This window comes from Phacochoerus africanus, chromosome 1 (genome assembly GCF_016906955.1).
Source record: "Phacochoerus africanus isolate WHEZ1 chromosome 1, ROS_Pafr_v1, whole genome shotgun sequence".
Taxonomy (NCBI): Eukaryota; Metazoa; Chordata; class Mammalia; order Artiodactyla; family Suidae; genus Phacochoerus; species Phacochoerus africanus.
This window is the reverse complement of record NC_062544.1, coordinates 188,734,388-188,856,283: the sequence shown is the minus strand read 5'-3', so window position 1 is coordinate 188,856,283 and position 121,896 is coordinate 188,734,388. Positions and strand designations below refer to the sequence as shown.

At 39.0% G+C, this 121,896-nt stretch overlaps 3 protein-coding genes and 1 non-coding gene across 8 annotated transcripts; 2 read left to right on the top strand and 2 right to left on the bottom strand.

Moving 5' to 3' along the window:
* The first annotated feature begins 4,933 nt into the window (after positions 1–4,933).
* Positions 4,934–30,973, top strand: LRRC34 (leucine rich repeat containing 34). 4 transcript variants are annotated; one of them, XM_047786148.1, is made up of 11 exons: positions 4,934–5,048; positions 14,859–14,979; positions 15,434–15,552; positions 15,652–15,716; positions 17,378–17,461; positions 20,478–20,606; positions 23,134–23,229; positions 27,030–27,184; positions 27,580–27,735; positions 28,428–28,554; positions 30,703–30,973. In XM_047786148.1, the coding sequence occupies exons 1-11, from the start codon at positions 4,952–4,954 to the stop codon at positions 30,904–30,906; spliced, it is 1,353 nt and encodes a 450-aa protein (XP_047642104.1). In that variant the 5' UTR covers positions 4,934–4,951; the 3' UTR covers positions 30,907–30,973. The 4 variants fall into 4 exon arrangements, with proteins under 4 accessions (XP_047642104.1, XP_047642109.1, XP_047642119.1 ...); XM_047786153.1 differs by lacking the exon at positions 17,378–17,461; XM_047786163.1 differs by lacking the exon at positions 27,580–27,735.
* Positions 30,974–39,093: 8,120 nt separating this feature from the next.
* Positions 39,094–55,005, bottom strand: MYNN (myoneurin). 2 transcript variants are annotated; one of them, XM_047786113.1, is made up of 8 exons: positions 54,626–55,004; positions 53,548–53,844; positions 48,772–49,562; positions 47,477–47,636; positions 44,984–45,162; positions 43,933–44,016; positions 42,307–42,393; positions 39,094–40,955 (listed from the first exon to the last, which is right to left on the bottom strand). In XM_047786113.1, the coding sequence occupies exons 2-8, from the start codon at positions 53,811–53,813 to the stop codon at positions 40,693–40,695; spliced, it is 1,830 nt and encodes a 609-aa protein (XP_047642069.1). In that variant the 5' UTR covers positions 53,814–53,844; positions 54,626–55,004; the 3' UTR covers positions 39,094–40,692. The 2 variants fall into 2 exon arrangements, with proteins under 2 accessions (XP_047642069.1, XP_047642078.1); XM_047786122.1 differs by lacking the exon at positions 43,933–44,016 and having other exon boundaries at positions 54,626–55,005.
* A 1,993-nt stretch (positions 55,006–56,998) lies between these two features.
* On the bottom strand, positions 56,999–57,071 carry TRNAV-AAC (transfer RNA valine (anticodon AAC)). The gene has a single exon. It is a non-coding gene; the product is annotated as a tRNA-Val (tRNA).
* A 1,358-nt stretch (positions 57,072–58,429) lies between these two features.
* Positions 58,430–60,670, top strand: ACTRT3 (actin related protein T3). Its single transcript, XM_047786136.1, has 2 exons — positions 58,430–58,671; positions 59,578–60,670. Exons 1-2 carry the CDS (start codon positions 58,472–58,474, stop codon positions 60,494–60,496), a joined length of 1,119 nt encoding a protein of 372 aa, XP_047642092.1. The 5' UTR covers positions 58,430–58,471; the 3' UTR covers positions 60,497–60,670.
* The last annotated feature ends 61,226 nt before the right edge of the window (positions 60,671–121,896 follow it).

Below are 121,896 nucleotides of genomic sequence, written 5' to 3'. Positions count from 1 at the left end.
TGGTTAAAAAACTTCCAACAAACAAAAGTCCAGGACAGGATGGCTTCCCAGGCGAATTCTATCAAACATTTAGAGAAGAGCTAACACCTCTTCTTCTGAGACTATTTCAAAAAACTGCAGAGGAAGGGACACTCCCAAACTCATTCTATGAGGCCACCATCACCCTGGTACCAAAACCAGACAAAGATACCACAAGAAAAGAAAACCACAGGCCAATTTCACTGATGAACATCGATGCAAAAATACTCAAAAAAAAAAAAAAAATACTGGCAACCTGCATCCAACAATACATTAAAAGGATTGTACATCATGATCAAGTGGGATTTATCCCAGGGATGCAAGGGTTCTTCAATATCTGCAAATCCATCAGTGTGATACATCACATTAACAAACTGAAGAATAGAAACCATATGATCCTCTCAATAGACGCAGAAAAAGCCTTTGACAAAATCCAACACCCACTTCTGATAAAAACCCTTCAGAAAGTGGGCATAACAGGAACCTATCTCAACATGATAAAGGCCATATATGACAAACCCACAGCAAACATCATTCTCAATGGTGAAAAGCTGAAAGAATTCCCACTGAGATCAGGAACAAGACAAGGATGTCTGCTCTTGCCACTACTCTTCAACATAGTTTTGGAAGTCCTAGCCACAGCAATCAGAGGAGAAAAAGAAATAAAAGGAATCCAAATTGGAAAGGAAGAAGTAAAACTATCCCTATTTGCAGATGACATGATACTATACCTAGAGAATCCTAAAGACTCTACCGGAAAACTGTTAGAGCTTATCCATGAATTTGGCAAAGTTGCAGGATACAAAATCAATACACAGAAATTGATAGCATTTCTATATGCTAACAATGAAAAAGCAGAAAAGGAAGCTAGGGAAGCAATCCCATTTACCATCACATCCAAAAGAATAAAATACCTAGGAGTAAACCTACCTAAAGAGACAAAAGACCTGTACTCTGAAAACTACAAGCCACTGATGAAAGAAATCAAAGAAGACACAAATAGATGGAAAGATATACCATGCTCGTGGATTGGAAGAGTCAATATTATCAAAATGACTATACCACCTAAGGCAATCTACAGATTCAATGCAATCCCTATCAAATTACCAAGGACATTTTTCACAGAACTCGAACAAAATATTTTAAAGTTTGTTTGGAAGTACAAAAGACCCAGAATGGCCAAAGACATCTTGAAAAAGAAAAATTGAGCTGGAGGAATGAGGCTCCTGGACTTCAGACTATACTACAAAGCAACAGTCATCAAAACTGCATGGTACTGGCACAAAGACAGAACTATAGATCAGTGGAACAGGATAGAAAGCCCAGAATTCAACCCACGCACCTACAGCCAACTCATCTATGACAAAGGAAGCAAGACTATACAATGGAGAAAGGACATCTTGTTCAATAAGTGGTGCTGGGAAAACTGGAAAAGAATGAAATTAGAACACTCCCTAACACCATACACAAAAATAAACTCCAAATGGATTAAAGACCTAGATATAAGACCAGACACTATCAAACTCCTAGAGGAAAACATAGGCCAAACACTCTCTGTCATAAATGACAGCAACATCTTCTCAGATCCTTCTCAGAGTATTGACAATAAAAAGAAAAATAAACAAATGGGACCTAATCAAACTTAAAAGTTTCTGCACAGCAAAGGAAACCCTAAACAACACAAAAAGACAACCCACAGAATGGGAGAAAATCTTTGCAAGTGAATCGACTGACAAGGGATTCATCTCCAAAATTTATACACACCTTCTGTAGCTCCATACCAAAAAAACAAACAACCCCATCCAAAAATGGGCAGAAGATCTAAACAGACAGTTCTCCAAAGAAGACATACAGATGGCCAAAAAACACATGAAAACATATTCAACATTACTCATTATTCAAGAAATGCAAATCAAAGCCACTCTGAGGTACCACCTTACACCAGCCAGAATGGCCATCATCCAAAAGGCTACAAACAATAAGTGCTGGAGAGGGTGTGGAGAAAAAAGAACACTAGTACACCACTGGTGGGATTGTAAATTGGTGCAACCACTGTGGAAAGCAGTATGGAGATGCCTCAGAAAACTAAACATAGAACTACCATTTGATCCAGCAATCCCACTCCTGGGCATCTATCCAGAGAAAACCATGACTCGCAAAGACACATGGACTCCAGTGTTCACTGCAGCACTATTTACAATAGCCAAGACATGGAAACAACCTAAATGTCCATCGACAGAGGAGTGGATCCAGAAGAGGTGGTACATATACACAATGGAATATTACTCATTCATCAAAAAGAACGAAATACCGGAATTTTTAGCAACATGGATGGACCTAGAAACTATCATACTAAGTGAAGTCAGCCATACAATGAGACACCAACATCCAATGCTTTCACTGACATGTGGAATCTGAAAAAAGGACAGACTGAACTTCTTTGCAGAACAGATGCTAACTCACAGACATTGAAAAACTTATGGTATCTGGAGGAGACAGTTTGGGGGGTGGGGGGATGTGCCTGGGCTGTGGGATGGAAATCCTGTGATCATTATACAGTTACAGATTTGATAAATTCATTTGAGTAATAAAAAAAAGGAAAAAAAAAACTTGAATTTGCAAAGTGCAACAATTTACATAAATTTCCATTGTATTTACAACTGTTTACATAGCATTTACATTGTATTAGTTATTATAAGTAGTATAGGGATAACTTTGCACAGCTTAGGTGCAAATACTATGCCTTTTATATAAGAGACTTGAGCATCCAAAATGTTGGTATTAGAGTGGGTCCTGGAACCAGTTCCAGAGGATACAGAGGGATGAAGTAGAAGGACAATAACCTTACCTATTCTCTTTGGTTCTGACTTCTAGCAAGCTCAGATTTAAATTAGCTCGCTCACTCTCTTGCTCGCACTCTCTCTCTCTCTCTCTCTTTCTCTTGGTTCTTGACACATAAACACGCAGTAAATCCACTCAGTTTCCTGGAAGCCAGTTCGGCAATATCCTTCTCTCCTGCTCCCTACCTCCCAATCAGGGATTGTTTTTTCCAAACTACATCCCTCTTCCATATCTGGAAATCACTGGGGGTAATGAGAAATGTTCTAATGGAAATGAGTTAAACATTTGGTTGGTTTGTTTTTGGCCATTCTATTTGATACACGTTTTGACACTGTGGGCTGCAGTTCTGTGTAAATACTGTTTTTGGTTTTGTTTTGCTATGGCAGATAAGGTAGGTGCCATTTGTGTGGTTAAAGCACAGCTGTTTTTCTTTTATTCTGTCCCAACCCTGTTTGTTAGTCACTCTCTAGAACAAACGTCTGATTCTGCCCTTCTTGCTCCCATGGGAGAATAGTCTTCCCTTCTCCTGGGGCAGCAATTAATGAATCCTCAACCTCTTTTTACTTTCCCCTATTTTCTTTTTCTTTTCTTTCTTTCTTTTTTTTTTTTTTGTCTTTTTGCTATTTCTTTGGGCCGCTCCCGCGGCATATGGAGTTTCCCCTATTTTCTTAACTCAGAATAATTTAAGGGAGGGATAGGGAAGGGCAGTTGCTGAATTGTACCTACACTCACACTTTAATATTTCAGGCTACCTCTCCACTTTGTTGGTAGCACATGAGATAAATGAAAATATAATTGTCTTTTCTACCATCATCATGTTTAATATGAAGAAATACTTCTCATTATGCTTAACATCTGTGGGCTACATAGAGATTCAAGAGACCTCTGCTTTGCCTGGCCCAGTTTCTTGGCAGTGGAGTGGAATTGCCTGGTGGGGTGGCAGGAGAGAGAGAGGACTCAGACATTTTGTTTTTCACTTTTGAACTGTTTTCATAAATGGCCTGTTTTCACCATGAGCATCTTCCTCCTACCTTTTCTCAGGCAATGAGTCTCTAGCTCCAGAGTCCTCTGCAGGGCCCTTCCATTTCCTTCTCTTTGATCTATGGCCCAAACAGGGTCTTTCCTTCCCTCCTTTCTCTTCTTCTCTCCTGGGGCCCATGTACCAAATCCTGACCATGTTACTGTAACTATCACTGGGTTCTGTCTCCTTCTCATTCCTCCTGGGCAGCTTCAGACCCCATCTTCCCTAGGTGGTGTCAAACCCATTCTCTACCAGCTGTTCCTCATGTGAGAGTGTCCAACGCCCTGCCCAGAACAGCTGTGCTTATTAGAGGATGCCCAAGACACACACACACACACACACACACACACACACACACCCAGAACATCTGTGTTTATTAGAGGATGCCCAAGACACACACACACACACACACACACACACACATACACGAGTCTGTGCTCATCTGAGCAGCCCCCAAATACCTGCACGTCTCCAAAAAGCACAAGGCAGTTCTACTCTCTGGCAGGTTCACCCGGGTCAGTCAGGATGATACCTCCTCCAAGGAGCCCTTCCTGATGCCACCACCCCTCCACAAGGCCAACCTACAAGCCCCTTTATGTTCCCTTAGCTCTGTGCCCTTTCCGTGCTAGTGCCACTCTGCTTTTGCACCTGGCCTCCGCAGGTATGTGCACACTTTGGGGGAGCGTACTGTGTCATAATTGTCTTTGTATCCTGACCCAGCAGCCGTGCCTCTAAACTTCAAAAACTTCTCCGCAAAGGAGCGGAGGTGCTCTCCTTTAGTGTGTCTTTAACCCAGGACAGGTGACCAGGACCCAGACGGGGTGACCAAAGAGCCTCCATAGCATCCGCGGGCACTGCCTGCTCAGTTAGGCCTCAGGAGCCAAGCGTGTATTGGCAGAGGTCGGCTCCACTGGCTAGGGCCAGCGATCAAGGTCCCAAGGTCCCAAGGTCCCAAGTTCCAAGGGTGGGTCTGCTCCAGGCGCAGTTTGCCCGCCTTCCGGGGGTGGGGCTGGCGCACGCGCGCGGTCGTCATGACAACAACGTCGCCGCCGCCGGCGGGGTGCCAAGACCATGCAACACCGAGCGGAGGCCAGGCCAGAGTCGGGGTCCCTGACACCCGCCCCCGCTACGACCCCTACCCCGGTCTGGGCTGCGGCTGACGGTAACGGTAAGAAATGGGGTGGCCTTCGGCGCCGGCCAGGGCCCAGACGAAACGCGGGAAGGGCTTCAGGGCCAGGCCCATTCTTCTGAGCAGGTTTCACGCCAGAGGTGGCCCGGAGGTCGGGTGTCCCTGGTAACCCAAGCCGTGGCCGCAACTTCTGGGCGCCTCCAAACGCTGGCAGGCTGGAGGGGAGCCCCAACATCCCAGGGCAGTTGAGCTGTCCTGGAGCACGGTAGGTTGTCCTGTGAAGTAAAGTGTGTCGTCAACTCGGAGAAGTTTGTCTGGATAAACTTCTTGGGGCCCTTCTTGGGAAGTCCCCACAGAGCAGGGCCCAGGCGGCGAGAGGGTCTGGAAACTGCACTTTGCACCTCTGTGCCACCTGTTTTTTTGTTTTTTGGGGGGTTTCTTTCTTTTTTTCTTTTTTCTTTTTTAAGAGCCTCACCCGCTGCATATGAGGTTCCTAAGCTAGGGCTCTAAACAGAGCTGCACCTGCCGGCCTCTGCCACAGCAACGCCAGATCCCAGCAGCGTCTGCGACCTTCGCCACGGCTCATGGCAACGCTGGATTCTTAACCCACTGAGCAAGGCCAGGGATTGAACCCCCAATCTCATGGTTCCTAGTCGGACTCGCTTCCCCTGCACTACAAAGGGAACTCTGTTTTTTTTTTTTTTTTTTTTTTTTTTTTTTTCCTAATGGCAGCACCTGCGGCATATGGAAGTTCCCAGGCCAGGGGAGTCAAATCAGAGATGCAACTGAGGCCCATGCCACAGCCACAGAAACACGGGATGGAGCCACATCTGTGACCTATCTGGAGCTTGCGCCAATGCCAGATCCTTAACTCGCTGAGCGAGGCCAGGGATCTGACGTCCTCATGAGGACAATGTTGGGTCTTAACTCACAGAGCCACAATGGGAGCTCCCCACCTGGGTTTTAAGTATTTCTGCACTCATGAATGATCTTGTAGCAAGTTAAGCGTAGCTTGGACACCCCTTCTCTCTCCATCTTTTTCGTTTTGCACAATTGTGTGCTTGTAGCTACGAAACTGCTTCAGAAGCCTCACGTATTCCTCACAGCACTTAGAGATGGGTATTGTTATGCTCTGCTTTTAGAGTAAGAGGAAATTTAAGATTGAAAAAAATTTAAGTAACTTGTTCAGCATCACACAGCCGTTCCGGATGGGCACCCAAGTCTGACTCACCCTCAATCTTTGGATTTCCCAGTACTTGACTGTTCCAGGACAGGAGGGTATTGAGAACCACCTCCAAGATGAGCCCTTGTCTAGAAATTTTGAAATGTGCTGCTAGGTGAAAATTATTTGGAATTCAGTCTTAGGTGTGGATGAAAAATGAAATGTAGGTTAGATTCTTGACATCTTCTTGTGTAATTGGTCATTCCTAGTTTTTGCTTTACTATTTGAGGACTGGTTTTCCTAATATGGATGCAGTATAGGAAATAAATTATTGGTGCCATAGAATCCTGACGTACAATACTTAGGTGAATTTTAAAGAAAAGAGATAGTAACAGGAAAATATAGCTAAAGCTTTAAAATACTTTAAATCAATGGCCAGGTAATTATGAATATTCTTTTTTTTTTTTTTTTGTCTTTTTGCCTTTTCTAGGGCCGCTTCCATGGCATATGGAGATTCCCAGGCTAGGGGTTTAATTGGAGCTGTAGCCACCGGCCTACGCCAGAGCCACAGCAACGCGGGATCTGAGCTGTGTCTGCAATACACAGCTCATGGCAACGCCAGATCCTTAACCCACTGAGCAAGGCAGGGATCGAACCTGCAACCTCATGGTTCTTAGTCGGATTCGTTAACCACTGTGCCATGACGGGAACTCCTAAATATGAATATTCTTGTAAATTTCTTTAGCTACATTTAGCTTGGGCTCTGAGATTCCTTCATGCTTTCCTAAAAGCATGAATTTTCCTGGATGTGGTTTGGCCAGCTGAGATCAGGCAATGAACCTCAGAGAAGTTCTCAGGGCAATCCTACCTCTTCTCTTTGATGACATTTAAGAACATTTAAAAATCAAAATAGAGAAACTGTGAATTCAGGCAACCAAAATGGATCCTGTTGGCCATTATGCATGTGGTTTCAGATGCATTCCTTCATCCCTGAGGACTTGAATTTCTCTGAAGTGTGTCAAACTCAAGGACACTACCCCCTGTTGTCAAAACAATATCTGCTTGTAGCTGGGCTAGCTGCAACCTTATAGTTTCAAATTTCCTCCCACCTTTGCAACTTTGTAATCATTTCAAACTCCCAACCAAATCCTTGTTTACCAACACTGTTATTTATTGCCCATTCCAATCCTAATTCTTGACAGGTAATTTATGTATCCTTGTGGTTTTGTTTTTCTGCTTTTATAAGCCTCCACCATTTTGTAGTCTGGTGGAGCACAATTCAAGTGCTTCTGGAATATGTGGCTCCCAGTCTCCAGTCCTAACAAACCCCAAATAAACACCTCTGTATTTCAATCAGTTCTTCATTTCTGAACTTTTTGTTAACATTTTTAGTACCAAGGAAGGTAGTAGCCAGAGAGAGGAAAGAAATCCAGTGGAAGCCCAGCTCCAACAAGTAAATCTATTTGAGATCTACTTTGCTTTCTGTTGAGACACTAAAGTAGATTTTTTTTTTTTTTTTGTCTTTTTAGGGCCTCTCCAGTGGCATATGGTGGTTCCCAGGCTAGGGGTCCAATTGGAGCTATAGCCACTGGCCTACACCACAGCAACACTGGATCCTTAAGCCACTGAGCAAGGCCAGGAATTGAACACGCAACAACTTCATGGTTACTAGTCCGGTTTGTTAACCACTGAGCTACGACTGGAACTCCTTTTTCTTTCTTTGTATTGCATTCCATGTTAACTATGGTCACCTAAGTCCTAAGTCTGGAGGATTTTTATCCTCCCTCTGCTCCAGGCTCAACAATTTGAGGAGTCTTTGTGCACCTGAGAGTTTTAAAGGTGCTGAGAATAGGAATCTGTCTAGCATTGTTTAATTCAGCGTTTCTCAAACTTATTTGAGAGTAAATACCATTCTATTTAGAGTGTCTTTGATTGTTTTATAATTAGTATTACAGACAACATAGTTTGGGAAATACTGTGCTGAAATATTATTTAAATACATGAAAATTTCCTAAAATAAATGAAAGATTTCTTAAAAAATTTTTAAATTGAAATATACTTGAATTACAATGTTGTCAGTTTCAGGTGTACAGCAAAGTGATTCAGTTATACATATAGATATGTATATTCTTTTTCAGATTCCTTTCCATGATATGTTATTACAAGATATTGAATATAGTTACCTGTGCTGTTTAGTAGGTCTTTGTTGTTTATCTGTTTATATAGAGTAAGTGAAAGATTTCTTATGGACATCCATCCATAAGACGAATTATGCTGCTATTAAAAATTTTCAGAGAATGTCTAATGACATGGCAAAACTGTGCACAATGTTAACTGGGAAAAAAGGATACAGAAGAAGAAAAAGGATTAAGGATCTGGCATTGTCACTGCAGTGGCTTAGGTCACTGTTGTGCCTCAGGTTTGTTCCCTGGCCAGAGAACTTCCATATGCCACAGATGTGGCTGAAAAAAAAATTTTTTTTTAATTAAAAACTATAAGAACAGTTTATTTCTTTCACTTTTAATACAAGGCTCCTCATTTTAAACCTTATTTTTCACGTTTGTTTAGAAAACTCTTTAGTTCATATAGTGAGGAAATCCACTCAGCAAAGGACATCTTTGAGATATGGAGACCTAGAGAAGCTGGATCCTGAAGACTTTGAGTTGAGTAGTGAGATCTCTGGGCATAGACTCTTTTTTTTTTTTTTTTTTTCCCACTGTACAGCAAGGGGATCAAGTTATCCTTACATGTATACATTACAATTACATTTTTCCCCCACCCTTTGTTCTGTTGCAACATGAGTATCTAGACAAAGTTCTCAATGCTATTCAGCAGGATCTCCTTGTAAATCTATTCTAAGTTGTGTCTGAGAAGCCCAAGCTCCCGATCCCTCCCACTCCCTCCCCCTCCCATCAGGCAGCCACAAGTCTCTTCTCCAAGTCCATGATTTTCTTTTCTAAGGAGATGTTCATTTGTGCTGGATATCAGATTCCAGTTATAAGCGATATCATATGGTATTTGTCTTTGTCTTTCTGGCTCATTTCACTCAGTATGAGATTCTCTAGGTCCATCCATGTTGCTGCAAATGGCATTATGTCATTCTTTTTTATGGCTGAGTAGTATTCCATTGTGTATATATACCACCTCTTCCGAATCCAATCATCTGTCGATGGACATTTGGGTTGTTTCCATGTCCTGGCTCTTGTAAATAGTGCTGCAATGGACATGTGGGTGCATGTGTCTCTTTTAAGTAGAGTTTTGTCCGGATAGATGCCCAAGAGTGGGATTGCGGGGTCATATGGAAGTTCTATGGATAGATTTCTAAGGTATCTCCAAACTGTTCTCCATAGTGGCTGTACCAGTTTACATTCCCACCAGCAGTGCAGAAGGGTTCCCTTTTCTCCACAGCCCCTCCAGCACTTGTTATTTGTGGATTTATTAATGATGGCCATTCTGACTGGTGTGAGGTGGTATCTCATGGTAGTTTTGATTTGCATTTCTCTTACAATCAGCAATGCTAAGCATTTCTTCATGTGTTTGTTGGCCATCTGTATATCTTCTTTGGAGAAATGTCTATTCAGGTCTTTTGCCCATTTTTCCATTGGTTGATTGGCTTTTCTGCTGTTGGGTTGTATAAGTTGCTTATATATTCTAGAGATTAAGCCCTTGTCCACTGCATCATTTGAAACTATTTTCTCCCATTCTGTAAGTTGTCTTTTTGTTTTCTTTTGGGTTTCCTTTGCTGTGCAAAAGCTTTCCAGTTTGATGAGGTCCCATGGGTTTATTTTTGCTCTAATTCCTATTGCTTTGGGAGACTGACCTGAGAAAATATTCATGATGTTGGTGTCAGAGAGTGTTTTGCCGATGTTCTCTTCTAGGAGTTTGATGGTGTCCTGTCGTAGATTTAAGTCTTTCAGCCATTTGGAGTTTATTTTTGTGCATGGTGTGAGGGTGTGTTCTAGTTTCATTGCTTTGCATGCAGCCGTCCAGGTTTCCCAGCAATGCTTGCTGAATAGACTTTCTTTTTCCCATTTGATGTTCTTGCCTCCCTTGTCAAAGATTAATTGACCATAGGTGTGAGGGTTTATTTCCGGGTTCTCTATTCTGTTCCATTGGTCTGTCTGTCTGTTTTGATACCAGCACCACACTGTTTTGATGACTGTGGCTTTGTAGTATTTCTTGAAGTCTGGGAGAGTGATGCCTCCTGCTTGGTTTTTGTTTCTCAGGATTGCTTTGGCGATTCTGGGTCTTTTGTGGTTCCATAGAAATGTTTGGATTGTTTGTTCTAGTTCTGTGAAAAATGTCCTGGGTAATTTGATAGGGATTGCATTGAATCTGCAGATTGCTTTGGGTAGTATGGCCATTTTTACAATATTGATTTTTCCAATCCAGGAACATGGACTATCTTTCCATTTCTTTACATCTTCTTTGATTTCTTTGATTAAAGTTTTATAGTTCTCGGCATATAGGTCCTTTACCTCCTTGGTCAGGTGTATTCCGAGGTATTTGATTTTGTGAGGTGCAATTTTAAAAGGTATGGTATTTTTGTATTCCTTTTCTAATATTTCATTGCTGGTATACAGAAATGCAACTGACTTCTGAATGTTAATCTTATATCCTGCTACTTTGCTGAATTTATGAATCAGTTCAAGGAGTTTTGGGGTTGAGTCCTTAGGGTTTTCTATGTATAGTATCATGTCATCTGCATACAGTGACAGTTTGATCTCTTCTCTTCCTATATGGATGCCTTTTCTTTCTTTGGTTTGTCTAATTGCTGTGGCTAGGACTTCCAAAACTATGTTGAAGAGCAGTGGTGAGAGTGGGCATCCCTGTCTTGTTCCAGATTTGAGTGAGAAGGCTTTCAGTTTTTCCCCATTGAGGATTATATTTGCTGTGGGTTTATCACAAATGGCTTTGATTATGTTCAGGAATGTTCCCTCTATACCCACTTTGGCGAGGGTCTTGATCATGAATGGATGTTGGACTTTGTCAAATGCTTTTTCTGCGTCTATTGAGATGATGATACGATTTTTGACTTTTTTTTGTTAATGTGGTGTATGATGTTGACTGATTTGCGTATGTTGAACCATCCTTGTGAACCTGGGATGAGCCCTACCTGGTCATGGTGTATAATTTTTTTTGATATGTTGTTGGATTCGGTTGGCTAAGATTTTGTTGAGAATTTTTGCATCTATATTCATCAAAGATATTGGCCGATAGTTCTTTTTTGGTGTTATCTCTGTCTGGTTTTGGAATTAGGGTGATGGTGGCATCATAGAATGTCTTTGGGAGTATTCCTTCTTCTTCAACCTTTTGAAAGAGTTTAAGGAGGATGGGCACCAATTCCTCTTTATATGTTTGATAGAATTCGCCTGTGAAGCCATCTGGTCCTGGACTTTTCTTTATAGGGAGTGTTTTTATGACCTCTTCAATTTCATTTCTAGTGATGGGTCTGTTCAGTTGGTCTGTTTCTTCTTTATTCAGTTTTGGCAGGCTGTAAGATTCTAGAAAATTGTCCATTTCTTCCAGATTGTCAAACGTGTTGCCATATAGTTGTTCATAGTATTCTCTTATGGTTTTTTGTATTTCTGCAGTCTCCGTTGTGATTTCTCCTTTTTCATTTATAATTTTGTTTATTTGGGTTCTTTCTCTCCTCTTTTTAGTGAGTCTGGCCAGGGGTTTGTCAATTTTGTTTACCTTTTCAAAGAACCAGCTCTTGGTTTTATTAATTTTCTCTATTGTTTTTTGAGTCTCTATTTTATTGATTTCTTCTTTGGTCTTTATAATTTCCTTCCTTCTGCTAACTTTAGGTCTTTTTTGTTCTTCTTTTTCTAATTCCTTTAGGTGGAAGGTTAAGTTGTCAATTTGGGATCTTTCTTCTTTTTTGAGAAAGGCCTGTATTGCTATAAATTTCCCTCTGAGCACTGCTTTCGCAGCATCCCATCGATTTTGAGAGCTTGTGTCTTCATTATCATTTGTTTCAAGGTAGTTTTTAATTTCCTTCTTGATTTCCTCATTGACCCATTGGTTTTTTAGTAGCATGTTGTTGAGTCTCCATGCAGTAGGTTTTTTCTCTTTCCTTTTCCCATGGTTGATTTCTAATTTCATGGCATTGTGGTCAGAGAAGATACTTGAGATAATTTCTATGCTCCTAAATTTATTGAGGTTAGCTTTGTGTCCCAGTATGTGGTCGATTCTTGAGAATGTTCCATGAGCATTTGAGAAGAATGTGTATTCTGCCTTTTTTGGATGTAGTGTCCTGAAGATATCAATGAAGTCTAACTTTTCTATGGTTTCCTTTAGGATCTCTGTTGCTTTATTGGTTTTCTGTCTAGAGGATCTGTCCATTGATGTGAGGGGGGTATTAAGGTCTCCTACTATGATTGTATTCTCATCAATCTCTCCCTTTATGTCTGTTAATATTTGTTGTATGTATCTGGGTGCTCCTGTATTTGGGGCATATATGTTGACGATAGTAACATCCTCTCCTTGGATGGATCTCTTAATCATTAAGTAGTGTCCTTCTTTGTCTTTCTTTATGTCTTTTGTTTTAAAGTCTATTTTGTCTGATATGAGCATTGCGACTCCTGCTTTTCTGTCATGTCTATTGGCGTGAAATATTTTTCCCCACCCTTTCACTTTCAATCTATATGTATCTTTTGCCCTAAGGTGAGTTTCTTGTAGGCAGCATATTGAAGGTTTTTGCCTTTTTATCCACTCAGCCACTCTGTGTCTTTTGATTGGGGCATTCAGTCCATTGACATTTAAGGTGATAATTGATAGATGATTATTTATTGCCATTTTGAACCTCGTGTTACATTCCAGTTGATTCTATGGTTCTCCATTCTTCCTTTTTTTTTTTTTTTTGGTTGGATGGTCTCCTGTTATTATCTGCTTGAGTGTTTTGTTTTTTTCATTTTTTGCAAATGCAATATTTGGTTTTGGCTTGTGGTTGCCGTGTTTTTTAAGTATGCTAACCCCTTCCTATAATTGTGTGTTTTAGCCTGATGGTCCTGTAAGTTCAAACCCTTCATTACTATATTAAAATTAAGAAGAGAAACATACAAACAAACAAACAAAAAGGGTTATTTATTTCCTAACATGCCTTGCCCACATTTTATGGTTTTGATGACTCTTTTTTATTTTTTTCTTTTTAATTTTATTTTGTTTGAAGCATGTTCATGATTAAATTTGTATGCTGGCTTATTTGAGTGACTGCTGTCTGATTGCGGTTTCCTCAGTCCTAGTTCTTCCTCTTCTTCTTTTTTTTTTTTTTCCTTTTCTTTTCTTTTTTCTTCCCTTTCCTTCCTTTCTTTTTGGTTTAGAGAAACCCTTTCAGTATTTCTTTTAACCTGGGTTTTGTGTTGCTGTATTCTTTTAGTTTTTGTTTTGTGGAAAAAATTTTTATTTCCCCTTCTATTTTAAATGATATTCTTGCTGGATAGAGTATTCTAGGTTGCATATTTTTTCCTTTTAGCACTTTAAATATCTCTTTGGGCATAGACTCTTAAAGAGACACACATACATAAAAGGTAGGACAGAAAACAAAGACAGTAGTGTGTGCTTCTAAGAAAAGAGTCAGCATACCTTCCACCCCAGAAGGTCTGGGCCACAAAAATAATGTTTTTAAGGTAATATTGAAAACAGTAACACCACTAAGGAAAGCTGCAGGTATAACAGAGGAAGAAGATCTCAACTCCTGTTTTGTTTCTGTTTTCCTTATTAAGGACAGGACAGGGAAAAATCACCTTTAGAAAGAGGAAATGGAAACTCAGGGTAGGTGAAATGCATCTATGAGCCAGGCTTCAACTTGGTGTTAGGAAGAACAGTCAGAGAATAGATTCAGAGATGCCATCATCTTGCATGGTGTAGAGGTTATCCAAGAAGCCTGTTCCACTTGAGTTTTCAGAACCCCTTTGAGTTCAGAATCTCTGATAAAATTATCTTTATTTGAAGTCATTGTAAGCAACCTTGGGTCACCCTAGTCCTAGTCCATGTGGCAGAGTGGAAAGAGGCTTTGGAGTCAATTTGATTCTGTATTCTGCCTTTACTGGTTGTATAGTTTTAGACAAAATAATTTCTCTGGACATTCTTTTCCTTAGCTGCCAGGCCTGTTACATAACAGAGTTTAGTTCTTTGTGTCACTTCCAACTTAGTGTCTGCCCACCCTCAGGGGTGCTTCTATGGCCCTAGTTCTCCAAACAGCATTTTTCTTCTCTCCCATTCCTTTTATTTTGCTTCTCTTTCTCTAATTGTTTTTTTCTTTTTACAGCTGCACCTCTGGCATATGAAAGTTCTTGGGCAAGGGGTCAAATCGGAGCTGCAGGCCTAAGCCACAGCCACAGCAATGCCAGATCCAAGGTGCGTGTGTGACCTGCACTGCAGCTTGTTGCAGTGCCAGATCCTTAACCCACTGAGCAAGGCCAGGGAGCGAACCTGTATCCTCATGGAGACTAGTCAGATTCTTAACCCACTGAGCCACAATGGGAACTCTGTCTTTATCTATTCTTAATATTGTCTCCTTTGCTTCCCGCAGGTCTGTCCACAACTCTGTACACACACACATTTTTATCTTTGAAAGAAGTCTAATTTTGGGGTGGGGTAGGGAGCTCCTGGTATAATTTATGTGTGGTGAAGGGTAGTGCATTTATTTTCATTTCTTTGTTTTTATATTTATTTTTCAAAAGTTGCAGAACCTCCTGGCAGTCTCCAAGAATATTATTGTGAGCTATGTATGGAAAAGTCCCAGGAAATTAAACCTTTTATATTACACATACTCCAAGAAGTAGATGAAGAAATTGGAAAGGGGTAAGGAAGACAAATACTTGATTAAATCAGCAATATTCAGCTGTGTGAAAATCTTGACATACTGAGTGATTTGAAAGCCATTTGCAAATGCTTGATAAAATGGACATTACTTTTTGATTCAGAGTCGATGACTGACTAGTTAGGTCTTAGAGGTAGTGGAGTTTACTGGCAGTCTCCAAGTCACCAGGGAGTTGTCCTTAACTCCTGTGAACTTGGTTTATTTATGCAAATCATCAGAGTCTTCAGTATCATTATCAAGTGGGAATACTTGTGTTTTCTTGTGGTTGAGAAATTATATATTACAGTGCTTTGCAAAAGCTCTAGTTTTAAAGTATTTGGTATAAATCTGTATTGTGGTATGTACTTGGTTCCAGTAAAATGCTATCCATGATGGTACTACCTAACATGAAGGAAAAATACCTTTATTTCTTTACTTTTTTAAATATTTTAACAGATTGGAAGGAATCACAGTAAACATTGCTGGTAATAGTCGCTTAATGATGGTAGAAAGAATAACAGGTGAAGATTTTTGGATTCTTTGCAGAATTTTAAAGAATAATCCATATATTAATGGTATGTATCCTTAAAAATCATTCGTTCCTGCTTTCATCTTCCTGATTTTTAAGTATTCATGAGAAAGAACATCAGCTTCTATTCCTCTGTGTTCTTTAGGTTTGGATGTTAGATATAACCGGATAAGTGATGTTGGTGCATACTATGCTGCAAAACTGCTTCAGGTATTTTTTTTTTTTAACCACAAAATGTTCTTAGTTTTGTTTTGTTCTTCTTTTTTTTTTTTTCTCTCAGGACCCAGTTAAGCACCAGACCTTTCTTTGGAATGTGCAGAGCTTCAGCACCCCTGGCCTGCTTAAGTTAACCGCCCCCCCCTTTTTTTGCAGACTTCACTTTGGAGACACCCAAGCTGAAATGCTGCTTTATGGTTGTATTTCATTTGAGAAAGACAATGTGGTCCACCAGTCAGAATAGGTGTCCTTAAAGAAAAGGCTCTGTTTCAACCTTGGAAAATTGGCACATATGTGTGTATGTCTGTATTTTTAGTTAAAATGTTTAAAGCAGCATGTATCATTTTTTATTCCTCCTTTAAATTGGCTATTTAATGTCCTATTTGTTTGTCCCATTCTCATCTGTTGCAAGTACTTCTAAAGAGCTTAAAATGATCTTAAAATTCTCATATCCATGAAATGATGCAAAATGTAAGGATGGAGTGAAGGTTAAAAAAAATGAAGTAACCAAGTTATTTTTAGCAACCACAAATAAAAATGCTTGCAAGAATCATTGCCATGAAAATGTTCTTGGTTTTGTTTATGGTGAAGTTACCAAGTCTAATGACACACACAAAAAACAATAGTTTTGCAAAATGTCAAGGGTCCTGACTGTGATGTATTTATAACAATCGAAGTACACTAAAAACCCATTTGTGTACTTGGTCTCAGTAAAGCTGGTACCTAGAGCCTCCTCAGTCATATTTTACAAACTTGTACATATAAATACATAAAGGACATCCATACTTTGAATCATTGATCACAAATGAATATAGTCTTAGGAGTTCCCATTGTGGCTCATCGGAAACAAACCCAACTTGTACCCATGAGGATGCAAGTTCGATCCCTGGCTCTTCTCTGTGGGTTAAGGATCCAGCGCTGCTGTGAGCTGTGGCATAGACTTGAAGATGTAGCTTGGATCTGGCATTGCTATAGCTGTGGCGTAGGCTGGCAGCTGCAGCTCCAGATCCACTCCCTAGCCTGGCGCCTGCGGCCCTAAAATAAAAATGCAGTCTTTTTCTTTTCTTTTTTCTCTTCTTTGGCCATGCCTAGGCATATAGAAATTCCCAGGTCAGGAATCAAATCCTAGCTGCAGCTGCAACCGACACTGGATCCTTAACCCACTCCACCATAGCGAACTCCAGTCTTTTTCTTTATGTTGCAATTATATTTATGTTTAAATAAGAATATTGATTTTTTTCTCTTAATAATATTTTCTTTTTTCTGGACCTCAATATTTCATAATTATGAAGATTTTCTTTGGAGGTAAACACTTGTACTTTAAAAGGAGCTCTTAAGGAGCTACCGTCATGGTACAGTGGAAACAAATCTACTATTCATGAGGATGCAGGTTCGATCCTAGTCCGGATCAGTGGGTTGGGGATCTGCCATTGCTGTGAGCTATGGGGTGGGTCGCAGATGCAGCTTGGATCTTGCGTTGCTGTGGCTGTGGTGTAGGCTGGCAGCTGTAGTGCCTATCTGACCTCTGGCCTGGGAACTTCCATATGCTGTGGGTGCAGCCCTAAAAAGCAAATTAAATAAGAGGAGCTCTTATATATTGTTGATAGATTTCTAATAAAACACCTATAATAGCTTCTTTTCTCTCTTTATTATAGAAACAACATAATCTCATTTACTTAAACCTTATGTTTAATGACATTGGGCCCGAAGGTGGAGAAGTTATTGCTAAAGCACTACATGTAAGCATTTATAAACCTCAAACTAACATTTGGGAATTTTAACTTCTGATAGTTTGGAACCAATAAAAACAATGTTAATCTCAACTTATTTTAATATTGTATGAATTTATTTTTTATTGCACTTGAGGTTATTAAAATTTGGACATTATATGAGCACTTTTTTTTTTGTCTTTGTGCCATTTCTTGGGCTGCTCCCACGGCATATGGAGATTCCCAGGCTAGGGGTCCAATTGGAGCTGTAGCCGCCAGCCTACACCACAGCCACAGCAACGTGGGATCCGAGCTGAGTCTGCAGCCTACAATGCAGCTCACCGCAATGCTGGAACCCACTGAGCAAGGCCAGGGATCAAACCTGCAACCTCATGGTTCCTAATCAGATTTGTTAACCCCTGAGACACAACGGGAACTCCTATATGAACACTTTTGAACTCATTTTTTAAAATGAACAGCTTTACTAAGCTATAATTCACATACATAAAATTTACCCTTTGTAAATATTCAGTTCAGTGGGTTTTCAGTATACAGTGGACACTTGGACAGCACAGGTTTGAATTGTATGGGTCCACTCATGTGGATTTCTTTCACTAAATGCATGCTGCAGTACCACACAATCCACTGTTTGTTGAACCTGAGGATGCAGAACCCTGGATACTGAGGGCTGATTATAAAGTTAAACTCATTTTTAACTGCACAGGGAAGTCAGTGCTCCTAACCCCTGCATCGTTCAAGGGTCAGCTATATTCACGGTTATGCAACCATCACCACTATCACTGTTTTTAAAACAATTCTCCCCACAAAAAAAGCCCTATACCCATTAGCAACCCTTCTCTATGCTTCCTTTCCTCACTCTCTAGCACCTGGCAGTCATGTCTACTTTACACCTATAGATTGCCTATTCTGGCCATTTCATAGAAATGGAATCATGGCCTTTAATGACTGGCTTAATGCTTTCAAGTTTTATATCCATGTTGTAACATACTTCATTCCTTTTTATTGCCAAGTAATGTTCCGTTGCTTGAAACTATCACTTTTGTTTATCCATTAGTTGAGACATTTGGATTTCTACTTTTTGTCTATAATAAATAGTATTACTATGAATATTTGTACAATTTTTGTGTGCACATACATTTTCAGTTCTGGGGGAGGTGTATTATATACTTAGGAATGGAATTGCTGGGTCATTTGGAGACTTGGTTTAACATTTTGAATGACTGCTAACCTGTTCTCTCAAGTGGCTATCCCTTTTTATAATTCCACCAATGTGTGGGTGTTCTAATTTCTCCATATCTCACTAGCACTTATTATCTTTTTGATTTGAGCTATTCTAGTGGGTATTAAGAGGTTTTTGTGGTTTTGATTTGCATTTCTCTAATAGTGATGTTACGAGTCCCTTATCAGATATGATTTGCAAATATTTTCTCATATTTTCACTTGTTTAGTGGTGTCTTTGGAAGCACATTTTAAAATTTTGATGAAGTTTATCTTTTGTTTAGTTGTTTGTATATTTGGTGTTCTCTCTAAGAAGGCTTTACCTAGCCAAGTCATGAAGATTTATACTTACATTTTCTTCTAATAGTTTCTGTTTTAGCTCTTTCATTTAGTTCTTTGATCCATATGATTCATTCTTTTTCATGTGGATATCCAGTTGTCCTAACACCTTTTAAGACTGTTATTTCTCCATTGAATTTCCTTGGCATCCTTGTTGAAAGTCAGTTGATTATAAATGTGAAGGTTTATCTCTGTACTCCATTCTATTATTTTAATCTATATGTCTATCCTAAGACCAGTCCCACACTACTGTAGTTTTGTAGTAGGTTTTGAAGTCAAGCTGGGATTTGAGAGGAATTGCTTTAAGTCTTTAGATCAACTTGGTGAATGTTGCCATCTTAATATTAAGCCTTCCAAACTAGGAACATGGGATGTGTTTCTATTTATTTAAGTATTCTTTAATTTCTTTCATCCATGCTTTGCTGCTTTGTAGTTTTCAGTGTGCAAGTCTTGCCTTTTTATTAAACTTATTTCTAATGTTTTATTCTTTTTGATGCTGTTTTAAGTGGAATTTTCTTAATTTCATTTTTACTTGTTCATTGTTACTCTATAGAAATACAATTGACTTGAATATATTGATTTTGTGTCCTGAAGTCTTGCTGAACTCATTTATTACTTCTAAAAGTTTTTTTTTTCCTCCTTTGGTGGATTCTTTAGGATTTTTCCACATACAAGTTTGTGTCATATGCAAATAAGAATTTTACTTCTTTTCCAAACTGGATGCCTTTTGTGCTTTTTTTTTTTTTTTTTGCCTAATTGCCCTGTCTAGACCCTCCAGTACAGTGTTACACAGAAGTGCTAAGAGTGGACATCCTTGCCTTCTTCCTGTCCTTAGGGGGGTTTGAATCAGTTTTATTTATTTGCACTTATACATCCAAATACTTATTCATCAGGAGAATGAAATGTCTATAGTTTTCTTTGTGAAATATTTATCAAAAGAATGAAATAAGAGAATTAAGCACTGCAAATGTCTGAAAAATTGTATCACTGTGAAAATAATACAGGAGGAATGTGGAATATGGGTATATGGTCTCCTTTGGCAGTGATGAAAATGTTTTGGAATTAGCTAAAGGTGATGGCTGCACAACAGTGTGAGTGTTGTATAAAGCCAGTGAATTGTACATTTAAAAATGGTTAATTTGGTTTATGTGAATTTCACCTCAATTTTAAAAAGCAATATAACTTTCTTAGAAGATAAATTTATATATGTTCTAATGAAAGTTATTAAAATTTGCTTCATTTACTAGTCATTATTTTGGTATCTATTTCCTGGACATTCTTTTTAGTAAATTATTAAACTAGATTTCTATCTATAATAGGAAATTGAATGTTACCTTTAAGGAATATATCCTGTTCTATCTCCATGAAAAATTGATGAATGTGTAAATAGTCTCCTAACTCAGGTAATCTAAAGAGAATTAAAATTGGGTTAAAATTTTAACCAAGTTTTTCTTCTTTTCCTTTTCAGAAGAATACAACTCTGAAACACCTAAGAATGACTGGAAACAAGATCGAAAATAAAGGTGGAATGTTTTTTGCTACAATGCTACAAATTAATTCATCCTTAGAGAAATTAGATCTGGGTGACTGTGATCTGGTGAGTAAATTGTTTATGAGATATTCAGCCCGATACAGGATCATTCTTCCTGGAAACAAGCACAGAGGATTGTTAGATACTAGGTAAATGACAGTCTTACGAATGATTAAGCTTGTCTAATATCAGAGAAAAATATTTTTTAAAAACAAAAATCAGCTTATAACATTGCTGCTGTCGTGTGGGTTTGATTCCTGGCCCGGGAACTTCTGCATGCTGCATGCTCAGCCAAAAAAAAAAAACAAAAAAAACTTCCTAAGTTCCATCTATTACCCTTCTTAATATGTACAGGAGTTTCTAAAGATGACTGTATTCATTTTAATTAAACAAATACTACTTCATTTGTATAATATACATATTTTACTTATGGAAACATTTTGTCATGAGTAGTTACATTATAGCTTTAAAACCTAAGATGATGCTAAAAGCTGCTCTGAACCTTCATCTGGCCTGATGAGAAGTGTGTGGTTTTGTATGTCTTCAAATTCCAGGCTTCATTTTCTCAAAAATGCCTTCAAACCTTCATACCTACTGTTGGGAACCTATAATTTAATAGGTTAATACAAAATTACTGGGATAGGAAAACAATAAGATAGGCCAAGGATGCTCTTGGGGGTAATAGGCTCTAAAACTTAAGAAGAGGATAGAAGCAGCCAGTATGATTTTGGGAAAGCATTAATTCAATATACAGTTGACAATATGGGTTTGAAGCATTGGGGTCCTTATACGTAGATTTTTTTCAATAATAAATACTACTTCAATTGCTACATAATTCAAGGTTGTTTGAATCCATGATATATGAAGGCACACAGTTGACCCTTGGGCCTTTAAGGGCCACCAGTCACAACCCTAGATTCTAAGGATACAAAAGTGCATTACATACAGTCTCTGCCCTTATAAAGGTTCTATTTTAAATGGGAAAGTATCAGTAGCCAATTAGAGAAAAGTGCTACAAAGATGACAAAGTACTCTGATAATGGGGAGAAGGTAATATGCATGGTAGGATGGTTGCCCTAAGACCTAAGGAGGTAATACTTAGGAGTCACGAGGAATGAGAAACTGCTGCCTTGGAGAGGGTGCCTGGCAGAACATTCCAGGGAGGGTGTCCAGAACACACAGACTCTAAGATAGTGCTTCTCCAAGTGTGGTATGGGTAGTATTACTGACAGATTGAGGTAATTTTTTAAAACACTCATGTATATTTATTTTAACAAATGCTTTCTATTTATTTCAAGGAATTAATGGTTTTCCATTTATCATAGTGAAGAGTTTTAAAATATAGGTGAAAAAGTGAGTTGATTTAATGGAAACATACTAGATAAATAGTAAAACTGATACTCAGATATGGCCAAAAAAATCATGAAGGGGGATACATGAATGTTGAAATGCTGAGTCTGGTAGATTTCAAGAACTGAAATGCCAGAATAGCTAGACAAAGGGCGTTAAATGCAAATCGTGGAAAGGCTTTAAGTTGACGGGTGCGACATGATGATTGGTGCTTGTAAAAGATCACTCTGGTTTTTCTGTGGGGAATTAGATGGTAGCAAGAGAAAGCCCAATGACCACTTAGGAAGTTTCTGCAATTCAGGTGGGTGATGAGGAATGGGGCTGGGGTAGAACCTGCAAAGATGGACTAATTTGAGACATCTTTTAGATGCAGAATCTGTAAGACTTGGTGATCAGCTGACAGGAGGGTAAGAGGACTGACAGAGTGGGAGGAAGCCCCAGCTCTCTGGCATAACAACTAGTTGTGTGTCCATCAAAGAAATGGGGGAGGATTAGACTCTTTCAACAAGGTAGAGAGGGCAGCCTACGGGAGCTGTGAAAAATGTGATTAGTAACCCTTTCCTGCCACACACATACTAAAAGTACTATATGAAAGTAAAATAAAGCTTGCTTAAGGATATATATTAGAAGTAGTATAGAGCCCTAGCTGGAATCCACTTGTGTGTCCACATCATATAGAACCTTGAGGGTTTAGGAGCAAACCTAGAGGTAAACTCAGAGGAAATGAATACTGGAACTTTAAGAAACTCTGCATGCATGTTACAGATTTTAGGGCAGTGGGTGGGGGACTATAACAAAGTAACAATTCATTTCTAAATTTGATCAACCTACAATTCAAAGAGCAGAAAATTAAATTATGTTTTTAAAAAACACAACTATGAGGAGTTCCCATTGTGGCTCGGTGGTTAACAAACCTGACTAGGAACCAGGAGGACAAAGGTTTGATCCCCGACCTCCCTCAGTGGGCTAAGGATCCAGCGTTGCCATGAGCTGTGGTGTAGGTTGTGGTTGCGGCTCGGATCTGGCTTTGCTGTGGCTGTAGTGTAGGCGGGCAGCTACAGCTCTGATTCAACCCCTAGCCTGGAAATCTCCATATACCGTGGATGCAGCCCTAAAAAGCAAAAATAAATAATTTTAAAAAAACACAATTTTGATTTATCAGGATCCAGATTACTGATATTAAAGAATTAGAGATTAATTTATATACTTTGTCAGTTTTCTTAATAAATTTATCTGTTTTTAGGGAATGCAAAGTGTGATAGCATTTGCTACAGTCCTAACTCAAAACCAAACAATTAAGGGATTAAACATAAACCGACCTATACTGTATGGTGAACAGGTATGTATTCAAAATGGCCGTTAATAATGCTGTACGTGAATAAAACAAAGGTACCATCTACTGAGGGTTATGTCAAGCTTCATGAATGCATTATATTTTTAGAATTGCTGGAGTTCCCGTTGTGGCGCAGTGGTTAACGAATCCGACTAGGAATCATGAGGTTGTGGGTTCGACCCCTGGCCTTGCTTAGTGGGTTAAGGATCCAGTGTTGCTGTGAGCTGTGGTGTAGGTTGAAGATGTGGCTCCAATCCCGCGTTGTGTGGCTCTGGCATAGACCAGTGGCTACAGCTCCGATTAGACCCCTAGCCTGGGAACCTCCATATGCCTCGGGAAACAGCCCTAGAAAAAAGGCAAAAAGACAAAAAAAAAAAAGAATTGTAAACTACTGTTTATGAATAAAAAATTGAAAGGAAAAATTTAAATTCTAGATAAGTTTTATAAATATGGTTTTAGATGATGCTTATTTAAACAGTAAGTATGTTGTCTTTTTTTCTTATAAATACATTCTTAGTGAGAAACCTGTAAAGGGCAGAGTGCTCAAGAAGAATCATAAATGATTAAAGTTTTAAAGGCTAGAGGAGAGTTCCCTTGTGGCTCAGCAGGTTAAGGATTGGGAGTTGTCACTGCTGTGGCTCTGGTTACAGCTGTGGCACGGTTCAGTCCCTGACCTGGGAACTTTCATATTCTGTAGGTGTGGCAAAAAGAAAAGGCAATATTGATGTGATGAACCATTACATCTCTGAAATCATGAATAATAAGGGCAAATTGTATATGAATAGCAGTCTGGGAGGTCTGGACTTGATCCTACAGGTAAGCTGCATGCTAGAGACAGGATGATGATAAAAACATGGTTCCTACTTTCAGAGGTTCTCCTTGCTCCTTAACATTCTTTTAGGTGGCTTTCTTATCAGCAAAACACTAGGAATAAGAACTCACTTGGGGAGTTCCCACTGTGGCTCAGCGGGTGAGGAACCCAACTAGTATCCATGAGGATGCGGGTTCGATCCCTGGCTTTACTCAGTGGGTTAAGGATCCGGTGTTGCTGTGAGCTCTGGTATAGGTCACAGACGTGGCTCAGATCCTGTGTTGCTGTAGCTATTGTGTAGGCTGGCAGCTGCAGCTCTGATTCGACCCCTAGCCTGGGAAGTTCCATATGCCACAGGTGCCGCCCTAAAGAAAAGAATTCATTTTACTATTGGTCTAAACAAACCATTCCCCATTAGTATGAGTAACTGAAAATTAACCATATTTTGAAATTATTTTTCATATTCATAAGTATATTTTGCATTCTTTGCCTACATAGATCTCTCCCTTTGAATTATTTCTGTACTTCTCTGTACCAAAATTTTTGGAATTTTAGATCATGTTAATTGCTTCATGTATATAAATTTAATCTGCTCAAAAAGACCCAGAATCCTCAAACAGAAGAACCTATTTTAAAGACCAGCAAAATACCTGGCTCAAAGTAAACATTCAGTAAATTGTTTTTTTGATTCTTCACTCAATAAATATTTGAATGCAAACCTAAATGAGACGCAATGCTGGTGCCAGAAATAATAAGTCAAAGCACACAGCCCTTGTTTTCAAGGAGCTTATTTTCAGTCTACTTGGAGGGAGATTGACAAGTCTGGAGAGTGATATGCTCAGGTTGCCTTGGTGGCAGGAGGAAAGACCTCAAAATCAATGCAGGGGGATGGGTGGCAGGGCAGCTTCTCAAGTTGAGGGCATGTGAGGAGATTTAAAGCCTAAACCAGAATTCTCTGGATTAAAGCTCTGAGGAAGTAAGTATGTTAAATTATATGAAATTACATTAGAAGCACACTTCCTCTTTTAAGTATGGTGAGTGGTGTCATTATTCCCAAATCCATCTGAGGATAGTTATTAAAAGCCCAGAGATCTGCTCTCAGCCTGGTGCTTCTGGGCAGTCAACTAAACTCTAGCCTGCATTCTATTCCTCTCCAAGGCAGCCACCACCCTCTCTATCCTTGACATTACTATTCTCTTAAGTGGTTGTGGAGTAGAAGCCTCTTGTGCTTCCTTATCCTTTGTTGTTCCTAAATAGAAGCCAGTAAACCTATCTTCAGTTAAGGGTTTATTATCTGGGGAATTTGGAAAAGCGGGTTGCTAGGTGCCGCCCTAGGCAACCTAGGCCACAAACTCAGTGAATGGAGCTAAAAAAAAAAAAAAAAAAAAAAAACAAAAACCCAAAAAACAAAACAACAACAACAAAACAAACCAAAAAACATCACAAAACCCAAAATCCCTTTACTGTTTCTGATACTACTTTCTTTCCCTTAATAAGGGTGGTCCCTCTTTCGCACTTCCTGACCTAAAAATGCAATCAAGGCATATAACACAGATCTGTACTGAGTATGTCTTCTATTCCAGGCACCATGCAGAACAACAGTTTGCACTTAAGATCTCAGACTACAGCTTCACTCTGCATATATATTTTCAGTGTCAAAGCAATAACTTAAATCACAGTATTATAGGATAATGAACAATAAAAAATGCTTTGTAGTTTTCTATATAACAATTTTGTGTGAGGTATTTTCATTAATTCTGTGAAAGAATAAAATTTCACCTATTTTATATAGAAAAGGGAACTGAGACTCAGCTAGATGAAATAATTTGCCCAAAGTGATATAGCTAGTACAAGGTAAAGCTAGCATTTGGACAGTTTTATTACAAAGCTCATGTACTATCTGCTCTTGCTATGTGATTTATTTTTTTCTCAAAGTACTTTTACATAATTAGAGCATATATAGCCATCCATGAGCAACATTTCCAGTGACTATTATAAAACTTATTTTAAAAAATAGCAATCACGAAGCAGGACTCCTTAACATAAAATACTTTGGTACATTCATTTTAAGACATGCTTTGATTTTGTTAAAAATTTATAGTGGTTGGTATTCAAATCCTCTGAGAGTACATAGTTTTTGCCTGGAAGCAGCTAGATTTTGAAATTTAAAGAAAAAAGCTTTCCAGTGACCAGAAAACAAGAGTAAGATCTATTTAGAAATTTGGGATGATTACAAAGGGAGGATTGGATATATTATACAGTTAATGAGTGCATTTTAAATATAGAATCATGATTGGGAAATGTCTGTATTTTGTCTAAAAACTACAGAAAGTGGAGATGAAGAGCAAAGTTTGGGAACATATGTAAATGCGGGAAAGCCTCTTGAGAGGGCAGCAGTAAGGGAGCTTATGTGCTCAAGACATCATGGGACCAACTGTTTTGATTTTTTTTTTCCTTCTAGAATAATTGTTGCTTTTTAAATGATGATTATGATTTTTTTAACCAGCCTCATTTATATCACTCAGTCACTGCATTTTTTACAAGTGCTTGCTGCCTGTTTCTAAGAAGGTAAAGATAGCATTTGTGGCAAAATGATTTTTAAAAAGCCATGCCAAACGAATGCAAATTGTAGACTAATAGTCTGATGGTAATCTTTTAAAACTAATTTAAATAACTTAGCATGTTTGTAATAAACATGTCTTGCTTCAAAATTTTATTTTATTTAGGTGCGGCATAAGAAAGTTCCCAGACTAGGGGTCAAATTGAAGCTGCAGCTGCCGGCCTACACCACAGCCACATCTATGGGATCCAACACGGGATCTAAGCTGCATCTGTAATTTACACTACAGCTTGCAGCCATGCTGAACCCTTAACCCACTGAGCAAGGCCAAGGATTGAACCTGAATCCTCATGGATATAGTTGGGTTTGTTATTGCTGAGCCATAACAGGAACTCCCAAAATTATATTTTAGAAAAAAATTTTATCTATTTTTAGGAAGAGTCCACAGTTCATCTAGCCCACATGTTGAAAGAAAATCAGTGCCTTGTTGAACTACACCTGTCTAAGCATGATATAAAAAATTCTGGTATGAAGCACTTATGTGATGCACTGTATCTGAACAGATGCCTACGCTACCTTGATATAAGCTGGTAAGTGATAATTTATGTATTAATACAGGAATTAAATCACTGGAATAATCAATGTAAACACTCATACTATATAGGATTCATTGTTCAGACACTAATTCTAAAGATTAGAAAATGCAACCATTGTTGTCAGTTTTTTATCCTGAGCCTTGGTATTTAGTTTATACCAAATACCATCTCATAATAATTTGAATGAGCAATTTAAATATGTAAACCAGAATAGAAACAACATTTTAATGGCAATATTTTCATTAAATTTTTTGCAAACTGAATGATTAAAATAAATCTTAACTAAAATAGTAAGTACTGTTTATCATAAGTTTTTAAGCATGCTATCTATGAATAAAAAATCAATACTTCATATTTTCAAATATAACTACATATTTTTCCTTCCCCAGCAATAAAATAACTCAGGATGGAATGGCGTGTTTGGCCGATATACTGAAAAGCAATACTACCCTGGAAGTAATAGATCTTTCTTTTAACAGAATAGAAAACGCAGGAGCAAACTATCTCAGTGACACTCTTGCTGCACACAACAGGACTCTTAAAGCGTTAGTATGTTTTTACAATCAAAATAACAGAGAAACTTAAATTTTTTAGGATACTAATCTCAAACCTCTTAACTCTTTAAGATTAATGATCAAATATGAAAACTCAGTTTCTAAATTAACACACTAAGTTATACGAAACATCTAATTTTTTGTTTTTCAGAAGTAATGTCTTAAAAATTAGATTGATTCTAGTTATGATTGCTTAAGATTAATAGGAAATTTTTTTTTGTCTTTTTGCCTTTTCTAGGGCTGCTCCCACGGCATATGGAGGTTCCCAGGCTAGGGGTCCAATCGGAACTGTAGCCGCCGGCCTACGCCAGAGCCACAGCAACTCAGGATCCAGCCGCGTCTGCAACCTACACCACAGCTCACAGCAACGCTGGGTCCTTAACCCACTGAGCAAGATCAGGGAACGAACCCGCAGCCTCATGGTTTCTAGTCGGATTCGTTAACCACTGCGCCACTACGGGAACTCCAAATGAGAAAATTCTTACTGCCTATATTATTTATCCCGAATTCTAACAGAAAAATCATCATTTGATATGAACAAAACTTTAAAATAAGAAAACATCATATTTAATGCTAAGACTTAACACAATAAGATGTGTATAATAAATGCTGTTGCCAGCTATATGCATTCTCTTTGTGGAACTATTAAAGTTTCTAGGGTTATTATTTTTGGTTTTCCATAGGTTGTCAGTGGTAAGCAACAACATAGAGGGAGAAGGACTTGTTGCACTTTCACAGTCAGTGAAAAGAAACCCCACATTCTCTAATATCTACATTTGGGGAAACAAATTTGATGAAGCTACATGTGTGGTAAGTTTCTTCACTGAGGCCTGTGACATCAGACATTATTTACAGGTGCCTTAGATGTGATTACAAAGTATAGAGAGACACTGCAGTTTTAATAAATTTTAACAGAAGTCCTAAAAATTAGCTACTGGGAAGCTTTGTGGTTGAAATCCCATAAGATAGCAAACATTACATATTAGTATAAAGATCAGTGAATTACAGAGTGTCAATTCCTCCAAAGTTTTTTTTGTTGTTGTTTGTTTTTTTGTCTTTTTGCCTTTTCTAGGGCCGCTCCTGTGGCACATGGAGGTTCCCAGGCTAGGAGTCCAATTGTAGCTGCAGCCCACGGCCTACACCAGAGCCACAGCAAAGCAGGATCCGAGCTGCGTCTGCAACCACAGCTGATGGCAACGCCGATCCCCAACCCACTGAGCAAGGCCAGGGATCAAACCCAAAACCTCATGGTTCCTAGTCGGATTTGTTAACCACTGAGCCATGACGGGAACTCCTCCTCCAAAGTTTTTTAAACCACAAATGTTGACTTTAAATTTGAGGTGGCATAGTCTCCAATTTGCTACCCAATAATTAAACCAAGACACAGAATTTGGAGAGATAGTACAAGCTGTCAAAATATTTGGTATGTTGCATATGTAAATAGAGAACCCATGATATTACCTTCAAAAACCCAAAAAGCATAGTAACAAATAGTTTTCATTTGGAAAGAATGGAGAGAAAAATAAGATGTTAAAATTCTCAAAAATTGCCAAAAGACTAACCAGAATTCCACCACTAAAAAGACTAATACAATGTAAATTTAAAGTAAAAACAAAAACTTCTTGATATTCTCCATGGCACAGTGGGTTAAGGATACAGCCTTGTCACTGTAGCAGCCTGGGTCGCTGCTGTGGCTTGGGTTTGATCCCTTGCCTAGGAACTTCCACAGGCTGCAGGTATGGCCAAAAAAAAAAAAAACCCTTGATTTCAGAAAAATATCATATCCATATTCTATACACTAGAAGCTAACTTGAGCTTGAAAATAATAATGACAAGCTAAAGCACAAAGCAGCCAGTCTAACTTGTGCCTTTCTCTAAATTACAATCTTATTATAAATAAGTTTAACAAGTTTGTATGATACCTTTATGTAGGTATCAATGATTCACAAGAGATATGCAAAGAAAATTATACAATAAAGAAATAATTAGGTGTCCAGCAGGCCAGCATCTAACACTATGGGAATGGCCTCCTTCAGCCTAAATCTTCAGGGAGTCCATGAACTCTATGCCAAATTGCTTATTTTTCTGTGATTATTTTTTCTGAAAAATGTATCACTGGCTATCATAAAATCTTCAAGGGCATATACAACAGCCTGCCATCCTCATTTGGGTCATCTTGGGACTTGAAAGTTTTACCATAAGACCTTTGGTCCACAAAATTGGTAATACACAGAATTTTATCTCTGGGAGTCATAAAATAAGAAAACTCCCATGCCTGGGAGTTCCTGTTGTGACTCAGTGGGTTTAAGAAATCCAACTAGTATCCATGAAGATGCAGGTGTGATTCCTGGCCTGGCTCAGTAGGTTAAGGATCTGGCATTGCTGTGGCTGTGGCATAGGTCAGCAGCTGCAGCTTGGATTCAACCCCTAGCCTGGGAACTTCCATATGCTGCAGGTGTGGCCCTAAAAGAAGAAAGAAAGAAAACATGCATAATAATGTTAAACTTAGAAATAAGTTTTGCAAGATTATAATTACATCGTGTGGAGTTACATGAATATAAAAAACTACAATACCCAGAAAATATTAAAATTTGGTAGTGTTATTCAGAATATTTATTTCAAACTATAAATTATCACAGCTAATTTGAATATTGAAATTTGTTTAAGCACTGTAAAATAAACTTTTTTTTTTAGGGCCAAATCTGCAGTACGCGGAAGTTCCTAGGCTAGGGGTTGAATCAGAGCTACAGTTTCCGGCCTATGCTACAGCCACAGCAATGCCAGATCCGAGCCACATCTGCAACCTACACCACAGCTCATGGCAACACCAGATCCCCGTGTTGCCAGGGAGCAAACCTGCATCCTCATGGATACTAATAAAATTTGCTTCAGCTGCGCCATAATGGGAACTCCAAAATAAACTATTTTCTTAACGATAGTTTTTCTTAAAAATCCTAGGCATACTCAGATTTAATTCACATGGGCCATCTAAAACCTGACAATACAGATGTGGAGCCATTTGTAGTGGATGGACATGTGTACCTTGCAGAAGTCTCCAATGGCCTTAAAAGGCATTACTACTGGATACCTGGTTATGGAGAAGCTTGCAGCCAATCATCTAATGCAGGTTTTAGTCTTGTACCCATAGGTCAACATCTATGAAAAACAAGCTTTAAAATAATTTTTACACATTTGTCTTATTACTTTCACAGAAATTAATATTTTATTGTCTATTAAAATTTTTCTTTCATAAATTAGAACAAGTTACTTTCATTAGTTAGGTAAAAGATATTAAAGTTTGAGTAACTGTCCATTGTGAACTGAATAATTTAAAACAAAAATTATAAACTTGGGACTAAAATTTGAATGCCTGGAGAAGGAAACTGAGGAACTGTATTTCTTTTTATAAAGAAAATATTACCAAATAGAAAGGTCATAATAGGTATCCTAACTGAAAGTTGTCACGAAGTTATAAAAAGATTTCAGGTGCCAAAATCCCAGGGAACTTCAAATAGTTTAGAAGTTGAAAAACTAAATTATATCAGGTATTTTAAGATGGTTGTTGATACAATTTCACAAATACAGGCAAATACATATTAAACATACACATATACAAATACATATAAGTGTGTATTTTCCACACAAGTCAGTGCTGCCAGTTAACTTTTTTTTTTTTTCTTTTTTGGCTGCCCTGAGGCATATGGAGCTCCTGGGCCAGGGATCAGATCTGAGCCACAGTTGTGACCTATGCTGCAGAATGTCCTTTAACCCACTGTGCTGGACAGGGGATCAAACCTGTGTCCTGGCGCTGTGGAGACGCCGCTGATCCCATTGCACCACAGTGGGAACTATCCAATGAACCTTTAAAGGTAATTCTTTCTTTGGGAGGATGCCGGTAATATTTAATGATTTGATGGGAAATAACTCCTGTTATCTGTGGCCAATCTTATTTTCAAATCAAGATTTATATGAAGAGGCAAACAGACATTATAATCCTTCAATTACAGACCTGTGTTCACAAATCTATTAATTTATACATATGACAAGTGCTTAATTTGAACTATTTATTATTACTAAAGCTAGGGCAAAATGTGAGGAAAAATATGTGGACAATTTAAAGAGGTTACTTTAGGTTCTGCAGTCTAAAAGAAAAAAACATCTATCTCTAATGTTGAGAGTTAGGAGGTGGAATAAAGGTAGCTGTCAGCTTTATAGTTGTCAAAGTATTAGCCTTCATTTAAAGTATTGTGAGGAGTTTCCATTGTGCCTCAGCGGTAACAAACCCAACTAGTAACCATGAGGACTTGGGTTAGATCCCTGGCCTCACTCAGTGAATGGGTTAAGAATCAGGCACTGCTGCGAGCTGTGGTGTAGGTTCCAGATGAGGCTCGGATCCCACGTAGCTGTGGCTGTGGTGTAGGCCAACAGCTGTAGCTCTGATTTGACCCCTAGCCAGGGAACTTCCCTATGCCATACGTGCGTCCCTAAAGAGCAAAAAAAAAAAAAAAATGTTGTGAATTCCTCAAATCATAGCTGTATTTATTCTAAAAATTTAACATTACAAAGAAATTCACGTCTTATCCATTCCTTTAGTATATTAAACAATTAAGATAAATATTCCCTAATCACTATTTAATGATGTTTAGTTTAACAGGTCTTTCCTTATACTCAGCACCTAATACCATCTTTCCATACTCCCTGCGGAAATGCAGTAGGGTTGAGGTGGGCACAGATAACTGTGGTAGTTATAAAAAGGGAAGAATATCTGAATAAATTATATGAGCCATTATTTTCATGGAATCTTATGGAGGTACTGAGCCAAGAAAGACCTAAATGGCTTACCAAATCCATTCTCATGCTTTCAGAGAGATGAATTTATATCATCCAGGACACATGGTTGCTGTCAGGTTGAGGTCTGTGCTGAAAAACAAAATCTTAAAACATCTGGAATTGTTTGAAAAATACACACTCATTAGTTCATGTTAATAACAAAATGTGTGAAATGAATCTCAGATTTTTGGGGGATAAGTAGTGTTTATATATTATATTAAAAGAAAACTACTGCAATCCGATAATGGAATTTTAGAAATAATATGACCTCTCACTGTTGTAGAAAACACTGAATATTTGCTGTTATCAGATGTTTACAATGGACCCGACAAAACAGTATAGACTAAAGAATTCTACAAGTGACTTCATGTATCCTGACATTTATTCTAATTTTTACTAATTCTTGATTTTACCCTTAGTTATTAGGTTTTATTGACCTTACTTTGCAATGTTGTTTCAGATTTTACTTTCTTTCCATTTTAAGATCTTTCTTCTCTGTAAATATGAAGACTTGTTTTTTTACAAATTTCTTTTACATTATTACATGCTGAATATAGCTAGAATTATTTATACTAAAAAAAGTTGTATGTCCGAGGAAAGTCTTATCTCTGTATTGTTAAAAATGCAATAGGAAATGAAAAAAAATCTTTTGATCAAATTTGAAAAACCGCAGAATTCAATGAATGCAAGAAAATCATACTACAGGAAAAAACATAAACTTTTTTTTTTTTTTAAGGCTGCACTCGTAGCACATGGAAGTTCCCAGGCTAGAGGTCAAGTAGGAGCTACAGCTGCTGACCGTACACCACAGCCACAGCAACTCGGGATCCCTGACCCACTAAGCGAGGCTAGGGATTGAACCCACATCCTCATGGATACTAGTTGGATTCATTTCCACTGTGCCACAATGGGAACTCCCAAAAATACAAACTTTTTTTATTTTTTTATTTTTTTGCCATTTTTTGGGCCGCTCCTGCGGCATATGGAGGTTCCCAGGCTAGGGGTCGAATCAGAGCTGTAGACACCAGCCTACGCCAGAGCCACAGCAACTCGGGATCGGAACCGCGAATGCAGCCTACACCACAGCTCATGGCAATGCCAGATCCTTAAAGCACTGAGCAAGTCCAGGGATTGAACCCATAACCTCATGGTTCCTAGTTGGATTCGTTAACCACTGAGCCATGACGGGAACTCCCCAATACAAACTTTTTTTTAATAATTGTCATTACATTTGGAAAACATTAAGCTGGTGAGGAAATGCTACTTCTAGCAATTAAGAGCCAATAAACTCAGGCTTGAATAACAGTATGACAGACTTCTTACACTTGACTATCTGTTCAGAGAGTAAGGATAGTTTAAACTGAAGATACTAAATCAAAAATTTTTAAAGTGTCAAGCATCAGAATCACCTGGGGCAAATGTTGAAAATCCAGATTCTTGGAGTCAGACTTAATGAATCAGAATTTCTGAGGCTAGTCTGGGGACTCTGCATTTTACAATCCAGGTCATCTTAATCTCACTGAAGTTTAAAAACCAATGCTCTGGTTTTCTCAGTCTTCAAATTAGTTTTTTTTTTTTTTTAATACATACTTCTTTTTAAATGGAAGTATATAAGTGAACAGCTAGATTAATTATTACAAAACTAACCCATCTGTGTTAACCATGACCCAGAAAAAGATAGTAAACCCACAAGCTTCCCAGAAACTCCAACTATTCCAACAGACAACCACTATCATGATGTCCAATGCCACAGAGTAGTTTTGCATGTTTTGGAGTGTTATCTAAATGGAGTTATACAGTATATACACTCTTTGTATCAGACTTCTTTTGTACATTATATTGGTGTAATTCACTCAAGTTGTTTATGTAGCAGTAGTCCCATCTTTTACTGTTTTGAAGTATCCCCATACAGGCCTGTTGGATTCTGACACTCTCAAGCTAAGACACAGTAACATCAAAGTAAACTTTAGTAATGCAGTTTGCTTTCCCAGGCTACTCTTATTCCTGTGTGCTACAGAGGGGACCCACAAGTTCCTATAGTCTCCCAAGGGAGACTCAGAAGGTAGCTGATTGGGAAGCAGATAGGAAATGAACGAGAAATAAGTAGGCTTACCTGGAGCCTTCAGTAGAGTGGCATGTGCTAAACCTGTAAACTGACTCACACAGGATTGTTTGACATTTTTACAGAAGTCTCAGAATTCTCTTCTCCAACCCAAGAGAACTAAGGTGAAGCCAAGTCAGTGGAGAACTACTGGACTCTGATCAGGCTAGGAAAAACCTGATCACATATTTCATAAGCTTTTACCTATTGCATCAGAGGCCAGTAAGATGTCCAGAAAATGGAAGAGTGACGACAGTAAGACAGTGTCTTCTTCCCTGATGCCATTACATCATATAAGCCACCTCTTCCATACATGCGGACACCATTTTAGAGAGAAAAAGGGTTATTATTTCTAGGTAGCAATTTTTGAAATGTTTAAGCATTACCTTAAGATATTATAAATTCTATCTCTTTTATATCAGACTATGTTTTAAAGTGGCTAAAACTAAAAGTTAATTTTTTCCTAAACTTCCCACTAGGTGGGAACTCAAGAGTAAGAATACATACGTTCTGTAGGAAAACTCCTCTTCCTCTACACATCTGAACTGCAATGAGTATATCTGCAACAATATATGTGTTATGTGTTTCCCTTCCATTTTCCTCTTGGCAATCCTCCTTTAAGATCCAGCTCAAGTATAGCCTCATTTTATATTGTTGCATACTCTATTTTGCTCATCATTTAAGTGTTTCAAGTTTGAAAGCAAAAAAAGCAAGAAATAAAGTGGTTTATACTTTTTAGATATTTGATAAAATGACCTTGTTTGCTGTACTTGCTCTGCTTTTCAAACTAAATAGGCATATTCATTATGTCTTATCTACTCCTCAAACCATATCCACTTGGCTTCTACTCCCACTATTATTACTGCAGCTGCCTTTTTCAAAGGATTATCATGCTCCAATTACCCAACCCAATGTTGTCTTTGATTTGCATCCTATTTAATTTCTCCGTATCACGTGATCTGTACAAAGCTACTTTTGTCTTCATGAAACTTGTACCGCCCTGGTTTTCTTCCTGTTATCACTTTTCATCTCCTTTTCTGTCTTTTGCTCATTCTTTAAATGCATTTTTCCCCAAGTTTGTCCTCATCTTTTTGTTGTTCTGTACCATCTCCCAGGGTTGCCTAAATCATTCCTATCACAGTAGTTATTAGCCTTATGCTTCAAGATTTATATCTCTAGCTTTAACCTCTGTTGAGTTTCAGTCACCATTTTCAATCACTGCTAGACATTTTCACATAGGTATCACAGTCACCAATCAAATTCAGCACTTATAAAATAAAGTCTTCTCTTCCATAAACCTCCACTTAGGAGTTCCTGTCCATGGCTTAGCAGTAATGAATCTGACTGGCATCCATGAGGACACGGGTTGCATCCCTGGCCTCAGTGGGTTACGGATCCGGCGCTGCCATGAGCTGTGGTGTAGATCACAGATATGGCTCAGATCCTGTGTTGCTGTGGCTGTGGTGTAGCAGCAGCTCTGATATGACCCCTAGCCTGAGAACCTCCATATGCTGCAGGTGTGGCCTGAAAACAAAACACAATAAAACCCTCCACTTAATCTTCCCTATCACAGTCAATGACATCACCAACTCTTCTATCGCTAAGGATTAAAACTCAGGTGTCTAAATCGGGGTCTGCCTAACTACAGGGAGCAGAAACTGACTCAAGCCTGTTTAAGAAAAGGGATTTACTCTAAAGATTTAATAGGCAAAAGTCAAGGAAATGAAGCACAACTATGCAACCTCAAGAAACCAAGCGACTTCTCTCACTCGGGGCCTTAATCACTTGGTTTGCAAACCTACTTTCATCCCCTTGCTTCATTCTATAGACCAGCTTTCTTTGCTTCTTCACTATTTCCTTTCCACTTTGACTTGCTTGGCTGACTCTGGGTCACTTTAAAATGATCTTTTTTATTTACATATATACCAAAACCTAGTCAGTCACTGCATTTCATAGCTTAATTTCTTGAGAAAGCAGCTCAGTTTGGCCTAAGAATTGTTTCTCCCTGGTAAGGTGTTCCATTGTGCTGTGGTCTCAAGTATGGAATTGTGTTACAAATGTGGCCGTCTCATCCCTACCCTTCAGCAGTCAACCTCGGTTGAGTGTGTGAGATCCTGGATTATAAATTTGCCTATCTAATCCCATCCTTTCAGCACAGGCTGAGGGCAGAGGACTATTTCAAGATGATATAGGCACCTTTCATATTTTCTCTCCCTTCTGCCTACCTCAGCCAGCTGTGTACAAACTCCTCCATTAGCCATCTCTTCTTGTTTGCCTATCCAGGGGAGCAAGAACCCTTTCTCTGTCCCTTCAATTTCCACTGGCTGCTCAGCATTTCCTTTCTTGCCTTCCTCCACTATAACACTTGGCATTCTGGCTTGTTTCATTGCTAGTTATAGTCCTGCTTATCTTTCCCATTTGACTATAAACTTGGAGATAATCTTACTCATCTTTGACACTTTATGTTTTCTGATTTCAGTAATTTTACAGCATTCAAAATAATGGCCCAATATTTTAAATCCAAATATATGATTTACATCCATGGTGTTTATTTTCATATATTCTTCTTGAAATTAAACACCCTATTTCTGAATGACTACTATGTTTACATGGTAATTATCTAAATTCCTTAGGCAAATATACCAAATCCGTTGAATGAAAGGGGTCAAGAGGACAGAGAGTAGCTCTCTTACTGTCTCAAGAAATGCTCCAAAAACTAAATCTCAGTATTGTTCATGTAGAATTTAAAGAAACTGCATTAAAATACAATTTCTTTGGTGGTATTTCCAGCCAAATTCTAAAAACTCAAAATCTCTGAGTAAAAGGTGGAAAGTTTTATCAAGAGCTTAATTATCAAAAGCCCATATATCAGGAGCCTAAAGGAAGAACACCGAGAAATGTTTAGGATAATAGTTCTCAATATTTGGTATATTCTGGCATGTTTTGGAGATCATCTAATTCAGAGGGCCTAAGGTGGGGTGGGGCTTTGATACTACTATTTCAAAAATATGTTTCTGTATGCATCAAATGTTAGAGGTTTTGTTCTAGGAGATTTTAAGAAACAAGTGCATGTATATTAACTGTCTTTATGTAAGCACATTTCAACTACTCTCATCTGCACAATTTCTGCAGAAATGAAACATACAGAAAAGGACTGATAAACTGCTGCAGCAGAACTGACAGACCTTTTCTTTTGGAAAAAACCCAATTTTCTAAAATTTATCAAAATCATCCTATGAAATTAAACATAGAACAAATACCATTTAAAAACAGAAATCACTTATATATAATCTATGGTTTCTTTTTAAAAAGCCTAAAATCTAACAGTACAGTAGGAATAATCTAATACAAATGCAAAACAAAATTAATTTAGAAAATTATTTGTTTCTCAATAAAATCTTTAGCATTTTAAAAACCTTTCAAAAAACTTAATTAGGAATAGACCTTTCCCGAAACACTGCAATGTAACAAATATATTTAAATCTGAACTTAACTAAAATGATAATTATGAGTGTTAGATTGCCAATACAACTAAAATATAGGTATACTATGATAAAAAAAATTACAGCATTATGAGAACAATGACGACAGGATAATCAGGCTTCAAGCTTTCTTTACATGTCATCTGGAAAAGCATCAAGCCATGCCAATTAAAAACAATTATTTTAGCTAAGAAGCAGATAATATGATGAAGAAAAGCTTAATAAATCAACTTAGCCACTCCAATCCAATAATCCTAGAAATAATAAATTTGAAAGCTAATTTATGTAATGGAAAAATGCAGATTACCATTGTACTAGAGGAAATTTGGTAACTACTACCCTTACGGAATTATGATTATCAGTGTAGCAGTTTTTTGTTTTTTTTGTCTTTTTGCCATTTATTGGGCCGCTCTCACGGCATATGGAGTTCCCAGGCTAGGGGTCTAATTGGAGCTGTAGCCACCGGCCTACGCCAGAGCCACAGCAACGCGGGATCCGAGCCGCGTCTGCAACCTACACTATAGCTCACGGCAACACCGGATCTTTAACCCACTGAGCAAGGCCAGGGATCGAACCCGCAACCTCATGGTTCCTAGTCGGATTCGTTAACCACTGTGCCACGACGGGAACTCCAGTGTAGCAGTTTTTAAACAGGAATTTTGTTGATCAGATGCTTGGATTAATGAAAATATGAATTAAATAAAACCTCTCCATTTCAATAGACTTAAAAAGTCTGAGTCTTAATTTTCTTTAATTTCTTCACATTTCAATAAACTCCTATTGAATTTAAGCCAGAATAGATTACTTGAACATTTTTATAACCTTATAAATTGTATTTAAACCCAGTATATTAAGTTAACACATAGGTATAATTCGATTTCTTAGATAAATACTAAGTTTGATGTATATTATACAAAGGCAATATTTCAAACTCTCTTCAAGTCAATCCCACTGGTGGCAATTTATTGTGAAAATGTTGAGTGTGCAATGAAATGGTGATATCTGTATAGTTTACAAGAATTTAGTAGTTCTAAGTCTTCTAGTTAGTTCCTATGACTAGGACCCCAGAAAAAATACAATTAAAGAAAGCAATACCAACAGAAAATACATTAATTTTATTACAGGTGTAATTTAAAAGAAGAAAAAAAAAATAAGCCACAACTAATGCATGGCAGAAGTAGGAAATAATGTCACCATGGTGTCTGATAAGCAGTACAGGAACTAACTTTGTGGAACTGATACTTTAATGCCCTAAAGGTTAGACAGTGAAATTAATTAGTATGGGAAAAATGGGATAGGGAAGAGTGGTAGTAAATATCAGAATCAATCTGAATTTTCTAAGTTCATTAGGAAGGGAAAGGGATACTGTGAAACTACAACTACTACCAACTGTTGTGGTTTAAGCTATAAAATTTTAAAACTTGAAACTTATAGAAAACTCAAGTATAAAATGTTTAATAAACTGGCTTTCTGATAACTCAAATGTTTACTTTTAATTGAAGTTAATTTCTTAATCACTTATTAATATAATGTATCAAATTCAGAAGCCAAGTGTTTTATACTATGCATTAAGTTTCTATTTAGAAAATTCTTTTTAGGATTTTTTTTATTTTAAAAAGTGCATAAGAGGTATGAGAGGCTTATCAAAAAACGTCAAAACTCAGTATATATTTTCCTCATCTCCAGTAATCTAGAAACCTATTAACACAATGGATCAAATTTGAAACTGTCTTTACTAAGATAAAAAACCAAGTATATATTTAAATTCATTTTGAAAATGTAGTCTTAGATAACTCAAAACTACTGACCATTGGTTTTCTCCAGAATACTGAGTTCTAAATGAACAAAATTTATATACAGTTTTATAGCTTTTAAGAAAAGCATTTTTTGTCTCATTAGAAAAGATACCTCCAAAGGGCTGTATTAATAGAGAAATAGCACAATTTTTAATCAGTACCTAAATTCTCTTAGAATATATATGAATTTTTTTCCCCTATAGTTTATGTATTGGTCTATGAGGTTTAGTAACAGCACCAGTCTTGGTCTGATACTATCACTGATTCTGTTTAAATTTTGAAGGGAAGAAAATAAATCCCACAGGACAAAACTGAAGCATAAAGTGATAGATTCTACTTCAGTAAATGGAAGGCAAGTCTAAAATGCAAAATAAAAATGGAATTAAGTACAGCAAGAAATTATTACAACCTTGTAAATCAAATATACTTCAGTAAAACTTTTTAAAAAATGGAATTAAGGCAGCTCTAAAATAAAGTAAAACTTATCCATGCAAAATAGTGCTACTGTAGTATAATTTACCCCTTCAAATGCTGTGTGTATAACCTGAATATGAAAGCCAAATGTCAAAACAAGCACTGCACAGTTGTGATGCAGCATCAGGTGCTTTTACTTTAGTCAATGAAAAATAATGGCCACAACCCAAATAAATGGTTAATTTAATATGAATATATGCACCTTACCAGAGATGTTTATGTTTACTACCAGAGACACCTTAGCAATTCCATATTCCTCACAAAGTCAGTATAACTGCTGTAAAAAAATCAGTTGTGGTTCTGAATACCCATTCACAGTTGATCTCAACAATGCATCTGATGTAGGAGACTGATTATCTGTGACAGGCAGAAGCATGTGGTGGTCCTCAGTCCCAAGTGGAAGAGTCAGTGGTAAAGCCATATCAGAAGGCTTCACATCCAAAGTTTCTGATAAAGGACTTTTTTGTATGGACTCTTTTTCACTCAAGGGATGATCCTCTATACTGGAATCTAGAATTTTATCTGTACCTGAAATGGAAGAGAAAAAAAAAACCCTGAGGAAGACTAAACTTGCATTCCAACCCTACACCTTTAGTGACACTATTTCTTTTTTGGTTATTTGTCCTTCTTATTATCTATACAAATACATAATGAGCTTTAAGACCAGGTTCAAGTATCAACTCTACTATAAAAATGGACTTAATTGTTCTAGATCAGGCAAGCTGTTTCCTATCTCTTCTATCATTCATTTATCAATTTTTCATATATCACCTTTTGACATGTATCTATATCTTATTTCTATTTAAGATTCTAATTAGGTATACCATGAATGCTCAATAAATGAAATTCCTTCAGAGTAAATGTCTAGTTACACTTCTATAATTCCTTCAAAGTACCTAAAAGTGCTATATACATAATAAGTACTCTACTTGTTCTCTGAATGTATTAATAAATAGTTCATATTATTCTGTGAGTTCAAGTTCAGAGGTATGGCACTTTCATTTATTTTCAGAAAATAGAAATTCTGCCCTACTCAAGGTAGTAATTAGCCCTCTGACTAAAGATACATTTTTTTCCTTCCAAGTTTTCCACTAGCTTTACCATGCTCTTGTCACTGCAGAGTACTGACATGATTTCAATCTCACTATCCTTGTTAGACAAAATTGCATATTTGCTTTTATAAAGTTGTAATTCTGTTTTTGCTAGACTGTGCTTCTGTCCAACTAGCCAAAAATACAACCTGTGCCCTCTTAACCCAATGACTCTCTTCACAATGTTTCCTCTGCTTGGGATGAATATTCCCTTTCCCATCTCCATGTTCTGAACTCTTCTCTACACTTCAGGTTCCCTAGAATTAAGCCTTTTCAATACTAACTGCAGAAGGACTTCTCTCTTCTTTAGCACTCTTGTATCTCTGTCATACCCTACCTTTTTTCTTGTATTTCATGATCCACTAAAGTTTTCAGATGTGGCTACCTTAATCCTTATGTTTATGTTTATTGTCAAAGACTGTCAGCTCTACACACTGAAGACAAGTGTTTTGTTTCTAATCATGGCAGATTGGTAAGCACAGTGCAACTTCCTCAAGGATTCATTTTAAGCAACAGATTAAAAATTTTGCAGTATAGCTTTCCATTTTCACATATTTTAACAATTTTGGGCTACCTGTTTCCCTATTTCCTCATGTAGTTCTGGGCTAGTGTTCATGACGCTCCTTTCTTCACCTAACTACACAATAAACCCCAGGAAACCTAGACTCTAGTATGGGGAAGAGTGATATTATATATATGTAATTTAAACTGTTATAAAGTACATCTCAACATTTTAAGAAATAGCACCAATATGACAGCATCAAAATTTCAAAAACACAAATATTTACCAGAATGGACTTTTGTTTTGTGCTTCTTTAAATTTTTAATATCTGTGTAAGAATTTCCACATAGTTCACATATAAATGGTCTTTCTCCTGAAAAAGAAGTTAAAAAAGTCTCAGTATTTTTCAAGCTGTTAAGATAAAAAATATCAATGTTTATAAACACAATGCAAACATTATTATACTGTTTAAATTTAGTTTCAAATTACCATTTTAATCTCTTGGTTCTAACAGGGTAAAATGAAAACTTCTATACACATAGGCACACCTTTATTTTATACAAAGTGTCCCTATTTCAGGAAAAAAATGAGCGTTTTCACTAATAGAAATTTCTAACTAGGAGTTCCCATTGTGGCTCAGCAGAAATGAATGACTAGTAACCATGAGGATGTGGGTTCGATCCCTGGCCTCTCTCATTGGGTTAAGGATCAGGCATTGCCATGAGCTGTGGTGTGGGTCACAGATGCAGCTCAGATCTGGTGTGGCTGTGGCTGAGGCTGGCAGCTGCAGCTCTGATTCAACCCCTAGCCTGGGAACTTCCATATGCCACGGGTGTGGCCCTAAAAAAAATTTTAACTGAAAAAAAAAAACCTTACTGTTTTATTTCTGTCAGACATTTATTGAGTGTCAATTATATGTCAGATTCTGGTTAAGAGATGTAGCTGGGGGAAAAATGCATAATTATAGTTTCTGCTCTCACGTAGCATATAAATTAGAAAATCTTTTAAAAATATAAAATAAAAATACAAACTAATTGTTTTGAAATAAGTATTGTTCAATGCTTTATAATGCAAACTAAGGAACATGAGAATATAGACATTGCCAATAAATTTATTAACTGTCTACACTATACTAGATAGGAATTACGAGGAATAACTTTTTGAAAGAAAAAGAATAGGACATTTTCAAAGTAGCATTTTGCTTTTGTTTTAAAAATTTTTGCACATTTTAATATTTTTCATACCACTTATATACTACCTTTTACAATAACCATGTCAATATTAAAATGCATTCCTAAAACTTGCATGCTGAAAACTGTTTAATAAGAAAATCTGGTATTATCTTTTCCTTTTCATTTTTTGGTATATCTGTGCAATTTAATCCAAATCATTTAAAAAATACTGATTATCTAGCACGCTTCTTAGAAAATCTACACAATTCTTTTTTTTTTTGTCTTTTTGTCATTTCTTGGGCCGCTCCCGCGGCATATGGAGGTTCTCAGGCTAGGGGTCCAATCGGAGCTGTAGCTGCCAGCCTACACCAGAGCCACAGCAACGTGCGATCCGAGCCGCGTCTGCGGCCCACACCACAGTTCACGGCAACGCCGGATCGTTAACCCACTGAGCAAGGGCAGGGACCGAACCCGCAACCTCATGGTTCCTAGTCGGATTCGTTAACCACTGCGCCACGATGGGAACTCCAAGAAAAGCTACACAATTCTTGACCAAAGTTAATTCACACTCCAAATAACTAAAAAAACAAACGAATAAAAAGCTGATATTTATACATTGAAATATTGTTATAGCTAGAGTATGACTAGATACCATATAGTCCATAATGGTTTAAAGTCAAGGTTTACATAAAAAGAAATTAGAGAGAACAAAAAATAATACATTCTCCCTAAACACAGACCTGTATGGGATCGAAAGTGTTTGTTGAGCTCTCCTGAGGAAATAAAACTTTTCCCACAAATACCACATATGTATGGTTTTTCACCTAGATGGAAAATAAAAGATAGCGAAGTGGTGTACTATACCAATATAATATTTATCAATTACAATAATCTAAAGTAAGTTGTTCTAAAATATTTACATTAAAACCTCTTTATATTGTATTTTAGAGGTATTTTCAGTGTAATCCAACTTAAATGAACATTTAATAATTATTTTACACTGTTCATGTAACCTGAGCTTTTTCACATAATAAAACTTTATTTCTACAAATATCCTTCTAGGAGACTAGCGTTGGGCAAGAAGTCTGAGTTTTATATAATTCAAAACATGAAAATTCTTCAATCCATATTTCAATTCTTGCTATCTACAAGGTTATTAAAGAGGAAAAAAATTACTTAGGAAAGATCTATTTAAAAAATTACCCTACAATGACTGGGTCACTTTGTTGAACAGCGGAAATTGGCACAACATTGTAAATCAACTATGTTTTAATTTGAAAAAATTGTATTTAAAAAAAATTACCCTACAAAAAATGAAAACCTTTGAACTACAGATTGTGCTCTGGGTTTGCAGTATCTGTTTAATTTGCAAATCTTAGAATGTCTGTGTAAGAAAAGTCCTAAGAAGTTATTAAATCGATATATTCTACCCAAACCCACCCCAACCCCTTAACTCTAGTTTTATCCAAGGGAAATGAAACTTCAAGAGCCTAAGGAATTTTTTTAAGGTCATAAAAAATGCCTCAAGTTTATATATTGTAAAATTATCTGATTTTAATGTATATAGCTAAGTTACATGATAAAAAATTTCATCCACTGTTTATTATTCTAGAAAATAATCTGCTCTTATATCTAATATTTACGTGAAAATCTTAAGCATAAAAAGCTTCAAGGTTCACAAACACAACAGATACATTACTACAAAGCCTGTACCCTACTGTCTGGAAAGATTTGATTTCCCTTTTATTTATAATTTTCCTTATTTAAGTAATCTCTGTGTCAAATTTTTACCTGTATGTTTTCGAGAATGAGTGATAAGAGAACTAGAGACAGCAAATGCCTTTCCACAGGTATCACACACATAAGGCTTTTCTCCCGTATGCCTTCGAACATGATAGGTCAATGTGCTGGCTTGGGCAAATCGCTGTCCACACCTATCACAGACATATGGCTTCTCTCCACTATGCTTCCTATTGATAAATAAAGTTATACATTGGTAAATAAAACAATTTGGGGAATCACACTATATAGCAAACATTTTTCATGCAGTATTTTATTTCATCTTAACAGATCAAGAACACGTATTTAACATACGGTCAAGAACAAATGTTCTGGTTGTTATAAAAAAACATTAGTTCCATTAGTTCTGAGATTAGTTCAAAAAGTTTTGCCATCAGCTTTATGTGGTAGTCACGTACACCCCTAATACTGCAGGCAATTTTTTTTTTGGCTGCCCAGTGGCATATGGAGTTCCCAGGCCAGAGATCAAATCCAAGCCAGAGTTGCAACCTACTGTGGCAACACCAGATCCCACTGCACCGGGCTGGGGATCGAAACCAGAGTCCCCACTGCTGCAGAGACGCTGTCGATCCCGTGGCACCACAGTGGGAACTCCTGCAGGCAGTTATTTTTGCCTGTCCATTCACTTGCTCTTCAAAACTCTTTCCTCAAACCTCCAGCACCTCCTCACCCATCCTCACTCTCAGCTGATATTCTTGCTTCCTGTTTCACTCAGAAAAATTTAAGCAATCAGAAGAAAATTTCTACCACCACAAATCTCCACCTATAGGAATCTGTATCTATAGTAGTTTTTAACTCTTATGTGAGAATGACAGTACATCTGAATCCAACTACTCCTATTTGTATACTTAAGATACTATCCTCCTTGCCTACTCAATGATAATTCCTGCAATCCCTCCATCCTACATCATCTATTTTCTCTAATAGTCTGGATTGCAGCATACGAATATACTGATATGTCTCCCATCTTAAACAGAGACCTCCGACCTCATTTGCTCCTCTCTTCCTCTGCTCCCCTTTAGTAAAATCTTGAATCTCCAACAGTTCTACTTTCTTTTTTTTTTTTTTTTTTTTTTGCTTTTTAAGGCCACACTCGTGGCATATGGAAGTTGCCATACTGGGGAGACAGCTGCGGGCCTATGGCACAGCCACAGCAACGTGGAATCTGAGCTGAATCTGCAACCTACACCACAGCTCACGGAACACCAGATCCTTAACCCACGGCGGGGATTGAATTGGCATCCTAATGGATCCTAGTCGGGTTCATTAACTGCTGAGCCACAAAGGGAACTCCCTTATTTCTTCTCTACTGGCCTCTGCTAATATTGCTTCTGTCAGTGTTAGAGCACTGACAACCTCTCACTTTGCCAAATCCAATATACAATTCTCAACTTTGACAGAGAGCACTGATAACCTCTCACTTTGCCAAATCCAATATACAATTCTCATTCTTAATCTCCCTATTGTCAGAATTTGACACAGCAAACTGCTTCCTTCTGCAATCACTTCCTCTACCTGGATTCCGAGGCAGACTAATTTTCTGGTTTGCCCCTATATTGGCCACTCCTTCCTAGTCACTTCTGCTGGTTCTTGCCCATCTCCTAGAACTCTTAAGGTTAGTGTGCCTCATGACTCCATTCTGTGATCTCTTTTCTATCCATCTTCATTCCCTGCGTGACCTCATCCAACGTTATGACTTTAAATACTACCTATATGTTCATGACTCTCAAATTTATATTTTCAGCTCAAACTAGTCCCCTGACTTCCAGGCTTAGATAACTGTCTATTGTACATTTCCATTCAGATGTCTAAAAGTCATCTCAAATTTAACATGATCAGAACTCTCCTCCTAAACTCCTATACTCCTACTTGAACTACGCTATCCACAAATCTCCATTTTAGTTAACAGTAATTCCATCTTTTCAGATGCTCAAGCTCAAAACCACAGAATCATTTTTAATTTGTTTTTTTCCTTTCATATCCTATATCCAGTGTGCAGCATATTCTGTTGGTTGTGACTGAAATATATCCAGAATTGGACTGCTACTCATCTTTTCCACTGCTGCCTCTCTGACCTAAACTATTATCACTCTCACTTGGGTTTTATGTATAGCTTCCTCACCAGTAATTTTGCTTCCACTCTTGGCAATCCTACAATCATTTCTTAATACAGGAGTCACAGTGATCCTCTTAAAATGCAAGGAAGACCACATCACTTATTTCTCATTCTCAAGAGTAAAACCTTTATAATGGCCTACAAAACCTTCACCATCTGATCTTATTTGCCCTAACACCATTCTGATCTTATTTCCCTCCCTTAATTATTCACTTCCAGCCACCCTGGCTCCCTTGTGGTTCCTTGACTGTACTAAGGATATTATGTGGTGGTACCACAATTAAAACTCTACTGTCATGCATTCTAATACAATTTAAGGCTACAGTGAATGACAGATCAAACATCTGGTTTTTGTTTTTATTTTTTACCTTGCATGAATCTTGAGATTGCTAGAAGTTGCAAATTGTAAATTGCATACATCACATTTATAAGGTTTTTCCTCACCATGATGCATGCGACTATGGAAGACTAGCTGGCATTTCTGAGCAAATCCTTTATCACACAATTCACATTTGTATGGCTTCTCACCTAAAACAAAAGTAAATAACATTTATATTTAGAAGGAAATATTGTTTTAGTCGCTTAAGCCATATAAGCTTTCAAAAGAGTTCATCAACAGCACTAGTTTCAGTATTCAGAAAATGTAACTGCCAGAAGAAAAAATGCAAATAGGATCTTTTTCCAGATTGATTACTGAAAACACCAATAGAGTTAAAGAAACTCTAGTTTCTTAGTCTTTTTTTTCGTTTTTTTAGTCTTTTTTTTTTGGTCTTTTCTAGGGCCTCACTCACGGCATATGGAGATTCCCAGGCTAGGGGGTCTAATCAGAGCTGTAGCTGCTGGCCTACACCACAGCCACAACAAAGTGAGATCCAAGCTGAATCTGTGACCTACACCACAGCTCATGGCAATTCCAGATCCTTAAGCCACTGAGAGAGGCCAGGGATCATGGTTCCTAGTAGGATTTGTTAACCACTGAGCCACGACGGGAACTCCATAGTTTCTTAGTTCTTAATAGTGAAAGATGACAATAGAGAAAAATGCATATTGCGTCTTAAAAATTACAAGTCTAGGAGTTCCCTTGTGGGGCAGGTTAAGGAGCTGGTGTTATCATTGCTGTGGCACAGGTTCAATCCCTGGCCTGGGAACTTCCACATGCTACAGGTGTGGCCATAAAGAAAAAAAGGAAAAGTACAAATCTAAGTGTACCAATATAGGTAAATACAGAGGCTAGGGAAGGAATGTAATTTTTGTTTGAAAGTTGAAAAAGTCTAAGGAAGCAGGTGGTGAGATGTGTTGGCAAAATGTGAGAATCAGTCTGAGTTGTAATTACCTTTTCTTTTTATTAGTTTTAATGTATTGTCTGTTAAATACTTAGCAAGCTAAAACTAAGTTTATGCTTATGTTAACTATGAGCGAAAATGTTTTAAAGAGCTCACACACTGGGGTTTCAGAGTATCAGTTACAATAAAAAATAAAACAGCTATTAAATACTTGTTCACAATTACAAAGACATTTTTAAGTCTAACATGCTCAGTACTTTTATAAATACAAATGTACACCAAATTCTGGTCACAGTCAACACTGTATACTAGTATGTCTATAAAAATATTACTTCAGTCACAATATAAAAACAATTATCTTCCCCACAAACCAGTCTTACCTGTATGAGTTCTTACATGTGTTTTCAGCTGGTTACACTGGGTAAAAGCCTTTCCACACAAGTGGCAGACATAAGGTTTGACTCCTTTATGTATTCTCATGTGTCTTCTTAAGCTGCTGGCTTCTGAAAACACTTTCCCACATGTGTTACACATTGGTTTGGCCTTGGAATACCTTTGATCCAGCTCTTCCCCAGAGCTCTCCAGCTCATAAGAGTTCTTGACAGTGGCTATATTAGACATAGAGTGTTCTTTCAGAGCACAGTTTGGCTGTGATTTTCCTCGTTTCCGTTTCACTGTAACAGTTTGCACGATATCTTGTGCTGGGAAAGTATTTTCTACAACTGATGTCAACTCAAGTTCTGAATTATTTCTTTGTACAACTTGTTCTATTACAGGTGTGGATAATTTATTTGCATCTAGAAATAGTTCAACAGACGTATTTTCTAAAATGTCACTGGGATATTGCACTGTTTTATTCTGACGTGTTTTCTGGGAGTTGAAGGCCTTCTTCTTCTTTTTAGTTTGAGATGACTTCTTTGCTAAAGCCCCTTGTTTAGGATTTGCCTGAACTAAATCTGTAGACACTTCTGATTTCTCCCGACTGTTATAATCTCGTAGAGTAAGGAGACAAGTCTGTTGATTCAATTCAATATTTCCAGTAATACTAGATATCTCTGTAGAAGAGGGATTAGCAATAAAAGCAAAATCTTCCATCTTTATTTTACATTTAGTGACCACCTCTTCCACTTTGAGATAGTCAGCAGCCTGATGGATTTCTTTAACATTCCAACTGTAAGGAAACAAGGCTAAATGACAATAGTCTGACCAAAGAAAAAAACATTTTTGAAATAGAGCTACATGTTTAAAAAACATATGTCTATGTTTTTTAAAGACCTAATGAAAAAGCCTTAAGAGAACAAATTTATAAAATATATTCATTCATTCAGAATGTTTAAGCAAAATCTCCAGTTTTATGGAACTTGAAGTAACAGATCATTCATTCATATGTACAATCACGAAAAAACAAAATGTTAAAATTTATACCAGTTTAAAAAACACTTGGAACACAATAGTAGTTGCTGGCAACTTACTGCTTCATCTCATTTATCCTGAGGCCTCTTCAGATAGCAACCAATTGGAAACAAGAAGAATCTAAAAAAACTATTATCTTCCTCTGCTTTCCTGGGAGGAACTGTATCTGTGCTTCTCAGCTTCCTCTGCACTTGAATCACCCAGGGATCTTGTAAATGTAGATTCAGATTCAGCAGGTCTGTGTTGGGGCCTGGGCATCTGTATTTATTTCTTTTTCTTTCTTTTTTTTTTTTTTAATTAAAACAAAAAATGTTATGGCAGCATATGGAAGTTCCTTGGCCAGGGATTGAATCCTAGCCACAGCTATGACCTGTGGATCCATTAATGGCCGGTGATTGAAACTGCACCTCTGCAGCAACCCTAGCCACTGCAGTCGGGTTCTTAACCAACTGCAACATGGTGGGAACTCCAGCATCTGCATTTCTAACACACTCCCTGGTGATGACAATGCTGATGGTCTGTGGATCACACTTGGAAGAACAAGGTTTTAAAATGCACTAAGCTCTCTCTAGCAACCCTCCCAGCTTTTCTGTGTGTATGGGATATTCAACCCAAATTAGCTGGAGATTTTGTTGTATCAGAGTTATGTAGAAAAATTTAAGTCACCTTGTTCAACATTCCAACAAATATTTACTGAGCATCTACCATGTGAGGTGCTGAGAAGGAGATTAAGAAATAGTCTCTGCCCTCTAGATGTTCACAACGTACAGTAAGACTGTTCACTGGCTCTGGATTACTAGCTGAATTAATTAGGATAAGTCAACATCTTTGGGACCTTCAATTTTCTTAGCTGTAAAGTCAGAGAGCTGAGTTGATATTAAGACTAAAAATATGCCCTTTTAATTATTTTAAGCTGGATACACACACACACACTCAAGTAACCTTTCTATTTGACATTTTCCCCAAATATTATTTAACTCTTCAGGAAAGTTAAGTAGATTTACAGGCTAGTTTGGAAACCTAATCATCAGTTTTAGGGAACATTTTGTTATCTGGGAAAATCCACCTCAAGTTCCTAATACAAATACACTTTCAGAAAGTAATGTTTGCAAATTGACTCCCTTAGCTAGGAAAACATTACTTAAAATACTCTTTTCTGTCACAACACTGTAAATCAACTATACTTGAATAAAACTTTAAAAAATGAAAAAAAAAAAAACCCTCTTTCCTCTTTTCATGGCCTTTGGCTGTAATTTTGGAGCAAATTACAAATAATCTTTGTAATCAAGTTAACTCTCTATCTGCAAAGATATAGCATGAATACCCCAAACATAAATAAAATCTTATTCATCTTTCATATTTTTTTGCATGTATATAGCACTGTCGCTTCCTAAAAACACTACATATCTTAAGCATTTTTATTGATTTTGTTACAGTCTATTATTAAATTACAATAAATGAGCATTATTAGAATAAAACCCAAATTAATTCTATCACTTATTATAATTTGCTCAGTGCTCCATAAAATGAACCACAAACAAGGTGAGACAGACTTTAAAATCAATACAAACTAGTCCTGAGTCACAAACTGTTCAGTAGTGAAACAGTAATTCATACAATTTATCTATTTCATAGATAGCGTATAATCTCAGCCACAGTGAAGAGATTCAGTAAGCACTTATGTCCATAATTGATCTCCTTTTTAAGAGCACTAAGTTACAGTGCTTGCAAACTTGCTTTCACTTTTTGAACAGTCACTGAAAGTCATTTAAATATATATTGCCAGGTTTATGGCTAAATGCTTTGTATAAGTAGTTCGTGTTATCCTCAGGACATGACCATGAAATCTATATAATCCCCACTTTACATATAAATGAAGTTTCAGTGGGCCCAAGAAATTAAGTAACTTGTCCAAGATCAGACAGTGTTAGAACTAAGATTTGATCAAGGTGATTTGGCTCCTGAGTCCACTAAATTCTCTACTATTCTGTTTTCTTATTCACTAAGTTATACAGACTTTCTACATCTTCTCTTACATTTGCAGCTGGGCTCAAACAATTAGCTCCCCAGCATCCCAAGAAAGACATGTTATCAAAAAAGACTAAGCAAAACATCTGGCTCTTCTTCACACTGGTTCTTTGCATGAAAGTTCAAATAATTCAAGATTTTTCTGGCAAAGTTAACTGAGAAAGGGAAACCACTAAATTGAAGACCAACCAAAATTTACAGATTTTTTGATTTTTTATTACTTATTCTAAATTTTTAGATAAGAGGTATTTGTATAGCCAAATATTCAATAAACTTAAATAACTTATTATGTGACATTAATCTACGATGTTGCTTTGTTTCTTTAACTTATGCAGAACTGACTCCAAAATTTCATTACACTAAAATTTAAAAGTAATTCCAAACAGCATAAATACTTCCTTTTCAGGAGGATTTCAGAACAGCCTGAATCCAGTTTTTTAAAGAAACATATTTCCGAGATAAGCTGCAATGTTAAGAGAGAGAGAAGGGTTTTCCTTAATATGTACATGTATATATCTAGAGATCATCTGGAAAAGAATGAAAGAATATCAACGTGTTCAGAGTGGTTAACACTCAGTGGGTAGCAGAATTTTGGGTGTCCCTTTTTTTGTTTTTTTCCCCTCACTTTTCTCTAAGAAATGTGGAATTAAAGAGCTTGAAGAGTAGGACAGAGAAGAGGAAAGAAAGGATGGAAACTAAGGAACAGTAGTTTAAGGCCTTAAAGGAGGTAGTCCTTTAAGTAAACCCTAAATCTTCACAGTAACAATCAATGTAGTTATTACCATCTCATTTTTACAGATGCTGAAACCAAGGCTTAGAGAGGCTGCAATTAGATTGCTCAGAGATAGCAACTGAAAGGCAAGATCTAATTCTAAAGCACATAATCTTTCTATGTCAAGATGATGATCTATTCAAGTTTACACTTGCATAAAAGCTGGAGAAAACACAAGAGTAATTTGACTGGTTTCTCTTTCCTTTTATCCCCACCACCTTTCCCCCAATAAGCAGTAAATGTATTGATATTAATCTCATTATATAGTCCATCATGCATGTAAGACACAAAGTGCCTGCATTATCCAATTCAACAGAATCTACTTCTTGTCAGTGCAACAACTGTTTTAAGCATCTTAGCTAAGCATTCTAGCCTCTTGGACCTGACTTAAACATTATACTGATAGCTGTACAGAAATAACAAGAGTCATTGCCATTAACATGCCAATGGAATTATTTTCCTGAATCAAGATCAGGAAGAAGTCCTGCATGTTGCTATTTATGGCTGGAAATGGGAGCACTATTAAATGAATGGAGGTTCTTTTTTCCACTTACACCTTCTCACCCCAAAGACCTTAAGACGAAGGGGACAGAGAGTGAGAGAGAAGACCAGAGAATCATAAAGATAAAAAGCTAGGGGAAATTGTAATTCACTTAATATTTATCATATTTTAAGTTTACATAACTGAAATCACAGGCTTTATTTCAGTAGATAAATCAAATGTGTCAGAAACAATGCGTTAACTACATTAACATCTGTATTTTTTTGTGCTTACAAAACATAGTCTGTTTATCCCAAATCAGTGACACTGATTTATTAAAAACAACACTGTACATATCAATATTTGAAGAGTTCAATGACTGTATGGAAAAAATACCAAAATGGTTTAGCTCTAAAGACTATTGACCAGCTTTTATAAGTGGAAATAAAATGTGTACTTTACCTGTCAAGATTTAAAGTTCCTGTGTATATAAACTCCAACAGTTTCTGAAATCCATCAGCCTTCACCTGACTCTGATCAAGAAAGACATTGTTCTCAGAAGTGCTTCTGTAGATCGCACCAAAATACTCACTAAAGGAGGCAAGCACATTCCTATGAGCTTTAAACTGGAATTCCCCAATCACTATGGTGCAGTCACAAAGAAAACCAGCTTCCCGTTGTTTGTTCAGCCTCTCTAAAAGGTGCTCACAGTGGTGCGAATACTGCATTTTGATATCACAAACGAATTTTACCCTTGTTCTAAAAAACAAAAATAAATAGTAAATTAGTAAACCTAAGTTTTCATCAAACTTTTCACGCAACAAGAATAAAGTCTGTTCTCATTTTATGTCCCCAGAAAATTCACAGATATGGTTAAAAATGCCGAAGGGACAAATGCCTTCCTAGCTTTTATTTCATCTTGGTCAACTAACACAATCTTTTGGACGCGGTAATAAATGGCGACGCGAGAAAATATTTCCATAAAGCGGGGAAAAAAAGGGAAAAAAAAGCACTGCAAAATTCCACGCTTTTGGATCAGCTGAACTTTCACTTTCAAACTCAGTAGGCAAACATATATTTGGGAGAAAAAAAATAACCACTAAAAGAATGATCCTTGGGACAAACTCAGTAAGGACACGGTACGAGGTCTTGAAAACTGCTCCCCAATGAAACTTGTTACATAGTGGCTTCAAAACGCTAGACGGGTGCCGAGGGGGCAGGGCCAAGAGTTGTCAAAGGTTAGGTCACTCACCCCGAGGAAGCCACACCCCTTCCTTCCCCACTCGAGGTGGTATCATAGGGTGACAACCAAAGCCGATCTCTCCTGGTTTCTGCCTCCCTGCCCTTCGCCCAGCTCCCACTCCCGCGAATTCCCACAGCAGAGGTTGTGGCCAAGGCCAACACCAGGACTGCCTCGCCCGAGCTTTCAACGTTAACACTTCGCTCCGACAACAGCTCGCGCTCCAAGGAACCTGCCCTCTAGTGACCCAGGATCTGGAGGGAGCTGGGATGGCGGGCTGGGGTCAAAGACAGAACTCACCTATAGCAACCCAAGGGGAAACACTGTTTCTTCACTCTCTCTCCGCCATAATGGAAGGACGTCACCGGGCTACGCTCCGCCTCTCCCTTCCTCCTCCAAGGCAACGTCACATCCGGCTCTGGGAGATCCGTGGCAACAGCGTAGGCTCTTAGGACCGTGGAGATCTAACACCCGCCTGGAAGAGGCTGGCGCACAGAGAACTCCCTCCCTAGCGGGCCAGGAGACCCGGAAATTGGAGAGTCATGGATAAGAGATCTAAGGGGATGCTCACAGCGCCCCGCCTCTCTTCCTCATTCTGAGCATTCTGGTTGGCTGACCGTCAGCATCTCGCGCACGACCCGCGTTCCCGGCCAAGGCTGCTTTCCTCTGCACAGCGCGCCTCTTTCCGGGAGCCAAATTGTGCATTGCATGCTGGGGCTTGTAGTTAGTTGCTCGACTTCTCCCATCAGCCTCACCATTCTTGAGGCCCCGCCAGTGGGAACAGCTGCTTTATATACTTGGGCTCTCGACCATGGGAATTTTTGAGCTGAGACTGATCACTCCTTTTTAGTTTACGTACCCAAAAGCTCTTGTTTGCATCAGCCAACCGGAATCCAGTTTGCAGGATACCCTTACCTGGTGTTGGAAGCCTGGGATGCACGAAAGCGGTGCAAAGCAGTAGGGCATACTGGGCATGCGCATGGGGAAAGGTGGGCTTTATACCGGAAAATGTTCTGCGTCTGGACTAGAAAAACCTTAATACAATGATTTACGTTGTATTCAGATTTTGTACAGTGAGGGAAAGGGGTGCCGCTTATCTGCGTAAAATGAAAAGACAGAAACAGTAAGATAAGTCATGCTGATATGTTAGGGTGAATTATACCACGCTTGGACATTATAAATCTAAGAAAACCAAAACTTCAACATTTTTTTCTTGTTAAAAGTTATATGAGGATCGTAGGAAGTTTACTCGCGACTTTATTTTCAGGACAGTGTCAACTTGAGTTTCTTTTCTTCTCTCCTGAGATTTTTTTAAAAGACCAGATTCCGTTTGGTCTCTAAGTTTTCCTCAGTATGAATCATATTTTTGAATAAAACCACAACCGTTAGGAAAAAAAAGAGGCTGGTTCTTTCTTGATTTTATGTTTATAAGTATAATTTTCTTTCTGATCGTACTTTTAGTTTTGTCAGAGTCCTTTTTGGTAATTAATTCAGAGATATTTATGAGCCTCTGCTATGTGTTGAACAGATATTGAGTATTTAGAAGTACAAAACATGGTCTCGGGTTTAGATAAATCTGTAATCTCAAGTGGAAAACTAATGGAAAACCAAATGACTTGTAATACAGTCAAGGGCTCCAGGGCTCCAGTTTTTGTGCTGTGTTTGATTACCTTGTTGTGGAAACTGGACCTCTCTGTCCACCAGTGCTGAATAGAAACAGGGAGACAAGAGTTTTGGGTGAAGGAGGAAAGTAACAGCTTTATTGCTTTGCCAGGCAAAGGAGGGCTATAGCAGACTAATGCCCTAAAGACTGTGCCCCCCTTTGGGAGAGAATAGGAAGTGGTTTTATAATTCGGAAGTAGAAAAATAGGGCCACAGATAAGGATCAGGGAAAATGCTGGCTTGCGTTGTTTTTCAAAGCTGGTGTTTTTGTGACCCCAGGACTGGTTCTAGTGGTCCTTCTTTCCAGAATGAACAATCCTTCATCAGGTAGTTAACATCTTCCATTTGCTAGGGTCTTTTAGTTCTTTATCACATACACTGATAGTTAAGTCCACAAAACAAAGGATGGCACAAATCAACTGGGAATGCAGCCACCTCGGAGGCTGAGCCTCGGAGGCCTGTGGGAACTCAGGAAGGAAACAAAGAACACCTGCCATCTAGCAACCACTCCTGAGAGCGAGCCCCCCCCCCCCCCCTGCCCTCCTTGAAACTCAGGTTGTGAAAACACAGAACACTGGTGAAGATGCACATCAAAGGATGATTTCAGTGAGCCTAGACATTTGCATTCTTTCATAGAAAAGTGCTAAATTTCCCAACTTTAGATATCTGGTTTTCTGTAATCTTTCCTTCCTACTACCTGCCCTTTGGCACTCAAGGGAGGTCAAGGAGGCTGAATGAGGCCTATTTCCTAAAAGGAAATGGGGACAGAGAAAGGCTTTTGTGCCCAGGAGCCCCAAAGGCCCTGCCCGGTAATGTTACCAGGCTGTACATTACATTATTTTTTCAGTATTAGGTTGTGAGATGTATTTAAATAAAACAAGCAATTTGAAATTTCCAAGATACTGCGAGTTTCTATCAAGATTATGTTTTACTGCAAGTTTCTATCAAGATTATGTTTTTGAAGAACAACATAATTTCATAAAACAAACAGGGAGGAGAAAAGGGAGCTGCTGTTTCCGCCCGGTTTCGAACCGGGGACCTTTCGCGTGTTAGGCGAACGTGATAACCACTACACTACGGAAACCTTCCTAGCAACAGGCACTCTAAAGCTTGTTGATATCGCTATTGTAACATGCAGCTTGAGCACTTCGAAGTAGATAAAGGAACTTTAAACAGATCAACAAAACAAACGAACAAAAAAAGGAAAATAAGCATAGATCCAATTAAATAGTACCACTATTTCAAAAGTTAGAATTTGCATGTACTTTTTTCAAAGGTAGTTAGAAACCCGGCACACGTTAGGTGCCTTTCTTTTGGGTTTAATTCCCTCCACTGAAAAGAAGTGTTGTATTAGTTTCTTTTCTCCTCGTTTAGCTGCTGAGAGTCCCGGATGAGTTTTAGGGCTTTGGCCGGCTAAGAAGGACCCGCAGCACGCGAACTCGCGCACCAACCTCCTTAGGAGTCGTTTAGCTAGCGAGAAAGCAACCGGTTCAGCCTCTGGTGAAGGGACGTGTCATTAGCTTTTGAATCTTCTCTCCTGCTTAGGTACTTGCTTTAAAATCTTCTACATGGTGTGTAAAATTGAGGAGGTTAAAAAAATAATAATAATCAGACACCAAGATGCACTTTTTGGCGCACAATGAACATAAATTTTTCTAAGCCCGAACTTCATGTGACCTACTGAATATCGTTTTCCCCGTGAAGAAGCAGACACATTCTTCTGCCTAAAAATCAAGAATTTTTAGGGAACCAGAAATGAGCTTCCATATTACACTGCAGGAGGTGGGGGGATAACGTAATGGGAGTGCTAAAAAAATTTTTTTTTAAATGTTTCTACTATTTTGGTTTTGAGTACATTTTACTTAGCGAGAAACACAAACTATTGCCCAGTATATATAGAAACCATAATAAAAGTATTTTAAATCCACTTTAAATAATAGCACTTTTTTTCCTTTTTATTTTTAGAAGTTGACGAGGGTTTCAGAAGCATAGGCTGTGCTTCCCCTCTTAAAACTTTCACCTGTCAAAGCTCTCCACCTTTATTCCAGTTTCCAGGGCTCATTTCGGGGCTTCCCGTAGGTCCCTGGACCTATTAATCAGAATTTAATGGCTCTGAGAAATAAAACCTTTTATGTTTCATTGAAGTACTAGAGAAAGCCTCTCGTGAAGGATTAGATTTGTATCTTTGGGGAGGACAATCGGGTTTTCCGATATTGGTATTCCTGGATTCCAAGGGGAAAGGAGTAGTCCATCCCGGGTGAGACGCAACCGTGGGTGGCACTTCAGACCGCACCTTGAGTCCACACAGCCCACGGGCTTGGGCTGTCGCCGCACCAGCCCCGCTCAGGCCCCGTGGGGCCATGCGGGGCTCTATGACGCGGCGTTCCAGGCCCTCGGCCCCCGCTCATCACTTTGCGCGCTTCCCGCTCAGCCTGCAGCCAAAACAGCCGGAGCGGCCGGGCGACAGGAGGCTGCGGCGGCAGCATGAGCTACTACCAGCTACCGGTGGTGATCGACAACGGCTCAGGAGTGATCAAGGCTGGCCTGGCTGGGTCCCGGGATCCTCACTTTATCTACCCGAATATCATCGGCCGCGCCAAGGGCCAGACCTGGGCTGTTGAGGGCGCGCAGGAAGTGTGCGTGGGAGACCAAGCTCAGGAGCGGAGACACTCCCTTTCCATCAGGTACCGCCTTCTCCCTGTAGGCAGGACCCGAGGAGCGGAAGGAGGGAGTGCCCGTAGGAGGGGCTCAAGAGTGAGGGAAAAGGTAAAGAAAGGAGGAACAGGAAAGTATCTACAACCCGCGTTATTGCAACCGCTTGAGCCACAAATCTGAGCGGACCACATATCTAGAGTGACCATTACTTCTTTTCGGTATCTAGTCAAATGTAGTCAAACGTAGAAACACAGTTATCGTTCATAAAATACGAGTTCATTCATAAAATACGAGTTTTAGGAATGTTAATGAATGGTATCTGTGTCACGGGGTTGTTTTTTTTTTTTTTTTTTTCCAGTTGACTGATATTAAAACATTATTATGTGAAGATTTCCCTATTTTTTTTTTTCAAGTCGAAAGGGGTACTCCTTGGAGTTCCCATCGTGGCACAGTGGTTAACGAATCCGACTAAGAACCATGAGGTTGCGGGTTTGATCCCTGGCCTTGCTCAGTGGGTTAAGGATCTGGCGTTGCCGTGAGCTGTGGTGTAGGTTGCAGACGCGGCTCGGATCCCGCCTTGCTGTGGCTCTGGTGTAGACCTGTGGCTACAGCCAGTGGCTACAGCTCCGATTCGACCCCTAGCCTGGGAATCTCCATATGCCCCAAGCCGCCCTAGAAAAGTCAAAAAGACAAAAAAAAAAGGGGGGGGGGGGGTTACTCCAATAGGGCAGGGGAGGGTGTGGGCAGTGGAAAGCAAAGATTGCAGAGGAAGGTAGCTGTGCTAACTTTTGCTGGTAATTACCCTCTCTCAGAGGCTCTGGCAGTCTTGCTCATAAAGGGATACTGGTAATAAATACATGGATTAACCTAGGATTGAAGAGAATAGACACTGGAAAAATTAAAAGCTGCCATTTATCTCTTTGCTCTTCCTACAGCTACCCAGTGGAGCGTGGTCTAATTACTTCCTGGGAAGACATGGAGATCATGTGGAATCATATCTATGACCATAACCTGAAGCTGAAGCCCTGTGATGGCCCAGTCTTGATTACCGAATCAGCACTGAACCCATTGGCCAACCGGCAACGGGTCACTGAAGTGTTTTTTGAGCACCTGGAGGTTCCTGCTTTCTATATGTCCATCCAGGGGGTGCTAGCTCTCTTTGCTGCTGGCTTCACAACTGGCTTTGTGCTGAATTCAGGTGCTGGAGTTACCCAGTGTGTACCCGTCTTTGAGGGTTACTGTCTGCCTCATGGTGTCCAGCAGCTAGATCTGGCAGGCCTTGACCTCACCAACTACCTGATGATGCTGTTGAAGGAACACGGCATCATGCTGCTTAGTGCTTCAGACAGAAAGATTGTCGCAGACATTAAAGAAACCTCTTGTTATGTGGCAATGAACTTTGAAGAGGAAAAGGCCAAGAGAGCTGACTCTGTAGAGAAGGGTTACCAACTACCTGATGGGAAGATAATCAAGCTCCATGACCAGCTCTTTCATTGTCCAGAGGCCCTCTTTTCTCCGAGTCTCATGCACCTTGAGTCCCCTGGCATTGATAAGATGTGCTTCAGCAGCATAATGAAATGCGATACAGATCTGAGGAATTCCTTTTTCTCCAATATTATCCTTGCTGGGGGATCAACCTCTTTCCCTGGTTTAGATAAACGGCTAGTTAAGGATATAGCAAAGGTGGTACCTGCCAACACTCCTGTGCAGGTTGTAGCTCCCCCAGAAAGGAAAATATCAGTGTGGATGGGAGGCTCTATTCTTGCATCCCTGTCTGCCTTCCAGGATATGTGGATCACTGCTGCAGAATTTAAAGAAGTTGGACCCAACATAGTACACCAAAGATGCTTCTGAATACAGATAACATGGTTAGAAGGAAACATTTTGAGTATATGTGACAGAAAACTTTGGATATTATATGATTCTGGGAGAACAGAAAATATTTCAATTATTGAAACGTCCATGTCTCTATTGCATTTCCATAATGAGAGAAAATAATGGTAAAGTTGTCAAATAACATGTTTATGGCATAGAGGAGATATTATTCTTGACCTTGGAGCTTACATTTCCTTTATTTATTTAATTTGCTTTTTTTTTAGGGCTGCACACGTGGCATATGGAGATTCCCAGGCTAGGGGTCGAATCGAAGCTGTAGCCACGGGCCTACACCAGAGCCACAGCAAGGTGGGATCCGAGCCGCGTCTGCAACCTACACCACAGCTCACAGCAACACCGATCCTTAACCCACTGAGCGAGGCCAGGGATCCAATGAACCGCAACCTCATGGTTCCTAGTCGGATTTGTTTCCACTGCGCCACGACGGGAACTCCTACATTTCCTTGAGAGAGAGAGAGGGAGAGAGCAATTTGTGATACAACATAATCTGTGCCAAATGAGTGATATAAGATTAACTTTGTTGAAGTTTATGGAAGGAAGGTTGCTATGAGAGAAGTGGAGGTATGCCATCATGGATGGTGTGGCATTAGGATGAGTGTGGGGAGTAAAAAAAGAGGGCAAATATTCAGAAAATCACAATGGAAATGAGCAAGAGGCTAGAGATGAACAATGCATATTCAAGGCATGTTTAATACACTGGTTTTGTTAAAATGAAGAGCTCATATGGCGTGGACTAGGAGCAATGACTAGGAAGATAAATTAAAGCCAGGGACTGGAAGACTTTGTGTTAAATGGCCTATAGGCAAAGGGGAACCATTAGAGATTCAAAAACAGGAGACATAAGGGAATTGAAATGAATATAGTGGTAGTTTGTAGGATAAATTGGATTAGGAAAGGCTCTGGAGATTCAAGGATCAGTTAAAAAATTATTTGTTTAGATGAGGTAGTCAGGTCTTAAACTCAAAATTATAAGCAATAGGAATTAAAAAGAAGAAGTTATGAAAAACTGACAAGTTCTGGTGCCTAATTCGTTATGAAGAGGAAAAGAAGGGTCTGAAATGACCTGAGTGGTTGACAGAATGATGGCAGTACTGACATAACTCAAAATATTTAGTATTTGCTCCATGCAAAGTACTGGGCTAAATGCAGTGAGTGCTTAATCAGAAGTCACACCGTGTCCTTCAGAGGCCTGCAGTCTAGTGTAAGAGGTGACATTCATACAGGTAGAAAGTGATTTAATGTCCTGAGAGAAGTATAAAATGAAGGTTCACAGGAGAGAAAATACCTGGAGGGCTCAGGGAAGACTTTCTGGTAAATTTGGCTTTGAGGCTAAGCTTCAAGGACAGCTGGAATTTAAATCTAGCAGAACGCCCTTCCCTATGGGCAGCAGGCAAATGTGGGTTCAGGTCCAGACCCTGCCACCTACCAGCTGCATGATTTAAACAAACTGTTTAAACACTGTGAAGATCAATTTCCTTACTGATAAGTGGGGTTGCTAATCCTAATCCCTGTCTCACAGGATCATTGTGAAATTCAAATCAGATAATGTCTGTCTATGGCACTTTTTTTTTTTTGCCATAGAATCAGTTTATAGATCATGCAACTTCCTCCATAGAGTCAAAGTCGATTATTTGCGTCCTCAGCACATTATATTACTTGTACTTCTACTGACCACTTAATTTATGCAGGTTTATCTTTTTTGCTTTCTCCCTTGCTAGATATATCCTTAGAAGACGAGGATTGTGGGCTCTTCTTTTTTCATCTCTATCCCCTTCCCTGATGATTTCTATGGTGCACTCCCAGTAGGGGGCAGAGAAAAAACATCAGGGCAAAGGCTCTAAGGTATAAACATGATAGTCATGTACTAGCAGCCCCAAGTAATTCAGTTTAGTCTGAATCAAGCATTTGTGAAGACGTACATTTCATTCTTTGGCCTGTGTTTCCCATTTTACTGATTGTAAGCAAGACTACTAGATTGGATAATGTGAAGAAAATAATTATCTAGGAGCAGTAGAACAGTTGATGCTGCACTCATTATATTCATAAGCACTAGAGAATGACCCCAAACCCCTCACTTTAGAATTCTTAAAACTCCCTTTTTTCCCCCTAAAACAGGGATAACCATATATTTATCTAATTTAAACTTCAATATCCCAGAGAGATGGGTAAGACAAGTAGTATTCCCACTTTACGAATTAAGAAATTGAGATTTCAAGAGGTTAAGAGAATTAAATTTAAAGTGATCTCCAAAGGAGCTTGCTAGGTTAGATGGGCAAACAATCCTTAACTTAGGCAGTTAACCGAACTAGTCTGGAATATTTTGTAGACTCTAGCCTCTTGGTGTCACAGATGATCCTTTTCAAGTAATCTAGGGGAAGGGAATATAAACTGTTAAAATTCCCTTTAGTTACACTTTCCTTATCCTAAATCGTATCAAAACAATCCCCTTATCTTTTCTCTCAGATCGAGAGGCCAATGGCGAAAAATCCACAGAATCCACCCAACTGAATGAGTTCAGTTTTTAAGATCAGCCAGTTATATGAAAAACGGCATCGTACTGGCCAATATAAAAACGTGCTACAATTTATGGTGCATTGTTCTTTTCTTAATGTCACCACAACATTAAAGCAAATTCAATGATTATAAAAATTAAGAATGAAGTAGTTATACATAATAAAACACACCCTCTGCTCAAGAAGTTGAAGAAGGCATTCCAATGAGAAGGAAGCCAAGCAGGAACGCTGAGGCAGCTGAACCAGCTGATTGATCCAAGATTCTGTTTGAGTTGGTGCTGCTTGGGAATTTATATTCGTAATGTTCTCTAACAAATGTGATGATCAGAACTGAGAATCACTGTTCTGTATCCCTGGACTCCAAATTTTTCTATGAACTCCATTTCTCTCGGGTCGTACGGCAAAGGTCGCTTTTTTTTTTTTTTTTTTTTTTTTTAAGGGCCGCGCTCCGCATATGGAGGTTCCCAGGCTAAGGGTCCAATCGGAGTTGCAGCTGCTGGCCTATGCCACAGCAGGCCGGAGCAGCCTCTACGACCTATACCACAGCTCACGGGCAACGCCCAGATCCTTAACCCACGGAGCGAGGCCAGGGATAAAAACCGCAACCTCATGCTTCCTAGAGGGATTCGTTTCCGCCGTGCCACTATGGGAACTCTCTCTAGTTAGTTTTCAAGTTACAAGTTGGCTGGTTGGAAGAAAATAGCCAAATCTTCTATTTAGGAACATGATAGAAGTGCAGCGATTAACCTCATGGCCGGAAACGGAACTTCAGGAAAAAAAAAAAAATTTTTTTAGTGAGCCTGGCTCTCGCGAGAGCCGCGCGGGGCGGGCCTCGGCCAATCGGCGCGGTCGGCGGCCGCTCCTTTTATAGGGAGACGCATCCGCCCGATCGGCGGGTTGCGGAGGGTGGGCCCAGGAGCGGTGGCGGCCATTTTTTAAGTCTAACCCTAACTGAAAGAGGCGTAGGCGCTGCGCTTTTGCTTCACGCGCGCTGTTTTTCTCGCTGACTTTCAGCGGGCGGAAAAGCCTCGGCCTACCGCCATTCACCATCCAGTCTGAAACAAACAAAAAATGTCAGCCTCTGGCTCGCTCACTGCTCCCGGGAACCTGCGGTGGTTCGCCCGCCCAGCCCCCGCGCCCCGCCTGAGGCCGCGGTCGGCCCGGGGCTTCTCCGGAGGCGCCCATTGCCGCCGCGAAGAGTTGGGCTCTGTCAGCCGCGGGTCCCTCGGGGGCCAAGGCGAGGCTCTGACCGCAGGGAAAGGAACGGAGTTGGTCCCCGCGCGCTGTGCGCTTCCCTAAGCTGTGGGCTGTGCACCTGGGACTCGGCTCAGACACTTGCAACCTGAGGGGCTGCGGGGGGGGAGGGGCGGTGCCCCCACTTCTGGTTTCTCCTTGTAAGAAGGCAAGCCGTTTGTTAGCGTCCGTCTTACTTCGCTTTCAGTGGTGGGCCTTTGGGCCTCCAAATTTGGCGATTGGACCAGAAGGACACGTGTAGGCACTCCAAAATTCGTCCAATAAGTATTTGTTAACTAGAAGATCTCATATGTTCTTAAAACAATGGAAATTATGCTCCTTAATGGTCATTGCTTTTCATCTTTGCATCAGTCTTTGGATGCAAAATATCAAGTGGTGACTTTGAAAAGAAGTTTCCGAAGAAATCTACAACCCTCCACTCCCCAAAGAATTTGGTCAGATTTCTTTGCCAAAAGGGGTTGGGAGGGGGCAGCTAAAGGCCTATTAGGTTAAAGGAAACAACCAACAGGCCATTCTGCACACGTCCTCAGAACTAACTTCCAGGTTTATATGAGGATTCATCTGAAGTCGTGCCTTCACGTCCTTAGGACTGCTATTCTGACGGCAGTTGCTGGGAGAGAGAGTGGCCAGCAGCCTGAATTATAAAGGCAAATTACCAGGGTGATACCTAACTGAGCTCTTGACCCTCAGTGGAACGGATAAATCAGGAGGACCTTGCCAGTAAATTTATGACTGTGTAGATCTACAGCATCTCAGCCTATTACCTGAAGTAGGTCCCTCAGTGTCATCTAATACAATTAACCTTCAGTTAAAAAATATGAAAAAACTAGAACGCACCATTTCAGGTTATGCTCTCTAAGAAGGAAAAAGAATTTTCCCATCAGCATAGTTTTGGAAAGAACACAGGGTAAGTTATTGAATGAGGTTCAAGATCTGATTTTGCCAGAGAATATTCTAGATTCTTGAGGTTACTCAGCTAGCTTCACTAAGCTTCCATTTACTGGGCAAGTGGTCTTTTAAGAGCTCTTTTGAAGACTGCCAGGGATTCCTCGAACTGCCAATAAATAGATGTGTTTTGTTTGTGCTCCATCTAGTGGTACTTTTGCTTCTCCACATTTACAAAATTTGTGGTGAAGCTGAGGCAAGGATGGCTACCAACAGAGGATGCTCTTTTTCTCATTTTTAGAAAGAAAATAGTGGCCTAATGAATGCAGTTTTTAAAAATACCGCAGATGTTTTCTAATTCTTATACTTGAAATTCTCTCCTTGACAAATGTAAACATTCCAAAGGAAAACTCTTCTCAATATTATGAACACATTATATATTTTTTTGTTTTGGTAGAATGATTCGCTTCCTTAAATTATATAATTTTGGAGCAAGGGGTCATAGAGGTCATCCAGTGAGATAATTTACATTACAACTTTTTGTGGATAATATGTAGTTATGGCAAATATGACTTCTTATTGCTTCAAGATTTAAGTCCCTCTAGCAGATGAAGAAACTGCCTTGCCTATGCTAATTTTTTTTTTTTTTTTCCAGAATTGGGGCCAGCAACTAGGCCTCTAAACTTTTAAGTTCTGTTTACCATGTGGCACCTTAATGCTGTGTTGGCTTGCTTGGGAAAGAGATTTAGCGTTAACTCCACATAATTTTCTGGTTTAAAGTAAAATAAGATCCTTAATGCTTATTTGCCTTTGAGCTTGATTTTCATCCACTACTCCTCTCCCTCTACAACCATCTTTGAAATAAGTTTGTACTGGAAAGTCTGTTGTGTGTTTCACTGTTTTTCAAGTGCGGTTGATTCTTGTTATTTGTGATACTATGTTCTATAAAGTCACCATAAACACTGGCTTAGTGAATACAGAACAATTTCTTCTGGGGGAAATACAGGATTGCATTCCTGAGAGCCTCTAGTCACAACATTGTTGTCAACTGATCAATGTATAATCTTATTTTATGTGTGTTTCTGTTTAAAGATACCTTATTTAATATATATTGTTGAGGAGTTCCCGTTGTGCCACAGTGGTTAGCGAATATGACTAGGAACCATGAGGTTGCAGATTAGATCCCTGGCCTCGCTCAGTGGTAAGGGATCTGGCATTGCCTTGAGCTGTGGTGTAGGTCGAAGATGGGGCTCGGATCCCGAGTTGCTGTGGCTCTGGCATAGGCTGGTGGTTACAGCTCCGATTAGACCCCTAGCCTGGGAACCTCCATATGCCATGGGCGCAGCCCTAGGAAAGACAATGATAATAATAATAATAATATATAATTGATTCATTAATATCAAATTCATGTCCAACATGCTCTTGACTGTACATGAGCTTATATACACAAGTATTTTCTCTGTAAGGCGTATGACAGAATTCTTGCAGTTAGGAATACCAGACAGCACTTCAGCACTATGCTTGGGGGTCATTTTAAACAGCAAAATCACCAACAAGAAGCACAAAAATGAAAAAAAGAAAAAACATCACTAAGTAGAAAGTAGATCACAAAAAGGACACTTGTTCATGGTGTTTTTTTTTTTTTTTGTCTTTTTAGGGCTGCACCTGCAGCATATGGAAGTACCTGGGGTTGCCACAGGCCATAGCCACAGCAACTCAATATCTGAGCTGCGACCTACACCCCAGCTCACTTGTGGCAACAGTGGATCCTTAACCCACCGGGCAAGGCCAGGGATCAAAGCCGAATTCTCCTGGATACTAGTCAGGTTTGTTACCACTGGGCCGCAATGGGAACTCCTACAGTGTTCTTTTTGGAACAAGTAGGCAGAGTGTCACCTTGTTTGACCTCAGCTGGGGACCTTTGTGTCAAGTGACTCAAATTTTTCACTGTTCTGCACGTGTCCATGAATGACTGTAAAAATGCTATAGGTATTGATTTTGGGGTTACAAATAAATTTTAGGAGGTGAATTTACAAACATGGAATCTGCAAATATTGAGGACCCACTGTACTTCAAGGTCTATGTGACAGCTGTACCTGGGAGAGACTACAGGTGTCCACGTGCTTCTGAAATACTTGGGGCTTATTTCATGCCTTTAAGATTATTTAAGCAAGTGATTTGCAAAGAGTTTTAATGGGGGGAAGGAGCAAATGAAGTTTGACAATAATATTTGTTTCATTTATTTATTTTCAGTTATGTTGAATGTCAAATAATAAAGGAAAATGTGAGAATTTTATGCTGATGAAGGAAGTCATTGCTTTAAAAATATTGAGAAATGTCAGTTTGTTTTGTCTTTAGAATGAGAGTCTTCATTTCTGAGGTCCTAGATTGGCTGTAGTTTTTGATTCTGAGGATAATGTGAGTTTTAATTTAGTTTGTCCTGGTTCTGCAGTCAGAAATTCCATATTAGCCTGGCTCAAGAAATCAGAGACAAACACATGGCACCTGCACCCACACTCTCACAAAGTGTGAAGGAAGAGTGGTTTTAACTGAGAATGAGGAGTTCCTGTCGTGGTGCAGTGGAAACGAATCTAACTGGAACCGTGAGGTTGTGGGTTGGATCCCTGTCTTCCCTCAGTAGATTAAGGATCTGGTGTTCCTGTGAGCTGTGGTATAGGTCACAGACGCGGCTCAGATCCCGCCTTGCTGTGGCTGTGGCATGGGCCAGCAGCTGTAGCTCTCATTAGACATCTAGCCTGGGAACATCCCTGTGCCATAGGTGCGGCCCTAAAAAAAAAAAAAAAAAAAATCTGAGAATGAAATGGCAAAAGGTAATTGTCATTTATTCTTTCATTGCTTTTTAGGACCGCACCAGTGGCATATGGAAGTTCCAAGCTAGGGGTCAAATTGGAGTTACAGCTGCCAGCCTACACCACAGCCAAAGCAACGTGAGGATCTGAGCTTTGTCTGTGACCTACACCGCAGCTCATGGCAACGCTGGATCCCTGACCCATTGAGCAAGGTGAGGGATCAAACCCGCATCCTCATGGACACTAGTTGGATTCATTTCTGCTGCACCACAACAGGAACTTCCCTCATTTATTCTTTTAAGATAATATGCAATGGAGACAAAAATATCCAAGGCTTATTACGCCAAGATTTGCAAATTTAAATGTCTGAAGAATCCCTTAAGGAGACAAAAGGAGTGAATCACACCAAGAATAAGAAAATAGACTGTGGAGATGGTCAGGAGAATATCCTTTAAGAAGAGGCAGCAGCTTTGTGGGAGTGGAGACCTAAAATTGCAGATATTTCAGGAGGAGACAAAAGTTCAAGTTTTTATGTAGACACTGATTTTAAAATGTTGATAACTAATTTAAAATTATATATATATATGTATGTGTGTATGTATATATATATATATATATATATATATATATATATATATATATGATAGGTGTATAATAAAGAATTTGGCTTTTCTTCCTGAGTCCTGAGAAGTAGCTTCTGCACCCTTGACATTTTCTGAGATGTAGGAATTCCTTATTCATAGTGAGCTCCTCAGACCACACCTAATACCTTATGGGAGAACCCAGGGTGGAGGCTGGTCACACCAGCAAGAGCAAACATGTTATTATCAGCCAGGCCTCCTAGAAGAGGAGGAGGCTAGAGACTGACCAGTAATTCAACCAGTTGTGCTGATGTAGTGAAGTCCCAATAAAAACACTGGACACTTTGAGGCTTGGGCGAAGAAGCTTACTTTTGGAATCCTCCCATATCTCTAATGCATTTTTCTCCTTGACTGGCTTGAATTCTTTTGCTGTAATAAAACTGTAATCATAAGTATAGTACTTTTCTGAGTTCTGTGAGTCATTCTAGTGCATTATCTAACCTGAAGGGGTAGCCAGCTTTTCAGAAGTGAGGGTGGCTTGGGGATTCCCAAACTTTAAGCTGGTGTCTGAAGTAAGGGCAGTTTTCTGGAGAACTGTGCCCTTAACCTGTGAAGTTTGGCCTATCTTGGATGTTGGTGTCAGAAATCATTGCAAAGGTCCACTTCAAAAACCTTTTGTGGAAAAATCAGCCCATTATTGGCTATTAATCTGTGACCTTTGGCTTAGGCACAGTCAATGATATTAGAAATCATGAATGATTTTCCAAGTAGTAAAGGAATTCAGGCCACCACACCTGTTAAAGGCCTATGCAATAGGATTGTGTTTGAGAGGAGGTTTTGCTGATAGCATCGTTTATAGGCCCCTGGGACTATGCCTAAAGACAAATTTCAAAATAAAACTTTAATAATATTCTGAAAATAGAAATAGAACACCTTCCCTGCATATGGAACTTGTGACACATAGGACATTTGTTCCCATGGACCTAGCTGAGGGATATGCCTGTCCTTCAGTGTCCATTCTGTCAGAGCCTGCTGGGGCCATGAGGAGGCGTCTATCATCACTTAGTGGAATTGAGGCCATTTATCCCATAGCCTTCCTCTACCTGGTTTAGATCTCCCTTCTTAGAAAGTCATCAAACTGTGCAATATCTTCATTTATGTTGCCTCAAATTCTCATTTCTTCCTTGAGAGAAAAAGATAGCAGGAGAAATGGTCAAACATTTTTAGCCTGTGTTCTGACCTGGCCGAGGGAATCTAGTATAAGTCACACAACTTCAGATTCCACATTTATCAAATGGGTATATTAAGACTTACTTTGCATGGTTTTATTAAAGAGGAGAGGTAGGTCTTACTCTCATAGTTTGCAAGGAATGATTTTACAGCACGCATGCAGAAATTGGTTTTGATTTGTGTTGAATATATAGGCAAGGGATGTTTGGATAAGTGTGAAAGTGCTAATGTCAGTTTTTTAATGTAACACTGATTATGAACCTGATGCTTATCTGCAGTAAGACATGTTGTTTTGGATGATGTTTATCATCCTGTATTTTGTCCTGAGGGCTGTAGGCTTTTACTTCTGTGATATTTATATGTGTATCATGGCTGTCTATGTTAGAAATGTTAAAATGAGTAATTATAGTTATTAAAAGCAATTTTAAGAAAACCTATTGAAAAAAATACAACAATGAAGACATAAAAATACTAAATTTTTTATATCAGTTTTTGAGTGAGGGTATTATTGCTAAAACGGAAAGCATTATTTACACATATCATTTGCATAAAATAATTGAATTCATCTCACAATTATTTAGAATGTAAGTAGCTTACTAAAGTGAACCAACTGACTTATTTTCAGCCTTGGAGGAAAAACTCAATTAAAGCTGCAGTTGAACTGTAGTGGCACCAAGGAGTTCAACTTGACCTCATATGCCAGATGATAATCATCTTTCTCAAGTGTACAAACAAGGAAGCATAGTTATCAAAGAAAGAGAAATACATTTGTTCAAAGACCATTTACTGCTTTAACAAGAGGTGAAAGCTTGCCAGAAATGTATAAACACCTAACACAGTGCTATTCATAGGCTTAACATGTTCAAAGACTTGGGGGCAATTTAAAAATATCTTTGAAGTTGTGGGTATTCATCATCATATTTAATAATGCTTACTTTCTCAAGCCCCTCTCCAAGGAGGGCAAAGCAATTTATCTGACTTATTTTCATGACATCCTTGTGAGATAAGGCAACTACCATTATCTCTCTTTTGCAAATGGAGAAACTAAAACACTGGGAGGTAAAATCACTTGAAGAAGGTCAGTAACAGGCCCAAGAATTTAAACACACACAAAGCTTTTAACTCCCGTTTTAGTTTAACTACAGAAAACTAAACAAACAAAGAATTAAAAAAATAAGCATTTCATACTTTCTCTTTTGCAGTTAAAAGAAATAATTAATGGTTAGTCAATTTTTCCTTGCCTGCCTTGGTAAGGAAAACTGTAAAATCAGGCTTTTCACATAAGTATTATTTTATTACACTGGAATGAAGAAAAATATTTGTAAAGCTTGAACTTCATTTAACAAACACTTATTGAATGCTAGTCTATAACATGTTGCATTGTTCAGGATGCTGAGACTTCAAAGGTGAAAAACATATTATCTATTCTTAAAGATCTTCCCAGGGTTAAGATTATATAAGAAGATTATATGTTATAGTTAGTGTTATTTAAATTTAGTGAAATTCTTAGGAGTTCCCGTCATGGCTCAGTGGTTAATGAATCCGACTAGGAACCATGAGGTTTCGGGTTCGATCCCTGGCCTTGATCAGTGGGTTAAGGATGCTGCATTGCCGTGAGCTGTGGTGTAGGTCGCAGACGTGGCCGGGATCCCTCATTGCTGTGGCTGTGGTGTAGGCCAGCGGCTGCAGCTCTAATTGGACTCCTAGCCTGGGAACCTCCATATGCCGCAGGAGCGGCCCTAGAAAAGGCAAAAAGACAAAAATAAATAAGTAAATAAATACATTTAATGAAATTCCTCATTTTATTTCCCAAATTCATCCTCACTTTTCCCGTATCTGTAAGTGCTACTGCCATATACTTAATTACTGAAACCAATAATCTGGTCTATCTTGAAATCATACCCTGAAATCTTACAGTCTAATTAATTCCATTGCCACCACCCTAATCCTGTTCACTGTGTCTCCTGCAAAGACCTTCTGACTAGTTCCTCTGCTTCTTATCTTGTCTCCTGCTCACCACCAAATCATTTATCACAATTGAGTGAGTGTATTAAAATGCAACTGAACCATGTTTGTTCTCTATAAAACCTTTGGATGGTTTCACAGTGCACTTGGAATAAAATCTGAAATTCTTGTCATGGTTTTGCATGTTCTGGACCCTCCTTACCTCTCCAACCTCATTTTAACCCTCTTCCCCTCTTGTGTTGTGCTACAGCCACCTGGGCCTTTTCCTTTCAGTTGGAAAGACATGCCTCAGCTCTTTCTCACCTTAGGTCCTCTGCTTAAATTGCACTGCCCTGACATTTGCAGTTTTTGGCCTCTTGTCCTCTTCATCTCAGTTTAGATACTACTTCCTTGGAAGCTTCTTAGACCCCATTTTAAAGCAGCTTCTCCTTCCCAGTATGATATTATGTGGGTTACATTTATTCAGTGTTTTCCTGATTTGTAATTAATTATTTGATTTTTGTCTGTCATATTCACTGGGTTGTAAGCATAGGGACAGGGACCAGGTCATTTACCTCAATGAAATATCCCTGGTGCCTAGTACATAATAGGTATTCAAAAATTATTTGTTGAGTAAATGAATGAGTGCTGTTGGCACAGAGGACAGACTACCTAATTGTAACTACTGTTTTACCAGCACAGAGGAGAAATGCCAGGTAATAATGCTTTCTAATTTTTTTCAGTTATAAAATTAATATAATAGTATATAAAAACAAGAAGTAGAGAACAATCACATTTCATTAAAACTCAAGACCATCTGGTATTTTTTTTCTAGTCTATTTTTGTATGTGTATTTTACATAATTTCATCTCATGTGCATTTTACATAATTATTTTTCAAATTCTGCTTTTTTAACCTTGGTAGTAAATCACAGGCATTACCTTTTTTTTTTTTTTTGATCTTTTTTTTTTAGGGCCACCCTGGTGGCATATGGAGGTTCCCAGGCTAGAGGTTGAATTGGAGCTTCAGCTGCTGCCTTACACCACAGCCACAGCAACACAGAATCTGAGCTGTGTCTGTGACCTACACTACAACTTACGGCAATGCCGTCCCCAACCCACTGAGCAAGGCCAGGGATTGAACCTGTGTCCCCATGGATACCAGTCAGATCTGTTTGTGCTGAGCCACAACAGGAACTCCAGCATTACTTTTTTATATTACAGATCCTTCAGAACCATTATTTAATATTGTTGCTTAATGTTCCATTGAATAGTCGTACCATAAACTACCTAACACTTTGCCTATTGATGGATATTTAAGTTGCTTTCAATTATTTTTGTGCTACTGTGAATAATTATTATACACAATGTTTGCCATATTTTTAGGTTATTCACTTAGTAATTACTAAGAGTGCACAAGTAGCACAAGGGAGAGTATTTGTTTTGAAGGAGAGTTGTCCAGACTTGCACATTATCTCTGGGTAATCTGCCTATTTTTCTTTCTCTTCTAAAATTTTCCAAAATAAAAATTTTCTGGATCATCCCATGTATGGGCTAATCTAGACCACTAGATCTGGCCACAGCTGCAGACTTTGGATAACAGTGTAGATTTATTTAATCATTAAATCTTAGAGTCCTTCTACCAAAATGAAGAACACATTATATCTTTCTTCCCTTATTCCTCATCCCCTTTCCTACCTTGCTTTCACTGCCAATCAGTTTTAACAAAGCAGAAGGTAAAGATGATGGGGAGAATGAGAGAGAGAGAGAAGGAGAAAGAGGGGCAAGAGAGAGAAAACGGCTAAAATTAAGAGTCTATTTCTCTTTGTGTTCTAAGTTACAGGGACAAAGCGTATCAGTGCAGAGGCTGGATATGGAATGATGGTGCCTCTTCTATATCACGCCTGCCTCATGCATTCAGTTGCAACCATGCGTTGTAGGTGGGATGGATTGACCTTGCCTCTATCCAGGATGGTTCTAATCCCATCTCCCTTGCCATCATGATTTGTTCTGGTATGGGCCTGCTAGAACAAGTCCTGCACTTACTTCAGTCTAATTGTTGAGTGAAGTAAGGGTCTCTCTCTTAGGATGGGGCTGAAGAAGCAAGAAACCAATGTTTCTGCTACTAGCAACTAAGAGGGAGGCTGGTCTGAGGACACAGTCAACAAAGAAAGAAAGGCACAATCCAGAGAAACACAGAGAAAGAGAGGTGGAGCCCTTAATGGACTGTATTTAAAAGCTTGCACTACGTCCACACTTTTGAAATAAATGAACTGATAAATCACTTTGATTGTTTAAGCCTGTGGGAGTCAAGGTCCTTGTTGCTGCTACTAAAATTACTTTAATGAAGCTGGAAGATCAGTATGATTACAGTATGATTGCTATCTTGCCAAGTAATTATATTATGGTTCTGTCCTAGAGAAGGGGTTAGGATGGCTTCTTTCCTAGAAGGAAATGTTCTCTGTAACACAGGAGGCCTGCCTCAGAGACCTCTAGGACCTGCTCTTTTTCCATTTGGAATTCCCAGGCCCTGGACTCCCAATAAGTAGCATTGCCATTTCTAAAGACAGGACATGCAACTTTCAGATACCTTATTTGCAAATTTTCTCCTATAGAGATTTTTTGAGCTACCAAATACCATGGATGTGGCTTGTGATTATTTATAATGTCAAATTGCAGAGGCACATGGGCTCTAATGCTGAGGCAGACCCCATCTTGACAACAGAACTGTGCTATTCGGAAATGGAGGACTAACTAAAGGCAAGGAAGGCAGAACCAAAGACAGTGCTGAAATGCTTATCCTAAGAGGAGAATCTTCTCTCTCTCTCTCTCTCTCTCTCTCTCTGTGTGTGTGTGTGTGTATGTATGTGGAGATGTTCAGTAATGAGATATACAATAACGAAAACTTGAAATACTCCTGCCTTTTTCCATTTCCCACTCTCATTATTTCCTTTCCCTAGTACAGGCTCTCACCTTGTTGGGCTGGTTGCTTATTACAGATAAATTCATATGAATAATGTTATAACTAAAGTGTGAAAAATCTGTCTACTTAATTTTTGTCTTAATGTTTAAAAAGAGTTAATACATGTTATTGGCTGACAGTCTAACATGTTATTCCTGTTATGGAATAAATCTTCCTTTGGTATTCTTTGTAACAACCTGACTCCAGCAAAAAATAGCACTGCTGATGATAGTGTTTCTGAATGGTTTACTTCCACATTAACAGGTCTCCCTTTCTTTATCAGACAGATTTGTGTTCCAAAAAGATTGTTTTTACATGTTCTATAATGGTAATTTTCTCTGCTAGTGCAAGATACAGAATTAAAACAGTGCTATGGAGAGCAAAGGAGAAGACTAGAGGGAATGGTTTGAATTCACCAGTTCTCTCTACTTTTCTTCTCTCCTATCTGTACCCTTGACTTTTCCCACTTACTTGGTTTTTTGGTCTTTGTCTCAGAGATTTAGTTGCTGATTTTTTACTAGGGCATAACTGTATTATTCTCAAGTTCACATTGTTCATGCTAGTATCTCTTGAGGTGTTCTGTAAGTATTTGCCTATTTTCCCCATATGTTTATTCCTGTATTCATTCACCTGGTAAACATTTATTGAGTACCTGCTATGTGTCAGCATTATGCTAGGTGTTAGGAATGCCAGGCACTGAGTGACCAAACCTCCGGGCCCCTGGCAGGAAACTCTTCTCCCTGTAGAGAAGACAGACAGTGACAAGTAAACTAATAAATATATATTACAGAAAAAAAGGAAATGAACAGGGTGTTGTGCTAGAGTAGTGAGTTGGGGAGGAAGACTTAGGTTTTAGATGGAGGAGGAGAGAACTACGTATATTTGGATTATACAGTGTAGATGAACTATGGTAGAGATTTTATGAAGGGCTTGATAGAGGTGAAGGAATCAGTCACAATTCCTAGGTTTCTGGCTCAAGCAAAGAGGATGGATATAGATGGGATTTAATAATATGAGGAAGAACAAGTTTTTAGGAAAGTCAATGATTTTTTTTTTTTGGCCCCACCTGCAGCATGTGGAAGTTCCCTGGTGAGAGACCGAACCCACAACACAGTTGCAACCTGTGCCACAGCTGTGGCAATGCTGGATCCTTAACCCACTGTGCCGCAGTGGGAACTTCCGATGATTCAGTGTTTTTATATTGAGTGAGATGTGAAACATCCAAGTGGAAATATTTATAGAGTTGCCATTTTTTCTAGTGTATGTATAGGACAGGCCCTACATGTGCTTATCATCCCAGTGTAATTATTAATAATGCCCCCTTTAATTCTCAAAAATTTTGGCTTATCCACTATGTTACATGGTCATCCAATGTATTGGTAAGAGCAGTTTTGGTGGATTAGGGAGGTGTGATATTGTGATTTATAATAAGAAATATTTATTTAGTCTTCCTCCCCATTTCTGGCACAGAGCTCTTAAAACCTTTGGAATTTCCTAAGTGGTAAGAGTGATAAAAATATCTTGATATTCATAACAAACCCCTTTCAGCCACACTTGAGTTTATGTTAATAAGGTGACTTTCGGAAAGCACCTATGTTTGGGTACTGGTTGTAGGGGAATCAACCAGGTGATTGAGGGGGTTGGAAATTTCAGTGCCTCTATCCTCCCCCACCCCTCCATGTGAAGTTAGAGCCTAGATCATATGCAAAGATTCCTTAATTCTTCTAATATTCAATACTTCTTTGTTGTATACTTTAATTATTTTATTAGTACAAAAACACTGTATTGTAGCTATTATTATCCGAATTTCATATATGATAAAAATGAAGGTGAGCAAGGTCTGTGATCACCTCAGGTAAAGCTGCCTCTGTACTTCCAACATCCCCATGCCCTATGTTACTTATTTAATTTTTCCTCTTCTGTTCTTTAATGAGTAAGGTGGAAGGAATGAGAGATAGCTATCCTTTCGTTGCACTGAAATTTAGAGTATTAGGTTGAGTGTCTGACCTGATTCTTCCTTTGGGAGCCCTCCTCAGTTTTAATTATAGTGCTTGTGTGTTCTTAATTTAAAAACCAACTTCTGGAGTTCCCGTTGTGGCTCAGTGGAAACAAATCCGACTAGGAACCATGAAATTGTGGGTTTGATCCCTGGCCTCGCTCAGTGGGTTAAGGATCTGGCGTTGCCATGAGCTGTGGTGTGGGTTGCAGATGTGGCTCGGATCCTGCGTTGCTGTGGCTCTGGCGTAGGCCGGCAGCTACAACTCCGATTTGACCCCTAGCCTGGGAGCCTCTACATGCCGAGGGAGTGGCCCTAGAAATGGCAAAAAGACAAAAAACAAAAAACAAAACCCAAAAAACAAAAAAACCCCAATATCTAAGTTCCAATAAATATGAATATAGTAATGAAGAGATTCTGTCTACACATATGAAACCTGGACTGGGCTAGAGAAATCAGACGTACTGTCCTCCAAAGCAGAAAGAGCATTGAATTGAGAGTTAAAACTTCTGGGCTTAAACCTCAGTTTTGCTGCATAGTTTCTCAGTGACCTTGAACAATTTACTTAAACTTGAGCCTCTGTTTTTTTCCTCTCTAAAATGAGATTATCAATATTTGCTCTCTCTAACTCACAAAGCTTTGTAAAGATTAGATTGGGCAAACCACGTGACAGTACCTTGTTATGCAAATCTAAGTTATACAACTTCCTTCCTTGAAAGAAATATTTTGAGACATCTCTTCATGTCCTGAGAATGAGAATAAAGAAAATTCATCTAAATCATATATTTTAAAAAATCTTCACATATTGCTATAAATTTATATATTACTCTCTGAAAATAAAAAAAAAAAGGAAGTTCATCTAAATCCATGAGAGTGGCCTGATACTGATATTACAGAGGAATCTTGGGCAAGGTATAAAATACAAAGAATAATCTAGAGAAGACTTTCTATCAGTTATAATTCAATTAACCACAGCCTTTAATTAATGACAATTAGTTTTTAAATTTTCTGATTCTAGTCCTCTAAAGAAATTTCTTGCATTTATCCTGAGATTAATATTGTGTCCATTACTGTGTATTTTTTAGCCACAAAGGGTACGTGTGAAGATGATGGCAGAGGGGAATATGGAATGGATGGAGTCCTTGATGGCTTTGTTGTGCTATTTTGACTTGCTCTGGGATCTCCTACCACTGGACTTTGTTATATGAGATTATACATTTCTTTATTGTTTGAATCTCTTTCAGTTGGATTTAATTGTTATTTGTATCCAAAAGCATCCTAATACATTTGCTTCCGGTAATCTTTCATGAGGTAATCTCAGTCCTTTATGCTCACCAAAGATAGCCTTTTTTGGAAGGTCTTTGAAATCTAACATCCAAAGGCACAGGGCTTCACAGAAGCAGCACACAGCAGAAAATAGATAAAAGCAACAGTTTATGTTTTAGAATCAGAAGATCATCCACCCACTTGCTTTATCTATTCTGCTGAACTTCTTTTTTGCTGCACGCTCGGCATATGGAGGTTCCCAGGCTAGGGGTCTAATCAGAGCTGCAGCTGCCAGCCTACACCACAGCCACAGCAAGGAGGGATCCCAGCTGCATCTTCGACCTACACCACAGCTCACGGCAATGCCGTATCCTCAACCCACTGATCAAGGCCAGGGATCGAACCCACAACCTCATGGTTCCTAGTCGGATTCTTAACAACTGAGCCAAGATGGGAACTCCCATATTCTGCTGAACTTCTGATGGTCAACTCTGGTTGCCTGGACTTGGGTATATTTACACCTTTTGTTGCCTTGAACTTGACCATAAATTGGCTGTGTCCATGGCACTCAGAAATTCCTGGACCAGGGATCCACCTCATGCCACAGCAGTAACCAGAGTCACAGCAGTGACAATGCCGGATCTTTAATCCACTAGACCACCAGGGAACTCCTGACCTTTGCTTCTATTTGACCTTTCCTGTTTGTCTAGACTTCCATCTAGAGCTGACCTCTTAAATGATCGCTACCCAATGCCATCTCCACCCCAACATGATATACTCTTACTTTTGAATTTAGCTTTAAACCGTATACGGAGCATAAGTCATAATTGTTACTGAATTGATAATACAAATATTTTGTCTTTCTTTCTGCTTCCATCCCTGAATTCCTCACACCTGTAGCTTATAAAACCACCAGCAACAGAACCCTCCTGGACTGAGAATCCTTCCTTAAGTTACACATCCCATTTTTTTTCCTGTCTGAGTCTTGAGACTGGCTTATTCTAGATATTTCTTCAGTTGCCTAGTTATAAACTTGGCCAACTCCTCATTCTCCTTTCCTATCTGTCTCCAATACACTCCCTGCCCATCCTAACCTAAGTATAAACTGCCTCATTGCTAGATTCTTGGTTCTATTCAGCCCAGCTTCTCTTCTCCTTATTTGATAACTGGCATAATTATACCAATGCCATATATTTCATACCTAGGAATCCTACTGTCTTGTATTCAAGTAAAGCAAGAAATTATCATTCTGGTGCTATTCTGAAGCCATTAAAGGGTTATAGAAATCTACACATGAGAGAAAATGACATATAAATATAGAAGATTTAATTTACCAAGTTTCATAGTTGATGATGGCAGTGCAAGATTCAACCCCAAGTCTATTTGTTCCAAAGCCTGGATTGCTAATCACTATGCTTCTCACTTCTTACTTTCAAAAAGTTAATAAAATCATACTTAGCTTGAAATATAAGTCTTAAAAACTAAATATATACTTACCAAAATGGCCGGGTAGTCACAGGCCTGGATGTTTATACCAGAGAAATGAAAACTTATGTTTTTACAAAAAGCTGTATGTAAGTGTTCATAGCATCTTTATTTTTAATAGCCAAAAAAATTGGAAAAAAACTAAAATGTCCTTTACTGAGTGAGTAGTTAACAAAGTGTAGTATATCCATACCATGGAATATTATTCAGCAGTAAAAAGGAACCACTGATACTTGTAACAGTTTGGATACATCACAGGCATTATGCTCAGTGAAAGAAGCAAGTCACACAAGATCGTATACCATATGATTCCTTACATTACTTTCTAAAAATGAAAAAATTATAGAGATTGAGATTGGTGGTTGCCAGAAATATGGATCTTGGAGGGAAGTAGGGGTGAGTGTATCAGTAAATGGGTATCATGAGGGATATCTTTGTGAAGTAGTTTCATGTCTTGATTGCATTGGTGGCTACACAAATCACATTTGATAAAATTACAAAGAACTATCCACATATATTGTACATTGTAATTTTTCTGTTTTTGATATTATGCTATAGCTATATAAGATGGTCCCATTTGGGGAAACTGGGTGAAGGGTGTATGAGACCTCTCTGTTCTATGTTTCCAACTTCTTGTGTATCTATAATTATTTCAACATAAAAAGTTGAAAAAATACCCTTATTATCTTTCCTCATCCTGTCTATCCACTTTTCTCCAATCCAGCTTGTCACTCAGCCATAGACCAGGTAATATTAGACTCTTTTTTCCCTCCACTCAGATCTAACCAATATATATATATATATTTTTTTGTCTTTTTAGGGCCATACCTGTGGCATATGGAAGTTCCCAGGCTAGGGGTCCAATTGGAGCTATAGCTGCCAGCCTACACCATAGCCACAGCAACGCAGAATCCAAGCCATGTCTGCAAACTCTACTACAGTGCATGGCAATGCTGGATCCTTAACTCACTGAGCAAGGCCAGGGATCAAAGCCTCATCCTCATGGATACTAGTTGGGTTCATTACCACTGAGCCACAATAGGAACTCCCAATCTAACCAGTCTTGAAGTCCTGTTTGTTCTACTGCTGACTGTTCATCTGTCCAGTCTGTCTGTACTTTCACCCTCTCTGTCTCTGCTCTGAATCAGACCCTCTAGTCTGACCTTGTGCAATAGCTCTCAGACTGGCCTCCTGTCCCCTACCTGTCTTCCACAATTCTGGTTACTTCTTTAAACTATAAATCAGATCCTGTTACTTTTCTGCCCATGAACAGTTGGTAGCTCCCTGATGCCCATGGCCTTAAGTCAACTCAGTGTGGCAAACAAGAGCCTTCAGTTCCTGTCCTCTGCTCCTCTTAGGAGCAATACATTTGCTTATACTGGAGGTTTGTCTCCTTGCCATTTTGGGTAGATTAGTAAATGGCTGGCTTAGCAAGTCTGAGTTAGCCCACAGAAGAATGGGCTGATACCAGCCTGTGGCCTTTAGGGGCCCTCCCTTTCTGTCAAGGGCACTTATCTCTCCAGGGAGCCTGCATGGTGCAGAGATGTTCCCTGTTCGCTGGAATATTATGGGGCAGGGCTCCTTTCTACTGCGATGTTAGCTGTGGGGCAGATGGACCATCTATGCAGGGCCTAACCTGTGGGATAATGAAAGTTCAAGGGATTACAGACATTCTGCTACTTCTCTGCTCATAATCTGTTTACCCATAACCTTTATATCTCCCCTGCATATATGACACTAGGCATATATGCCTGGAGCTCCTCTGCATGACATTTCCTCCCTAGACTCACCTGCTGGTGTCTGCTGAGCATGTGGCATCCAACAGTGACCTGTGGTTCTCAGAAAGTGTCCTCTTCTGATTCATGTTCTATTCAGTTATCTAGGAAGGAATCTGCACCTTCCCGATTCCTGCTGTGTTCTCCAAACAGAAACAGATTAGATTTGATATCTTTCATTTTTAAAAATTAATTTGTTATTATTATTATTATTACTTATAGCTATACCTGTGGCAGATGGAAGTTCCCAGGCTAGGAACTGAATTGGAGCTGCAGTTAAGGCCTACTCCGCAGCCACTGCAAAACTGGATTTGAGCCACATCTGCGACCTGTGCCACAGCTTGTGGCAAGTCAGTTCCTTAACCCACTGAGTGAGGCCAGGGATTGGACCCATATCCTCACAGAGACATCAGGTCCTTAACCCACTGAGCCACAACTGAAACTCCTGTTATCTTTCATTATACATGGTGTTCCTTATTCCTTTGTCAGGGAACCTAACATTTTTTTGTAAACCCCGCTGTGAAGTTGCTTTTTTTTACCTCACCTAGACTTTGGGGCTCTTTGAAGGATAGGATGGTCTGTCTTCTAGCTTTCTATTTCTTTTTTCTTTTCCTTTCCTTTTCCTTTTTCTTTCTTTCTTCCTTCCTTCCTTCCTTCCTTCCTTCCTTCCTTCCTTCCTTCCTTCCTTCCTTTCTTTCTTTCTTTCTTTCTTTCTTTCTTTCTTTCTTTCTTTCTTTCTTTCTTTCTTTCTTTCTTTCTTTCTTTCTTTCTTTCTTTCTTTCCTGGAACCTGTGGCATGCAGGAGTTCCCAGCTCAGGGATCAAATCCAAGCCACAGCTGTAACCAGAGCCACGGCAATAACAATGCTGAACCCTTTACCCTATAATCCACCAGGAAACTCCCTAGCTTTCTATTTCTGATGGTTGTGAGAGATTTGCACATAGCTGGTGTTCTGTACACATTTGTTAAATGAGCAAATAAATGGTGACTTGCATGAGTGTGCCTTAAAAACAGTAAATGCCTTACCAATGTTAGTTATGATGAAAATACCTGAAAAAATCCAACACAATAAGCCATAATAATTGGAATAATAAATGTAGATACAGCAAAGTCGGTTGTCAGTTTTTAAAAACATTAACTCCTCTACAGGCACACACATGTACATGTGTACACATATGTACATATCATATACTGTGCATGGTGTGTAATCAGCTCTTATACTTGTATTAACACACTGCAAAGATTAAAGGTCTCTTTCCTTTCTTTTCATAGACATTCAAGTTGGGGGCTTGCTTGGCACCATCCACATATTATGCTTTACACCTGCTTCTCTCTAGCATGAGATAGCTGACACAGAGCATCGCATGGTGCTCAGCTGTTGACAGAACTAAATAAATATTCTAAAGGGAAAAATACTTCTTTGCATGCCAAAACAACTGATTTTTGGCCACTGAATCATGTCCTCCAGCTCATCACCAGTCACCAGAAAAGCAACAGGTCATCCTCATGTTGGTGGATCTGGAAGTACAGAGCTCTGTCTCTCTTGCTAATAGGAGAATTTTAATGTGGTTAGATTTTCTGACTCAGATGCACTGCTTTTGTGGCAACTTTTTGCTCTAAAGGAGATTTTCCTAAGTTTGAGCTTCAGTATATACTATTAGAACCCCCAAAGAAGGCTAAGTATTAAGTACCCCATTTTTCTAAGGAAAATTTATTTAGTTTTAACTTTAGCTAAATCTAAATTTAAAAACTAACTTTATCTTAAGCACCTATAGTGGCTTTATGAGAAAACAAAGAATTAAGCTATGAGTTCCCATCATGGCTCAGTGGTAACATACTTGACTAATATCCATGGGGATATGGGTTTGATCCCTGGCCTCGCTCAGTGGATTAAGGATCCAGCATTGCCTGGAGCTGTGGTGCAGGTTGCAGATGTGGCTTGGATCCTGCATTGCTGTGGCTGTGGTGTAGGCCAGCAGCTGTAGCTCTGATTCTACCCCTAGCCTGGAAATTTCCATATGCTGTGGGTGTGGACCCCCCCAAAAAAGGCCAAAAAAATTTAATCTATATCTTATCAATATTATCAAAATGACTATAATACTGAAGACAATCTACAGATTCAGTGAAATCCCTATTAAAAATCCCTATGGCATTTTTCATAGAACTAGAACAAAAATTTTTTTAAATTTGTATGGAAAAATGAAAGACCTCAAATAGCCAAAGCAATCTTGAAAAAGAAAAATTGATCTGGAGGAATCAGGATCCCAGACTCCAGACTATACTACAAAGCTAAAGTAATCAAAACAGTATGATATTGGTACAAAACCAGAAATATAGCTTAGTGGAATGGGATAGAAAGCCCAGAAATAAACCCATGCACGTATGGTCAATTAATCTATGAAGAATATATAATGGAAAAAAAGACAACCTCTTCAATAAGTGGTGCTGGGAAAGCTGGACATGTGAAAAATAAAGTTAGGGAGTTCCTGTCCTGGTTAATGAAAGCAACTAGGAACCATGAAGTTGCCAGTTAAATCCCTGGCCTCGCTCAGTGGGTTGAGGATCCAGCGTTGCCGTGAGCTGTGGTGTAGGTCACAGACTCGGCTTGGATCCTGCTTTTCTGTGGCTATGGTGCAGGCTGGTGGCTAAGCTCTGATTAGACCCCTAGCCTGGGAACTTCCATATGCCTTGGGTGCGGCCCTAGAAAAGATAAAAAGACTAAAATAAAATAAAATTATAACATTTTCTAATAAAATACTCAAAAATAAACTCAAAATGGATTATAGACCTAAACATAAGGCTGGATACTATAAAACTGCTAGAGGAAAACATAGGCAGAACATTTTCTGACATAAATTGCAGCAATATCTTTTCTGATTCACTTCCTAGAGTAATGAAAATAAAAACAAAAGTAAATGAATGGCACCTAATTAAAAGCACTTGCACAGCAAAGCAAACCATTAAAAAAAAAAGATCCTTAGAATTGGAGAAAATCTTTGCGAATGAAGTGACTGACAAGGGATTAATATCCAAATTATACAAACATCTCATGCAGCTTTATATATATATAAAAAAACCAAACAGCCCATTCAAAAAATGGCACTCAGAAGATCTAAACAGACATTTCTCCAAGGAAGACCAGGAGATGTCCAAAAATTACTCTAAAAGATGCTCAACATTACTAATTGTTAGAGAAATGCAAATTAAAACTACAATGAGATATCACCTCACACCAGTCAGAATGGCCATCCTCAAAAAGTCTACAAACAATAAATGCTGGAGAGGGTGTGGAGAAAGGGGGACTGTAGATTGGTGCAATCACTATGGAGAACAGCATGGAGTTTCCTTAAAGAACTAAATATAGAACTATCATATGATCCTGCAATCCCACTCCTGGGCATACATCTGGAGAAAAGTATAATTTGAAAAGACACATGCATCCTAATATTCATTGCAGCACTTTTTACCAAGGCCAAGACATGGAATCAATCTAAATGTTCATTGATGAAGGAATAGATAGAGAAGATGTGGTACAATGGAATATTATTAGCTACAAAAAGAACAAAATAGTGCCATTTGTCGCAACATGGATGGACCCAGAGATGATCATATTAAGTGATCATATTATTAGTCAGGCAAAGATAAATATCATATAATGTCACTTACATATGGAATTTATAAATGATACAAAAGAACTTATTTATAAAGAAAAGACAGATTTTGAAACCAAACGTAGGGCTACCAAAGAAGAAAACATGGGCGGAGGGGAAATAGGATGGGATTAGTAAATCACCACTATATATAAAATAGATAAATAACTAACCAGGACCTACTGTATAGCACAGGGAGGTATGTTCAATGTTTCTAATAACCTTTATGGGAAAAAGAATAGATATGTGTATATGCAAAACTTATTCACTTTACTTTAAACCTGCAGTTAATATAGCATTGTAAATCAACTATAACCCAATAAAATTTTAAAAAATTAATAATTCCTTTATATCAAGTTAAATTTTGAAGAGAATTAAGATAATTAAAAAGGGATAATTTATTTATATTTTTTCTTCACTGTAGTGTCTAAAATGATGAGACAAATAGAAACCTAATAAAACAATGATTTGCTTTCAACTTTTAATCAAAAGAGTAATTGCACATAGCAATTTTCCTGACTTGGGGGAAGAAAGTTTTGTTTGCTATATTTTCTATCCTTCTTAGTTTTCAAACAACTTTATAAATACTAAATCCTACTTTTATAAAACAATTTTTTAGCATTTTAAATTTATGATCTGTCAAAACCTTAAGACTGAAAACTTTTGGCTTAACCATTTTATTTTTTCTCAACAGTAGATGGCAATATCTGCTCACCTGTAGCAAAAACCTCAATCACAGTAACTACTACAGACTTAGATTTTTTTCCTCCCACCCTGTAGAGCAAGATTGATCTATTTAAAATAGTAAAATTGAAGACAGAAAGTTTGCATGTCAGTGTAATCTTACTTTTAAAATTTTGATTGAAGGGGTACAAAAGTATATAAGTAGATGAAAACTAAGCCTTATTTCACTCCCAGGCGGAGAGGCTGGTTGTTCCAGAAGAGGCTGGTGGTTCCATAGAAGGCTGCTGGATGCAGTGAACAAAGAATGGAGAGCTCTGAGGCAGGAACGAGAGAGGTTAAGCGAACAGTTTTTAGCTAGTTCTGTTAAAATTTATGCTCAGATCTTGTTACATACCATAAAGTTTTTTTGTGTGTGTGTATTTTTTTTTAATTTCAAAGTGTGGTTTTGCTTAGAAATTTTTAAACATCATACATTTTACTAGAGAAATAAAATAAGAAATAAAGAAATAATACAATACCAGTTTTTGTACCCGAGGCCCACACTTACACTTTCCTTCCCAAGGAAGTAAGAGGATGGGGGATTGAGGCCAGGATTTGAGAGAGGTTTCCTATAGATCTTACCCTCCTTCTGATCTCAATCAGAGCAGTTACATTTCTTATAAAGTGGATTTCTAACTTTTATTTGAAAAAATGGCTCCCCAGCTTCAAAAATTACAACTGATGGCCTAACAGAATAGCTACTTTACAGGTTCTACAGCTTTACTTCTGTGACTAAAGCAATAAACAAATTTCTTAAAGACAGGGACAATATATAATATTATCCTCCTTAACATCTAACATCATCTATGCCTTTGGAAATGCTAACATAATACTATTGTGCACTATGATGAGAGAAACATACTGACATACTCACTAGCTTTTACTTTAGGAATTTCCTGTCTGTCTTTTAATAAGTAACACTTGTTTGCTTATTGGCTATAACTTTCCGTTTTGTATTTTAAAATAAGTTAACTTTTTGTCAAAGTAGTTCCATTGATAATTTGCTCTTTGGAGGACTGTGGGTGGAAAGACAGCTACTTTCAGACAGGACTGCTAGGAAGCATGGCAAGAGTCTACTACTGCACACCAAGCATGACATCATATACAAAATACAAAGAAAGAGTGGGTCATACTTGGTGTCAAATTTTGGTCTAGCTTCCATGACATCATACAGATCAAGACTTCAAATCTTTTTATGGCCCACATTAATCCTGGACCAATTTTCATTTAAAAGCATGACTGGTTCTAGTGCCTGTGAATGTTAGAGCCTGTGAATAACAATCAGCCTCTCAGAATCAATATATCTAACTATGGTCCTTTTGGACTCTTTTTTTTTTTTTTTAAAGTGCTTCACTTTAAGTAGCTAGATTTTATTTTATTTTATTTTTTGTCTTTTTAGGGCCACACCCACAGCATAAGGAGGTTCCCAGGCTAGAGGTCAAATCGGAGCTGTAGCCTCCAGCTATGCCACAGCCACAGCAATGAGGGATCTAGGCTACTTCTGGGACCTACACCACAGCTCACGGCAATGCCGGATCCTTAACCCACTGAGCAAGGCTGGGGATTGAATCCAAGTCCTCATGGATGCTATTCGTGTTCATTAGCCACTGAACCATGAAGGGAGCTCCAAAGTAGCTAGATTTTAAATATGTTTTGAGGAGCCAAGGAGGAATAAGATATAATCTACTTCTAGGTTGGTTTGTGTTGGTGACTGTTGATTACAGGAGAAAATTCCTTAGGATTCTGGAGATTTACATTGATAATTGAATTCCTATTAGAGAACAGGTCCCATGGTTGTCTGTCTCTCTCGTTATTTAAGAAGGTTATGGCATGTGTGGTTAACTGAACACAGTTACTGCGTAAATAAAGTAACCACATTCCATGAAGTTTTGATGGGTTTATGGTCAAATGAAGGAAATTATCTTGGCTATTTCTTTGTGGATCCTTTCCATAGAGTGCCGCTGTGCTTCTCTCTTTATTTCCTGTGAAGTGATGGATTTCACAGCAGAAGCTTACCTATTTTTAGGATTACTGGACATCTGGCCAATTTTGTTATTTATGACAAGTCTTCCTCAGGCAAAGAACTAAATTTCATCATTTCTTTTATCATTTTAATATGCCTAAAAATGAATGGATTATAGGCTCTACTATGTGTAGCTGAGGACTATGTACAGTGCATATATATATCTATATATTTTTCATCACAGGAAGCAACTTGAATTTCTTTATAACACATGGAACTCTAATCTCTTATTTCACAGCAGGCTTTTGCTGTTCACCTGGTTTTATGGCCCCTACTATGTACAAAAAAAAGTGTGAACCTATGAACAGGCCTTATGATTGTAAGCTCTCCCGCATCAGAATACATTTAAAGTTCAGTTTAATATTATGCATCTGTAGGCAGCTTTGAACAAGCAGAGCGTGATGGTTAGGAGCATGAACTGGTAAAGCCTGTTAATTTCACTTCCTTTCCAGTCACTCTTATCTCAAATTCTCCAAGGAGGGACTTTTATCTTCATGTTTCCAAGAAGGTGTTCAATTAATAACAGAAAAGTATTAATGCTGATATGATCGTTTCATGTCTTAATTTAACACTTTTAAATAGACATCCAGGAAGAAAAAGTACTGTTTTCATGCTTGTTTTTTTAATCCAGGTATTTTTCCCATTGTATTTGCCATGTTACAGATTTAATAGTTTCCTCTCAGTAATTTATCACAGTAATCTTGTATTTGATCACTTACCCACATAGCTTATATTGAATTTAACTTTGGGTGAATAATATTTGAAATGTTAGTTTGTAATCTGTGCAGGGCTTACTCAAGTCACAGGTGCTCTCTCTATTCAGAAAAACCATCTCCTGTTAAAGTGTCCCCATTTGATGCCCTTTACATGTCCTTCCCAAACTTTCTCCTCTAACCTCAAATTGTGTTATCCTTCTCCTGTCAGCCCTGGGTTCTATAGGCTCTCCGGGTCCAGCTTTTAGCTTTTCCCTAGCTGTTAGAGAGCTGGAACTAAAGAGATTTTGTGCAACCAACATGCAGCCAGGTTACTCCATCGTTTGAGGCTTAATTAAATGAACTCAACCCAGAGTTCCTTCTGTGATGCAGTGGGTTAAGGATCTGGCATTGTCTTGCTGCAGCTTGGATTTGATCTCTGGCCTGGGAACTTCCATATGCTGGGGGTGAGGGAAAAAAAAAAAATGAACTCACCTCCTCACCCCATATGTGGTAGGAAAGGAGGCAACCCGTGGCCCATCCCCATTGCTGTTGTGTCTGAGGATTCTTGGGGATACTTTAGACCAATGCCCTTTGATTTTTGCCTTCCTGTTTCTGGAAATTTTCTCCACTATGCATTTATTCTGTTCTCTGTATTTTATGCCTGCTTTTGCATTTGTCTTTTTCCTAGACATCACTCAGACCCCTTCAGTGCCCAAAGTCCTGGATACTCAGGACTATGCATGAGATCTTGGGAAAGGTTTGGGGCCATGAAACTATGCAAATCACTTATGATAGTTTTCAGATATTTCTGTTCTCAAAAGTCCTTGGCCATGCTGCTTCTGGGAAGTTGCAGTCTTCTGGACTAGGAAGAGGACCCAGCATTCCCTTTCTCCCTCTGTCAAAGTCTGCTCCTTTTCTCTGACTAATGCCTGCTCCACAATCCCACAAGTCTCTGTCTGTTCTATTACAGAACAATTTTGCTCTGTTGGCCTTATTCCTGTCTCATTCAAGGTGTGCTCCAAGGACTCTTTTTAGAGCTGAAATGGAATATCAGGACTTTGTGTTTTACCAAACAGAGACTGTTCTCTAAAATGACTTCTGGTACTATCTATTAAAGTAATATTTGTTTAATGTGCTATGCTAAATATTAGTAGTTAATGGATTAATCCCGTTCTAGAGCTATTTGTATGTTCTCGGGAGATCTGTTTGAGGAATTGGCTCACTTCTCAGACTACTTGTGCACCCCTTTGGTGAGATGTTTCTGACTAAAAGAAGCTTTTTAAATCCCACAGATTGTATCATAGAGGTTACTGATTTCTCCATTTTTCTTTTCTTCTCATCTTTTTAGGGCCACACCTGCAGCACATGGAGGTTCCCAGGCTAGGGGTTGAATCAGAGCTGTAGCCACTGGCCTACACCACAGCCACAGCAACGCCAGATCCTTAACCACTGAGCAAGGCCAGGGATCAAACCTGCACCCTCATGGATGCTAGTCAGATTCATTTCTGCTGAGTCAAGAAAGGAACTCTTGATTTCCCTATTTTTCTACCTGTGTTCTTCATATTTTTTTCTTTGCAAGCATAGAAAGGAATGTGGAGACATTTAAAGAACAAAGAGTTCATAATGAAGATAGGGTTTAAGTAGATATCTATGCTAACCTAACTGTACGTATTATTTAATAAAAACCCCATGAGCAATGTGATAGGAAACAGTTTCCTTGAAGTAACTCACTCAAGGTCACTTAGGCAGTGGATTCAGTCTAGATGGGCCTTACTCCAAAATCCTGTGCCCTTCACCACTAGGCACCATGGAAATTTTCTCTATACACAAGGTCATTACATCTCTTCAAGGGCAGAAGTCCATTGACTTCAATGTGCTATTTTTTCTCCATAGTCAGTAAATACAGCATTATTTAAACACACACTATTTCTTTATATGTAAACAAGAATCAACTTGTAGGATATATGTTGGCCCTGTGACGGATTTAAACCAATGATAAGGGATTAAGATAGTGCAGCATGGTCTAAAAATTAACCTCTGTTCCTTTATAAATATGTCTTGCGTATGTGTACACAATATAATATAAAATCTATTTTCCGCTTTATCTTCCTGTACCTGCCTCAGTATCAAGAGGGACTGGTATAGTCAAGATATTTGGAAAGTTTTTTGTTTGCCAAGTTACAGTAATGTGATCAACTTTATGTTAAAATTAAATATGAAAAAACAATTACTATTTCTAAATGAAATATAATTGCCTTTAATGTGGTTTTTCTAAAAATAGGGATTGTCTCTGGAGTTCCCCTCGTGGCGCAGTGGTTAACGAATCTGACTAGGAACCATGAGGTTACGGGTTCGATCCATGGCCTTGCTCAGTGGGTTAAAGATCCGGCGTTGCGTGAGCTGTGGTGTAGGTCACAGACGTGACTCGGATCCCGTGTTTGCTGTGGCTCTTGCGTAGGCCGGTGGCTACAGCTCCGATTAGACCTCTAGCCTGGGAACCTCCATATGCCGCGGGAGCGGCTCCAGAAAAGGCAAAAAGACAAAAAAATAAAAATAGGGATTGTCTCAAATATATTTACAAAGTCATTTCATAGTGTATGAACGTTTATTTCCAAATAATTCATAGAGAAAAAAATGTCCAACTAAAATTTAGTTCAAATTTTTTCAGTATGTAATGCATTCATATTGTTCAGAAATCCAAAGTTATGAAAAGGTATGTAGTGAAAACACTTCTCACGTCTGGTCTCCTTTGTATTTCCTGAAGCCCATCCCTTTTTCCCAACGGAAACCTTGTTATATTCTTATGCGTTTGAATATATATTCATCGTTCTCCCTCTTACAGATAAAAATTTGCATCGTTCTCCCTCTTATAGATAAAAAACACTCTCATGTGCTTTGCTTTCTTTAACTTAATAATATATCATGGAACTTTTTTTCATGTAAGTACACAAATATTTTTCTTCTTTTCAGTTGAATAATATTCAGTGGTATAGATGTACTATATGTTATTTACTCAGGCCCCAAAGAATATTTGTATGTTTTCAATTTTTTATCCTTTTAAACATTGTTTCATTGATTAACTTTGTGTCATTTTGCATGTATGTGAGTATATCTGTAGGAAATATAACTGTTGGATCAAAAATACATGCATTTATAATTTTAATAGATACCATGAAATAGAGTGTAACTAACTTATATACAAGCAATATAATAATATTCAACCGATGTAAAGAGTTCCTGTTTGCCTACAGCCATCCCAATAGTGTGCTATCTAGCTTTGGTTTTTGCTAATTTGGTAAGTGAAAAGTGGTATGTTAGATGTGTACTATTTTACATTTTCCTATTACAATTGAGGCTAAGTTTTTCATATTTATTTGTATTTCCTTCTCTTATTTATTACTGTCAGTTGAAGGAGTTTCATTTCCAGGTAACATTCTGTGATTTAGAAGGAAAGGTTTCAACTCTAAAAGTATCATTCTTTAAAGTGAAAGCACTAATTGGTGCCTAAAATTGATTGAAAATGAAGTACAGGTATTCCAGTTTACTTCAAATGGGTTAAAATGGTTTAAGATAGTGGTTTTAAAGTTTTTCCTTGGATTAAATATAGTCTGAAAAAATAGAATTATTTTAATAAAATCAAGATTTTTGGAGTTCCCATCGTGGCTCAGTGGTTAACGAATCTGACTAGGAACCATGAGGTTGAGGGTTCGATCCCTGGCCTTGCCAGTGGGTTAACGATCCGGCATTGCTGTGAGCTGTGGTGTAGGTTGCAGACTCGGCTCAGATCCCACATTGCTGTGGCTCTGGCGTAGGCCAGTGGCTACAGCTCCCATTGGACCCCTATCCTGGGAATCTCCATATGCCATGGAAGCGGCCCTAGAAAAGGCAAAAAGGCAAAAAAAAAAAAAGAAAAAAAGAAAAAAAGATTTTCTCCAATGATCACATTTCTAAGAAATCTACCACTTATTCAAAGAAATGTAAGCCTTACTTTTACTCTAAATATCAGCTGTTTGGGGCAGCATTGTGCACTGGACATTCTCCATTCTCAGAACTAAGAAAAAAAAAACTCATGATGTTATGATTTTTAATTGGTCAAATGATCACAGTTAAGGCAATTTCTTACTCCCTGGGAATTTCTATGCATTAAAAACAAACCAACAAAAAGCAACACACTTTTGGATATGGCAAATGCTTATGTCTGTCAATACCTAATCACCATAATTTATCAATTCATAATATTCAACCTTATGTTTATATAAGCAGCTATAGATTTTTAAGGATTATGCCACACCTTTTAGTTTATATTACATAGTAGTTGCCCAAAACTTTTATTTGTTATTTTTAAAAAGTCACCTGGATAGTGTGAGTTATAAATAAGTTGTCCTTTTATTGTTGCCTTTTCCTTCTTTTGAAATTCTTTGTTCTGGAGAATTGCCATCAACCCCAGCTTTCCTCATGTTCCATTGGGCATGCCCCTTTGTTCGCTATGCTGAGAATATGTTTTTCTGCAAGTGAATGATCAGGGTTCAGGGATGTGTCTTCTGTGCATCAAAACATGGTAGGTGGTTTAGCGACTTATCTGATAGGAAATTTTCTCTGGAGGAGCAGTGTTGATGATGTCTAATTCAGGTACCTCTGCTTTATTGAACATAGCTAAACCAGATTTGAAAGAAAATGGGAGACAATGTGGTAAGCCACAGACAGAAAGATAGAGCTCTTGAGTATTCCTGACCAAATAAAAGCCTGACAAGGAAGAATATGTGTTGACAGCATTTCTTAGGACATGCTTCAAGGATCACATTAAAACATTTCCACAGGGTACTGGCTTCAATCAGCAGAAGATGTTCTTGTATCCCAAGAACCATAGGGTCGAGTTCTCCAATGACCCCAGCACAGCAGCCAATATAGGGGCTGTTGGAGTAATTAAACAGATTTCACTGAGTGTCAACAAAAGCTTGTGGCCAGCTATTAGACAAACTTTTATGCATTATTATTGTCAGGTCCTTCCAAAACCATCCAGGCTAATCTAATTGAATTGGATATTGAAGTAAGGATACACATTAAAAGGGAAGATTTGTTCTGCCTTATATGACAATGTTTTAAGAAATTCATCTATTTTATTCACTTTACAAATGTATAAGTGGCTAGGATAAATTCTCCTAAGGACACTTTTCAAAGAAATGCATATACTCTCTTCCAGAAGTTTTACTTACTTTGGAGTCATAATCGCCTAATATTAATTATCTGTTGTGTAAGGCATTGGCTTCTAAAAAAGTATAACAGAAATTGTTCTCTGGAACTTTATAGTTGAGAAAAGAGACTTAAGACGTTAAATAACTTCTCCAAGATCCTACAGACAGTAAGTAGGAATAAACCTTGGTTAAGTCATGTAAGCTAATTATATTCCCTTCTTACATCACTTTCATTATGTATTTTTAAAAAGCAGTTGGTTTCAGAGTTCCCCTTGTGGCTCAGTGGTTAACGAAATCTACCTAGGAACAATGAGGTTGCGGGTTTGGTCCCTGGCCTTGCTCATTGGGTTAAGGATCCGGCATTGCTGTGAGCTGAGGTGTAGGTCGCAGATGCGGCTTGGATCTGGCGTTGCTGTGGCTCTGGCATAGGCTGGTGGCTACAGCTCCAATTCAACCCCTAGCCTGGGAACCTCCATGTGATGTGGGTGTGGCCCTAGAAAAGACAAAAAAAAAAGCAGTTGGTATTATATCAGATATGTATTATGCGCATCTCATAGTGAAGCTTCATTCTATTTGATGTAAAAAATGTGTATGCTAATCACACTTACCAGGGATTTGTTCATAAAACAATAATATTATTTTTCTACCCAGTTAGCTCACTATATATTTTTCCCATTGTCTTTACCAATGTGGAAAAGATGAGAACAATTTGAATATGAAGCATGTCCCCCAAAGACAACAAGGTGAAATATTTGGACTATGACCATCAACTTATAGTACTTCTCAGAGTTCATGGCTTTCAGTCTCCCTTCAAAACTAGTCAGCCCTGGAGTTCCCGTCGTGGCACAGTGGTTAACGAATCCGACTAGGAACCATGAGGTTGCGGGTTCGGTCCCTGCCCTTGCTCAGTGGGTTAACGATCCGGCGTTGCCGTGAGCTGTGGTGTAGGTCGCAGACGCGGCTCGGATCCCGTGTTGCTGTGGCTCTGGCGTAGGCCGGTGGCTACAGCTCCGATTTGACCCCTAGCCTGGGAACCTCCATATGCTGTGGGTGTGGCCCTGAAAAGACAAAGAAAAAGAAAAAAAGAAAATTGGATTGAAATCAGACTGAATTGGAAAAGAATGCCACCCATCTGTATTATTTTTTGGTATTAAAAAATAAAATTTTAAAACAAAATTATTTTAGGAGATGGGATTAAGATGGCAGAATAGAAGGACTGGAGCTCAACTTCTTTCCTAAAAACAACAAAATTTACAACGAAATGCTGAGCAATCTTCAAACAAATGGACTGGAAACTTTCAAAAAGTTGTCCTACTCAGAAGACAAAGAGGAGGCCACATCAAGAGGTAGGAGGGGTGATTACACAATATAAGCAACCTCATACCTCCAGGGTGGGAAGCCCAACAGACTGGAAAGTAATTGTATCACAGAGACTCACCAATAGGAGTGAAACTTCTGAGCCCCACATCAAACCTCCACGTGTGGGGATCTGGCACTGGGAGAAAGAGTGCCTGGAGCATCTGGCATTGAAGCTTGTGTCAGGTGCTCCACAGGACTAGGGGAAATGGAGATCCCATTTTTAAAAGGCACACACAGGCTTTCACCTGCACTGAGTCCCAGGGCAAAGCAAAGTCTCCATAGGAATCTGGGTCAGAACTGACTGCAGTTCTTGGAGGACCTCCTGGGAAAACAGGGGTGAATGTGGCTTGTTGTGGGGGAAGGACACTGGAAGCAAAGCTCTTGGAATTATTCAGCAGCATGCCTTTCTCTGAAGGTGGCCATTTTGGGAAAATCTGGCCCCAACCATCAGCACTGAGAAGCCCCAGGCCAAACAAAAATCCAGGTGGGCTCATAGCCCCACCCCTTAGTAAACTGACTGCCTAAAGACCCCCCAGGCACACAGCCACCTCTAATCTCACCCAGAGACAAAGCCCCACCCACCGGAGGGATAGGAATCAGCTCCACCTACCAGTGGGCAGGCATCAGTCCCTCCCACCAGGAAGTCAACAGCAAGCCCCCACACCAACTTCAGCCACAAGTGGGGGCAGACACCAGAAGTAAGAGAGACTACAACCCTATTATCTGTAAAAAGGTCACCACACCAAAAACCTATCAAAATGAAAAGACAGAGAACTATAACTCAGATGAGGGAGAAAGGAAAAATCTCCAGAAAAACAGCTAAGTGATCAGGAGATTCTTAGCCTCCAGGAAAAAGTCTTTAAACTGTTGATGCTGAAGATGATATAAGACATTGGAAATAAACTAGAGGAAAAGATGGATAACTTACAGGAAACACTGAGCAAAGAGATACACGATATCAAACTTAAGCAAGAAGAGATGCAAAATATAATAACTGAAATAAAAAATTCATTAGAAGCAGCCAACAGCAGAATACAGGAGGCAGAAGAACGAATAAGTGAGGTGGAGGAGAGATCAGTGGAAATCTGGAACAGAAAATGGAACAGAAAACAGGGAAAAGATTGAAAACAAAGAGAGTCTCAGAGAACTCTGGGACAACATTAAGTGTACCAGCATCCATATTATAAGGGTGCCAAAAGAAGAGAGAGAGAAATGGACAGAAAAAATATTCCAAGAGATAATAGCCGAAAACTTCCCTAACATGGGAAAGGAACCACTCACTCAAATCCAGGAAGCGCAATGAGTATCATATAAAATAAACCCAAGGAGGAACACCCTCAGACACATATTAATCAAAATGACCAAAATTAAAGAAAAGGGAAAATCTTGAAAGCAGCTAGGGAAAAGAAACAAACAACATACAAGGGAATCCTGATAAGGTTATCAGCAGATTTTTCAGCAGAAACTCTGCAGGCCAGAGGGAGTGGCATGACATACTCAACGTGATGAATGAAAAACAACTCCAACCAAGGTTACTTTACCCAGCAAGGCTCTCATTCAGATTTGAAGGAAAAATCGAAAGCTTCACAGAGAAGCAAGAGCTAAGAGAATGCATCAACACTAAACCAGCTTTACAACAAATACTAAAGGAACTTCTCTAGGCAGGAAAAATAGGCTGCAACCAGCAACAAAAATACCACAAATGACAAGGCTCATCAATAAAGGTATATATATGGTAAGGATACGAAATCATCCACACAAAATAATGCCAACAAAATCAGAAATCATGAGAAGAGGAGGGAGGGTACAAATGCAGGACACTGGAGATGCACTTGCAATTAAGAGACCAACAACTTAAAACAATCACATATATGATGTACAATATTCTATATATATATAAATATATATATAGAAAGAGAGAGAGAGAGAGAGAGAGAGACTCTTACATCAAAACGTCAGAATAACTGCAAACCAAAAATCTACACTTGATACACACACAAATAAGAAAAATCAATACAACACTAAAGATAGTCATCAAACCACAAGAGAAGAGAAGAAGGTAAGGAAAAAGAGCAACAAAAACAAATCCAAAGCAATTAATAAAATGGCAATAAGAACATATATATCAATAATTACCTTAAATGTGAATGGACTAAACGCCCCAACCAAAAGACACAGACTGGCTGAATGGTCACAAAAATAAGAGCCACATAGATGCTGTCTTCAAGAGACCCACTTCACTTCTAGGGACACATCCAAATTGAAAGTGAGAGGATAGAAGAAAATAGTCCATGCAAAAAGGGAATCAAAAGAAAGCTGGAGTAGCAATACTCATATCAGACAAAATAGACTTTAAGATGGAGAATATTTTAAGGGACAAGGAAGGTCACTACCTAATGATCAAAGGATCAATCCAAGAAGAAGACATAACAATTTTAAATATCTATGCACCCAACACAGGTTCACCTTAAAATATAAGGCTACTGCTAGCAACCTTAAAAGGAGAAATCGAAAATAACATAATAGTAGTGGGGGATGTTAACACCCTACTTACAGCAATGGACAGATCATCCAGACAGAAAATCAATAAGGAAACACAGGCCCTGAATGAAGCATTAGACCAGATGGACTTAATAGATATCTATAGGATATTCCATCCAAAAGCAAAGGAATAGACATTCTTCTCAAGTGCACATGGAACATTCTCTAAGATTGATCACATCCTGGGCTACCAATCAAACCTCGGTAAGTTTAAGACAACTGAAATCACGTGAAGCATCTTTTCTGACTACAACTATATGACTGGAAATCCACAGCAAGAAAAAACTGCCAAAAACACAAACACGTGGAGACTCAACAACATGCTACTAAACGACCAATGGATCACTGAAGAAATCAAAGAGGAAATTAAAAAATACCTAGAAGCAAATGACAACAAAGACACAACACTCCAAAACCTATGGGACGCAGCCAAAGCTGTTCTAAGAGGAAAGTTTATAGCAATACCAGCCCACCTCAGGAAACAAGAAAAAGCCCAAATAAACAAGCTAACTTTACATCTAAAGCAGCTTGAGGGAGAAGAACAGACAAGACCTAAAGTTAGTAGAAGGAAAGAAATCATAAAGATCAGAGCAGAAATCAATGAAATAGAAACAAAGAAAACTATAGAAAAGATCAATGAAACGAAAAGCTGGTTCTTTGAAAAGGTCAACAAAATTGATAAACCCCTAGCCAGACTTAGCAAGAAAAAAAGAGAGAGGACTCTAATCAATAAAATTAGAAATGAAAAAGGAGAAGTAACAACGGACACCACAGAAATACAAAGGATCATAAGAGACTACTATATGCAACTATACGCCAATAAAATGGAAAACCTAGAAGAAATGGACAAATTCTTAGAAAAGCACAATCTTCCAAGACTAAACCAAGATGAAATAGAAAAGATGAATGGACCCATCACAAGAACTGAAATTGAAATTGTGATTAAAAAACTTCCAACAGACAAAAGTCCAGGACCAGATGGCTTCACAGGCGAATTCTATCAAACATGTAGAGAAGAGCTAACACCTCTTCTTCTGAGACTATTTCAAAAAACTGCAGAGGAAGGGACACTCCCAAACTCATTCTATGAGGCCACCGTCACCCTGGTACCAAAACCAGACAAAGATACCACAAGAAAAGAAAACCACAGGCCAATTTCACCGATGAACATCGATGCAAAAATACTCAAAAAAAAAAAAAAATACTAGCAACCCGCATCCAACAATACATTAAAAGGATTGTACATCATGATCAAGTGGGATTTATCCCAGGGATGCAAGGGTTCTTCAATATCCGCAAATCCATCAGTGTGATACACCACGTTAACAAACTGAAGAATAGAAACCGTATGATCCTCTCAATAGACTCAGAAAAAGCCTTTGACAAAATCCAACACCCATTTCTGATAAAAACCCTTCAGAAAGTGGGCATAACGGGAACCTACCTCAACATGATAAAGGCCATATATGACAAACCCACAGCAAACATCATTCTCAATGGTGAAAAGCTGAAGGAATTCCTGCTGAGATCGGGAACAAGACAAGGATGTCCGCTCTCACCACTACTCTTCAACATAGTTCTGGAAGTCCTAGCCACAGCAATCAGAGGAGAAAAAGAAATAAAAGGAATCCAGATTGGAAAGGAAGAAGTAAAACTATCCCTATTTGCAGAGGACATGATGCTATATACCTAGAGAATCCTAAAGACTCTACCAGAAAACTGTTAGAGCTTATCCACGAATTTGGCAAAATCGCAGGATACAAAATTAATACACAGAAATCAATGGCATTTCTATACACGAACAATGAAAGATAAGAAAGAGAAATTAGGCAAGCAATCCCGTTTACCATTGCATCCAAAAGAATAAAATACCTAGGAGTAAACCTACCTAAAGAGACAAAAGACCTGTATTCTAAAAACTATAAGACACTGATGAAAGAAATCAGAGATGACACAACTATATGGAAAGACATACTATGCTCTTGGGTTGGAAGAGTCAATATTATCAAAATGACTGTACTACCCAAGGCAATCTACAGATTCAGTGCAAGCCCTATCAAATTACCAAGGACATTTTTCACAGAACAAGAACAAAATATTTTGAAGTTTGTTTGGAAGCACAAAAGACCCAGAATAGTCAAAGATATCCTGAAAAAGAAAAATGGAGCTGGAGGAATCAGGCTCCCAGACTTCAGACTATATTACCAAGCAACAATCATCAAAACCACATGGTACTGGCACAAAGACAGAACTATAGATCAGTGGAACAGGATAGAAAGCCCAGAATTAAACCCACACACCTATAGCCAACTCATCTATGACCAAGGAGGCAAGACTATACAATGGAGAAAGGACAGCCTGTTCAATAAATGGTGCTGGGAAAGCTGGACAGCCATATGTAAAAGAATGAAATCAGAGCATTCCCTAACACCATACACAAAAATAAACTCAAAATGGATTAAAGACCTAGATACAAGACCAGATAGTATAAAACTCTTAGAGGAAGACATAGGCCAAACACTCTCTGACATAAACGACAGCAACATCTTCTCAGATCCACCTATCAGAGTATTGACAATAAAAAGAAAAATAAACAAAGTTTAAAAGTTTCTGCACAGCAAAGGAAACCCTAAACAAGTTGAAAAGACAACCCGCAGAATGGGAGAAAATCTTTGCAAATGAATCGACTGACAAGGGATTCATCTCCAAAATTTATACACACCTTCTGCAGCTCCATACCAAAAAAACAAACAACCCCATCCAAAAATGGGCAGAAGATCTAAACAGACAATTCCCCAAAGAAGACATACAGATGGCCGGGAAACCATGAAAAGATGTTCAACATCACTCATTTTCAGAGAAATGCAAATCAAAACCACGATGAGGTACCACCTCACACCAGCCAGAATGGCCATCATCCAAAAGGCTACAAACAACAAGTGCTGGAGAGGGTGTGGAGAAAAAGCAACCCTAAAACGCTGTTGGTGGGATTGTAAATTGGTGCAACCACTGTGGAAAGCAGTGTGGAGATGCCTCAGAAAACTAAACATAGAACTACCATTTGATCCAGCAATCCCACTCCTGGGCACCTATCCAGAGAAAACCACGACTCGCAAAGACACATGGACTCCAGTGTTCACTGCAGCACTATTTACAATAGCCAAGACATGGAAACAACCTAAATGTCCATCGACAGAGGAGTGGATCCAGAAGAGGTGGTACATATACACAATGGAATATTACTCATCCATCAAAAAGAACGAAATACTAGCATTTTTAGCAACATGGATGGACCTAGAAATTATCATGCTAAGTGAAGTCAGCCATACAATGAGACACCAACATCCAATGCTTTCACTGACATGTGGAATCTGAAAAAAGGACAGACGGAACCTCTTTGCAGAACAGATGCTGACTCACAGACTTTGAAAAACTTATGGTCTCCAGAGGAGACAGTTTGGGGGGTGGGGGGATGTGCTTGGGCTGTGGGATGGAAATCCTGTGAAATCATATTGTTATGATCATTATACAACTACAGATATGATAAATTCATTTGAGTAATAAAAAAATTTTTTTAAATTAAAAAAAAAATAAAATGTAGATGAGATCAGGTCATTGCCAAGAGCTTCCCACTTAGAATACATTCTCTTCCTTAAGGCTTGTGGGATCTGGCCCTTGCCTACTTATCTGTCCCTTGCAAAGTCATCATTACAGATCATTCTTTTCACTCACTCCCACCTTTGCTCCAACAGAGGGGCCTGCTGTGTATTCCCTAGTCACTCTGTACTCCAGAAAAATCTGACTCACTTCTGGGTCGGCCTCAAATTTTACCTCCTAGGACTTCTGTTGTTCAGTTCCTTCATAGCTCAGCTCAGAAGTCACTTCTGGAGTTCCCATTGTGGGGCAGCAGAAACGAATCCAACTAGTATCCATGAGGATGTGGGTTCAATCCCTGGCGTCGCTCAGTGGGTTAAGGATCATGCATTGCTGTGGCTGTTGTGTTTGTGACAGACCCAGCTGGTATCTGGCGTTGTTGTGGCTGTGGCCGTGGCCAGCAGCTGTAGCTCGGATTCGACCCCTAGCCTGGGAACTTCCATATTTTGTGGGCACAGCCCTAAAAAGCAAAAAAAAAAAAAAAAAAAAAAAAAAAAGAAAGAAAAGTCACAAGTCACTTTCTCTCCCTGACCATTCATTCTAAAACAGCAGCCATCCAAACTATCACTTTTTATTACATTCCTCAGTTTTCTTTTTTTCGTGGCACTTGTTCAACAAATAAAATGATTTTAGTTGACATCTCAAGAGTAGATAGAGCTACTTTTATAGACAACGTCCCAGGATTAGTTCAATAAGGAAAAGCCTTGAGGGAGGATTAATTCTGAGAAAGGCTAAAAACAATACCTCGTCTTGAAGGGTAGTGCCTAGATTCACAGGTAAGTATTACTGGCTTTCTTGAATGTCCTTTGGAGAGGTTTGAAATTTGGTGAGTATAATCACTAATTCAGCTCTAGCTCTAATATCTAGACTTTTTGACTATATTGAATGGACGCAAAAGATTCTGGATCATATATTCTACATTCCTCTAACTCTACAAGAAGCTACTACCTCATGGGACTTCTTTCTTTTTATGTGAATGCTTAAACTATCTTCATCTACAACTTGGAGCGACTTTAGTGATGATCTAAGTACTCTGGTTCCTACTTCTCATAGTGTAAAAGCCTTCTACTAAAGAAGCAACTTTTTCCACTAAACTTCTTTTAATGAAAGGACATTAATTTTGCCCCCTTGTGAGTAATAACAACACTTATGCTTTCAGAAACTAATTGGGAGACGCCCATTTTGAATTCTTCGATACTCTTTTTTTTTTCTTTATCTTTTTGTCTTTTGACATATGGAAGTTCCCAGGCTAAGGGTCAAATCAGAGCTGCAGCCACCAGACTATGCCACAGCCACAGCAACTTGGGATCAGAACTGTGTCTGCAAACCACAGCTCATGGCAACACCAAATCCTTAACCCGCTGGGTGAAGCCAGGTATCAAACCCACATCCTCATGGATACTAGTCTGGGTGGTTAACAGCTGAGCCAGGACGGAAACTCCCAATACTTGGATACTCTTTTTGAATGAGAAACGTACATGTGTAATTCTCCATTACTGTTGATGGCAGTTAAACAACACACGTCTTATGGAATAAAGTTCTCTTCCTTGATACAATAATAGCTGGGTTTGGGGTGGATTTTTTTTTCTTTTTGACTTCAGAATTTCTGGAATCAGTGTTTAGCCAACAGCAATTACTGCTAATTATAATAATCATCACCATCAGCCTGATTGGTCCCCTGGGGCAGGGCCTAAAGAAATGCATTTTTATCTAGGAAGATGATGAATTTTATCTGAGGCCCAGGGCCTCTCAAGGAGCCAAATTTGATGACTGACACTGGCAGCTGTTAATATATTGAATTTATAAGTCAGAATTATTGTTTTAAGTGTTTTCTGAGTGAAACCATATTCAAAGGAATCTGAAATTTCAATCTTTACAGGGCCTGTATATGAAATGGAAACAAGAAAAATGTGGGGAAAATGTTAGAAGTTTATTAAGCAAGGAAGTTAATTTCAGCACTAACCTATATTATAGAGAAATGGAGACCAACCTCTGCATCCTGGCTTGGGGGTTCCCTTTAAAACAACATCCAGGAATTCCTAATGTGGCTCAGTGGGTTAAGAACCCAACACAGTATCCGTGAAGATACAGATTCAATCCCTGGCCTCTCTCAGTGGGTTAAAGGATCCGGTTGTTGCCGTGAGCTGTGGTTTAGGTTGCAAACTCGGCTTGCATCTGGCGTGGCTGTGGCTATGGCTGTGGCCGGCAGCTGAGCTCCAATTCAACCCCTAGATTGGGAACTTCCGTATGCCACGGGAGAGGCCCTAAAAAGAAAAAAAGGAAAAAGAAAAATTAAAGAAAATAACATGCAATGGAATGGCTCTGGAGGAGGGTAAATGCTGGAGTGAGAGTAGACACCATAAGCGGTTTACAGGGTGAAAACATAAACTCTCAGGATTGAAACATACCTTAAGCTTGAATCCCATTTTTAATATTAGAGTGAACCTTTACTATATATAAGCATTAGGAATGTTCAGGGTTCAGTAAAGGCCTAAGCTCTATCTTTGAGAAGATCGTGGTCCTGAGTGGGAATATCAATTAGGATGTAATCCTTTCAGGATGGCACTTAGCTACATCCAAATAAAAAATCAATTTACAGTGGATTGGCAGAAGAGGGCTATATTCTTCCCAAAGTTAGATACAGAGGTGGGTAATTCAGAGTCATGCAGGCTCTATCTCCAAAGATGCCCACCATCATCAACATAGGGCTTGTCACTCACGGTTACCAAGTGACAGCTTTACCTCCAGCCTCATGCCTCTTGCCAGGAAGAAGGAAGAAGAAGAATGAAAAGGAGGGAAAGAACACTGCCAGAATCAGAAAAACAAAGCCTTTCGCAGAAATCTCAGATGGACATTCATTTATGTCTCCTGGCCAGAATTGTGCAGCAAAGCCACCTCTACCTGCAAAGGAGTCCGGAAAGGCAAATATTTAACCTAGGTGTTTCCCACTCCAAACAAAAGAGGGATTCTGTTGTACGAAAAAAGAAAGAATGGGGGTTGATTAGCGATAGGTAATGTCTGCTGTAGACTAACAAGTATATTGACAATTACACTGTAGGGTGATTTGTACATAATATATTTTTGCAGAACACAGGACTGGATACCCTCTCATTAGGAAAGATATCCTGGAGGGCTTCTCTGAGGAAGTAACACCTGCACTGAGTTTCAAAGAAAAATGGAATCATCAGAGTAGATAAAAGCACAGACTGTCTCAAGAAAGGGACAAAGAGGGTTAAGTGGGCATAAAAGTGATTGTTTATCAGAACATTTTCAGCTGCCACGGAAAGAAGGGTTGCCACTTGAACCAGAAAGTGCAAAATCAAGTTTAGCTGGCTCCAGTAGCTCAAGTGACATCACCAAGACTCAATTTCTCTCTTTTTTTCAACAGCCAATAAGCAGCTCCAGGCTTATGTCCCATCCTACCAGCAGCTCCAGAAGTTGCATTAAAGTTGTGAATATGCATCTTATTGAAAGAACTTGGGATATATGTTCCTCACTCTGATCTATCACTGTAAACTGAAAAATAGGACATGCCGATTGGGCAAGGCTGGGTTCCATGTCCACCTCTGGAGCCCTACCCAGATCACTTGAACTAAAGAGGGGGAAAGAAGCTTCTCCAAAGGAAATCTGGGAACAAAGAAAGCAGGATGAAGTAGCAAATGTCTCTTACAGAGAGCTAGTTACTTTCATGATATTTGGAAGGTATGAGACACAAGACATAAGAGAACAATTGGCTGATTTTGGTGAAGGGCAGGAAAGACTCTGAAGTGACACTGTAATTCAGGTTTGGGTACCTAGGTATGATGTTGGTGCTAAGGAAGCTATGCTGGGAAGACCAGGTTGGAGATGGGAGGGAGAAAGAGAAGGTTAAAGCAATAATGATGATCATGATAAACAAGTACATTTCCTTGCAAGCCAGAGAAAAGGAAACATCAAGGAGCAGGAAATACAGGTCTAACATTTAGAACAGATCACTAAACTAGATGTACTAATTTTTTAAATTGTCAGGTGCATTTTTGTCTGCATGGGCATTTTAAAATGTATTTACTTGAATGTACGAAGCACTGTGGTTTTAGTTTTCCCAACCACATTCTACCTCACTTGTCTCTATTACAACTTGAATTGTACAGTGTCTCCTTTTGCCTTTCTCTGAGATAACAAATGTCTTTAAAACACCAAAACAAAGGGTTAAACTAACCACGGTCTGAATGAGATGAGTAGAGACTGGAATGTGAAAATTAGCGTTTAAATTTTTGAACCTACAAGAAGCTGTCTATGTCATTTAATTATGTGTAGCACTTGTCTGCTCCAAACATGTATGAATAAATCTTCAAAGCCAAATTAGTATTTTAAAATATGAGTTTGCCAATGCAAGTTAGTATACAAGAAGAACTATTTCCATTTTAAATCAACATAAAGATTTAAAAACTTTAAACAACATTTCTTGTACACAAATTTGGACTTTCTTTCAGCTGCAACCATTATAACAGAGATTTAGTGACCTGATTTCAAAAGAACAGGAATTTTTTTTAATATCTTTAAAATCTACATTAGTTGTATTAATCCCTTTAAGTGGAAGTAGCTTTATTTTGAATATATTCTGGAGGTATATGTGGTTGTCAGCAGTTCAATAATACATATTGATAGAAATACTTCTCAAAATGGATAAGAAATCCAATTTTTATGTATGTTAACAACAGATTACTCTGAAAGTAGATGTAGCAAACATGATCAGTAATAGATATTGTGAGATGTCTAGCCAACAACCATTCTTCTTTTTCTCTTGTCTTACAAAACCTTGGTTGCTTACAAGTATGTATTTTCCTTCCTAGACCTTCTGTATCAGGGGAGATTGGTCCTGCCTCAGCCCCAGAAGGCAAATCCTGATTGGTCGTAGATGATGAAGGTCTCATTCCCTCACAATGATTGATCCAGGAACGTACTTGTGTGATTTGGGGGGAAGTCTGCTGGGAAGCAACTGGAATGAGTTTCTTCACTCTTAAAAAGAGACACAGGGGAGAAACCATTTATTATCTGCTATAACCGCTTTGCTACCAGGCCGTAATCCAACTCTTAGACAGCCAACATACTGAGACCAGCATAGTGGAAAGAGGGAGAGAGCCTCAGTCTGGGAAACTGCTGGGCCACTGAAAAAAAAAAAATCAATCCTGAAGCCCCTACACTGGGAGCCTGTTATGTAAGACAACATTTCCTTTTTTTTTTTTTTTCTTCTTAATAATTGGGAGCTGGGTTTTCTGTTACCTCTTGCCAAAGGATCCTGCTTTATAATTTCATTGAGATTTTTTAAACAATTAAAATATGGAAAGGTTAAGAAAAATAATAGCAAAAAGTTACATGATCTTAAAAGAGCAAAATACATTTCACTTCTGGGAACTTACATTCAGAAACACTCATGTCCCATGCAGGGAGATATATTAAGGTTCAGGGTTGTTCACTGAAGTATTGTTTGCACAAAAGCATGAAAATGTAAATTCTTATTTCTTAAATAAGAGAGTGGCTAAATAAAAAAGAATGAAATAATGCCATTTGCAGCAACATGGATGGACTTAGAGATTATCACACCAAGTGAAATAAGTCAAAGACAAATATATGATATCACTTATATGTGGAATCTAAAAAAATGATACAAATGAACTTATTTACAAAACAAAAATAGACTCAAAGCTACAGAATACAAACTTATAGTTACTAAAGGGGAAAGGGCAAGGAGGAATAAATTAGGAGTTTGAGATTAACTGATACAGACTATTATATATAAAATAGATAAGCAACAAGGATCTACTGTATAGTACAAGAAATTATATTCAATATCTTATAATAACCTACAATGGAAAGAATCTGAAAAAGAATATATGTGTGTGTGTGTGTCTCTCTCTCTACATATATATATATATACACATATATATATATCTGAATTTCTTTACTATACACCTGAAACTAACACAACATTGTATATCAACTATACTTAAATTCTTAAAAGCCAGTATTTCCCCCAAAATAAATAAATAAATAAGAATATGGCTAAAATTTTTTGTAGTATAACACATTGTTGCCTCCCCATTCCACTTCCCTCAGCGGGCTGAGTCCTCCTGCAAGTAGAAATGGCTATCTAAGTAGTAACTGTCACAGATGCCACAATCCCAGGCCAATTTATATCGCTCATTAGGAGAGCCACCATTTTCTAGCCCAAGGTTCATCCCCGACAGCAATGTTCCTCATGGGAACAGGTGGATATGGCACAGTATGGCTTATTACTCTCACTGACCTCAGCCAAAGTCTGTTGCTAAACAAATCCTCAGTATTCTAAGAATATCACAAGCATGCAGACTCAATTAACCCTTTTGTACATTCTTAATTTCTTTCCTGTTTCACTCCATCTTTTGTCTTAGCACAACTTCAGCCACCCTACTCTGCTCCAGACTTTTTCTCCAGGTATAGATAGGTAGCACAAGGGCATGCAGGACCTCCAGTGTCTACTTACTTCATTTTTATGTGATTGTTCTCATTGTAATAGTATAAGATGGGCCCTAATTACCAGTGTAACCAGGAATGATGCTTGTATAGTTTGCATTTACCAAAAACTTAATTCTCTTTAGTCAAAAACTCTCGCTTTTGTAAACATTTTGAAGTTCCCCTCTCCTTGTTTTTCAATGTCATCTCAGGGTCCTAGTGGCCTCACATGTCCCCCTGATTTCACTCACTTCACACACTGTATTTCCCGCAATAGACCAGTTAGGGGTGGACTGATTGGCATGACAAAAAGCATGTAATGATTCCAACAATAGAATATTTAGTCTTACTTCTAAAACAGTCCTGGTAGGGAATTTAGGCCAGTACCTTGGCTCTCCTCCACATGGTAATCAGGGACCCAAGCTTTTTCCATGCTTTGTCATTCTTTAGGCCATTGTCATTATCTGCATCCAGCCTTAGGAAAAGGAAAGAACAAAGAGGACCATGAGTGGGAGGGTTCTGTTTGCTCAATGTTATCTCTTGGAAAGGTGGCTACACTCCATAGATCAAATTCTAGATCAACTGCTTATTTGGTAAACCAAGGTATAGGACATCAAATTCATTGTTGCAAATCAAGTGTTCACATCAATATACTTTCTGTTCTACATCTAATCAGGAGAGGGGATAATCTGTCTAGAATCTCCTCCTAAGCTGAGTTTGCTGTGGACTTATTTAATATGTTTAAGAGCACAAACTTCTCAGGATAGATGTTTAGAACTAATAATGTTAACTGCAAACTCAACTGTGGATGGATGACATTTTATTTAGACATTCTTCAGCTTGCACAAAGTAAGTGAATAGAACAAACTACATATTGCTTACCTAAAACAATTATCCATCTAATTATTTTTGGGAGCAGTGATTAAGAAATCTTTCTGAGTTTTGATATTTATTCGTTTAATATCCCTATGAAACCATTTAATCATAGAAGGTTAATCTTCCCCTGCAACATTCTCTACAACAGGATCTTTTTCTGAAAAAAAATTTCCCTGGTGGCTTAGTGGTTAAGGACTCACCCATTGTCACTGCTGTGGCTTGCGTTTGATCCTTGGCCGAGGAAATTCCATATGCTGTGGCTGCAGCCCCTCTACCAAAAAGAGGAGTTCTTGTTGTGGCTCATCAGGTTAAGAACCTGACATAGTATCCGTGAGGATGTGGCTTCACTCAATTAAGGATCTGGTGGTGCTGCGGTATAGGCCAGCAGCTGCAGCTCTGATTCCACCCCTAGCCCAGGACCTTCCATATGACACAGGTGAAGCCATAAAAAAAAAAAAATAGAATCTTTCTACCTTTAAGGAGTCAATCATTTCATCTAGACTGCCTCATTGGATCAAGCCGTAGAGTTGGTCTGTGAGAATCACACAGTTTGCATATTGCCCAAAGATAAATGCTTTCAAGAATACAACCTGTCCAATCAGCATCCTCAAAAATATATAAGTCAATGGGAAAAATGAACAAGAGGATGTTCATGGCTTAGTTCCACATGTAACCACTCACAGACTAGTGAGGCACCAGATGTGACCTTCTTATAGTTACAGGCAATATCTTTGGATACAGAAGGTGATATATTTAGAACATAGCTTCAGACATCAATAAATCAACAACAATTAGGTGGGCCTGAAACATTGTACCTTAAAAAGAAGGGTATTAGAGGGTGTTACCATAAGGAAACAAGCTAGCTGGTTACCTAACAGGTGGGCTTTACCTTGGTAACATCACAGTACTCAAAGGTATGTACTTTGGCATTGCAGTTTCAAAAACTTGATCTCCACAGTGCACCAGAGCTATCAGACTCAAGGAGACTACTTTATGACAACCAAACACACAGGGGACTTATATGTAAATCACAATGCAATTTATTCATTTAAATAAGAAATATGATCACGACATACAAAAGAATGCTCATTCTGGCATGGCCTCTACTTTCCCTGTAGGCAGTTAATATTTAAATTTTATTATAACTAGAAGGTTGCTTAGTGACCAGTGGGAATTTGAACTAAGAGAGTTATTTGTGTGATTCAAATATCTGATGGCACTGAATTTTGATAGTCTAATTCTGAATGTCATCTTCAATTTCTACTTTTATTTTGCTAGCAGGAGGACACATTTTCAGGATAAAGTCTACAAGGAACACAGATATGGATATGTATGTATATAGATATCTCTGCTCCTCTCTCTCTTTGGTCTGACTAAGAGTCTGGTGGTCTATCCAGAGCCCCACCTGCTCAGTTACTCCATAGACTGGAAGGAACCAGGCAGAGGAAAGAATTAGGGGAAACATTCCAAGGAGGGAGCCAGCATTTGCAGAAATAAAGAACTATGAAAGAATGGGGCACATTCTACAAAGTGCAAGTGGGTTCGATAAGAATGGAATATAGTATCTATGGGAGGACAGAGAGAGGAAGTAGTAAGAGATCGGGCTGAAGAAGTAAGCAAGAGACAAATGATGAAGGAAAAGGCATGCACACTTTGCTAAGTTATTTAGATCTTATATAGAAAGCTATGAAAATCCTTAATGGATTTTCAAGGGGCTATGCCATGATCAGATTACAATTTTAAAAGTATCACCTGGCTGAAAAACAGATAATTGTGTTAGTGGGAGAGGTACAATGTATGAAAAGAAGATAGTTAATGCCTCACCCTTAGGACTTGGCTGTTCACCATCAGTCCTCTAAATGCAAGCACTTGCATTTCTGCACCTGCAAGATTTCTCTTGTTGATGTAGATCAATGTTGTTGCCTGCGGTAGGCTTCAAGGATCAGAGAATTCATGCTCCAGCCACACCCTCACCCAAGATCAAGAACGACTTGCATCTAACTCTAGTGTGTTTGTTATGCCCCAGGGGGATTCGGATCCAGTTGCCCTCAGGGGCAGCCAGCTTGATGACAGACATTTTGGCTGCTTTCTCTTCCTTGTCTCACATCCCCATTCCCCTGTCCTGTGTAGTTCATCTTTCAAATAAATAACTTGTACACAAATCTTTATTTGGTTCAGTATATGCTTCTGGGAAAAACCAGACTAAGACAAGGCTACTGAGGGTCCGAATCAGGCAAGGAACATAAAGACAAAAGACATGGATTGAAGATACACCCAAAGGATGTTAAAACTGAATATGAAATCTATCAGGGAATTCCAGGATGGCCTCCAGGTTTCTTTCTTTTTTTTTCTTTTTGGTCTTTTTGCCATTTCTAGGGCCACTCCTGTGGCATATGGAGGTTCCCAGGCTAGGGGTCCAATCAGAGCTGTAGCCGCCAGTCTACGCCAGAGCCACAGCAATGTGGGATCCGAGCCACGTCTGCAACCTACACCACAGTTCACAGCAATGCCGGATCCTTAACCTATTGAGCAAGGCCAAGGATTGAACCTGCAACTTCATGGTTCCTAGTCGGATTTGTTAACCACTGAGACACGACGGGAACTCCTGCCTCCAGGTTTCTAATTTGGGCTACTGGAGGATGGCAATGCCATTCACCAAGTAAAGAAATAGATGTGAAGAAAGAAGATTTGAAGAAAGACAGACGGCTCAGAGATGAATATGCTCAGTTTGAGACACCTGAGGAACACCCAAGAGAGGATGAGAAGTAGGATGCTGGATATACCAGCTGGAGCCCAGAAGACTAGCCTGCAGAGATATATACTCAATAAGGAGGACTTTTACCATTTTTGTGCTCAGTACCTAAATTTCCTTCTTATTAGGAGAAAATATAAAATGAACGGCAGTAAGGCCCCCTCCTCCCATCAGAACTATCAGCAAGGGAGCAGATTTCCTTCCCCAGTCTGGGCGCTGTCATGTGACCCAGGCTCACTCAGGATTTTTACACACGGAGGGGATGATGTGTAGAAGCAATGGCAGTCTGACTATTCAGGGTGCATATGGAAGAATTGATAGTCTAGTGGTTTCTGAAGGTGATGGTAGCAGCAACAAGGTCCTCATTTCTCTATTTACTGCCAGGAGACGTAAGCGGAAGGAGCCAAGAATTCATGCTAGTTAGCATCATGATAGGAACTGCAAGTCACATTCCATCTTTGTTTTTTTGAAAAAGGGTCAATGCTATTTTTATTAAGATGGGAGGAGGTATATGAATGCTGGTTTTATGTTTTGTTTATTTTAAGCATTCCTATACATTTTAAACCCTCTTTGTGTATATATTTCACAATAAATTTTTCAAATAAACAGAGAAACATGGTTTTTGAACAGAAGTAACAAAGTATAAATTATGTTGAAGCGTTAAAAGCATATAATGTCTGAGATTTGCTTTGAAATAAGCAAGAAAAATGAAGATTCACAAAATGTTGATAATGCTGAAGCTAGTGAAATGGGTATGGTGGTCTTGTCTTTAGAACATTCTCTTTATGTTTTTATATGCTTAAAAATCTGCCTAATTATGAAGTGGAAGTATTCCATGATGGTATGATGGGATCTAGAGATCAAATGAGAAGAGGGGAGATATTGTGGGCAGGAGGGTATCTAGGGCTCATGGAGGCACTAGCAGAGGAGGATCCACTCTCAAAAATAATCCAGAGGAATTACCTCACACATTAAATATGACCAACACTCATATGTTGATAGACCTCAATCTAGAAACCTGGCAACTGACTGGAAATAGGATTAAGCTTTGTTGAATCAGAAAACTAAAACCTTCAGAGTATCTGAAGACTTGAGTCATCAACTGCCCCCAGGTCATTTTCTAGAAATTCAGACTTCCCAGATCTCAGATTCCCCACTCACCTGTGTGCCAAAAGTAGTTCCCAATTTTCTTTGGTAAACTATGGCTATTTTCCCCTCTTTGGTAGCTATTGTCACTCTGGATATTGCTTTTTTTCTTCTTTTTATGGCTGCACCTGCAGCATATGGAAGTTCCTGGGCTAGGGGTCAAATCAGAGCTGTAGCTGCTGGCCTATGCCACAGCCATAGCTACAGTAATGCGGGATCCGAGCTGCGTCTGCTACCTATGCCACAGCTTGTGGCAATGCCAGAAACGTAACTCACTGAGCAAGGCCAGGTGGATCAAATCCGCATCCTCACAGACACCATATCTGGGTTCTCAACCTGCTGAGCCACAACAGGAACTCCAGGATATTATTAATTCTACTTTTCTTCTCCCAAAGCCGAGAAAGTCTTTTTTCCCAAATGGATTTCTGACCTTATTTGCCAATCTTGGACAGCCAGGACTTTAAGATACCACTTTATGTCCTTGCTCTTTAAGCTTTATAGAACTATTGCCACCTCCACCCCTACCCCTATCCCTAAGAAGAGAAACTGGGAATATATTTTCCAAGGGCTGGTTGGAGGGTATTTGAATGACACCATCCTGGGCCACTAAAAAGAACCAGCTCCCAGGGGTGAAATTAAAAAATCTCTGCTTTTCCAGGATCCTTCCCCTCCTATCGAGTCTCAAAGTCTGGGACATACTGCATTATCCAGCTTTATTCACCACTTTATCCCCGTGTCCTATAGGGAATTTGACCAAAAGAGAATCTCAGAATATAAAGCAGCCACACCTGCAAATTTTATTACAAGTATGTTGTTTGTTTGTTCGATTCAGATGGGGGAAGAATGGTGGAAAATCAAGAGCTGTGAGAAGACGGTCCTCACAGCTCAACTCCTCCACTGCAGGCTTCTTTCCAACTGGTGCAACAGGAGATCTGGGGCCTGTGTTTGCTTTTCTTGGCACTCACAGAGGTGGTGTCTGTAGCTGAAGACACTGGGGCTGTTGCCAGAAACCCTGCTGGAGCTAAGACTGTGTGATTCCAGGTTCCAAGATCTCATCTGCTCGCAGCGATGGGGAACATTTTGATCTTGGCAAATGCTCTCACGCCAGCGCTCCATGTCCACCCAGCTCTTCTCCCTACTTCTCTGACCCCAAGCAGAGCAGTGGAGTGACCTCTGGACACACAGAGCTTGGCAGCACCACTGTCTCTGGAATTCCCATATCTCCCTGGGGAACTCACCACAGTGGACACAAACATGATTACAAACTGCTAGTGACCTGGCAGCGCATTAACCACGAGTCCCGAGAGGAGAAAGGAGAGGGAGATTTCCTTCCCTGGTTACTGGCCTCATGGTCCCTCAGACTCCCAGGTGGATGCCTACTTCAGACACTGAAGGCTTCTACCATGCAAATTAGCACAGTCTGAACAAAGTAAAGAAAAAAAAAAAACACTCCCTTTAAATGAGCGATGTGATCTCCTTCTGTAAGGCTGCTCCTGGGCACTAACCTTAGGGTGGGTGTTCTCCACCTGTGTCTGAGCCAGACCCCCAGCTGTCATACTGAGCCCTTTGGAATTCTGGATGTGGTCAGTCTATAAAGTCTTCTAACACTCAGGCTCCCCATTTATCTCCCCAGCCTCTGCCTCCCATTTGCATGACCCTCCTGCCCACTTCCTGAACTATTCCATGCTCTCACACCCAGGCACCTCCCTTTTACCTTCTCCCATATTCAAAGGCGGGAGTCTGTTCCTCCTGCATCTCCAGAAGCTCTGAGCTGGTATTTCTCAACAATCCATAGACAGGAGAGACAAAATTGAGCCCCATAAATTCACTCTTACCCTGTTTTCACCTCCACAGGAACAGCATTTCCAGCTCTTCTATCCCAAACTCTTAGCCTTTTTCCTGGATACAAAATAGATGGTTTAGAGTTTGGGGTCAACAGTGTGATTTTAGTTGAGAAACAATCTCCATTCATTTGATACAATCTTTTAAAGTAATAATTATTGAGCTTTACTATGTACTAAATAACCGACACATACTATCCTATTCAGTCCTTAAAAAATCACCCTTTTGCCGATGAAGAAATTGTAGACCAGAGAGATTAAGTTGCCAAAGGTGATACAACTATCAAATGTAGAGCCAGAGATTAAACTTAAGCATTCTGAACCCAGAGCCCATGCCTTTAATAACACTGTATATTGTTTCTCAGTCCCTAGCACCTCCCCTCTTTTAAAACTTCTTGCCTTCTCTTTACACTATCCCTGGCCGAAATCTCCACTGTCTACAGCTTCAAGGAAAGTTTGCCATCCTCCTCCATGATGCTAACCAGAAGTGACCCCTTAACCCTTTCCTTTGCCATCCCTTGGGCTCCTCCCAGCTTAATTGCTCTGACAGTTCCTCTAATACCCTAGTGTCCCTTAAGATACTTTGGCTGCAAGTATCTAAGCCTCCACCTCAGGCTGGCTTAACTGATTAGGATATTTATCTTATATAGTAACAATCATTAAGGGTGGACTAGACGTAAAGGCTGCTTGATTGAGTAGTTCAACAATGCCGTCAAGGATCCAAGGATCAAGGTCCTTTCCATCTACCAACTCTGCAAACATAATTCAAAGGCTGACTGCCCTATAGAGTTTAAGGTGGCTGCCAGGAGCAACTGGCACCACCTACTCTCTTGTTGTCCCAGTGCCAGGGAGGGTGGGAACCCTCCTCCAGTTATATATTTTTTTCTTTCCTTTTTGGCCACACCCGAGGTATTTGGAATTTTCTGGGCCAGGAATCAAATCCAAAATGTATCTGTGACCTCTGCCACAGTTGTGGCAACACCAGTGCTTAACACACTGCCACACAAGGGATCAAACCAGTAACATCACAGAGACAGCCAAATCATTAATCCACTACACCAGAGTGGGAACTCCTCCAGCTATGTCTTATTGGACCAGTTTAGATCATATTCTCACCCCTAGACCAGTAACAGGGAAACACACAGAGTAATTGGCTTAAACCCAGATTCCTGAGCCAATCACTAGCAAAGAAGATGGGATTACCATGATTGCTTGAAATCATTCAAGACCTAGGAGCAGCTTGCTTTCCCCTGCATGGGGATGAGCTGGACAGCTTCTGGGTTCTGCTAAGAAGGAAAGGGGGCGGTGGTTGCTGCAACCATTTATTTCACAATTTGCCTATCAGGGTCACTGCATATAGCTTCGCAGTTTGCATATTGTCCAAAGCACCAAGATGAAGGATTCAATGGGGGCTTCTCTGCTCACCAAGCCACATACCCTTGTGTCTACATAGCTCCCCTGCCTCCAAATACAGCCAGATTCTCCTTATGTTCACAAAGCTATGTGCCCACAGGGTTGTAAACTCCCAGAGGAGGTGCCTTTTTCTAATTTGCATAAAGATACCTGTGATGGGATTGTTCAGATTCCCCTTCAAAAAGGGACCAGATGTCCAGTTGTGAGGAATGCAGTTAGCTGACAGCCTGCAGCTGTCAGTTCCTTCAGAGTCTGCCTCAGCTTTCTAGGAGAGTTCATGCTCCTTTCCATGTGGACCAAAGCCAATGACTAACCAAAATGATGTTTCAAGGGCCTAGCCATTCGCACTGGACAGAGGACTGCTCTGATGGCCATTCCTTGCCCTGAAGCTCCTGGTCAGGAAGACAAAGGGTTTGTCAGGCCTGTGTCATGGTCTGATGGCTCTGCCTAACAAATCCTTCTCTTCCCCTTCTCCATTCACTAGTGTTAACTCTTCAATAAACTTTTTGCCCTCCTCACTCCATTTCAGCACCTACTCCCCAGAGAACCCAACCTGCAACAGTACCCTGATAGCTAGCTGTAATCCTGTCTACACATCTGTCTCGACTATACTCACATAAAGTGAACCTCCAGAAAACCTGTCCCTCATCATCTACGCTCCACCACTCCTGCAAAAACTGCTTTTTATCTGCCCTATGACCTTAAGTCCCCCATTTTTAGTCCACTAGTCACCATCCAGTTTCCCTTTCACCCGCCTCAGCCTTAACAATGACTCTGCTATCACGTGATTTTTCCCCACCCACAGGCCAATCCCCAGCCCTGGGAAATCTACAGTTAAATGTCCTTTCTTCCCTCCTGCTATGAGTCTACTGAAAACCAGGTTTAATGACTTAATAACAAATCTACACTATCTAACTTTAATTGGGCCCTTGGGGTTGCTCAGTGATGATTTTACTAATCTCTGTAGACTCCCACTGCATTAATGCCAAATGTTTTCCTCTCCCTTTACTTCCTAATGTCCTTCCCTCCTAATTTCTCCTTGCATCCTGGAGATGAATTGTTAACCCTCTTCTTTTCATGTTGACCAAGTTTGTAGTCCCCAAACCTCCCCTGCACAGTGGGTATCCATGGCTTTTACCTACCGAGATCCAGTGCACTAAAATCATCTTTGGAGAAACAGCCCCTCTCTCATCCCTTGCCCATGCTGCTCCAATAGACTGGCTCCCATATCTTCCAAAGCTGAGTATATGAGTCGGACCTGGCTTCCCAGGGCACAGTAAACAAATCAGGGATGGATATGTGAAACAAGACAGAGCAATGAAACCCTTGTCAGAGCTATTTTGGAGAAAATTACTTTCTTTTGCTTTGGAGATTACTAATCTGTTGAGAAAAAAGCCTAGTGCTGTCAGCCCCCATCTTGCCCCACAAGGGAAGAGCCTGACTAAGAAAAAGCCAGCAGAAAGACATCTGGTCCTGTTGGCAACTTAGAGCGCCTAGATCCACGTGTTTTGAAATCATCATACCACAGGATGTTTCAATTACATGAGCCAATACATTCTCTTTTTATTTAAGCCAGATTTAATCACCTTTCCGTACTTGCAAACAAGGGTCTTGACCTATAGAATCCTCTCAACCTTCAGATTTGTTTATATCTTTACCTGTTCTGACTTTATTACTGACAGAGGTACCGTTCTTGTTTATGTAGCGTTTCTGTTACTACTCAGTTTACTTTGAGACCATTTTTATCTATTCCACTTTCTCCATTGACTTCTCCTCTGTTGCCCATGTCCGTAACTGGTATTGGCTGAATAAAAATTACCAAACTACTTCTAAAGTATAGTCTTTGATGAGAATTGACAGAAGGTATTTCTGAAAACATAAGAACATGGCTCCTTGGAGTTCCCGTCGTGGCTCAGTGGTTAATGAATCCGACTAAGAATGATGAGGTTGCAGGTCTCATCCCTGGCCTTGCTCAGTGGGTTAAGGATCTGGCGTTGCTGTGAGCTGTGGTGTAGGTTGCAGGCTCAGCTCACATCCCACATTGCTGTGACTCTGGTGTAGGCCAGTGGCTACAGCTCCAATTCGACCCCTAGCCTGGGAACCTCCATGTGCCGCGGGAGTGGTCCAAGAAACGGCAAAAAAGACAAAAAAAAAGCCAAAAAACATGGCTCCTTGAGATTGACCTGTTCTATAGTGGGCAGGGGAGGGTCAGGTCAAAGGATGAAGGGAGAAATTTTCTCAATGGCATAATCTCCATCTTTCAATGTCCTCTTCTGCATGTTCTTCAAGGATGCTAAGATCTCACCTCCATACTCTCTCTGGCTGTTCTTCCTGAGGGATTGTTTTGTGACACACAAAGGTGAGCAGAATGTGAGCTATATCATGCTGTGTAAAAGATTCTGCAGCAATCAGAGGATTTAGGAGGGAGCAGAACTGTGTATACCAACAGCCCTGAACTGTACTCAGCAATGCTTCAATGCTTCAGTTGTTGGGTTGTTTTTCTGTTTTATTTTTATTTAATTTTATCATGGATAAATATAGCTACATGATTTAAAATTCAAAACTAAAGATAAATAATAAAATATAAAAGTTTAATTCCCCATCCCTCTACCTTTATTATCAAGTTTTCTGAAGTTTTTGGTTTCTGCTTCTGTACATGTTTTCTATTGTTGCCTAACAAATTACCACAAAACAAAAGATACGTACTATCTCCTAGTTTCTGTGGGCTGGAAGCCTGAGTGGGATGGAACAGTTTTCTGTTCAGGGCCTCACAAACCTGAAATCAAGCTGTCGGCCAGGACTATAGAGTCATCTAGAGCTCAGGGCCAGAGCTCAGGGCCATTTTCCAAGCTCATTCAATTCCTTATGATTATAGGACTGGGGTCTCTGTCTTCTTGCAGGCTGTTGCCCTGGGATCACTCTCAGCTCCGAGACACCTCCCTCAGGCTCTAACAACATGGATTTCTTCACATGCAGTTCACAACACGGCTGTTTTTTTCTTCCAGGACAGCAAGAGAGCATCATATTGACCAACCACACCCACACTCAAGAGATTAATACCAGGCACTATACTAGGAGGACAGAATATTGGGAGCCATCCTAGGATTCTTCCTACCACAGCTTCCATTGTTGTTAGGTTTTATACATATTAAAAACATGCATAAATATATATATATGCAAAGCAAAAATTCACACGCGGACACACAGACACACTCACACATCTCCTCCTTAGATAAACAATGGCATGTAATATATATGCTTTTCTCCATCTTGTTTTTTTTCACTTAATAGTGCAAAAAACTATTTTGGAGCCCAAATATCTGCAGCCCATTTTGTAACAGTATATGGAGATAGTCCCCATTCCTTTTCAGCAGCTTAGTATTTCCTTTTGTGTATATGTCATATTTTGTTCAACCATTCTCTAACTGATGGCCATTTAGATTGTTTCCAGTATTTCTTTTGCTATTACAAATAATGCTAAAATGAATACTTTTATGTAGTTTTTTTTTTTGGTCAAAGAAATTTTGCTAGGTATTGCCAAATTTCCCTATATAGAGATGATATTACTTTGTTCCCCTTCCTTCAAGATATCCCAGTACTACAGATTTAATTTGTGATTTTCCTGTTGTGAGTGAGGTTAAGCAATTTAACATAAGTTGAAAGGATATTTATATTTATTTTCTGTGAACTGTCTATTGTTTTTCTTTACCTATTTTTCTATTGAGTCGTTGAACTTCTCTCAATTTCTAGAAGTTCTTAGAGAATTTAGCCCTTTTTCTGTGTTGTAAAAGGCAATATTTTCACTGTCTTTTGACTTATATTGCTTTTGCTACAAAGACTTTTTTAGTATATGCAATTGAAGTTGTCAAATATTTTCTTTTATGGCCTCTGAATTTTTAATTCTAGAAAGGCTTTCTCCATGAAATGTTCATAAAGGAACCCATTATGTTTTTCCTTGTGCTAGTATAGCTTTTTACATTTAAGTCTTTAATCTACTTAAAGTTTATTCTGTTACATATTTTAAGGTATTAATCCAGCATCATCTTTTTCAAGTGTCTTCCCAATCAATCATTTTTCATCCTCAAGAGAACTGAGTAGTGAAAGTCACCAGAAACCAAGGTCAGAAAGAAAACAAATCATAAAATGCTTAATTGCAGGTTTTCTAGAGGCTGTGATAATGGGAAGTAACACTACTTAATTATCTGGTCAGGGAGTTCCCCTCATGGCTCAGTGGAAAGAGCCCACTAGTATCCATGAAGATGCAGGTTCAATCCCTGGCCTTACTCAGTGGGTTAAGGACCCAGCATTGCTATGAGCTGAGGTGTAGGGTGCAGACAAGGCTCAGATCTAGTGGCTACAGCTCCAATTTGACCCCTAGCCTGGGAACTTCCATATGCCACAGGTATGACCCTAAAAAGACCAAAAAAAAAAATTATCTGGTCAAGTATGCAGTGCCAGCTGCAAGGTACTTTTATGGAGCCGAACTTGAAGAACCCTGAAACTATGGTGGTTAGAATATAACAGTAAATCACTGATTTCAAAGTAAGAACTTGTGTGCTTCTTATCCTTGAGTTGATGAAGCTCCCCCTTTCTCAAAAAATGCTATAAAACTTCAAAATCTTGAACTACTCTTATTTTTTCCATTTCAAATTCAATTATTTATAAAATTACTTAAAGCACTCTGGGTTTCAATTCTGCACACAGTAATATTCACTATTTTTGGTGTAGAGTCTAGGGAATAAAATATGCCTGCCTAAACTTTAATCATCTGTTGAGTTAATATCAGCATTTTAAGTAAAATGTAGAAGACTTAACAATTAACTAAGTCTCTTTAGCCTTCCCCCTTTTCGTGTTGTAGTTGCCAGTTATATCTACATACATTGAAACCACCACTAATATTTTTTCGCTGCCGGTATAGTCGCATATATTTTAAAGAATTTATGAGGAAAATATTCTATTACATTTACCCAAACATGTATTTGTTCTTACTTCATTCTTAATGTTTCAATTTTCTCTCTTGTATCACTTCTCTTTAGCTTGAGGAACTTCCTTTATCATTTCTTTTAGAGCAGGTCTGCTGGTAATGAATTTTCTTAGTTTTCTTCCTCTGAGAATATCTTTATTTCTTCATCATTCCTGAAGGATATTCTCAGTAGATTTAGAATTCTCCATTAACAATTCTTCCTTAAGCACTTTAAATATGTTATTCCACTGTCTTCTAGGCTCTGTATAATGTGTTGCTTTTTTCTGGCTGCTTTCAGGATTTTTTTTTTCTTTACTTTTGGTTTTCAGCAGTATGATTATAATGTGTCTGGTGTGGTTTTCTTTGAGTTTCTTATCCTAGTGTTTCACCAAATTGGCATATTTACAGTCATTATTTCTCAGATATTTTTTCTGCACCAATTTCCTTTTTCTGGGATTGCTTTCCACACATTATGTCTTAAAATATTGTCCAATAGGAAATGAGGGTGGGCTTAATTTTTTAAAATCCTTTCTCTCTGTTTTTTACATCAGGTGATTTCTATTGATATGTCTTCAAACTCACTGACTCCTTTCTCCATCATCTCAATTCTGCCATTGAGCCCATTCAGGGAATTTTTTTAAATTTCAGTCATTGTATTTTTCAGCTCTGAAATCTGTTTGGTTCTTTTGTTGATTATTTCTATTTCTTGCCTCAAATTTTCTTTTTTTAAACTTTTTTATTTTAAATTATTTTTATTTTTTCCATTATAGGTGGTTTACAGTGTTCTGTCAATTTTCTACTGCACAGCAAGTTGACCCAGTCACACATACATGTATACATTCTTTTTCTCACATTATCCTCCATCATGTTCAATCACAAGTGACTAGATATAGTTCTCAGTGCTATACTTCCCGATCTCATTGCTTATCAAGGGCAATAGTTTGCATCTATTAACCCCAAATTCCCAGTCCATCCCACTCCCTCCCCCTCCTCCTTGGCAACCACAAGTATGTTCTCCATGTCCATGATTTTCTTTTCTGTGGAAAGGTTCATTTGTGCCATATGTTAGATTCCAGATATGACTGATAACATATGGTATTTGTCTTTCTCTTTCTGACTTCCTTCACTTAGGATTAAGAGTCTCTATTTCCAATCATGTTGCTAAAATGGCATTATTTTGTTCTTTTATATAGCTGAGCAGTATTCCATTATATGTATATATATATACCACATCTTCTTAATCCAATCATCTGTCGATGAACATTTAGGTTGTTTCTATGTCTAGGCTATTGTGAATAGTGCTGCAGTGAACATACGGGTGCATGTGTCTTTTTCAAGGAAAGTTTTGTCTGTATATAT

What these genes read in the sequence shown, in the direction of transcription:
- LRRC34 (XM_047786148.1), top strand. Translation starts at nt 4,952, where the DNA reads ATGCAACACCGAGCGGAGGCCAGGCCAGAGTCGGGGTCCCTGACACCC. An exon ending in GGCTGCGGCTGACGGTAACG is followed by an intron (nt 5,049 to 14,858) that starts GTAAGAAATGGG and finishes ATTTTTCAAAAG; the next exon opens with TTGCAGAACCTCCTGGCAGT. An exon ending in CACAACAGGACTCTTAAAGC is followed by an intron (nt 27,736 to 28,427) that starts GTTAGTATGTTT and finishes GGTTTTCCATAG; the next exon opens with GTTGTCAGTGGTAAGCAACA.
- MYNN (XM_047786113.1), bottom strand. Translation starts at nt 53,813, where the DNA reads ATGCAGTATTCGCACCACTGTGAGCACCTTTTAGAGAGGCTGAACAAA. An exon ending in AATCTCAAGATTCATGCAAG is followed by an intron (nt 45,163 to 47,476) that starts GTAAAAAATAAA and finishes ATTTATCAATAG; the next exon opens with GAAGCATAGTGGAGAGAAGC. An exon ending in CAAAACAAAAGTCCATTCTG is followed by an intron (nt 40,956 to 42,306) that starts GTAAATATTTGT and finishes CTTCCATTTCAG; the next exon opens with GTACAGATAAAATTCTAGAT.
- ACTRT3 (XM_047786136.1), top strand. Translation starts at nt 58,472, where the DNA reads ATGAGCTACTACCAGCTACCGGTGGTGATCGACAACGGCTCAGGAGTG. An exon ending in AGACACTCCCTTTCCATCAG is followed by an intron (nt 58,672 to 59,577) that starts GTACCGCCTTCT and finishes CTCTTCCTACAG; the next exon opens with CTACCCAGTGGAGCGTGGTC.